This window comes from Athene noctua, chromosome 7 (genome assembly GCF_965140245.1).
Source record: "Athene noctua chromosome 7, bAthNoc1.hap1.1, whole genome shotgun sequence".
NCBI classification, from domain to species: domain Eukaryota; kingdom Metazoa; phylum Chordata; class Aves; order Strigiformes; family Strigidae; genus Athene; species Athene noctua.
In genome coordinates, this window is record NC_134043.1 from 45313441 (window position 1) to 45445205 (window position 131765).

Below are 131765 nucleotides of genomic sequence, written 5' to 3' on the forward strand. Positions count from 1 at the left end.
AGCACAAGGTGTTTTCTGCCAAGTCCGTTACTGGGAAATAAACTATCAAGGTTTACCAGAGCTAGTTACTTAAACAAAAAAAATAAGAGGTTTATTACAACAATCTCTCTTGCCACTTCTTCAGCCTGACAGGAGATCCGAAAGCTTAAGCATGTTTGTACCACTAGATTTACACAGTTATTTATGATTCGGTCCAATCTTGTCTTTGAGTCAGAAGGTTAGAAATGATAGTTTCACATTTGGAAATGGATTTTCCGGCCATCGGATTTCCGTCATTCACAGTGAAGTTTTGGTATGGAGAGCAGCTTGCTGCTACTGAAACCTACGGTATGATTGGTCGGTCCTGCCTGCCAGGAAGTGCAGCCAGGGTCTTTATACAGCTACGGCTGGTGTAAACTATGATACTGTCAGGTCAGTGGGAATTGTTTGTGCTTTTCAGCAGAATCTGTCACGGGTGCTTAATATTTCCTTTCAAAATATATGCCATATATAATGTTTTGGCAGTCTTACTTGTACCATTTGCTTGCAAAGTCTTTGCCCTGTGATACTTCACTGTAAACTGCTTTGAGATATCTCAGCTGTGAAATCTAAATCATTATTAGGAGATTCCCAGCATTTCTGCTTTTCTTCCAGAGTTATTGATGGCTTGGAGACCCTGGATGAGCTGGAGAAGCTGCCTGTGAATGAGAAAACCTACCGACCTCTCAATGAGGTTCGCATTAAAGATGTGTCGGTTCATGCCAACCCTTTTGCTCTGTAGCCACAGAGTGCCTCGACGCATTCTTTAGAGACTGGTCAGATGGACTGCTGGATTATGGAGTTTGAAGTGCCATTAAAGAGGGTTACTTGAGCTGGATCGTACCTTTGTTCCTTTTGAATCCTTTGAATGCAGGATTTTCAGGAGTTGTGACATTGTTTGGGAGTTGTCACAGAAAAGTCTTGTGCTTTAGAAGTCAGTTTTTCCAGAGTATCTTCTAGTATTTTGATTTTTAAACATTGCTTTTAATACTTGTAAAACAAGACTTTTAAAAATACATTTTTTCCGCCCCCAATCTTTTGTTTTCTGCCTTATCTTTCTTAGCGATACTATGTTGAAACAATGTCCTTTTCTACGATTTCATACTCCCGGTTTTCTGAAACTTTCTCGTGTAAATTCTAACTTTACTGGTTTTTAGAAAACTGACTAAGATGTGCAATGTTTTCCCTTAGGCGAGAGCAGTGTCGTAGACGAAACCTTTCTCTCCTAGAGGATTAAAGACCGTGTTTAGAGGAGTGCTTGCTCTTGCGCTGCTGTGTGGGAATGGTAACCTCTTCAGCCTCCCCAGCAGGTAGATCGGAAACAATCGCTTCTGCCTCTGGCACAGCACTTCTGGTATGAAAGAGTGTTGGTGTCTTTACATAGCTGTTGACCAAAACTAGGTAGCGTTTGGTCTTACTTGACACCAAATGTTGTTGGACTCAAGAAAATCTGCAAGAAAGTAGAGAGGTATCTGAATATTGACTTGTCAAGAGGAAGCATAAAATACATGCATACTTATGCGTGTGTTTGGGTGCATGTATGTATATTGCTGATCCTATGCTCAAGTCACTTGGTATAGTAAGCATAAAATAACCTGACTCCAGCAGGGAAAAAAGAGTGATTTGTATGCATCAGAAAAGCAGTTCTCCACCTTGAGTATACTGGGAAAAGCAGAATGTTCTACTCTTCCGTGTTGTAGATTTCAAACATGTATTTTTGCATCAGTTTGTTTTCATAAAGCAGGAAAAAGTCAACTCATTTCCACGGAGACTCTATAATATGTAGAGGCGAGAGGGTATATTTCCAGTTCCAGCTGTGCATGAAAGACCTGGACAGGAGAGTACCCACAGTTCCTGCATCCAACTCCCACCATTCCCGCAGTCCTCTTGGGACTCAGCATCACTTCGCAAAGTTCGTTCTCATATATGTGCCTTGTAATCCTTGGGAGGTCCGGGTCCATCTGACCTGCAGTCTGTTTCAGACCAGTATTTCCTGTTCTGAGACTTCCCTCTCAAAATAAAGAGGAGAACTTACTGAAGAGGAAGGCAAAGGTATGCGGGATACAGATAACTGAGGCATTAATGAGTCAAGTTAATCAGTACCCTCTCTGGGACAAAGTTGCTATATTCTGTAGGAAGTGTTACTTAAAGCTCCTAGCCCATGCTGCAGACTTAATACATTTTACCCTAATAACTCAGGTAAAGGATTTAATTATTTTAGCTCTGTGCTCTTTGCCATATGACTGGTGGTAAGAGAAAGTAGACAGAAGCATGCAACTGCACGTTTGACTGCCACGCTGACACTACCGCCACGCAGAAGGAAGGACAAACGGTAAACTTTCCGACAGTGCAAAGGAATCGGTAATTTAAAATGCTGACACCTAGCGCTCAACTGGAAACAATTTCTGGTCCATTTTTTCCCTATGCAAAAAGAAGTCTGTTATATGAAATGTGTGAAACACAGGGATGTTGGAGAACGGCTTGCCGAGAGCAAGGCCGTGGTTCTCTGCAGGAGCTGGTCACAGCCACCTGAGGTAAACAGAGGAAAAAACCCCGGGTACAGTTATGCCTAGCAAAGGACTGTTATGTTAACAAAGAGAGAAACTGAGGTACACAATGGCCTTGATGGTAAAAACCACCTTGAGAAAAAAAGGCAGGCCAGAAGAGGGACGATGCTGTGACAGATCTGAAATGCCACAAGGGGCCGGGACATTATAATGTAGCCTGTTACATGTGTCCAATAGATCTGTGAGTAGTAGGCATGGTTATTGTAGAGCGCTTATAGAAGGGGTGATTTCTTTCAATAAAGCTGAAGCTTGCTCTGTCCTTCACATTGAATCGGCTGCTTGCTTCCTCCGCCCGCCGCAAGTGGCGCGCCGAACAGGGTTACCCGAACCCTGCTTTTCCACCGAACGGAACCGGGGAAGCGGCGGAACGGATTTTCGGAGCAGGAAGGCGATAAGGTCGCTGCCTGGTGCAGTAGACGTGTGCCGTCCCCTGAAGCGCCGGGATTTGTAAGTCTGACATTGGAGCAGCGGATCCACAATATTGCTTCAGGGGGTACTGCGAACCGAGGGGGCTACTGAGGAATCGGCCGCAGCCGTATAACCGGGAAAGGCCATAAGGAATTATATAATGAAGGCTGAATTTGGGGAAACCTAGGAAAAGCCAGCACTGGTCGTTAGCTACTGATCGGATAGTCCTGAAGGTCGTCAAGCTGCGATACAGGAAAGGAATTAAAAGAAGTCTGCCCGGGCAGGACAATGGAACAAGAGGTAGCCCTAAGACTTTTTGCTTTTTAGAAAAGCGGGGAGTAAGTCCGATAAAAAACTTACCCGCGCTGATTGGTCTGGGCAAGGCTAAGGGACACTTTAAAGAGCCAAATTTATTGTTTGAAGAAGCAGAATGGTGTGATAATCTTTTAGACCCTGATGCTGTAAATCCTGAAAAAGAATCTGAACTGTCTGGTCTGTGTCCTCCCTTAACTGAGAATGATCCGTAGGTAAAAGTGAGGCGAAAAAAAACCTTGGCGCAAGGGAATATGGACATGGCAAGAAAAATTCTTACTCCTGTAAGCTATGAGGAGAGTCCTCAGCCACATTGGGAAAAACGGCATTTTTCTGTTATTCAAGATTTAGAGAGAAGCATTAATAAGGACGGGCTGCAAAAACTCAGACTACACCAGCTGTACTGGAGGCGATGGCTCAGGGATATCGACTGGCCCCATAAAAATTGGCTAACACTTTTAAGAAAAACCGTCATTCACGCCGGCACGGCACTCTACCTGGAAAACCGAGCGTGTAGATCTCGATGTTTAACATTCGGAGCTGGCGGCGGCGGCCCGGGGCCTCCCCGACCCCCCCGCGGAGCGGCCGCCTGCGGCTGAGCCCGGCACCGCGCTCTCGGCACCCCCCGCCAAAAGCGGCAGGGGGATGCGGCACAGGCTTTGGTGTTCTTAACGGAGTCCTCGTATTGGTGATAGCTGTCACTCTCCGATGTGAGTGATGAGTGTCAGGAGCTCCTCTGTGTGCCCGTGTGTGAGAGTGTGTGTGTGTGTGTGTGTGCCCGTGTGTGTGTGCCCGTGTGTGTGTGTGTGTGTGCCCGTGTGTGTGTGTGCCCGTGTGTGTGTGTGTGTGTGTGTGTGTGTGTGCCCGTGTGTGTTTCGACGGCCAGGGAAGCGGCCGGCCAGGAACTGCAGGGTCCTAGTGCCCGCCCGCTGGGGCATCGGTGCGGCGGTTGGTTCGGGCTCAGTGTTCTCAGTGTTCCAGGTGAAATACCTCCTCCAGCAGGAGGCAGTCATTCTGTGTTGATTGTTGTTTTGAATTTAGGTGCATACTCTGCGGGGAGAGTGCACCTCTGAACCATCTGCCTAATGAAAATACTGTTAAAAAATCATCTGCAACCTTACAGGGGTTGTTTGTTTTACCAGGGGTTGTAGATGCTGATTAGGAAGAGAAAAATCAAAATTATGGTCTGTACCCCTGTGTTCTGTAACAAAAAAGTAAAAAATTGTTCAGGTTGTTAAAGAAGCTGCAATTACTCAGGATTTGGATCAGCAGGTACCCTTTAAATATTTTTGGACTGAAACAGTAACACAAGGTTAACTTCTGGTATAATTGTACTCTCGTTAAAGCTAAAAAATCTGTCGAGCTGACAGGCATTTTAGATACCGGTGCAGATGTGACCATAATATCTGTGAGCAGATTGGCTGTTAGCCCTGGTACCTCAAATGCTTTTCAGGGTTGGTGTCATGCTGTAGCAATTTAAAGCAAGGATCTCCTTCATATAAGAGGCCCAGAAAATTGGGTAACAAGTATTCATCCATTTATATTGGAAACCCCTATTGCATTTTGGGGTCATGACTGTATGACTCAATGAGGAACTCACATTGGAGCAAATTTGTCTTAATCACCACTGTAGCACAACCCACCCTGAAACCCCCCCTGACATTAACACTCACCTTGTAAACCGAATCACCTGTGTGTATTGTCCTGCAACAACTTAAAACTGTTATTAAGTCTTTAAAAGATTTACAGACACTGTTACGAGCCATACGTTGGATACAGCCGTCGTGGGCCTAACTCATGATGATCTGCATAGCTTATGTGGTATTTTGTGAAAAGATCCTTCACTGACATCACCCAAAGTACTTACAGAGAAAGCAAACCAAGATCTTCACCGTACAGGTAACAAGCATCGCAAGTACACTGCATTCCCCCAGGGGACAAGCCATCGTAGAAAGAACACGCTAAACCTTGAAAGTGCTTTTGCAAAAACAAAAGGGGGGAGAGATCTTGGCTCCAGGTCAACCATTTGCTCTGCTGTAAAACGCATGCATTTTTTCCACCAGAATGCCAGAGCAACACAAAAACGGTTTTTTTATCAAGCTAAAAACATCACTGCAACTTGCCCTGAATACCAGACAGACTCCATCTCTTCAAACCTTTTAAACATCTCCCCTGTGTTACAGGTGCCACCAGTATTGTGTCGTTTTTTCATCACAGATACCAGATCGACAAGAAGTCCAGAGCAAAGCTCAAGTGTTAACAAAACCCTAGAAAGGGGTAACTGGGAAGGACCAGTTCCTTTAGTAACCTGGGGAAGAGGTGATGCTGGTGTCTGCACAGGTCTCATCTCCAATGGTCACCGACAGGGTGTGTGCAACCACAGCTGAGGGTGAGAGGCAGCCAGCACTCGGGATCCAGCTGTGGGTGCCCCTGTGCCGACAGTTTGCAGTCTCTTTGACTGATCTTTTAAGCAGAATGTCTGAGTAATGTTTGCTACTGCAATGGAACAAACTACACTACAGTTGCCAATTCTTTTAAGAGAAAATGCTAACAGTAATTGCAACTCCTTAATGAAATATATAGGCTTACTGGTCAGTTGTGCCAAATGTAGTTTAGATAAAATATAGTTATTAATAAGGATAAGATGCTGTAAGAATGCGTGTATTCCACTTTCTTTGTTTAGTAATATTAAGAATTAAGAGCTCAAGTATTTAACCTTATTTAGAAACTCCCTTGGTTTTCCCCCTGGAGTACTGGCCAGGCTCCAGGTGGAACCCAACAGGAGGATGAAATCAGATGTTTCCGCTCAGAGAAAGTTGCCCGTTATTTTGGCCTGTTGCTTTAAAGGCTGGACCTGCTTGCAGCGACGCTGGATGCCTCACCTACGGATGGACGCATCGCGTAGGGTTTCCAGTTTGTGAGGAAGGGCACTCTGAATTCTCGCTGCATCCAGGGTTCCCCAGCAGTTGCGGATCTGAATGTTAGTACCGTATTTTCCTTACTGTTTATTTTTGTACTATTTAGTCATATCCCTTAAATATGGATAGTGAAATTAGTCTACTCCTTTTAATTAGAACTATTCTAAGTATGCTGCGTTTTGAAGTTTGTCTAACCCTTAACTGATACAGCTCTCAAACAAGTCTTGCAGGTGCCGCAGCAAAACAGAGAAAGGGGAGGGCTGGAAGGCATCGGCCTCACACAGCTCCTGACAAACAGCTAGGCTTTGATGAAGAACAGGCCTCGTAAGATAGATAAGAAACTGCAGAGTTGTGCCAAGGTGGCAGGGAAAGATCAATCAGGACAGTAGGCATTTTGCCTGGGCTTAGCAACTGCTGCCGACCCATCCCAGACCTGTTTGGTATGGCATTTGTACTGGTCATTATGGTTGGTATAATCAGACAATCTGGCTGAGATGGCAAGATGTGACTCCTTCAGCAGTACCGGTGAATAGCACTAGGTTTTGTAGTGATGTTTATACAATGAATTTACATCTTGAAGAAGGAAGAGGGTTTAATAATGATTTGACTAAAAGGTTACCAATTATTAGATGTTTTTTTGTATTTACATGGAATACCAGTTTAAATTGTTATTGTAATCCTTTTAATGGTGTTAAGTTGTGTGTGGAAGTGTTTTATGAGAACGATGGACTGAACAATAAAAGGGGTCTGGATCACTCAAAAACAAAAAGGGGGGATCTGTGGAATGCCTGGGAAACAGCGGACATGTTATGAGTGATCCAGACTGAGGGCATCACTGTAATCAGGCTGTAGCTGTTGGGAAGAACAGCGGCAAGGCCGAGAGGATGAGAAACTGCGTGAGTAGCAAAGAGATAAGGATGCTGGGCTGTGGGAAATAAGATGTTTGCCTAACAGAAGAACTGCGTGTGAACACCGTAACGGGACCAACCGTAGAGGGCGTGAAGGCTTGTGGACAGTAGTATAGAACAATCCTAGTTTGTTTGCTTTCATGTGATTGCTCTTCAACAGTATGTGGGGTGCTTTGTACTCGATAAGGTACCTTCGACAGTTTAAGGCGCGCTGTGTTACAGAGTCGAGCTGCCATAGACTTTCTTTTACTTGCCCAGGGGCATGGATGTAAAGATTTTGATGGGATGCGTTGTTTTAATCTATCCGACCACAGTCGATTAATTCAAACCAATTACCATGGATGAAGCAACGTTTACAAAAAACACCAGTGGTTGTCAATCCTTGAGACAAATGGTTACAATCTGTGTTTGGTCTGTCCCTATGGCTGCAAGGTCTGTTACAAGAAGGATTGCGGTGATTAGGAATAGCACTATTGATTGTAGTAATTATTAAAATAGCATATAGTTGTATGATGACAAATATTAGTGAATTTATGCTTGTGCAGCCTGCACAAAAAGAAAAAAGGGGCAATTGTTGGAGAACGGCTTGCCGAGAGCAAGGCCATGGGTCTCTGCAGGAGCTGGTCACAGCCGCCTGAGGTAAACAGAGGAAAAAACCCCGGGTACAGTTATGCCTAGCAAAGGACTGTTATGTTAACAAAGAGAGAAACTGAGGTACACAATAGTCTTGATGGTAAAAACCACCTGGGGAAAAAAAGGCGGGCCAGAAGAGGGACGATGCTGTGACAGATCTGAAATGCCACAAGGGGCCGGGACATTATAATGTAGCCTGTTACATGTGTCCAATAGATCTGTGAGGAGTAGGCATGGTTATTGCAGAGGCTTGTATAAGGGGTGATTTCTTTCAATAAAGCTGAAGCTTGCTCAGTCCTTCACGTTGAATCGGCTGCTTGCTTCCTCCGCCCGCCGCACAGGGACACCACGCAATTTGCTCTTTGGAGGATACATTAACTTTAGCCCCTTTTTTACCCCAAGCTGTACATTGAGGGCGATCCTATGGGACAGGATTGCGTCCTAGCGTTTAAAACACATCTGTTTTCCCTCTCGGAAAGGCTGACGGCCTTAGGGGCCCCCTCGCCGCCGGGCACCCCCCGCAGAGGTTCCGACGCGGCAGCGGCTCGGCCCAGCAGCTCGCCGGGGCCTGCGGGGCGTCGCGAGGCCTTCGCCCGCGTCGCGACGCCCGGGCGTGCCTCTGTGACGCGTCGCCGCGCTCCGGGCGGGCTCCTAGCAACGCCTTTTGGCGGCGGGCCGCGGGCCGCCACTCGCGGCGCCGAGCCCGGCCGCGGCAGCAGCGATGGAGCGCCGGAGCGAGCGCCGGGTGCCGGAGAGCGCGGCGGGGCCCTCCCGAGCCGCGGAGGTGGGGCGGCAGGAGGGGCGGCGCGTGCTCACTGCGGCCCCGGCGGCCGGCAGCGGAGGGGCGGCGCCGGGGGCGGGCGGGCGGGGCGGGGCCGGGAGGCCGGCTGCTGCTGTCGGCGGGGCGAGGGCGGCCGGCCGGCGGCCCGGCCCTCGTCCCTTGCCGGGCCGTGCCCACGGGCGCGGGCAGGTCGGGTGGCCGGGGCGCCCCTGCGCGCCCCGCTCCGTGCAGCCGGCGCGTTCTGTGCCCGAGCCTTGTTCCGTGGGCGGCTTAGTTTGGCCACACGGCTGGGTTTTTTTGTTTGCTTGGGGGTTTTTAGAGAGATTAGATAGGGAAGTATTAAATCGTTCACTTCCAAAAACAATACGGTCACTGAAATCCTCAAGTAAGATTCAGTGAACCCATCTTTTAAAAGAAAAACAACTGTGTTGTAATTTTTTGCTGCCTTGCCGCTCTGCGTATCTCACCTGAAAACCTGTTCCTTGCCACGTTTTCCTCCTGCAACATAAAGCCTGTGCCCTGTGAATTTCCAGGGACTGAATTTGAAATTGCGCCTGCCAACTGACTGTGGCCTGGCGTGTATCTGAATGCCTGAATATCTCCCCGCTGAATGAATTTTGTTTTCGGACCTGAATTCACTCGGGTTTATTGATCGGCTGGACAATCTTGTTGCCGTTCCAGAAGAGTCCTCGAAGGAAAAGATCAAGGAGTGTAGAGGAGGATGAGGAGGGTCACCTGATCTGTCGGAGCGGAGACGTACTAAGCGGAAGATGTATAGAACATTCTTCAAAATTTATTAACTTTTCAGATAGATAAGTTCTTTTAGCGTAAGATGTGAGGGCCTTTGCAAGGCTTTTCTTTCTGTGTCTGGGGGTGGGAATTGTTTTTCTTTTCTGTAGAAATCAAATATATTTATTTTTTCTTTTTCCCTTTCCCTCCCCCCCCACCCCCCCCATAGTAAATGAAGTTAATGAACGTAGTAGAATGGGATCCCTGTAAATGTGCCTCGAGAGCTGTCCAATAACAGCTCTCAAACTAGGTATTTACAATTTAAAGCAGCACGGTCTAGAATAGCTTCGGGGATAGTACTTAGTGTTTTTGTGGGTTTTATTTTTGTTTGCTTGTGTTTTTTTAATAGCCGAGTAACTTGCAACTTTTGTGACTGAGGTTTTTTTCTTTATAGATGAGGTTATGGCTAGTTTGGGTGAAGGTACTTTTGGAAGAGTAGTGGAATGCATTGATCGCAGAGCGTAAGTCTTGACTTAAATACGGGTGATTTTTCTTACTGATGCTGTCACCGAGCGGGTCCTGAAGTGGGCGCCTTCTGATTGTGTCAGGTTTTACCTTTACTTCCTCATCTGCTGCTCTGTGTGTTTCTGAAAGGCTGCCGCGGTTCCCAAACCGGGGTTGCTGCTCGTACAGCACCGGGAGGTGAGGGGTGTGCAGGACTGTGGTGGGCGAGGCGATGGGTGTGTCCTCTGCAGGTGCCCCCTGTTACCAAAAACTCGGAATAAAGAATTTATCGACACCAACAGCAGATAAGCAGACACTTCTTTATTGACGGCCGAGTGCGCAGGGGAGTCGTCTCACCGAGAGCGCACACCAAGCATCAAAACGATGCATCTTACGTAGAACTTACTCATACACGTTCGTTAAGTATTCATGCATAAACATATAATTTCTTGGAAACCATCCACATATTCTTCTCCTGTTTCTGATTATGTGCAGTGAAAGCTAGAAATGTCTAGAAATGGGTCTGGGGTGTAATACAGGTGGGTGGCCGCGATCTCCCCCCGCCGGAATTAGCTTCTGCTTAAGTTCACGGTTTCTTGGCCGGTACTCGCAAGCTGTTACAGTTGGTTTTCCTCGGTTCCCATCAATCCTAGACCCTGACAGCTACATGCATTCTTCTAGTTCTATGTATGCATTATAAATCAGGTTATAAATCAACCTGTGTTTGTTACCCAGGTTCCAAACGCTCCTACTGGTTAATTTTGACCAGTCACTCTGGCCTTGGTGCGGGGCCGCACAGGGATTTTAGAGTAGCGTTCGGTTGCTGGTACAAAGTGCAATAAATGTGAACAAATAATTTCTACTAAAATACCCCTTAATTCTATGTTCATATTAAATTAAACATAATTTAATTTCAGTTGATAGCAAATTCAGTAACACCCCCAGCCTGGTAGAGGTCGGGGGCTGTGGTGGGGAGGGGCCTAGAGAATGTGGGGCGAAGCTGCACCCCCCCAGGCGGCACGCCTGGGGCCTGGACCACCCCAGGCCTGTATAATGAGTAAGCTCTCGGACGTCATGTTGCTCACCTTCAGGGATCATCTGTGACGATGCAGGGCCATTGGGTTCCAGCAGTGAGCACCTTACAGGTCACAGACGGATTTTGTGCTCGATGGCGGTTTTGCTCTGTGCAAGATAGCATGAAACTGGATTGTCTCTCTCGTCGCTCTAGAAGGCATCTGACACCTCAGTTACATTTGCACTACTGAAATGACTGAAGGTGGCCTGTCATTTTTGACTGATGGTCAGGTTAGGCCATGGGATGTGGAAGCTCCTCCAGGATTAGCCCGGCGTACATAAACACAAAGGGGAGGTGAACGGGGCCTTTAAGAATAGTACTGATATATAAGGTATGGAGTGTGTTTTCAAAATTTAAAGATTTAGTTGGGTTTGTGCAGTGATGAACCTTGATTCTATTCAGTCTGTATGTACTTAAAAAAACCCCTTTTCTGATGAGGTTGCCATTCTCATCAACAATGTATATGGTGACAATTACTGAATAGTCTTGGTTAAAACCGCTCCTCGTTCTAATCGCTGTTAAAACCTTGTCTTTTCAGGGCAGACAGACATGTAGCTGTGAAAATAGTAAAAAATGCTCCTGGGTACTCCGAAGCAGCTTATGGAGAAGTGCACGTGCTACAACACTTAAAAACGCTGGATCCCAACAATACACAGTGAGTAGACAAGGGCGGCTGTACTTTGTTTTGGCTTTTAAGATTTCTGTGACATCGCTTTCTGGGCCGTATGCCGTATGTATCTCAGCGTTCTACCACTTCTGTTGCAATTGATGGATTTTCCTGCTCTTGCAGCCACTGCGTCCAGATGTTGGAATGGTTTGAGCACCATGGGCACGTCTGCATGGTTTTTGAGCTGCTGGGGCTCAGCACCTTTGACTTCATTAGAGGGAATTGCTTCTTGCCATTTTCGCTGGAGCACATCAGACAGATGGCTTATCAGATCTGCAGATCTGTGAACTGTAAGTATGTTTCTTTTTTTTTGCTTTATTTGTTAGATTTTCTTTACAGAATTTGCTAACTGTGTGTGTTACCTTGCAGTTTTGCACCTGAACAAGCTGACACATACAGATCTGAAGCCAGGAAATATTTTACTTGTGAATTCAGACTACACAGAAGAATATAACCCCGAACTGGTAAGTTGCTGTCCTCTTCCCTACCTCCCCCTCGGCTCCGGTCTGGGTTTACTTGGTCACTTGCACCCCCTTGTGTGTCATTTCAGGAATGCGAAGAACGGAGACTAAAAAATACGGACGTCAAAGTTGCGGACTTCGGGAACGCAACGTATGATTTCGATTATCACAGCCCTTTGGTGTCTACAAGACCTTACAGAGCTCCTGAAGTGATCCTAGGTCAGTAGACATCTGTTCGGCTGCTCTTGAGCGTAGGACTTTCTGCCTGCTACGGAACTGCCACAGCTGTGTCGCCTGTCTCGAGCGCTCGAGCTGTGGAAGTGTTTGCAGTCTGATACACACGTGAACCTTCTGCATCTTTTCACAGCGCTGGGGTGGTCACAGCCATGCGATGTTTGGAGCATAGGATGTATCCTCATAGGATACTACCTTGGATACGCGGTATTTCAGGTAGGTAGCTGTGAAACTCCAAAGGATGCAGCGTGTATAATGCTCCTCAGCTTGGTGAAAATATGCTCCAGGGAGGTGGGGACTAAGGGGAAAGGTCTGTGCCAGAAATGAAGCTGCATTTCTCTGGAATGCCAACTTGAAGAGAACAGAAGCTGCAGGCACAAAGGAACGAACTTCCTCAGCAGAAGAGTGCTCCAAGTTGCTTCCAGTAAACATTGTGGCAGCAGCTTGATGGGAAGGATCACCCTGTGAACACTGGTAACACACAAGCCACACCAGTAACAGATGAGCTTCCTCTATCACCAAATATGCAGCAAATACCTGCATTCTGTCATCTTGACAGTATTGCTGAAACTTATCAACAAAGAAGAGAAAGGATAAGGCAGGGAAAAGAAACTTCAGTGCACTGTAACTTCCTTCAGGGAACAGATGACTAGAGCCTCTCTTTTCTCCTTAATCTGAAATGAGTTGCAGGGTACAGTCAAGAATGAAGTGTGGTTCTTGATAACTTCCTCTTAAGGACACACAAAAATGTCTCTCTCGCCTTCCTTCCAGACCAATGACGACAGAGAACACCTGGCCATGATGGAGCGAGTACTGGGGCCTTTGCCAAGGCACATGATAGAGAAAAGCAGGTAATTACATTTTCTGTGCCTGGACCGCTATAGTTTAAATATTTTCAGATTTGGCTTAACAGCACGTTTTTTAAGAAGTTTAATAAACTCGGATGCACCTTTGGCTGTACTTAACAAGCTGGCCACCTTTGTGGAACAGTCCCAGATCAGTTCCCAAGAACAAACGTGCTGATAAACTTCTAGCGAATCTTTGAATAACGAGCCCTGGTCTGTTTGTTTAAGGAAACACGAATATTTCCATCATGGCCGGCTGGACTGGGATGAACACAGTTCTGCTGGAAGATATGTCTCCAGTTGGTGTAATCCCCTAAAGGTAAGATGGCAGAGGGAAAAGGCGCTTGCGGAGAGCAGCTTTAAGTACAATTCCAATATTAAAACCCCCCATGTCGTGTTGTTGTCTTCCTGAAGGAATTCATGACCTGCCACAATTCGGACCACAGGAACCTCTTCGACCTCATTGAGAAGATGTTGGAGTACGACCCAGCCGAGCGCATTACTCTGGAGGAAGCACTGAAACATCCTTTCTTCTCGCCCTTGAAGCGGCAGAAAAGGAAGCTGCCTCCTGTAGCTGAGAAGGCTGATGCAGATGTTACACCAAAGAGACAAAAAAAATATTAATTCATAAACGTACAGGTTATTCATAAACGTACAGTTTTCCTGTTTTCTAGTGACTATTTTTATAAAGATCATGAAACAGCAACATAGTCTTTTACCTGTGAGATAGAGGTCAGCTTCCACTCCCTTCAGGATGCTGCTCCCAGACCCAGCACAGAGAGCAGCTTCGTCACTGGGGATGCTGCAGGACACAAGGGGCCACAGTTAAAGTCCTTTTCCTCTGTTCAGGCCTCACGTCAGTATTGCTATCGTTTCACAGTAACTACCACCTCCATTTTAGGGCCAATGAAAATTTGTTGGAGGAAGACACACATCTGTCAGCCTGAAAGAGTCATTGGGTTGATAAGGGTTTTTAACAAGGTTTTATAAGATTGCTGTTTTATAAGGCTGGATAACACTGATTTAGCGCATATCCTAAAGAGGTGCAACACAAAGATGCAAATATTGCACTTGAATCCATTCTCCCTGACCAGAAGTGATGACTGTTGTCTCTATTAGGCACAATACAGGATAAAAGTCCTTTGCAAACAGTGAGACTTGCACTTTATAAATTAAGGGTGGCGATTTAGAGTCAGTGGTCTAAACTTTGCAATCAATGCTGCACCCGTTCCAACTACATCCAGTACCACAGTCATGCATCTGAAAATGTCCCCTAGTGTTCGTACCTGGTGTTCCTCTCCAAGACAAATTCCCTAAAATACATTTAGGGTACTTAGAAGAATCATACTGGGGGGAAAAAAGGGGAAAAAAAAAAAAAAGTCCTCAAATCATACTTGTAAAAGCTGGAAGAAAGGAAAATGAGGGAAGGTCCCCGCATAAAATGGCATATAACAACGAACCATTTAAGGTTTTTTAAACGGAATCTCACCAAGTCCCTTTGTGAGCCAGTTATTGACTCCATGAGGTATGGCATCATACGCCGTATGCGGAGAGTAAATTCCAATCCTGTGCTCCAGGGCTCGGACCACCAGCCGTTCCTTCCAGGTCTTCCACGTTACTCGCTTGAGCGGTGTGAATACGGGAGGGTGGTAAGAAAGAATAAGGTCTGCCGCCTTGTGCACCGCCTCTTCCATCACCTCCTCGGTGAGATCGTTAGTGAGGAGGAGAGTGTTCACAGCGTGGGGAGGGCTTGGTTCCACCAGCAGCCCCACATTGTCCCAGCTTTCAGCCAGAGAGGGGGATGCAAAGTCACCGAGGGCAGAAACGAGCTCCCCGAGGTTCATGAGGGAGCGCGAGGGCAGGAGGCCCAAAGCGCGGAGGCAGCGGAGAGGCCGGCGAACCAGCTGAGTGCCGGGCAGCAGCATGCAGCTATCTGTAGAGGGGGCGAAACCACGCAGGAATAAGCCCTGGGAATTCGCTGGCTGGCAGAGCAGAGGGAAGAGTATTGCAGCGGCGAATGCCGCCCCGCTGACAGAGGGCAGCGCGGCCCGGCCTCCCCCCAGCAGGCGCTGCCGTCGGAGGCGCGCCGGCCGCGGGCTCTCCCTCCTGCCTCCGGGGCGCTCCCGGCGAAGCACCGAAACCGGCCCTTTAGAATCGTGCCAGAAACGTACGGAACTTGCCCCTCACCCATCCGCGCACGCTGCAACCGACCCGCGGGATCTAACCGGAGAAGCGTTTGCCTCTCGCGGGGGGGGAGGCGGGGGCCGGGGAAGCAGGCAGGACCGGGGCAGGCAGCCTCGAAGCGCCGCCGCGGGACCCCACGCTTACCTCACGCCGGATCGCAGCCGGAGCTGCAGAGCGGAACCTGCGCTCGGCCCGGCCCCGCCGCTTCCGCCGCGCTAGGGGGGCGGCCGCGGCCTCTTCGCCGCGCCGGGCCGGGCCGGCTCTGAGCCGCGGCGTGGGCAGCCCGGCCCCTTCCTGCCCGCCCGAGGGGAGCCGGAGAGCCGTTTCCCGGCGGCCGGCGCCGGGCCCGCGTCCAGCCTCGGCAGGTTTGTGCGAGGCCTCCGTGGGGCCAGGCGAGGGGGAGGGCGCCGGGGCGGCGCGGGAAGGCCGAGCTGGCGGCCGCGGGGATGGCGGGCGTCCTGGGTGGGTCGCTCGCCGGTGGAGGAGCCGGGCCGCGCCCTGCAGCAGCGGGGCGAGCGAGCGGAGCCGGCGTGCCGTGCGCGTAGGCCGTCGGAGCAAGTACCTCGCATCGGCAGGAAAGGAGCGGTAGCTCCGAGCCATCGCTGGTCAGGTGGGAGCCGAGGGCCGCTGGGTTGCGGGGAGCGCGCTCGTCCCTTGGGAGGCTTAACCGGCGGGTGCACAGCGCCGCGGTGCTCGTCCTGGCGGCCCGGTGCTCGTCCTGGCGGCCCGGTGCTCGTCCTGGCGGCCCGGTGCTCGTCCTGGCGGCCCGGTGCTCGTCCTGGCGGCCCGCCACCCTGGCAGGCAGTAGCCGGGGTGAGGGGCCGGGCCGCGGCGGGCGGGTCCGCCGGCGCCTGCCTGAGGCCTCGCCGAACCTGGGGGCTGCCCAGGGAGGGCAGCACACGCAGAACAGAGTGGCCTCTAAAGCTCTTGATTTCCACAGAACTGCGGTTTATCGTCATCCTTCCAAAGGCTGTTATTTGAAACTACTACTACGATAAAGGCAGTCTGATCCGGTGCTCGAACGCAGGTAGCTGTCTGTTGCAGATACTGGCAGCTGTCAGAAGGTGGCTCCGAATCACACCTCCCTTTAGGAACTGGCATGTGGCTTTTCTCTGTTAATTTCGGTCATTTATAAAAAAATACTCTTTGGAAAAGCTGAGATTGCTTCGTATAGACCTTCATCCTAGGAGAGGGTTTTTTGCCCCCACCCCTCTTTCTACGTTATTTTGTTCTGCTCCTTTCTAGTTCTTTACATGCTGCATAGTTACAAGTAAATTGCAATAAAATGTTTATCCACAGAGTCGCTTGAATGGCACTGTAAAACTGTGTGCTTTAAAAGCATAGGACCACACAGATATTTCAGAATCAAAAAGAACTGTGGACTGTTAGGAAAAAGCCCAACGGGTTTCATATGTTCATATGTTTTCTTTGCAGAAAATTGCTGTAGACGATCTACCTCAGCTTTTGAATAAGCAGACATGGTGAGAACAATAGCCCTTTCTATATATTTTAATTCTTCCTGAAATGGTCATCTAGTGGAAACTGAATATCTGCTCTGCATCTCAAAGGAATACGCATTTTATTCTGCTGTGAAGAACTGGTAATGAAAAGTTTAGGTTTTCATTTCAGACTTCTAACGAGATATTGTAGAAAGGAAAATAGGACAGGTTACATTGGTCTAAAATATAATTAGACCTTCAGTTCTCAGAGCCTAAATTTTAATCCTACTTTGGCCAATATTTGGTAATCCAGTTTGGTTTCTTTTACCATGGAAGCATTGTTCAGGTCGCAAACACACAGTCCTGCTTGAGTGTATGTAACCTACACTTGCAGGCATTTACAGTTTTTGCAAATCAGGAAACGAAGGTAAGACCGTGTGTCTTAAACTGTCCATACACCTCTTAGAGCATCTTCATGGACATTGTAGACTACTATCTTCACTTCTTTACTCGTATACTTCTGGGAAAGTATGCCAGTATCGGCATGATGCTGATTTTTCATGTACGCTTCTCCCGAGTATAAACCCACAGTATCTTTTTTTTTTTGCATAGTTTAGCACTTTCCATAGGAGTACTGTGATATATTTGGCCTATAGAGATATATTTGCTTAGGTGGATGGGTAGCTGCCATTTTAAATTTTGTGAAGGTTATTTATAAATTCTTAAGAAAAGTGTGTCATTGTGTAGATTTGCTTGTTTGTGAAGGCAGATTTTATGTGGTGCCATTCAGAACTAGCCTTATCACTCAGAAGGCTTCTGGCAACTAACACACACCAGTTGTTCCTCTGACTGTAAAGCAGTGAGGTGTGTGTGCCACACTATCACCTGAAATGGAGAAAACCTCGATTCTTCAACTTTGCAATGCAGTGACTGTGCAGGTGCAGTTTGCAAATGATTAATGTATCTCTGGAGTGTAACAGCGTGAAACAGAGCTGCTGCATTCCTGTGCTGAACTTGATGTGTCCTGAAACTAAATGAGACCAAGTGCTTTCTGGTCATTTCACTGGAAACGAGGAAGAGGAAGGTTTCTGACAGTAGCCTTGCCTGTGGCCAAATAGCGGAACAGTGTTTATATGCATGTAACGTTTGCGTATGTTCTTGGTGGTGCTAGGACATAAAACTGAGTCTGTTAGTATTTCGTTGCTGATTTCATTATTATTTTCTGCCTCTTGCCCAGGCTGTCACGCTGCATACTGACGTAGGCGATATTAAAATTGAACTGTTCTGTGAGCGGACACCAAAGACCTGCGAAGTAAGTCAAGTAACAGAAGCGGGATTGCCTAGTGTCAGAACAAAGCAGTAGAAATAGTGAAGACTGTAGAGGAGGTGAAGTGGCTTTTGCAATTCATCTTTTCACGTAACAGAATACTAATATTTTAAGCCGGTACAGTGCCTATGCCACTTGTGGAAATCGTGCACTGTGTCATACTGCCTAGAGCTTTGCTGCCCGTTTCTCACCAGATGAAGTTTAGCCAAGGGCCACTTCAAGTTCCAGCATCTCCCAAAGTGCCCTTTGCCCTTATGGGGAAATACGGCACATGGCCTGGGATTCCCCAATTTCCCTGGGTTTGCTCACACTTGCAGAGATTTGGTTTTAAGAGAGTGACAATCACTCCCAGTTTGTCAGAGGCCCCAGGTTTTCCTTTCTGCAATAAACTTAAGCTTAAATTCAAATAATTGACCTTTTAACTAATAAAACTGAGGCATGAAGTTGTTGATTACAAAATTGACATTTACAAAATGTTGAATGAGAGTGATGCTTCTGAGCATGTCTTAGGCTTCTTGTTTGCTCCTCAAGTCAGACAGCCTTGTGCTGTAAGCTTTATTTAAAATCCTTTGTATCTGTGACACTGTCAAAGGGGCACATTAACTATAATTTGCTTATGACTGTTCTGTGGCAATTGGAATTCAGGTGGTCACCACGCAAAGCAGAGGCAAAAGGGTTAGACTTGGTCTTGCCAGTGCTGTCATTTTAGTGAGAGGATATTTGTTTCTGAATTGTTTGTTAATGTGGTTTGTTTCACTTCCTTAGAATTTCCTGGCTCTTTGTGCTAGTAACTACTACAATGGATGCATATTTCACCGGAATATAAAGGGCTTCATGGTTCAGACAGGAGATCCATTAGGTAAATTCTTCTGTTCGGGTCTCTCTATAGGAAAATAAAATATAAATAAAAGGAAATGATAAGTATGAAAGTTTAAAACCAAAATGTAAACAAAGTAAAAGTAAAATATAAGGATTATTGTTTTGTTGACAGAGGGTTTTATGGGGAGATTAGCTTTCTGTGATGAGTTTACAGAGGAGCAGCCATTACCCTAGTTCTAAATAAACATGCAGTAGTAAAGCATTCTACAGACTTTTCCAGCTGTTTCCACTAAATATGATGGTTCTGCTGGCTCACCAGAGGTGGAACGGGTAGCAGTTGCTATTGTGGTTTCTCTGATTTCTGCCTGAAAGGCTACACTGCCTTTAAAGCATTTGGGGGAAATGTCCCAGACAGTGTCAACTGTTTGGGGGAAAATCCGATTCAACTTCGGGTTTGTACTCATACTGAATTTAATTTGAGGATATGTCAGTGCCTTGTTCTGCTACTTAATAGATGTCCCTTATTTAGAGTTATGTCTCTGCTGAGTAACAAGACACGAGCACCTGATCCCTGCCTCAAATGAATTACAGGCTATCTGTGGTCTTTGTTGTAAAATGTTATAACAGTACATTATTTCTAGAATTTTCAGTCTGAAAATCCAGTAGTGTATTGTGGTGCTTCTTTGTCAGGCACTGGGAAAGGAGGTAACAGCATCTGGGGCAAGAAGTTTGAAGACGAATTCAGCGAATACCTGAAGGTATTTCTGTGCTCGCAATATGCGGTTATTTTCATACGGATTTTCCTTACGGATTGGAGAACACTCAGCATTGTGTTGTACTGTATTAAATACCTTTCTGTTAACTGTGAAGCAAAGTCTAATCCTGCAACAAAGGGATAGAAAGCTTCTTGTTAGAAGGGGAACAGGCATTTCTGTACTTGGCAAGTTAAGTTTGAGGGTTTTCGTCACCAAGAACAGAAGTAGAAAGAATTTGTAAGTGCTTTTCATGTTCTGAAGGGAAAGAAGTAATTTTTCATTGTAAGGGCAATTTTGAGGAGCTAATTATGGACTGTGTTGGAATATATTTGCAGTCGAGATTTTTTTCCTGATAATGGTATTGAAGCAGAGTACTAGGTCACAGAGCACTTCGTGCAGGCTAAAGCCCTGCTTCTACACATGTGTATCCATGTTGAGGTTTTTCCCTTCTTTCAGCACAGTGTCCGTGGGGTAGTTTCAATGGCAAACAATGGCCCAAATACCAATGGATCACAGTTCTTCATCACTTACGGCAAGCAACCGCACCTAGACATGAAGTACACTGTGTTTGGAAAGTAAGTGATCCGACTGCAAGCCACCGTACCATAGCGTGTGGAGGATCTGAATATTTCAGGGCACATGCAATGCAAATTTAGAAGCTTCTGGTTCTAAACCTGTTTAAAATATTGGCTGTATATATGTAAATGTATGCTCTTGCACTGTCACCAGAATTAGTTGCTTGAAAATGCCACTCCCTTCTTCACTGCAGGGAATAAGGATATTAAAAATTACCTCAATAATGGACCATTCTTTTTCTTCTTCTCTGCCTCCACACCCCCCCCCCCCCCCCCCCCCTCAGTTATTCCAGCTTGCCTTTTCATCCATGGCCAAAGGGCTGCAGCCTGATTTTCAGCAAACTCCAGAACAACTGGATACATGGTTGTAGGGTTTACTGAGAAACAAGAATCTGATCTGGGACTGAATCTGGCAATGGGTGTGGTACTGATGATTGTACTTCTGTTTAGGTGGAACTGTCTGTTGGTCAGATAAAAATCACAGAGCTTGTTTAAGATGCATCATTATTTAAAACATTCTTAATAGACACTACTGATAATGGATCCTTAAAGCAAATGTTCGATTTTTGAGTCTTTCAGATTCTGCTTTTTCTATCTCAAAATCATGGTAGTCTTTTCTTTTGCTTGTTAAAAAGTCTCTACTGTACAAGTGAATCTGCTGAGAAAAAGTTGCCTTTATTAAATGGAGTAAAATATTCAAAGGAAACTATTGAAATGTGAAAATACAATTTTCTATCAAATGTATTGTTTATAGGCATCTAAATACAGGTGTTCCCTTCATTTCTGAGTTGTTTAGAAGTGTGATTGACAGTAGGTGTTTTAGACTTGTTAGAAAAGAGTAGAGGCTCTGACAGGGGAACTTTGCCAGGTTTTCTGTGGCAGGTTTAAGATACTCCAGCTGCAGTTGCAGAATCAGCAGGACAGCACATGCAGCCCCTGCTGGCCTGCAGTCCCGGCGTCCTAGATTCAAAGCGTTGATGAATGTGACTGAACTGAACTGTGAACAGCACAAGGTGTTTTCTGCCAAGTCCGTTACTGGGAAATAAACTATCAAGGTTTACCAGAGCTAGTTACTTAAACAAAAAAAATAAGAGGTTTATTACAACAATCTCTCTTGCCACTTCTTCAGCCTGACAGGAGATCCGAAAGCTTAAGCATGTTTGTACCACTAGATTTACACAGTTATTTATGATTCGGTCCAATCTTGTCTTTGAGTCAGAAGGTTAGAAATGATAGTTTCACATTTGGAAATGGATTTTCCGGCCATCGGATTTCCGTCATTCACAGTGAAGTTTTGGTATGGAGAGCAGCTTGCTGCTACTGAAACCTACGGTATGATTGGTCGGTCCTGCCTGCCAGGAAGTGCAGCCAGGGTCTTTATACAGCTACGGCTGGTGTAAACTATGATACTGTCAGGTCAGTGGGAATTGTTTGTGCTTTTCAGCAGAATCTGTCACGGGTGCTTAATATTTCCTTTCAAAATATATGCCATATATAATGTTTTGGCAGTCTTACTTGTACCATTTGCTTGCAAAGTCTTTGCCCTGTGATACTTCACTGTAAACTGCTTTGAGATATCTCAGCTGTGAAATCTAAATCATTATTAGGAGATTCCCAGCATTTCTGCTTTTCTTCCAGAGTTATTGATGGCTTGGAGACCCTGGATGAGCTGGAGAAGCTGCCTGTGAATGAGAAAACCTACCGACCTCTCAATGAGGTTCGCATTAAAGATGTGTCGGTTCATGCCAACCCTTTTGCTCTGTAGCCACAGAGTGCCTCGACGCATTCTTTAGAGACTGGTCAGATGGACTGCTGGATTATGGAGTTTGAAGTGCCATTAAAGAGGGTTACTTGAGCTGGATCGTACCTTTGTTCCTTTTGAATCCTTTGAATGCAGGATTTTCAGGAGTTGTGACATTGTTTGGGAGTTGTCACAGAAAAGTCTTGTGCTTTAGGAGTCAGTTTTTCCAGAGTATCTTCTAGTATTTTGATTTTTAAACATTGCTTTTAATACTTGTAAAACAAGACTTTTAAAAATACATTTTTTCCGCCCCCAATCTTTTGTTTTCTGCCTTATCTTTCTTAGCGATACTATGTTGAAACAATGTCCTTTTCTACGATTTCATACTCCCGGTTTTCTGAAACTTTCTCGTGTAAATTCTAACTTTACTGGTTTTTAGAAAACTGACTAAGATGTGCAATGTTTTCCCTTAGGCGAGAGCAGTGTCGTAGACGAAACCTTTCTCTCCTAGAGGATTAAAGACCGTGTTTAGAGGAGTGCTTGCTCTTGCGCTGCTGTGTGGGAATGGTAACCTCTTCAGCCTCCCCAGCAGGTAGATCGGAAACAATCGCTTCTGCCTCTGGCACAGCACTTCTGGTATGAAAGAGTGTTGGTGTCTTTACATAGCTGTTGACCAAAACTAGGTAGCGTTTGGTCTTACTTGACACCAAATGTTGTTGGACTCAAGAAAATCTGCAAGAAAGTAGAGAGGTATCTGAATATTGACTTGTCAAGAGGAAGCATAAAATACATGCATACTTATGCGTGTGTTTGGGTGCATGTATGTATATTGCTGATCCTATGCTCAAGTCACTTGGTATAGTAAGCATAAAATAACCTGACTTCAGCAGGGAAAAAAGAGTGATTTGTATGCATCAGAAAAGCAGTTCTCCACCTTGAGTATACTGGGAAAAGCAGAATGTTCTACTCTTCCGTGCTGTAGATTTCAAACATGTATTTTTGCATCAGTTTGTTTTCATAAAGCAGGAAAAAGTCAACTCATTTCCACGGAGACTCTATAATATGTAGAGGCGAGAGGGTATATTTCCAGTTCCAGCTGTGCATGAAAGACCTGGACAGGAGAGTACCCACAGTTCCTGCATCCAACTCCCACCATTCCCGCAGTCCTCTTGGGACTCAGCATCACTTCGCAAAGTTCGTTCTCATATATGTGCCTTGTAATCCTTGGGAGGTCCGGGTCCATCTGACCTGCAGTCTGTTTCAGACCAGTATTTCCTGTTCTGAGACTTCCCTCTCAAAATAAAGAGGAGAACTTACTGAAGAGGAAGGCAAAGGTATGCGGGATACAGATAACTGAGGCATTAATGAGTCAAGTTAATCAGTACCCTCTCTGGGACAAAGTTGCTATATTCTGTAGGAAGTGTTACTTAAAGCTCCTAGCCCATGCTGCAGACTTATACATTTTACCCTAATAACTCAGGTAAAGGATTTAATTATTTTAGCTCTGTGCTCTTTGCCATATGACTGGTGGTAAGAGAAAGTAGACAGAAGCGTGCAACTGCACGTTTGACTGCCACGCTGACACTACCGCCACGCAGAAGGAAGGACAAACGGTAAACTTTCCGACAGTGCAAAGGAATCGGTAATTTAAAATGCTGACACCTAGCATTCAACTGGAAACAATTTCTGGCCCATTTTTTCCCTATGCAAAAAGAAGTCTGTTATATGAAATGTGTGAAACACAGGGATGTTGGAGAACGGCTTGCCGAGAGCAAGGCCGTGGTTCTCTGCAGGAGCTGGTCACAGCCGCCTGAGGTAAACAGGAAAAAACCCCGGGTACAGTTATGCCTAACAAAGGACTGTTATGTTAACAAAGAGAGAAACTGAGGTAAACAATGGCCTTGATGGTAAAAACCACCTTGAGAAAAAAAGGCGGGCCAGAAGAGGGAAGATGCTGTGACAGATCTGAAATGCCACAAGGGGCCGGGACATTATAATGTAGCCTGTTACATGTGTCCAATAGATCTGTGAGTAGTAGGCATGGTTATTGTAGAGTGCTTATATAAGGGGTGATTTCTTTCAATAAAGCTGAAGCTTGCTCTGTCCTTCACATTGAATCGGCTGCTTGCTTCCTCCGCCCGCCGCAAGTGGCGCGCCGAACAGGGTTACCCGAACCCTGCTTTTCCACCGAACGGAACCCGGGAAGCGGCGGAACGGATTTTCGGAGCAGGAAGGCGATAAGGTCGCTGCCTGGTGCAGTAGACGTGTGCCGTCCCCTGAAGCGCCGGGATTTGTAAGTCTGACATTGGAGCAGCGGATCCACAATATTGCTTCAGGGGGTACTGCGAACCGAGGGGGCTACTGAGGAATCGGCCGCAGCCGTATAACCGGGAAAGGCCATAAGGAATTATATAATGAAGGCTGAATTTGGGGAAACCTAGGAAAAGCCAGCACTGGTCGTTAGCTACTGATCGGATATTCCTGAAGGTCGTCAAGCTGCGATACAGGAAAGGAATTAAAAGAAGTCTGCCCGGGCAGGAACAAGGAACAAGAGGTAGCCCTAAGACTTTTTGCTTTTTAGAAAAGCGGGGAGTAAGTCCGATAAAAAACTTAGCCGCGCTGATTGGTCTGGGCAAGGCTAAGGGACACTTTAAAGAGCCAAATTTATTGTTTGAAGAAGCAGAATGGTGTGATAATCTTTTAGACCCTGATGCTGTAAATCCTGAAAAAGAATCTGAACTGTCTGGTCTGTGTCCTCCCTTAACTGAGAATGATCCGTAGGTAAAAGTGAGGCGAAAAAAAACCTTGGCGCAAGGGAATATGGACATGGCAAGAAAAATTCTTACTCCTGTAAGCTATGAGCCGAGTCGCCAGCCACGGTGGGAAAAACGGCATTTTTCTGTTATTCAAGATTTAGAGAGAAGCATTAATAAGGACGGGCTGCAAAAACTCAGACTACACCAGCTGTACTGGAGGCGATGGCTCAGGGATATCGACTGGCCCCATAAAAATTGGCTAACACTTTTAAGAAAAACCGTCATTCACGCCGGCACGGCACTCTACCTGGAAAACCGAGCGTGTAGATCTCGATGTTTAACATTCGGAGCTGGCGGCGGCGGCCCGGGGCCTCCCCGACCCCCCCGCGGAGCGGCCGCCTGCGGCTGAGCCCGGCACCGCGCTCTCGGCACCCCCCGCCAAAAGCGGCAGGGGGATGCGGCACAGGCTTAGTGTTCTTAACGGAGTCCTCGTATTGGTGATAGCTGTCACTCTCCGATGTGAGTGATGAGTGTCAGGAGCTCCTCTGTGTGCCCGTGTGTGAGAGTGTGTGTGTGTGTGTGTGTGTGTGTGTGTGTGTGTGCCCGTGTGTGTTTCTCCGGCCAGGGAAGCGGCCGGCCAGGAACTGCAGGGTCCTAGTGCCCGCCCGCTGGGGCATCGGTGCGGCGGTTGGTTCGGGCTCAGTGTTCTCAGTGTTCCAGGTGAAATACCTCCTCCAGCAGGAGGCAGTCATTCTGTGTTGATTGTTGTTTTGAATTTAGGTGCATACTCTGCGGGGAGAGTGCACCTCTGAACCATCTGCCTAATGAAAATACTGTTAAAAAATCATCTGCAACCTTACAGGGGTTGTTTGTTTTACCAGGGGTTGTAGATGCTGATTAGGAAGAGAAAAATCAAAATTATGGTCTGTACCCCTATGTTCAGTAACAAAAAAGTAAAAAATTGTTCAGGTTGTTAAAGAAGCTGCAATTACTCAGGATTTGGATCAGCAGGTACCCTTTAAATATTTTTGGACTGAAACAGTAACACAAGGTTAACTTCTGGTAAAATTGTACTCTCGTTAAAGCTAAAAAATCTGTCGAGCTGACAGGCATTTTAGATACCGGTGCAGATGTGACCATAATATCTGTGAGCAGATTGGCTGTTAGCCCTGGTACCTCAAATGCTTTTCAGGGTTGGTGTCATGCTGTAGCAATTTAAAGCAAGGATCTCCTTCATATAAGAGGCCCAGAAAATTGGGTAACAAGTATTCATCCATTTATATTAAAAACCCCTATTGCATTTTGGGGTCATAAGTGTATGACTCAATGAGGAACTCACATTGGAGCAAATTTGTCTTAATCGCCACTGTAGCACAACCCACCCTGAAACCCACCCTGACACTAACACTCACCTTGTAAACCGAATCGCCTGTGTGTATTGTCCTGCAACAACTTAAAACTGTTATTAAGTCTTTAAAAGAGTTACAGACACTGTTAGGAGCCATACGTTGGATACAGCCGTCGTGGGCCTAACTCATGATGATCTGCATAGCTTATTTGGTATTTTGTGAAAAGATCCTTCACTGACATCACCCAAAGTACTTACAGAGAAAGCAAACCAAGATCTTCACCGTACAGGTAACAAGCATCGCAAGTACACTGCATTCCCCCAGGGGACAAGCCATCGTAGAAAGAACACGCTAAACCTTGAAAGTGCTTTTGCAAAAACAAAAGGGGGGAGAGATCTTGGCTCCAGGTCAACCATTTGCTCTGCTGTAAAACGCATGCATTTTTTCCACCAGAATGCCAGAGCAACACAAAAACGGTTTTTTTATCAAGCTAAAAACATCACTGCAACTTGCCCTGAATACCAGACAGACTCCATCTCTTCAAACCTTTTAAACATCTCCCCTGTGTTACAGGTGCCACCAGTATTGTGTCGTTTTTTCATCACAGATACCAGATCGACAAGAAGTCCAGAGCAAAGCTCAAGTGTTAACAAAACCCTAGAAAGGGGTAACTGGGAAGGACCAGTTCCTTTAATAACCTGGGGAAGAGGTGATGCTGGTGTCTCCTCAGGTCTCATCTCCAATGGTCACCGACAGGGTGTGTGCAACCACAGCTGAGGGTGAGAGGCAGCCAGCACTCGGGATCCAGCTGTGGGTGCCCCTGTGCCGACAGTTTGCAGTCTCTTTGACTGATCTTTTAAGCAGAATGTCTGAGTAATGTTTGCTACTGCAACAGGACAAACTACACTACAGTTGCCAATTCTTTTAAGAGAAAATGCTAACAGTAATTGCAACTCCTTAGTGAGATATATAGGTTTACTAGTCACTTGTGCCAAATGTAGTTTAGATAAAATATAGTTATTAATAAGGATAAGATGCTGTAAGAATGTGTGTATTCCACTTTCTTTGTTTAGTAATATTAAGAATTAAGAGCTCAAGTATTTAACCTTATTTAGAAACTCCCTTGGTTTTCCCCCTGGAGTACTGGCCAGGCTCCAGGTGGAACCCAACAGGAGGATGAAATCAGATGTTTCCGCTCAGAGAAAGTTGCCCGTTATTTTGGCCTGTTGCTTTAAAGGCTGGACCTGCTTGCAGCGACGCTGGATGCCTCACCTACGGATGGACGCATCACGTAGGGTTTCCAGTTTGTGAGGAAGGGCACTCTGAATTCTCGCTGCATCCAGGGTTCCCCAGCGATTGCGGATCTGAATGTTAGTACCGTATTTTCCTTACTGTTTATTTTTGTACTATTTAGTCATATCCCTTAAATATGGATAGTGAAATTAGTCTACTCTTTTTAATTAGAACTATTCTAAGTATGCTGCGTTTTGAAGTTTGTCTAACCCTTAACTGATACAGCTCTCAAACAAGTCTTGCAGGTGCCGCAGCAAAACAGAGAAAGGGGAGGGCTGGAAGGCATCGGCCTCACACAGCTCCTGACAAACAGCTAAGCTCTGATGAAGAACAGGCCTCGTAAGATAGATAAGAAACTGCAGAGTTGTGCCAAGGTGGCAGGGAAAGATCAATCAGACAGTAGGCATTTTGCCTGGGCTTAGCAACTGCTGCCGACCCATCCCAGACCTGTTTGGTATGGCATTTGTACTGGTCATTATGGTTGGTATAATCAGACAATCTGGCTGAGATGGCAAGATGTGACTCCTTCAGCAGTACCGGTGAATAGCACTAGGTTTTGTAGTGATGTTTATACAATGAATTTACATCTTGAAGAAGGAAGAGGGTTTAATAATGATTTGACTAAAAGGTTACCAATTATTAGATGTTTTTTTGTATTTACATGGAATACCAGTTTAAATTGTCATTGTCATCCTTTTAATGGTGTTGCGTGTGGAAGTGTTTTATGAGAACGATGGACTGAACAATAAAAGGGGTCTGGATCACTCAAAAACAAAAAGAGGGATCTGTGGAATGCCTGGGAAACAGCGGACATGTTATGAGTGATCCAGACTGAGGGCATCACTGTAATCAGGCTGTAGCTGTTGGGAAGAACAGCGGCAAGGCCGAGAGGATGAGAAACTGCGTGAGTAGCAAAGAGATAAGGATGCTGGGCTGTGGGAAATAAGATGTTTGCCTAACAGAAGAACTGCGTGTGAACACCGTAACGGGACCAACCGTAGAGGGCGTGAAGGCTTGTGGACAGTAGTATAGAACAATCCTAGTTTGTTTGCTTTCATGTGATTGCTCTTCGACAGTATGTGGGGTGCTTTGTACTCGATAAGGTACCTTCGACAGTTTAAGGCGCGCTGTGTTACAGAGTCGAGCTGCCATAGACTTTCTTTTACTTGCCCAGGGGCATGGATGTAAAGATTTTGATGGGATGTGTTGTTTTAATCTATCCGACCACAGTCGATTAATTCAAACCAATTACCATGGATGAAGCAACGTTTACAAAAAACACAAGTGGTTGTCAGTCCTTGACACAAATGGTTACAATCTGTGTTTGGTCTGTCCCTATGGCTGCAAGGTCTGTTACAAGAAGGATTGCGGTGCTTAGGAATAGCACTATTGATTGTAGTAATTATTAAAATAGCATATAGTTGTATGATGACAAATATTAGATAATTTATGCTTGTGCAGCCTGCACAAAAAGAAAAAAGGGGCAATTGTTGGAGAACGGCTTGCAGAGAGCAAGGCCATGGGTCTCTGCAGGAGCTGGTCACAGCCGCCTGAGGTAAACAGAGGAAAAAACCCCGGGTACAGTTATGCCTAGCAAAGGACTGTTATGTTAACAAAGAGAGAAACTGAGGTACACAATGGCCTTGATGGTAAAAACCACCTGAGGAAACAAAGGCGGGCCAGAAGAGGGACGATGCTGTGACAGATCTGAGATGCCACAAGGGGCCGGGACATTATAATGTAGCCTGTTACATGTGTCCAATAGATCTGTGAGGAGTAGGCATGGTTATTGCAGAGGCTTGTATAAGGGGTGATGTCTTTCAATAAAGCTGAAGCTTGCTCAGTCCTTCACGTTGAATCGGCTGCTTGCTTCCTCCGCCCGCCGCACAGGGACACCACGCAATTTGCTCTTTGGAGGATACATTAACTTTAGCCCCTTTTTTACCCCAAGCTGTACATTGAGGGCGATCCTATGGGACAGGATTGCGTCCTAGCGTTTAAAACACATCTGTTTTCCCTCTCGGAAAGGCTGACGGCCTTAGGGGCCCCCTCGCCGCCGGGCACCCCCCGCAGAGGTTCCGACGCGGCAGCGGCTCGGCCCAGCAGCTCGCCGGGGCCTGCGGGGCGTCGCGAGGCCTTCGCCCGCGTCGCGACGCCCGGGCGTGCCTCTGTGACGCGTCGCCGCGCTCCGGGCGGGCTCCTAGCAACGCCTTTTGGCGGCGGGCCGCGGGCCGCCACTCGCGGCGCCGAGCCCGGCCGCGGCAGCAGCGATGGAGCGCCGGAGCGAGCGCCGGGTGCCGGAGAGCGCGGCGGGGCCCTCCCGAGCCGCGGAGGTGGGGCGGCAGGAGGGGCGGCGCGTGCTCACTGCGGCCCCGGCGGCCGGCAGCGGAGGGGCGGCGCCGGGGGCGGGCGGGCGGGGCGGGGCCGGGAGGCCGGCTGCTGCTGTCGGCGGGGCGAGGGCGGCCGGCCGGCGGCCCGGCCCTCGTCCCTTGCCGGGCCGTGCCCACGGGCGCGGGCAGGTCGGGTGGCCGGGGCGCCCCTGCGCGCCCCGCTCCGTGCAGCCGGCGCGTTCTGTGCCCGAGCCTTGTTCCGTGGGCGGCTTAGTTTGGCCACACGGCTGGGTTTTTTTGTTTGCTTGGGGGTTTTTAGAGAGATTAGATAGGGAAGTATTAAATCGTTCACTTCCAAAAACAATACGGTCACTGAAATCCTCAAGTAAGATTCAGTGAACCCATCTTTTAAAAGAAAAACAACTGTGTTGTAATTTTTTGCTGCCTTGCCGCTCTGCGTATCTCACCTGAAAACCTGTTCCTTGCCACGTTTTCCTCCTGCAACATAAAGCCTGTGCCCTGTGAATTTCCAGGGACTGAATTTGAAATTGCGCCTGCCAACTGACTGTGGCCTGGCGTGTATCTGAATGCCCGAATATCTCCCCGCTGAATGAATTTTGTTTTCGGACCTGAATTCACTCGGGTTTATTGATCGGCTGGACAATCTTGTTGCCGTTCCAGAAGAGTCCTCGAAGGAAAAGATCAAGGAGTGTAGAGGAGGATGAGGAGGGTCACCTGATCTGTCGGAGCGGAGACGTACTAAGCGGAAGATGTATAGAACATTCTTCAAAATTTATTAACTTTTCAGATAGATAAGTTCTTTTAGCGTAAGATGTGAGGGGCTTTGCAAGGCTTTTCTTTCTGTGTCTGGGGGTGGGAATTGTTTTTCTTTTCTGTAGAAATCAAATATATTTATTTTTTCTTTTTCCCTTTCCCTCCCCCCCCACCCCCCCCATAGTAAATGAAGTTAATGAACGTGGTAGAATGGGATCCCTGTAAATGTGCCTCGAGAGCTGTCCAATAACAGCTCTCAAACTAGGTATTTACAATTTAAAGCAGCACGGTCTAGAATAGCTTCGGGGATAGTACTTAGTGTTTTTGTGGGTTTTATTTTTGTTTGCTTGTGTTTTTTTAATAGCCGAGTAACTTGCAACTTTTGTGACTGAGGTTTTTTTCTTTATAGATGAGGTTATGGCTAGTTTGGGTGAAGGCACTTTTGGAAGAGTAGTGGAATGCATTGATCGCAGAGCGTAAGTCTTGACTTAAATACGGGTGATTTTTCTTACTGATGCTGTCACCGAGCGGGTCCTGAAGTGGGCGCCTTCTGATTGTGTCAGGTTTTACCTTTACTTCCTCATCTGCTGCTCTGTGTGTTTCTGAAAGGCTGCCGCGGTTCCCAAACCGGGGTTGCTGCTCGTACAGCACCGGGAGGTGAGGGGTGTGCAGGACTGTGGTGGGCGAGGCGATGGGTGTGTCCTCTGCAGGTGCCCCCTGTTACCAAAAACTCGGAATAAAGAATTTATCGACACCAACAGCAGATAAGCAGACACTTCTTTATTGACGGCCGAGTGCGCAGGGGAGTCGTCTCACCGAGAGCGCACACCAAGCATCAGAATGATGCATCTTACGTAGAACTTACTCATACACATTCGTTAAGTATTTACGCATAAACATATAATTTCTTGGAAACCATCCACATATTCTTCTCCTGTTTCTGATTATGTGCAGTGAAAGCTAGAAATGTCTAGAAATGGGTCTGGGGTGTAATACAGGTGGGTGGCCGCGATCTCCCCCCGCCGGAATTAGCTTCTGCTTAAGTTCACGGTTTCTTGGCCGGTACTCGCAAGCTGTTACAGTTGGTTTTCCTCGGTTCCCATCAATCCTAGACCCTGACAGCTACATGCATTCTTCTAGTTCTATGTATGCATTATAAATCAGGTTATAAATCAACCTGTGTTTGTTACCCAGGTTCCAAACGCTCCTACTGGTTAATTTTGACCAGTCACTCTGGCCTTGGTGCGGGGCTGCACAGGGATTTTAGAGTAGCGTTCGGTTGCTGGTACAAAGTGCAATAAATGTGAACAAATAATTTCTACTAAAATACCCCTTAATTCTATGTTCATATTAAATTAAACATAATTTAATTTCAGTTGATAGCAAATTCAGTAACACCCCCAGCCTGGTAGAGGTCGGGGGCTGTGGTGGGGAGGGGCCTAGAGAATGTGGGGCGAAGCTGCACCCCCCCAGGCGGCACGCCTGGGGCCTGGACCACCCCAGGCCTGTATAATGAGTAAGCTCTCGGACGTCATGTTGCTCACCTTCAGGGATCATCTGTGACGATGCAGGGCCATTGGGTTCCAGCAGTGAGCACCTTACAGGTCACAGATGGATTTTGTGCTCGATGGCGGTTTTGCTCTGTGCAAGATAGCATGAAACTGGATTGTCTCTCTCGTCGCTCTAGAAGGCATCTGACACCTCAGTTACATTTGCACTACTGAAATGACTGAAGGTGGCCTGTCATTTTTGACTGATGGTCAGGTTAGGCCATGGGATGTGGAAGCTCCTCCAGGATTAGCCCGGCGTACATAAACACAAAGGGGAGGTGAACGGGGCCTTTAAGAATAGTACTGATATATAAGGTATGGAGTGTGTTTTCAAAATTTAAAGATTTAGTTGGGTTTCTGCAGTGATGAACCTTGATTCTATTCAGTCTGTATGTACTTAAAAAAACCCCTTTTCTGATGAGGTTGCCATTCTCATCAACAATGTATATGGTGACAATTACTGAATAGTCTTGGTTAAAACCGCTCCTCGTTCTAATCGCTGTTAAAACCTTGTCTTTTCAGGGCAGACAGACATGTAGCTGTGAAAATAGTAAAAAATGCTCCTGGGTACTCCGAAGCAGCTTATGGAGAAGTGCACGTGCTACAACACTTAAAAACGCTGGATCCCAACAATACACAGTGAGTAGACAAGGGCGGCTGTACTTTGTTTTGGCTTTTAAGATTTCTGTGACATCGCTTTCTGGGCCGTATGCCGTATGTATCTCAGCGTTCTACCACTTCTGTTGCAATTGATGGATTTTCCTGCTCTTGCAGCCACTGCGTCCAGATGTTGGAATGGTTTGAGCACCATGGGCACGTCTGCATGGTTTTTGAGCTGCTGGGGCTCAGCACCTTTGACTTCATTAGAGGGAATTGCTTCTTGCCATTTTCGCTGGAGCACATCAGACAGATGGCTTATCAGATCTGCAGATCTGTGAACTGTAAGTATGTTTCTTTTTTTTTGCTTTATTTGTTAGATTTTCTTTACAGAATTTGCTAACTGTGTGTGTTACCTTGCAGTTTTGCACCTGAACAAGCTGACACATACAGATCTGAAGCCAGGAAATATTTTACTTGTGAATTCAGACTACACAGAAGAATATAACCCCGAACTGGTAAGTTGCTGTCCTCTTCCCTACCTCCCCCTCGGCTCCGGTCTGGGTTTACTTGGTCACTTGCACCCCCTTGTGTGTCATTTCAGGAATGCGAAGAACGGAGACTAAAAAATACGGACGTCAAAGTTGCGGACTTCGGGAACGCAACGTATGATTTCGATTATCACAGCCCTTTGGTGTCTACAAGACCTTACAGAGCTCCTGAAGTGATCCTAGGTCAGTAGACATCTGTTCGGCTGCTCTTGAGCGTAGGACTTTCTGCCTGCTACGGAACTGCCACAGCTGTGTCGCCTGTCTCGAGCGCTCGAGCTGTGGAAGTGTTTGCAGTCTGATACACACGTGAACCTTCTGCATCTTTTCACAGCGCTGGGGTGGTCACAGCCATGCGATGTTTGGAGCATAGGATGTATCCTCATAGGATACTACCTTGGATACGCGGTATTTCAGGTAGGTAGCTGTGAAACTCCAAAGGATGCAGCGTGTATAATGCTCCTCAGCTTGGTGAAAATATGCTCCAGGGAGGTGGGGACTAAGGGGAAAGGTCTGTGCCAGAAATGAAGCTGCATTTCTCTGGAATGCCAACTTGAAGAGAACAGAAGCTGCAGGCACAAAGGAACGAACTTCCTCAGCAGAAGAGTGCTCCAAGTTGCTTCCAGTAAACATTGTGGCAGCAGCTTGATGGGAAGGATCACCCTGTGAACATTGGTAACACACAAGCCACACCAGTAACAGATGAGCTTCCTCTATCACCAAATATGCAGCAAATACCTGCATTCTGTCATCTTGACAGTATTGCTGAAACTTATCAACAAAGAAGAGAAAGGATAAGGCAGGGAAAAGAAACTTCAGTGCACTGTAACTTCCTTCAGGGAACAGATGACTAGAGCCTCTCTTTTCTCCTTAATCTGAAATGAGTTGCAGGGTACAGTCAAGAATGAAGTGTGGTTCTTGATAACTTCCTCTTAAGGACACACAAAAATGTCTCTCTCGCCTTCCTTCCAGACCAATGACGACAGAGAACACCTGGCCATGATGGAGCGAGTACTGGGGCCTTTGCCAAGGCACATGATAGAGAAAAGCAGGTAATTACATTTTCTGTGCCTGGACCGCTATAGTTTAAATATTTTCAGATTTGGCTTAACAGCACGTTTTTTAAGAAGTTTAATAAACTCGGATGCACCTTTGGCTGTACTTAACAAGCTGGCCACCTTTGTGGAACAGTCCCAGATCAGTTCCCAAGAACAAACGTGCTGATAAACTTCTAGCGAATCTTTGAATAACAAGCCCTGGTCTGTTTGTTTAAGGAAACACGAATATTTCCATCATGGCCGGCTGGACTGGGATGAACACAGTTCTGCTGGAAGATATGTCTCCAGTTGGTGTAATCCCCTAAAGGTAAGATGGCAGAGGGAAAAGGCGCTTGCGGAGAGCAGCTTTAAGTACAATTCCAATATTAAAACCCCCCATGTCGTGTTGTTGTCTTCCTGAAGGAATTCATGACCTGCCACAATTCGGACCACAGGAACCTCTTCGACCTCATTGAGAAGATGTTGGAGTACGACCCAGCCGAGCGCATTACTCTGGAGGAAGCACTGAAACATCCTTTCTTCTTGCCCTTGAAGCGGCAGAAAAGGAAGCTGCCTCCTGTAGCTGAGAAGGCTGATGCAGATGTTACACCAAAGAGACAAAAAAAATATTAATTCATAAACGTACAGGTTATTCATAAACGTACAGTTTTCCTGTTTTCTAGTGACTATTTTTATAAAGATCATGAAACAGCAACATAGTCTTTTACCTGTGAGATAGAGGTCAGCTTCCACTCCCTTCAGGATGCTGCTCCCAGACCCAGCACAGAGAGCAGCTTCGTCACTGGGGATGCTGCAGGACACAAGGGGTCACAGTTAAAGTCCTTTTCCTCTGTTCAGGCCTCACGTCAGTATTGCTATCGTTTCACAGTAACTACCACCTCCATTTTAGGGCCAATGAAAATTTGTTGGAGGAAGACACACATCTGTCAGCCTGGAAGAGTCATTGGGTTGATAAGGGTTTTTAACAAGGTTTTATAAGATTGCTGTTTTATAAGGCTGGATAACACTGATTTAGCGCATATCCTAAAGAGGTGCAACACAAAGATGCAAATATTGCACTTGAATCCATTCTCCCTGACCAGAAGTGATTTCTTGCCCTGTTGTCTCTATTAGGCAGAATATGGGATAAAAGTCTAAAAGAATTTCAGACACCTTAAGTCCTTTGCAAACAGTGAGACTTGCACTTTATAAATTAAGGGTGGCGATTTAGAGTCAGTGGTCTAAACTTTGCAATCAATGCTGCACCCGTTCCAACTACATCCAGTACCACAGTCATGCATCTGAAAATGTCCCCTAGTGTTCGTACCTGGTGTTCCTCTCCAAGACAAATTCCCTAAAATACATTTAGGGTACTTAGAAGAATCATACTGGGGGGAAAAAAGGGGAAAAAAAAAAAAAAGTCCTCAAATCATACTTGTAAAAGCTGGAAGAAAGGAAAATGAGGGAAGGTCCCCGCATAAAATGGCATATAACAACGAACCATTTAAGGTTTTTTAAACGGAATCTCACCAAGTCCCTTTGTGAGCCAGTTATTGACTCCATGAGGTATGGCATCATACGCCGTATGCGGAGAGTAAATTCCAATCCTGTGCTCCAGGGCTCGGACCACCAGCCGTTCCTTCCAGGTCTTCCACGTTACTCGCTTGAGCGGTGTGAATACGGGAGGGTGGTAAGAAAGAATAAGGTCTGCCGCCTTGTGCACCGCCTCTTCCATCACCTCCTCGGTGAGATCGTTAGTGAGGAGGAGAGTGTTCACAGCGTGGGGAGGGCTTGGTTCCACCAGCAGCCCCACATTGTCCCAGCTTTCAGCCAGAGAGGGGGATGCAAAGTCACCGAGGGCAGAAACGAGCTCCCCGAGGTTCATGAGGGAGCGCGAGGGCAGGAGGCCCAAAGCGCGGAGGCAGCGGAGAGGCCGGCGAACCAGCTGAGTGCCGGGCAGCAGCATGCAGCTATCTGTAGAGGGGGCGAAACCACGCAGGAATAAGCCCTGGGAATTCGCTGGCTGGCAGAGCAGAGGGAAGAGTATTGCAGCGGCGAATGCCGCCCCGCTGACAGAGGGCAGCGCGGCCCGGCCTCCCCCCAGCAGGCGCTGCCGTCGGAGGCGCGCCGGCCGCGGGCTCTCCCTCCTGCCTCCGGGGCGCTCCCGGCGAAGCACCGAAACCGGCCCTTTAGAATCGTGCCAGAAACGTACGGAACTTGCCCCTCACCCATCCGCGCACGCTGCAACCGACCCGCGGGATCTAACCGGAGAAGCGTTTGCCTCTCGCGGGGGGGGAGGCGGGGGCCGGGGAAGCAGGCAGGACCGGGGCAGGCAGCCTCGAAGCGCCGCCGCGGGACCCCACGCTTACCTCACGCCGGATCGCAGCCGGAGCTGCAGAGCGGAACCTGCGCTCGGCCCGGCCCCGCCGCTTCCGCCGCGCTAGGGGGGCGGCCGCGGCCTCTTCGCCGCGCCGGGCCGGGCCGGCTCTGAGCCGCGGCGTGGGCAGCCCGGCCCCTTCCTGCCCGCCCGAGGGGAGCCGGAGAGCCGTTTCCCGGCGGCCGGCGCCGGGCCCGCGTCCAGCCTCGGCAGGTTTGTGCGAGGCCTCCGTGGGGCCAGGCGAGGGGGAGGGCGCCGGGGCGGCGCGGGAAGGCCGAGCTGGCGGCCGCGGGGATGGCGGGCGTCCTGGGTGGGTCGCTCGCCGGTGGAGGAGCCGGGCCGCGCCCTGCAGCAGCGGGGCGAGCGAGCGGAGCCGGCGTGCCGTGCGCGTAGGCCGTCGGAGCAAGTACCTCGCATCGGCAGGAAAGGAGCGGTAGCTCCGAGCCATCGCTGGTCAGGTGGGAGCCGAGGGCCGCTGGGTTGCGGGGAGCGCGCTCGTCCCTTGGGAGGCTTAACCGGCGGGTGCACAGCGCCGCGGTGCTCGTCCTGGCGGCCCGGTGCTCGTCCTGGCGGCCCGGTGCTCGTCCTGGCGGCCCGGTGCTCGTCCTGGCGGCCCGCCACCCTGGCAGGCAGTAGCCGGGGTGAGGGGCCGGGCCGCGGCGGGCGGGTCCGCCAGCGCCTGCCTGAGGCCTCGCCGAACCTGGGGGCTGCCCAGGGAGGGCAGCACACGCCGAACAGAGTGGCCTCTAAAGCTCTTGATTTCCACAGAACTGCGGTTTATCGTCATCCTTCCAAAGGCTGTTTTTTAAACTACTACTACGATAAAGGCAGTCTGATCCGGTGCTCGAACGCAGGTAGCTGTCTGTTGCAGATACTGGCAGCTGTCAGAAGGTGGCTCCGAATCACACCTCCCTTTAGGAACTGGCATGTGGCTTTTCTCTGTTAATTTCGGTCATTTATAAAAAAATACTCTTTGGAAAAGCTGAGATTGCTTCGTATAGACCTTCATCCTAGGAGAGGGTTTTTTGCCCCCACCCCTCTTTCTACGTTATTTTGTTCTGCTCCTTTCTAGTTCTTTACATGCTGCATAGTTACAAGTAAATTGCAATAAAATGTTTATCCACAGAGTCGCTTGAATGGCACTGTAAAACTGTGTGCTTTAAAAGCATAGGACCACACAGATATTTCAGAATCAAAAAGAACTGTGGACTGTTAGGAAAAAGCCCAACGGGTTTCATATGTTCATATGTTTTCTTTGCAGAAAATTGCTGTAGACGATCTACCTCAGCTTTTGAATAAGCAGACATGGTGAGAACAATAGCCCTTTCTATATATTTTAATTCTTCCTGAAATGGTCATCTAGTGGAAACTGAATATCTGCTCTGCATCTCAAAGGAATACGCATTTTATTCTGCTGTGAAGAACTGGTAATGAAAAGTTTAGGTTTTCATTTCAGACTTCTAACGAGATATTGTAGAAAGGAAAATAGGACAGGTTACATTGGTCTAAAATATAATTAGACCTTCAGTTCTCAGAGCCTAAATTTTAATCCTACTTTGGCCAATATTTGGTAATCCAGTTTGGTTTCTTTTACCATGGAAGCATTGTTCAGGTCGCAAACACACAGTCCTGCTTGAGTGTATGTAACCTACACTTGCAGGCATTTACAGTTTTTGCAAATCAGGAAACGAAGGTAAGACCGTGTGTCTTAAACTGTCCATACACCTCTTAGAGCATCTTCATGGACATTGTAGACTACTATCTTCACTTCTTTACTCGTATACTTCTGGGAAAGTATGCCAGTATCGGCATGATGCTGATTTTTCATGTACGCTTCTCCCGAGTATAAACCCACAGTATCTTTTTTTTTTTGCATAGTTTAGCACTTTCCATAGGAGTACTGTGATATATTTGGCCTATAGAGATATATTTGCTTAGGTGGATGGGTAGCTGCCATTTTAAATTTTGTGAAGGTTATTTATAAATTCTTAAGAAAAGTGTGTCATTGTGTAGATTTGCTTGTTTGTGAAGGCAGATTTTATGTGGTGCCATTCAGAACTAGCCTTATCACTCAGAAGGCTTCTGGCAACTAACACACACCAGTTGTTCCTCTGACTGTAAAGCAGTGAGGTGTGTGTGCCACACTATCACCTGAAATGGAGAAAACCTCGATTCTTCAACTTTGCAATGCAGTGACTGTGCAGGTGCAGTTTGCAAATGATTAATGTATCTCTGGAGTGTAACAGCGTGAAACAGAGCTGCTGCATTCCTGTGCTGAACTTGATGTGTCCTGAAACTAAATGAGACCAAGTGCTTTCTGGTCATTTCACTGGAAACGAGGAAGAGGAAGGTTTCTGACAGTAGCCTTGCCTGTGGCCAAATAGCGGAACAGTGTTTATATGCATGTAACGTTTGCGTATGTTCTTGGTGGTGCTAGGACATAAAACTGAGTCTGTTAGTATTTCGTTGCTGATTTCATTATTATTTTCTGCCTCTTGCCCAGGCTGTCACGCTGCATACTGACGTAGGCGATATTAAAATTGAACTGTTCTGTGAGCGGACACCAAAGACCTGCGAAGTAAGTCAAGTAACAGAAGCGGGATTGCCTAGTGTCAGAACAAAGCAGTAGAAATAGTGAAGACTGTAGAGGAGGTGAAGTGGCTTTTGCAATTCATCTTTTCACGTAACAGAATACTAATATTTTAAGCCGGTACAGTGCCTATGCCACTTGTGGAAATCGTGCACTGTGTCATACTGCCTAGAGCTTTGCTGCCCGTTTCTCACCAGATGAAGTTTAGCCAAGGGCCACTTCAAGTTCCAGCATCTCCCAAAGTGCCCTTTGCCCTTATGGGGAAATACGGCACATGGCCTGGGATTTCCCAATTTCCCTGGGTTTGCTCACACTTGCAGAGATTTGGTTTTAAGAGAGTGACAATCACTCCCAGTTTGTCAGAGGCCCCAGGTTTTCCTTTCTGCAATAAACTTAAGCTTAAATTCAAATAATTGACCTTTTAACTAATAAAACTGAGGCATGAAGTTGTTGATTACAAAATTGACATTTACAAAATGTTGAATGAGAGTGATGCTTCTGAGCATGTCTTAGGCTTCTTGTTTGCTCCTCAAGTCAGACAGCCTTGTGCTGTAAGCTTTATTTAAAATCCTTTGTATCTGTGACACTGTCAAAGGGGCACATTAACTATAATTTGCTTATGACTGTTCTGTGGCAATTGGAATTCAGGTGGTCACCACGCAAAGCAGAGGCAAAAGGGTTAGACTTGGTCTTGCCAGTGCTGTCATTTTAGTGAGAGGATATTTGTTTCTGAATTGTTTGTTAATGTGGTTTGTTTCACTTCCTTAGAATTTCCTGGCTCTTTGTGCTAGTAACTACTACAATGGATGCATATTTCACCGGAATATAAAGGGCTTCATGGTTCAGACAGGAGATCCATTAGGTAAATTCTTCTGTTCGGGTCTCTCTATAGGAAAATAAAATATAAATAAAAGGAAATGATAAGTATGAAAGTTTAAAACCAAAATGTAAACAAAGTAAAAGTAAAATATAAGGATTATTGTTTTGTTGACAGAGGGTTTTATGGGGAGATTAGCTTTCTGTGATGAGTTTACAGAGGAGCAGCCATTACCCTAGTTCTAAATAAACATGCAGTAGTAAAGCATTCTACAGACTTTTCCAGCTGTTTCCACTAAATATGATGGTTCTGCTGGCTCACCAGAGGTGGAACGGGTAGCAGTTGCTATTGTGGTTTCTCTGATTTCTGCCTGAAAGGCTACACTGCCTTTAAAGCATTTGGGGGAAATGTCCCAGACAGCGTCAACTGTTTGGGGGAAAATCCGATTCAACTTCGGGTTTGTACTCATACTGAATTTAATTTGAGGATATGTCAGTGCCTTGTTCTGCTACTTAATAGATGTCCCTTATTTAGAGTTATGTCTCTGCTGAGTAACAAGACACGAGCACCTGATCCCTGCCTCAAATGAATTACAGGCTATCTGTGGTCTTTGTTGTAAAATGTTATAACAGTACATTATTTCTAGAATTTTCAGTCTGAAAATCCAGTAGTGTATTGTGGTGCTTCTTTGTCAGGCACTGGGAAAGGAGGTAACAGCATCTGGGGCAAGAAGTTTGAAGACGAATTCAGCGAATACCTGAAGGTATTTCTGTGCTCGCAATATGCGGTTATTTTCATACGGATTTTCCTTACGGATTGGAGAACACTCAGCATTGTGTTGTACTGTATTAAATACCTTTCTGTTAACTGTGAAGCAAAGTCTAATCCTGCAACAAAGGGATAGAAAGCTTCTTGTTAGAAGGGGAACAGGCATTTCTGTACTTGGCAAGTTAAGTTTGAGGGTTTTCGTCACCAAGAACAGAAGTAGAAAGAATTTGTAAGTGCTTTTCATGTTCTGAAGGGAAAGAAGTAATTTTTCATTGTAAGGGCAATTTTGAGGAGCTAATTATGGACTGTGTTGGAATATATTTGCAGTCGAGATTTTTTTCCTGATAATGGTATTGAAGCAGAGTACTAGGTCACAGAGCACTTCGTGCAGGCTAAAGCCCTGCTTCTACACATGTGTATCCATGTTGAGGTTTTTCCCTTCTTTCAGCACAGTGTCCGTGGGGTGGTTTCAATGGCAAACAATGGCCCAAATACCAATGGATCACAGTTCTTCATCACTTACGGCAAGCAACCGCACCTAGACATGAAGTACACTGTGTTTGGAAAGTAAGTGATCCGACTGCAAGCCACCATACCATAGCGTGTGGAGGATCTGAATATTTCAGGGCACATGCAATGCAAATTTAGAAGCTTCTGGTTCTAAACCTGTTTAAAATATTGGCTGTATATATGTAAATGTATGCTCTTGCACTGTCACCAGAATTAGTTGCTTGAAAATGCCACTCCCTTCTTCACTGCAGGGAATAAGGATATTAAAAATTACCTCAATAATGGACCATTCTTTTTCTTCTTCTCTGCCTCCACACCCCCCCCCCCCCCCTCAGTTATTCCAGCTTGCCTTTTCATCCATGGCCAAAGGGCTGCAGCCTGATTTTCAGCAAACTCCAGAACAACTGGATACATGGTTGTAGGGTTTACTGAGAAACAAGAATCTGATCTGGGACTGAATCTGGCAATGGGTGTGGTACTGATGATTGTACTTCTGTTTAGGTGGAACTGTCTGTTGGTCAGATAAAAATCACAGAGCTTGTTTAAGATGCATCATTATTTAAAACATTCTTAATAGACACTACTGATAATGGATCCTTAAAGCAAATGTTCGATTTTTGAGTCTTTCAGATTCTGCTTTTTCTATCTCAAAATCATGGTAGTCTTTTCTTTTGCTTGTTAAAAAGTCTCTACTGTACAAGTGAATCTGCTGAGAAAAAGTTGCCTTTATTAAATGGAGTAAAATATTCAAAGGAAACTATTGAAATGTGAAAATACAATTTTCTATCAAATGTATTGTTTATAGGCATCTAAATACAGGTGTTCCCTTCATTTCTGAGTTGTTTAGAAGTGTGATTGACAGTAGGTGTTTTAGACTTGTTAGAAAAGAGTAGAGGCTCTGACAGGGGAACTTTGCCAGGTTTTCTGTGGCAGGTTTAAGATACTCCAGCTGCAGTTGCAGAATCAGCAGGACAGCACATGCAGCCCCTGCTGGCCTGCAGTCCCGGCGTCCTAGATTCAAAGCGTTGATGAATGTGACTGAACTGAACTGTGAACAGCACAAGGTGTTTTCTGCCAAGTCCGTTACTGGGAAATAAACTATCAAGGTTTACCAGAGCTAGTTACTTAAACAAAAAAAATAAGAGGTTTATTACAACAATCTCTCTTGCCACTTCTTCAGCCTGACAGGAGATCCGAAAGCTTAAGCATGTTTGTACCACTAGATTTACACAGTTATTTATGATTCGGTCCAATCTTGTCTTTGAGTCAGAAGGTTAGAAATGATAGTTTCACATTTGGAAATGGATTTTCCGGCCATCGGATTTCCGTCATTCACAGTGAAGTTTTGGTATGGAGAGCAGCTTGCTGCTACTGAAACCTACGGTATGATTGGTCGGTCCTGCCTGCCAGGAAGTGCAGCCAGGGTCTTTATACAGCTACGGCTGGTGTAAACTATGATACTGTCAGGTCAGTGGGAATTGTTTGTGCTTTTCAGCAGAATCTGTCACGGGTGCTTAATATTTCCTTTCAAAATATATGCCATATATAATGTTTTGGCAGTCTTACTTGTACCATTTGCTTGCAAAGTCTTTGCCCTGTGATACTTCACTGTAAACTGCTTTGAGATATCTCAGCTGTGAAATCTAAATCATTATTAGGAGATTCCCAGCATTTCTGCTTTTCTTCCAGAGTTATTGATGGCTTGGAGACCCTGGATGAGCTGGAGAAGCTGCCTGTGAATGAGAAAACCTACCGACCTCTCAATGAGGTTCGCATTAAAGATGTGTCGGTTCATGCCAACCCTTTTGCTCTGTAGCCACAGAGTGCCTCGACGCATTCTTTAGAGACTGGTCAGATGGACTGCTGGATTATGGAGTTTGAAGTGCCATTAAAGAGGGTTACTTGAGCTGGATCGTACCTTTGTTCCTTTTGAATCCTTTGAATGCAGGATTTTCAGGAGTTGTGACATTGTTTGGGAGTTGTCACAGAAAAGTCTTGTGCTTTAGGAGTCAGTTTTTCCAGAGTATCTTCTAGTATTTTGATTTTTAAACATTGCTTTTAATACTTGTAAAACAAGACTTTTAAAAATACATTTTTTCCGCCCCCAATCTTTTGTTTTCTGCCTTATCTTTCTTAGCGATACTATGTTGAAACAATGTCCTTTTCTACGATTTCATACTCCCGGTTTTCTGAAACTTTCTCGTGTAAATTCTAACTTTACTGGTTTTTAGAAAACTGACTAAGATGTGCAATGTTTTCCCTTAGGCGAGAGCAGTGTCGTAGACGAAACCTTTCTCTCCTAGAGGATTAAAGACCGTGTTTAGAGGAGTGCTTGCTCTTGCGCTGCTGTGTGGGAATGGTAACCTCTTCAGCCTCCCCAGCAGGTAGATCGGAAACAATCGCTTCTGCCTCTGGCACAGCACTTCTGGTATGAAAGAGTGTTGGTGTCTTTACATAGCTGTTGACCAAAACTAGGTAGCGTTTGGTCTTACTTGACACCAAATGTTGTTGGACTCAAGAAAATCTGCAAGAAAGTAGAGAGGTATCTGAATATTGACTTGTCAAGAGGAAGCATAAAATACATGCATACTTATGCGTGTGTTTGGGTGCATGTATGTATATTGCTGATCCTATGCTCAAGTCACTTGGTATAGTAAGCATAAAATAACCTGACTCCAGCAGGGAAAAAAGAGTGATTTGTATGCATCAGAAAAGCAGTTCTCCACCTTGAGTATACTGGGAAAAGCAGAATGTTCTACTCTTCCGTGCTGTAGATTTCAAACATGTATTTTTGCATCAGTTTGTTTTCATAAAGCAGGAAAAAGTCAACTCATTTCCACGGAGACTCTATAATATGTAGAGGCGAGAGGGTATATTTCCAGTTCCAGCTGTGCATGAAAGACCTGGACAGGAGAGTACCCACAGTTCCTGCATCCAACTCCCACCATTCCCGCAGTCCTCTTGGGACTCAGCATCACTTCGCAAAGTTCGTTCTCATATATGTGCCTTGTAATCCTTGGGAGGTCCGGGTCCATCTGACCTGCAGTCTGTTTCAGACCAGTATTTCCTGTTCTGAGACTTCCCTCTCAAAATAAAGAGGAGAACTTACTGAAGAGGAAGGCAAAGGTATGGGGGATACAGATAACTGAGGCATTAATGAGTCAAGTTAATCAGTACCCTCTCTGGGACAAAGTTGCTATATTCTGTAGGAAGTGTTACTTAAAGCTCCTAGCCCATGCTGCAGACTTAATACATTTTACCCTAATAACTCAGTCAGGTAAAGGATTTAATTATTTTAGCTCTGTGCTCTTTGCCATATGACTGGTGGTAAGAGAAAGTAGACAGAAGCGTGCAACTGCACGTTTGACTGCCACGCTGACACTACCGCCACGCAGAAGGAAGGACAAACGGTAAACTTTCCGACAGTGCAAAGGAATCGGTAATTTAAAATGCTGACACCTAGCGCTCAACTGGAAACAATTTCTGGCCCATTTTTTCCCTATGCAAAAAGAAGTCTGTTATATGAAATGTGTGAAACACAGGGATGTTGGAGAACGGCTTGCCGAGAGCAAGGCCGTGGTTCTCTGCAGGAGCTGGTCACAGCCGCCTGAGGTAAACAGAGGAAAAAACCCCGGGTACAGTTATGCCTAACAAAGGACTGTTATGTTAACAAAGAGAGAAACTGAGGTACACAATGGCCTTGATGGTAAAAACCACCTGGGGAAAAAAAGGCGGGCCAGAAGAGGGAAGATGCTGTGACAGATCTGAAATGCCACAAGGGGCCGGGACATTATAATGTAGCCTGTTACATGTGTCCAATAGATCTGTGAGTAGTAGGCATGGTTATTGTAGAGCGCTTATATAAGGGGTGATTTCTTTCAATAAAGCTGAAGCTTGCTCTGTCCTTCACATTGAATCGGCTGCTTGCTTCCTCCGCCCGCCGCAAGTGGCGCGCCGAACAGGGTTACCCGAACCCTGCTTTTCCACCGAACGGAACCCGGGAAGCGGCGGAACGGATTTTCGGAGCAGGAAGGCGATAAGGTCGCTGCCTGGTGCAGTAGACGTGTGCCGTCTCCTGAAGCGCCGGGATTTGTAAGTCTGACATTGGAGCAGCGGATCCACAATATTGCTTCAGGGGGTACTGCGAACCGAGGGGGCTACTGAGGAATCGGCCGCAGCCGTATAACCGGGAAAGGCCATAAGGAATTATATAATGAAGGCTGAATTTGGGGAAACCTAGGAAAAGCCAGCACTGGTCGTTAGCTACTGATCGGATATTCCTGAAGGTCGTCAAGCTGCGATACAGGAAAGGAATTAAAAGAAGTCTGCCCGGGCAGGAACAAGGAACAAGAGGTAGCCCTAAGACTTTTTGCTTTTTAGAAAAGCGGGGAGTAAGTCCGATAAAAAACTTAGCCGCGCTGATTGGTCTGGGCAAGGCTAAGGGACACTTTAAAGAGCCAAATTTATTGTTTGAAGAAGCAGAATGGTGTGATAATCTTTTAGACCCTGATGCTGTAAATCCTGAAAAAGAATCTGAACTGTCTGGTCTGTGTCCTCCCTTAACTGAGAATGATCCGTAGGTAAAAGTGAGGCGAAAAAAAACCTTGGCGCAAGGGAATATGGACATGGCAAGAAAAATTCTTACTCCTGTAAGCTATGAGCCGAGTCGCCAGCCACGGTGGGAAAAACGGCATTTTTCTGTTATTCAAGATTTAGAGAGAAGCATTAATAAGGACGGGCTGCAAAAACTCAGACTACACCAGCTGTACTGGAGGCGATGGCTCAGGGATATCGACTGGCCCCATAAAAATTGGCTAACACTTTTAAGAAAAACCGTCATTCACGCCGGCACGGCACTCTACCTGGAAAACCGAGCGTGTAGATCTCGATGTTTAACATTCGGAGCTGGCGGCGGCGGCCCGGGGCCTCCCCGACCCCCCCGCGGAGCGGCCGCCTGCGGCTGAGCCCGGCACCGCGCTCTCGGCACCCCCCGCCAAAAGCGGCAGGGGGATGCGGCACAGGCTTAGTGTTCTTAACGGAGTCCTCGTATTGGTGATAGCTGTCACTCTCCGATGTGAGTGATGAGTGTCAGGAGCTCCTCTGTGTGCCCGTGTGTGAGAGTGTGTGTGTGTGTGTGTGTGTGTGTGTGTGTGTGTGCCCGTGTGTGTTTCTCCGGCCAGGGAAGCGGCCGGCCAGGAACTGCAGGGTCCTAGTGCCCGCCCGCTGGGGCATCGGTGCGGCGGTTGGTTCGGGCTCAGTGTTCTCAGTGTTCCAGGTGAAATACCTCCTCCAGCAGGAGGCAGTCATTCTGTGTTGATTGTTGTTTTGAATTTAGGTGCATACTCTGCGGGGAGAGTGCACCTCTGAACCATCTGCCTAATGAAAATACTGTTAAAAAATCATCTGCAACCTTACAGGGGTTGTTTGTTTTACCAGGGGTTGTAGATGCTGATTAGGAAGAGAAAAATCAAAATTATGGTCTGTACCCCTATGTTCAGTAACAAAAAAGTAAAAAATTGTTCAGGTTGTTAAAGAAGCTGCAATTACTCAGGATTTGGATCAGCAGGTACCCTTTAAATATTTTTGGACTGAAACAGTAACACAAGGTTAACTTCTGGTAAAATTGTACTCTCGTTAAAGCTAAAAAATCTGTCGAGCTGACAGGCATTTTAGATACCGGTGCAGATGTGACCATAATATCTGTGAGCAGATTGGCTGTTAGCCCTGGTACCTCAAATGCTTTTCAGGGTTGGTGTCATGCTGTAGCAATTTAAAGCAAGGATCTCCTTCATATAAGAGGCCCAGAAAATTGGGTAACAAGTATTCATCCATTTATATTAAAAACCCCTATTGCATTTTGGGGTCATAAGTGTATGACTCAATGAGGAACTCACATTGGAGCAAATTTGTCTTAATCGCCACTGTAGCACAACCCACCCTGAAACCCACCCTGACACTAACACTCACCTTGTAAACCGAATCGCCTGTGTGTATTGTCCTGCAACAACTTAAAACTGTTATTAAGTCTTTAAAAGAGTTACAGACACTGTTAGGAGCCATACGTTGGATACAGCCGTCGTGGGCCTAACTCATGATGATCTGCATAGCTTATTTGGTATTTTGTGAAAAGATCCTTCACTGACATCACCCAAAGTACTTACAGAGAAAGCAAACCAAGATCTTCACCGTACAGGTAACAAGCATCGCAAGTACACTGCATTCCCCCAGGGGACAAGCCATCGTAGAAAGAACACGCTAAACCTTGAAAGTGCTTTTGCAAAAACAAAAGGGGGGAGAGATCTTGGCTCCAGGTCAACCATTTGCTCTGCTGTAAAACGCATGCATTTTTTCCACCAGAATGCCAGAGCAACACAAAAACGGTTTTTTTATCAAGCTAAAAACATCACTGCAACTTGCCCTGAATACCAGACAGACTCCATCTCTTCAAACCTTTTAAACATCTCCCCTGTGTTACAGGTGCCACCAGTATTGTGTCGTTTTTTCATCACAGATACCAGATCGACAAGAAGTCCAGAGCAAAGCTCAAGTGTTAACAAAACCCTAGAAAGGGGTAACTGGGAAGGACCAGTTCCTTTAATAACCTGGGGAAGAGGTGATGCTGGTGTCTCCTCAGGTCTCATCTCCAATGGTCACCGACAGGGTGTGTGCAACCACAGCTGAGGGTGAGAGGCAGCCAGCACTCGGGATCCAGCTGTGGGTGCCCCTGTGCCGACAGTTTGCAGTCTCTTTGACTGATCTTTTAAGCAGAATGTCTGAGTAATGTTTGCTACTGCAACAGGACAAACTACACTACAGTTGCCAATTCTTTTAAGAGAAAATGCTAACAGTAATTGCAACTCCTTAGTGAGATATATAGGTTTACTAGTCACTTGTGCCAAATGTAGTTTAGATAAAATATAGTTATTAATAAGGATAAGATGCTGTAAGAATGTGTGTATTCCACTTTCTTTGTTTAGTAATATTAAGAATTAAGAGCTCAAGTATTTAACCTTATTTAGAAACTCCCTTGGTTTTCCCCCTGGAGTACTGGCCAGGCTCCAGGTGGAACCCAACAGGAGGATGAAATCAGATGTTTCCGCTCAGAGAAAGTTGCCCGTTATTTTGGCCTGTTGCTTTAAAGGCTGGACCTGCTTGCAGCGACGCTGGATGCCTCACCTACGGATGGACGCATCACGTAGGGTTTCCAGTTTGTGAGGAAGGGCACTCTGAATTCTCGCTGCATCCAGGGTTCCCCAGCGATTGCGGATCTGAATGTTAGTACCGTATTTTCCTTACTGTTTATTTTTGTACTATTTAGTCATATCCCTTAAATATGGATAGTGAAATTAGTCTACTCTTTTTAATTAGAACTATTCTAAGTATGCTGCGTTTTGAAGTTTGTCTAACCCTTAACTGATACAGCTCTCAAACAAGTCTTGCAGGTGCCGCAGCAAAACAGAGAAAGGGGAGGGCTGGAAGGCATCGGCCTCACACAGCTCCTGACAAACAGCTAAGCTCTGATGAAGAACAGGCCTCGTAAGATAGATAAGAAACTGCAGAGTTGTGCCAAGGTGGCAGGGAAAGATCAATCAGACAGTAGGCATTTTGCCTGGGCTTAGCAACTGCTGCCGACCCATCCCAGACCTGTTTGGTATGGCATTTGTACTGGTCATTATGGTTGGTATAATCAGACAATCTGGCTGAGATGGCAAGATGTGACTCCTTCAGCAGTACCGGTGAATAGCACTAGGTTTTGTAGTGATGTTTATACAATGAATTTACATCTTGAAGAAGGAAGAGGGTTTAATAATGATTTGACTAAAAGGTTACCAATTATTAGATGTTTTTTTGTATTTACATGGAATACCAGTTTAAATTGTCATTGTCATCCTTTTAATGGTGTTGCGTGTGGAAGTGTTTTATGAGAACGATGGACTGAACAATAAAAGGGGTCTGGATCACTCAAAAACAAAAAGGGGGGATCTGTGGAATGCCTGGGAAACAGCGGACATGTTATGAGTGATCCAGACTGAGGGCATCACTGTAATCAGGCTGTAGCTGTTGGGAAGAACAGCGGCAAGGCCGAGAGGATGAGAAACTGCGTGAGTAGCAAAGAGATAAGGATGCTGGGCTGTGGGAAATAAGATGTTTGCCTAACAGAAGAACTGCGTGTGAACACCGTAACGGGACCAACCGTAGAGGGCGTGAAGGCTTGTGGACAGTAGTATAGAACCAATCCTAGTTTGTTTGCTTTCATGTGATTGCTCTTCGACAGTATGTGGGGTGCTTTGTACTCGATAAGGTACCTTCGACAGTTTAAGGCGCGCTGTGTTACAGAGTCGAGCTGCCATAGACTTTCTTTTACTTGCCCAGGGGCATGGATGTAAAGATTTTGATGGGATGTGTTGTTTTAATCTATCCGACCACAGTCGATTAATTCAAACCAATTACCATGGATGAAGCAACGTTTACAAAAAACACCAGTGGTTGTCAGTCCTTGAGACAAATGGTTACAATCTGTGTTTGGTCTGTCCCTATGGCTGCAAGGTCTGTTACAAGAAGGATTGCGGTGCTTAGGAATAGCACTATTGATTGTAGTAATTATTAAAATAGCATATAGTTGTATGATGACAAATATTAGTGAATTTATGCTTGTGCAGCCTGCACAAAAAGAAAAAAGGGGCAATTGTTGGAGAACGGCTTGCAGAGAGCAAGGCCATGGGTCTCTGCAGGAGCTGGTCACAGCCGCCTGAGGTAAACAGAGGAAAAAACCCCGGGTACAGTTATGCCTAGCAAAGGACTGTTATGTTAACAAAGAGAGAAACTGAGGTACACAATGGCCTTGATGGTAAAAACCACCTGGGGAAAAAAAGGCAGGCCAGAAGAGGGACGATGCTGTGACAGATCTGAGATGCCACAAGGGGCCGGGACATTATAATGTAGCCTGTTACATGTGTCCAATAGATCTGTGAGGAGTAGGCATGGTTATTGCAGAGGCTTGTATAAGGGGTGATGTCTTTCAATAAAGCTGAAGCTTGCTCAGTCCTTCACGTTGAATCGGCTGCTTGCTTCCTCCGCCCGCCGCACAGGGACACCACGCAATTTGCTCTTTGGAGGATACATTAACTTTAGCCCCTTTTTTACCCCAAGCTGTACATTGAGGGCGATCCTATGGGACAGGATTGCGTCCTAGCGTTTAAAACACATCTGTTTTCCCTCTCGGAAAGGCTGACGGCCTTAGGGGCCCCCTCGCCGCCGGGCACCCCCCGCAGAGGTTCCGACGCGGCAGCGGCTCGGCCCAGCAGCTCGCCGGGGCCTGCGGGGCGTCGCGAGGCCTTCGCCCGCGTCGCGACGCCCGGGCGTGCCTCTGTGACGCGTCGCCGCGCTCCGGGCGGGCTCCTAGCAACGCCTTTTGGCGGCGGGCCGCGGGCCGCCACTCGCGGCGCCGAGCCCGGCCGCGGCAGCAGCGATGGAGCGCCGGAGCGAGCGCCGGGTGCCGGAGAGCGCGGCGGGGCCCTCCCGAGCCGCGGAGGTGGGGCGGCAGGAGGGGCGGCGCGTGCTCACTGCGGCCCCGGCGGCCGGCAGCGGAGGGGCGGCGCCGGGGGCGGGCGGGCGGGGCGGGGCCGGGAGGCCGGCTGCTGCTGTCGGCGGGGCGAGGGCGGCCGGCCGGCGGCCCGGCCCTCGTCCCTTGCCGGGCCGTGCCCACGGGCGCGGGCAGGTCGGGTGGCCGGGGCGCCCCTGCGCGCCCCGCTCCGTGCAGCCGGCGCGTTCTGTGCCCGAGCCTTGTTCCGTGGGCGGCTTAGTTTGGCCACACGGCTGGGTTTTTTTGTTTGCTTGGGGGTTTTTAGAGAGATTAGATAGGGAAGTATTAAATCGTTCACTTCCAAAAACAATACGGTCACTGAAATCCTCAAGTAAGATTCAGTGAACCCATCTTTTAAAAGAAAAACAACTGTGTTGTAATTTTTTGCTGCCTTGCCGCTCTGCGTATCTCACCTGAAAACCTGTTCCTTGCCACGTTTTCCTCCTGCAACATAAAGCCTGTGCCCTGTGAATTTCCAGGGACTGAATTTGAAATTGCGCCTGCCAACTGACTGTGGCCTGGCGTGTATCTGAATGCCCGAATATCTCCCCGCTGAATGAATTTTGTTTTCGGACCTGAATTCACTCGGGTTTATTGATCGGCTGGACAATCTTGTTGCCGTTCCAGAAGAGTCCTCGAAGGAAAAGATCAAGGAGTGTAGAGGAGGATGAGGAGGGTCACCTGATCTGTCGGAGCGGAGACGTACTAAGCGGAAGATGTATAGAACATTCTTCAAAATTTATTAACTTTTCAGATAGATAAGTTCTTTTAGCGTAAGATGTGAGGGGCTTTGCAAGGCTTTTCTTTCTGTGTCTGGGGGTGGGAATTGTTTTTCTTTTCTGTAGAAATCAAATATATTTATTTTTTCTTTTTCCCTTTCCCTCCCCCCCCACCCCCCCCATAGTAAATGAAGTTAATGAACGTGGTAGAATGGGATCCCTGTAAATGTGCCTCGAGAGCTGTCCAATAACAGCTCTCAAACTAGGTATTTACAATTTAAAGCAGCACGGTCTAGAATAGCTTCGGGGATAGTACTTAGTGTTTTTGTGGGTTTTATTTTTGTTTGCTTGTGTTTTTTTAATAGCCGAGTAACTTGCAACTTTTGTGACTGAGGTTTTTTTCTTTATAGATGAGGTTATGGCTAGTTTGGGTGAAGGCACTTTTGGAAGAGTAGTGGAATGCATTGATCGCAGAGCGTAAGTCTTGACTTAAATACGGGTGATTTTTCTTACTGATGCTGTCACCGAGTGGGTCCTGAAGTGGGCGCCTTCGGATTGTGTCAGGTTTTACCTTTACTTCCTCATCTGCTGCTCTGTGTGTTTCTGAAAGGCTGCCGCGGTTCCCAAACCGGGGTTGCTGCTCGTACAGCACCGGGAGGTGAGGGGTGTGCAGGACTGTGGTGGGCGAGGCGATGGGTGTGTCCTCTGCAGGTGCCCCCTGTTACCAAAAACTTGGAATAAAGAATTTATCGACACCAACAGCAGATAAGCAGACACTTCTTTATTGACGGCCGAGTGCGCAGGGGAGTCGTCTCACCGAGAGCGCACACCAAGCATCAAAACGATGCATCTTACGTAGAACTTACTCATACACGTTCGTTAAGTATTCATGCATAAACATATAATTTCTTGGAAACCATCCACATATTCTTCTCCTGTTTCTGATTATGTGCAGTGAAAGCTAGAAATGTCTAGAAATGGGTCTGGGGTGTAATACAGGTGGGTGGCCGCGATCTCCCCCCGCCGGAATTAGCTTCTGCTTAAGTTCACGGTTTCTTGGCCGGTACTCGCAAGCTGTTACAGTTGGTTTTCCTCGGTTCCCATCAATCCTAGACCCTGACAGCTACATGCATTCTTCTAGTTCTATGTATGCATTATAAATCAGGTTATAAATCAACCTGTGTTTGTTACCCAGGTTCCAAACGCTCCTACTGGTTAATTTTGACCAGTCACTCTGGCCTTGGTGCGGGGCCGCACAGGGATTTTAGAGTAGCGTTCGGTTGCTGGTACAAAGTGCAATAAATGTGAACAAATAATTTCTACTAAAATACCCCTTAATTCTATGTTCATATTAAATTAAACATAATTTAATTTCAGTTGATAGCAAATTCAGTAACACCCCCAGCCTGGTAGAGGTCGGGGGCTGTGGTGGGGAGGGGCCTAGAGAATGTGGGGCGAAGCTGCACCCCCCCAGGCGGCACGCCTGGGGCCTGGACCACCCCAGGCCTGTATAATGAGTAAGCTCTCGGACGTCATGTTGCTCACCTTCAGGGATCATCTGTGACGATGCAGGGCCATTGGGTTCCAGCAGTGAGCACCTTACAGGTCACAGATGGATTTTGTGCTCGATGGCGGTTTTGCTCTGTGCAAGATAGCATGAAACTGGATTGTCTCTCTCGTCGCTCTAGAAGGCATCTGACACCTCAGTTACATTTGCACTACTGAAATGACTGAAGGTGGCCTGTCATTTTTGACTGATGGTCAGGTTAGGCCATGGGATGTGGAAGCTCCTCCAGGATTAGCCCGGCGTACATAAACACAAAGGGGAGGTGAACGGGGCCTTTAAGAATAGTACTGATATATAAGGTATGGAGTGTGTTTTCAAAATTTAAAGATTTAGTTGGGTTTGTGCAGTGATGAACCTTCATTCTATTCAGTCTGTATGTACTTAAAAAAACCCCTTTTCTGATGAGGTTGCCATTCTTATCAACAATGTATATGGTGACAATTACTGAATAGTCTTGGTTAAAACCGCTCCTCGTTCTAATCGCTGTTAAAACCTTGTCTTTTCAGGGCAGACAGACATGTAGCTGTGAAAATAGTAAAAAATGCTCCTGGGTACTCCGAAGCAGCTTATGGAGAAGTGCACGTGCTACAACACTTAAAAACGCTGGATCCCAACAATACACAGTGAGTAGACAAGGGCGGCTGTACTTTGTTTTGGCTTTTAAGATTTCTGTGACATCGCTTTCTGGGCCGTATGCCGTATGTATCTCAGCGTTCTACCACTTCTGTTGCAATTGATGGATTTTCCTGCTCTTGCAGCCACTGCGTCCAGATGTTGGAATGGTTTGAGCACCATGGGCATGTCTGCATGGTTTTTGAGCTGCTGGGGCTCAGCACCTTTGACTTCATTAGAGGGAATTGCTTCTTGCCATTTTCGCTGGAGCACATCAGACAGATGGCTTATCAGATCTGCAGATCTGTGAACTGTAAGTATGTTTCTTTTTTTTTGCTTTATTTGTTAGATTTTCTTTACAGAATTTGCTAACTGTGTGTGTTACCTTGCAGTTTTGCACCTGAACAAGCTGACACATACAGATCTGAAGCCAGGAAATATTTTACTTGTGAATTCAGACTACACAGAAGAATATAACCCCGAACTGGTAAGTTGCTGTCCTCTTCCCTACCTCCCCCTCGGCTCCGGTCTGGGTTTACTTGGTCACTTGCACCCCCTTGTGTGTCATTTCAGGAATGCGAAGAACGGAGACTAAAAAATACGGACGTCAAAGTTGCGGACTTCGGGAACGCAACGTATGATTTCGATTATCACAGCCCTTTGGTGTCTACAAGACCTTACAGAGCTCCTGAAGTGATCCTAGGTCAGTAGACATCTGTTCGGCTGCTCTTGAGCGTAGGACTTTCTGCCTGCTACGGAACTGCCACAGCTGTGTCGCCTGTCTCGAGCGCTCGAGCTGTGGAAGTGTTTGCAGTCTGATACACACGTGAACCTTCTGCATCTTTTCACAGCGCTGGGGTGGTCACAGCCATGCGATGTTTGGAGCATAGGATGTATCCTCATAGGATACTACCTTGGATACGCGGTATTTCAGGTAGGTAGCTGTGAAACTCCAAAGGATGCAGCGTGTATAATGCTCCTCAGCTTGGTGAAAATATGCTCCAGGGAGGTGGGGACTAAGGGGAAAGGTCTGTGCCAGAAATGAAGCTGCATTTCTCTGGAATGCCAACTTGAAGAGAACAGAAGCTGCAGGCACAAAGGAACGAACTTCCTCAGCAGAAGAGTGCTCCAAGTTGCTTCCAGTAAACATTGTGGCAGCAGCTTGATGGGAAGGATCACCCTGTGAACATTGGTAACACACAAGCCACACCAGTAACAGATGAGCTTCCTCTATCACCAAATATGCAGCAAATACCTGCATTCTGTCATCTTGACAGTATTGCTGAAACTTATCAACAAAGAAGAGAAAGGATAAGGCAGGGAAAAGAAACTTCAGTGCACTGTAACTTCCTTCAGGGAACAGATGACTAGAGCCTCTCTTTTTTCCTTAATCTGAAATGAGTTGCAGGGTACAGTCAAGAATGAAGTGTGGTTCTTGATAACTTCCTCTTAAGGACACACAAAAATGTCTCTCTCGCCTTCCTTCCAGACCAATGACGACAGAGAACACCTGGCCATGATGGAGCGAGTACTGGGGCCTTTGCCAAGGCACATGATAGAGAAAAGCAGGTAATTACATTTTCTGTGCCTGGACCGCTATAGTTTAAATATTTTCAGATTTGGCTTAACAGCACGTTTTTTAAGAAGTTTAATAAACTCGGATGCACCTTTGGCTGTACTTAACAAGCTGGCCACCTTTGTGGAACAGTCCCAGATCAGTTCCCAAGAACAAACGTGCTGATAAACTTCTAGCGAATCTTTGAATAACGAGCCCTGGTCTGTTTGTTTAAGGAAACACGAATATTTCCATCATGGCCGGCTGGACTGGGATGAACACAGTTCTGCTGGAAGATATGTCTCCAGTTGGTGTAATCCCCTAAAGGTAAGATGGCAGAGGGAAAAGGCGCTTGCGGAGAGCAGCTTTAAGTACAATTCCAATATTAAAACCCCCCATGTCGTGTTGTTGTCTTCCTGAAGGAATTCATGACCTGCCACAATTCGGACCACAGGAACCTCTTCGACCTCATTGAGAAGATGTTGGAGTACGACCCAGCCGAGCGCATTACTCTGGAGGAAGCACTGAAACATCCTTTCTTCTCGCCCTTGAAGCGGCAGAAAAGGAAGCTGCCTCCTGTAGCTGAGAAGGCTGATGCAGATGTTACACCAAAGAGACAAAAAAAATATTAATTCATAAACGTACAGGTTATTCATAAACGTACAGTTTTCCTGTTTTCTAGTGACTATTTTTATAAAGATCATGAAACAGCAACATAGTCTTTTACCTGTGAGATAGAGGTCAGCTTCCACTCCCTTCAGGATGCTGCTCCCAGACCCAGCACAGAGAGCAGCTTCGTCACTGGGGATGCTGCAGGACACAAGGGGCCACAGTTAAAGTCCTTTTCCTCTGTTCAGGCCTCACGTCAGTATTGCTATCGTTTCACAGTAACTACCACCTCCATTTTAGGGCCAATGAAAATTTGTTGGAGGAAGACACACATCTGTCAGCCTGAAAGAGTCATTGGGTTGATAAGGGTTTTTAACAAGGTTTTATAAGATTGCTGTTTTATAAGGCTGGATAACACTGATTTAGCGCATATCCTAAAGAGGTGCAACACAAAGATGCAAATATTGCACTTGAATCCATTCTCCCTGACCAGAAGTGATGACTGTTGTCTCTATTAGGCACAATACAGGATAAAAGTCCTTTGCAAACAGTGAGACTTGCACTTTATAAATTAAGGGTGGCGATTTAGAGTCAGTGGTCTAAACTTTGTAACCAGTGCTGCACCGGTTCCGACTACATCCAGTACCACAGTCATGCATCTGAAAATGTCCCCTAGTGTTCGTACCTGGTGTTCCTCACCAAGACAAATTCCCTAAAATACATTTAGGGTACTTAGAAGAATCATACTGGGGGGAAAAAAAGGGAAAAAAAAAAAAAGTCCTCAAATCATACTTGTAAAAGCTGGAAGAAAGGAAAATGAGGGAAGGTCCCCGCATAAAATGGCATATAACAACGAACCATTTAACGTTTTTTAAACGGAATCTCACCAAGGCCCTTTGTGAGCCAGTTATTGACTCCATGAGGTATGGCATCATACGCCGTATGCGGAGAGTAAATTCCAATCCTGTGCTCCAGGGCTCGGACCACCAGCCGTTCCTTCCAGGTCTTCCACGTTACTCGCTTGAGCGGTGTGAATACGGGAGGGTGGTAAGAAAGAATAAGGTCTGCCGCCTTGTGCACCGCCTCTTCCATCACCTCCTCGGTGAGATCGTTAGTGAGGAGGAGAGTGTTCACAGCGTGGGGAGGGCTTGGTTCCACCAGCAGCCCCACATTGTCCCAGCTTTCAGCCAGAGAGGGGGATGCAAAGTCACCGAGGGCAGAAACGAGCTCCCCGAGGTTCATGAGGGAGCGCGAGGGCAGGAGGCCCAAAGCGCGGAGGCAGCGGAGAGGCCGGCGAACCAGCTGAGTGCCGGGCAGCAGCATGCAGCTATCTGTAGAGGGGGCGAAACCACGCAGGAATAAGCCCTGGGAATTCGCTGGCTGGCAGAGCAGAGGGAAGAGTATTGCAGCGGCGAATGCCGCCCCGCTGACAGAGGGCAGCGCGGCCCGGCCTCCCCCCAGCAGGCGCTGCCGTCGGAGGCGCGCCGGCCGCGGGCTCTCCCTCCTGCCTCCGGGGCGCTCCCGGCGAAGCACCGAAACCGGCCCTTTAGAATCGTGCCAGAAACGTACGGAACTTGCCCCTCACCCATCCGCGCACGCTGCAACCGACCCGCGGGATCTAACCGGAGAAGCGTTTGCCTCTCGCGGGGGGGGAGGCGGGGGCCGGGGAAGCAGGCAGGACCGGGGCAGGCAGCCTCGAAGCGCCGCCGCGGGACCCCACGCTTACCTCACGCCGGATCGCAGCCGGAGCTGCAGAGCGGAACCTGCGCTCGGCCCGGCCCCGCCGCTTCCGCCGCGCTAGGGGGGCGGCCGCGGCCTCTTCGCCGCGCCGGGCCGGGCCGGCTCTGAGCCGCGGCGTGGGCAGCCCGGCCCCTTCCTGCCCGCCCGAGGGGAGCCGGAGAGCCGTTTCCCGGCGGCCGGCGCCGGGCCCGCGTCCAGCCTCGGCAGGTTTGTGCGAGGCCTCCGTGGGGCCAGGCGAGGGGGAGGGCGCCGGGGCGGCGCGGGAAGGCCGAGCTGGCGGCCGCGGGGATGGCGGGCGTCCTGGGTGGGTCGCTCGCCGGTGGAGGAGCCGGGCCGCGCCCTGCAGCAGCGGGGCGAGCGAGCGGAGCCGGCGTGCCGTGCGCGTAGGCCGTCGGAGCAAGTACCTCGCATCGGCAGGAAAGGAGCGGTAGCTCCGAGCCATCGCTGGTCAGGTGGGAGCCGAGGGCCGCTGGGTTGCGGGGAGCGCGCTCGTCCCTTGGGAGGCTTAACCGGCGGGTGCACAGCGCCGCGGTGCTCGTCCTGTCGGCCCGGTGCTCGTCCTGGCGGCCCGGTGCTCGTCCTGGCGGCCCGCCACCCTGGCAGGCAGTAGCCGGGGTGAGGGGCCGGGCCGCGGCGGGCGGGTCCGCCGGCGCCTGCCTGAGGCCTCGCCGAACCTGGGGGCTGCCCAGGGAGGGCAGCACACGCAGAACAGAGTGGCCTCTAAAGCTCTTGATTTCCACAGAACTGCGGTTTATCGTCATCCTTCCAAAGGCTGTTATTTGAAACTACTACTACGATAAAGGCAGTCTGATCCGGTGCTCGAACGCAGGTAGCTGTCTGTTGCAGATACTGGCAGCTGTCAGAAGGTGGCTCCGAATCACACCTCCCTTTAGGAACTGGCATGTGGCTTTTCTCTGTTAATTTCGGTCATTTATAAAAAAATACTCTTTGGAAAAGCTGAGATTGCTTCGTATAGACCTTCATCCTAGGAGAGGGTTTTTTGCCCCCACCCCTCTTTCTACGTTATTTTGTTCTGCTCCTTTCTAGTTCTTTACATGCTGCATAGTTACAAGTAAATTGCAATAAAATGTTTATCCACAGAGTCGCTTGAATGGCACTGTAAAACTGTGTGCTTTAAAAGCATAGGACCACACAGATATTTCAGAATCAAAAAGAACTGTGGACTGTTAGGAAAAAGCCCAACGGGTTTCATATGTTCATATGTTTTCTTTGCAGAAAATTGCTGTAGACGATCTACCTCAGCTTTTGAATAAGCAGACATGGTGAGAACAATAGCCCTTTCTATATATTTTAATTCTTCCTGAAATGGTCATCTAGTGGAAACTGAATATCTGCTCTGCATCTCAAAGGAATACGCATTTTATTCTGCTGTGAAGAACTGGTAATGAAAAGTTTAGGTTTTCATTTCAGACTTCTAACGAGATATTGTAGAAAGGAAAATAGGACAGGTTACATTGGTCTAAAATATAATTAGACCTTCAGTTCTCAGAGCCTAAATTTTAATCCTACTTTGGCCAATATTTGGTAATCCAGTTTGGTTTCTTTTACCATGGAAGCATTGTTCAGGTCGCAAACACACAGTCCTGCTTGAGTGTATGTAACCTACACTTGCAGGCATTTACAGTTTTTGCAAATCAGGAAACGAAGGTAAGACCGTGTGTCTTAAACTGTCCATACACCTCTTAGAGCATCTTCATGGACATTGTAGACTACTATCTTCACTTCTTCACTCGTATACTTCTGGGAAAGTATGCCAGTATCGGCATGATGCTGATTTTTCTTGTACGCTTCTCCCGAGTATAAACCCACAGTATCTTTTTTTTTTTTTTTGCATAGTTTAGCACTTTCCATAGGAGTACTGTGATATATTTGGCCTATAGAGATATATTTGCTTAGGTGGATGGGTAGCTGCCATTTTAAATTTTGTGAAGGTTATTTATAAATTCTTAAGAAAAGTGTGTCATTGTGCAGATTTGCTTGTTTGTGAAGGCAGATTTTATGTGGTGCCATTCAGAACTAGCCTTATCACTCAAAAGGCTTCTGGCAACTAACACACATCAGTTGTTCCTCTGACTGTAAAGCAGTGAGGTGTGTGTGCCACACTATCACCTGAAATGGAGAAAACCTCGATTCTTCAACTTTGCAATGCAGTGACTGTGCAGGTGCAGTTTGCAAATGATTAATGTATCTCTGGAGTGTAACAGCGTGAAACAGAGCTGCTGCATTCCTGTGCTGAACTTGATGTGTCCTGAAACTAAATGAGACCAAGTGCTTTCTGGTCATTTCACTGGAAACGAGGAAGAGGAAGGTTTCTGACAGTAGCCTTGCCTGTGGCCAAATAGCGGAACAGTGTTTATATGCATGTAACGTTTGCGTATGTTCTTGGTGGTGCTAGGACATCAAACTGAGTCTGTTAGTATTTCGTTGCTGATTTCATTATTATTTTCTGCCTCTTGCCCAGGCTGTCACGCTGCATACTGACGTAGGCGATATTAAAATTGAACTGTTCTGTGAGCGGACACCAAAGACCTGCGAAGTAAGTCAAGTAACAGAAGCGGGATTGCCTAGTGTCAGAACAAAGCAGTAGAAATAGTGAAGACTGTAGAGGAGGTGAAGTGGCTTTTGCAATTCATCTTTTCACGTAACAGAATACTAATATTTTAAGCCGGTACAGTGCCTATGCCACTTGTGGAAATCGTGCACTGTGTCATACTGCCTAGAGCTTTGCTGCCCGTTTCTCACCAGATGAAGTTTAGCCAAGGGCCACTTCAAGTTCCAGCATCTCCCAAAGTGCCCTTTGCCCTTATGGGGAAATACGGCACATGGCCTGGGATTCCCCAGTTTCCCTGGGTTTGCTCACACTTGCAGAGATTTGGTTTTAAGAGAGTGACAATCGCTCCCAGTTTGTCAGAGGCCCCAGGTTTTCCTTTCTGCAATAAACTTAAGCTTAAATTCAAATAATTGACCTTTTAACTAATAAAACTGAGGCATGAAGTTGTTGATTACAAAATTGACATTTACAAAATGTTGAATGAGAGTGATGCTTCTGAGCATGTCTTAGGCTTCTTGTTTGTTCCTCAAGTCAGACAGCCTTGTGCTGTAAGCTTTATTTAAAATCCTTTGTGACACTGTCAAAGGGGCACATTAACTATAATTTGCTTATGACTGTTCTGTGGCAATTGGAATTCAGGTGGTCACCACGCAAAGCAGAGGCAAAAGGGTTAGACTTGGTCTTGCCAGTGCTGTCATTTTAGTGAGAGGATATTTGTTTCTGAATTGTTTGTTAATGTGGTGTGTTTCACTTCCTTAGAATTTCCTGGCTCTTTGTGCTAGTAACTACTACAATGGATGCATATTTCACCGGAATATAAAGGGCTTCATGGTTCAGACAGGAGATCCATTAGGTAAATTCTTCTGTTCGGGTCTCTCTATAGGAAAATAAAATATAAATAAAAGGAAATTCTAAGTATGAAAGTTTAAAACCAAAATGTAAACAAAGTAAAAGTAAAATATAAGGATTATTGTTTTGTTGACAGAGGGTTTTATGGGGAGATTAGCTTTCTGTGATGAGTTTACAGAGGAGCAGCCATTACCCTAGTTCTAAATAAACATGCAGTAGTAAAGCATTCTACAGACTTTTCCAGCTGTTTCCACTAAATATGATGGTTCTGCTGGCTCACCAGAGGTGGAACGGGTAGCAGTTGCTATTGTGGTTTCTCTGATTTCTGCCTGAAAGGCTACACTGCCTTTAAAGCATTTGGGGGAAATGTCCCAGACAGCGTCAACTGTTTGGGGGAAAATCCGATTCAACTTCGGGTTTGTACTCATACTGAATTTAATTTGAGGATATGTCAGTGCCTTGTTCTGCTACTTAATAGATGTCCCTTATTTAGAGTTATGTCTCTGCTGAGTAACAAGACACGAGCACCTGATCCCTGCCTCAAATGAATTACAGGCTATCTGTGGTCTTTGTTGTAAAATGTTATAACAGTACATTATTTCTAGAATTTTCAGTCTGAAAATCCAGTAGTGTATTGTGGTGCTTCTTTGTCAGGCACTGGGAAAGGAGGTAACAGCATCTGGGGCAAGAAGTTTGAAGACGAATTCAGCGAATACCTGAAGGTATTTCTGTGCTCGCAATATGCGGTTATTTTCATACGGATTTTCCTTACGGATTGGAGAACACTCAGCATTGTGTTGTACTGTATTAAATACCTTTCTATTAACTGTGAAGCAAAGTCTAATCCTGCAATAAAGGGATAGAAAGCTTCTTGTTAGAAGGGGAACAGGCATTTCTGTACTTGGCAAGTTAAGTTTGAGGGTTTTCGTCACCAAGAACAGAAGTAGAAAGAATTTGTAAGTGCTTTTCATGTTCTGAAGGGAAAGAAGTAATTTTTCATTGTAAGGGCAATTTTGAGGAGCTAATTATGGACTGTGTTGGAATATATTTGCAGTCGAGATTTTTTTCCTGATAATGGTATTGAAGCAGAGTACTAAGTCACAGAGCACTTCGTGCAGGCTAAAGCCCTGCTTCTACACATGTGTATCCATGTTGAGGTTTTTCCCTTCTTTCAGCACAGTGTCCGTGGGGTAGTTTCAATGGCAAACAATGGCCCAAATACCAATGGATCACAGTTCTTCATCACTTACGGCAAGCAACCGCACCTAGACATGAAGTACACTGTGTTTGGAAAGTAAGTGATCCGACTGCAAGCCACCGTACCATAGCGTGTGGAGGATCTGAATATTTCAGGGCACATGCAATGCAAATTTAGAAGCTTCTGGTTCTAAACCTGTTTAAAATATTGGCTGTATATATGTAAATGTATGCTCTTGCACTGTCACCAGAATTAGTTGCTCGAAAATGCCACTCCCTTCTTCACTGCAGGGAATAAGGATATTAAAAATTACCTCAATAATGGACCATTCTTTTTCTTCTTCTCTGCCTCCACACCCCCCCCCCCCCCCCCTCAGTTATTCCAGCTTGCCTTTTCATCCATGGCCAAAGGGCTGCAGCCTGATTTTCAGCAAACTGCAGAACAACTGGATACATGGTTGTAGGGTTTACTGAGAAACAAGAATCTGATCTGGGACTGAATCTGGCAATGGGTGTGGTACTGATGATTGTACTTCTGTTTAGGTGGAACTGTCTGTTGGTCAGATAAAAACCACAGAGCTTGTTTAAGATGCATCATTATTTAAAACATTCTTAATAGACACTACTGATAATGGATCCTTAAAGCAAATGTTCGATTTTTGAGTCTTTCAGATTCTGCTTTTTCTATCTCAAAATCATGGTAGTCTTTTCTTTTGCTTGTTAAAAAGTCTCTACTGTACAAGTGAATCTGCTGAGAAAAAGTTGCCTTTATTAAATGGAGTAAAATATTCAAAGGAAACTATTGAAATGTGAAAATACAATTTTCTATCAAATGTATTGTTTATAGGCATCTAAATACAGGTGTTCCCTTCATTTCTGAGTTGTTTAGAAGTGTGATTGACAGTAGGTGTTTTAGACTTGTTAGAAAAGAGTAGAGGCTCTGACAGGGGAACTTTGCCAGGTTTTCTGTGGCAGTTTTAAGATACTCCAGCTGCAGTTGCAGAATCAGCAGGACAGCACATGCAGCCCCTGCTGGCCTGCAGTCCCGGCGTCCTAGATTCAAAGCGTTGATGAATGTGACTGAACTGAACTGTGAACAGCACAAGGTGTTTTCTGCCAAGTCCGTTACTGGGAAATAAACTATCAAGGTTTACCAGAGCTAGTTACTTAAACAAAAAAAATAAGAGGTTTATTACAACAATCTCTCTTGCCACTTCTTCAGCCTGACAGGAGATCCGAAAGCTTAAGCATGTTTGTACCACTAGATTTACACAGTTATTTATGATTCGGTCCAATCTTGTCTTTGAGTCAGAAGGTTAGAAATGATAGTTTCACATTTGGAAATGGATTTTCCGGCCATCGGATTTCCGTCATTCACAGTGAAGTTTTGGTATGGAGAGCAGCTTGCTGCTACTGAAACCTACGGTATGATTGGTCGGTCCTGCCTGCCAGGAAGTGCAGCCAGGGTCTTTATACAGCTACGGCTGGTGTAAACTATGATACTGTCAGGTCAGTGGGAATTGTTTGTGCTTTTCAGCAGAATCTGTCACGGGTGCTTAATATTTCCTTTCAAAATATATGCCATATATAATGTTTTGGCAGTCTTACTTGTACCATTTGCTTGCAAAGTCTTTGCCCTGTGATACTTCACTGTAAACTGCTTTGAGATATCTCAGCTGTGAAATCTAAATCATTATTAGGAGATTCCCAGCATTTCTGCTTTTCTTCCAGAGTTATTGATGGCTTGGAGACCCTGGATGAGCTGGAGAAGCTGCCTGTGAATGAGAAAACCTACCGACCTCTCAATGAGGTTCGCATTAAAGATGTGTCGGTTCATGCCAACCCTTTTGCTCTGTAGCCACAGAGTGCCTCGACGCATTCTTTAGAGACTGGTCAGATGGACTGCTGGATTATGGAGTTTGAAGTGCCATTAAAGAGGGTTACTTGAGCTGGATCATACCTTTGTTCCTTTTGAATCCTTTGAATGCAGGATTTTCAGGAGTTGTGACATTGTTTGGGAGTTGTCACAGAAAAGTCTTGTGCTTTAGAAGTCAGTTTTTCCAGAGTATCTTCTAGTATTTTGATTTTTAAACATTGCTTTTAATACTTGTAAAACAAGACTTTTAAAAATACATTTTTTCCGCCCCCAATCTTTTGTTTTCTGCCTTATCTTTCTTAGCGATACTATGTTGAAACAATGTCCTTTTCTACGATTTCATACTCCCGGTTTTCTGAAACTTTCTCGTGTAAATTCTAACTTTACTGGTTTTTAGAAAACTGACTAAGATGTGCAGTGTTTTCCCTTAGGCGAGAGCAGTGTCGTAGACGAAACCTTTCTCTCCTAGAGGATTAAAGACCGTGTTTAGAGGAGTGCTTGCTCTTGCGCTGCTGTGTGGGAATGGTAACCTCTTCAGCCTCCCCAGCAGGTAGATCGGAAACAATCGCTTCTGCCTCTGGCACAGCACTTCTGGTATGAAAGAGTGTTGGTGTCTTTACATAGCTGTTGACCAAAACTAGGTAGCGTTTGGTCTTACTTGACACCAAATGTTGTTGGACTCAAGAAAATCTGCAAGAAAGTAGAGAGGTATCTGAATATTGACTTGTCAAGAGGAAGCATAAAATACATGCATACTTATGCGTGTGTTTGGGTGCATGTATGTATATTGCTGATCCTATGCTCAAGTCACTTGGTATAGTAAGCATAAAATAACCTGACTCCAGCAGGGAAAAAAGAGTGATTTGTATGCATCAGAAAAGCAGTTCTCCACCTTGAGTATACTGGGAAAAGCAGAATGTTCTACTCTTCCGTGTTGTAATTTCAAACATGTATTTTTGCATCAGTTTGTTTTCATAAAGCAGGAAAAAGTCAACTCATTTCCACGGAGACTCTATAATATGTAGAGGCGAGAGGGTATATTTCCAGTTCCAGCTGTGCATGAAAGACCTGGACAGGAGAGTACCCACAGTTCCTGCATCCAACTCCCACCATTCCCGCAGTCCTCTTGGGACTCAGCATCACTTCGCAAAGTTCGTTCTCATATATGTGCCTTGTAATCCTTGGGAGGTCCGGGTCCATCTGACCTGCAGTCTGTTTCAGACCAGTATTTCCTGTTCTGAGACTTCCCTCTCAAAATAAAGAGGAGAACTTACTGAAGAGGAAGGCAAAGGTATGCGGGATACAGATAACTGAGGCATTAATGAGTCAAGTTAATCAGTACCCTCTCTGGGACAAAGTTGCTATATTGTGTAGGAAGTGTTACTTAAAGCTCCTAGCCCATGCTGCAGACTTAATACATTTTACCCTAATAACTCAGTCAGGTAAAGGATTTAATTATTTTAGCTCTGTGCTCTTTGCCATATGACTGGTGGTAAGAGAAAGTAGACAGAAGCGTGCAACTGCACGTTTGACTGCCACGCTGACACTACCGCCACGCAGAAGGAAGGACAAACGGTAAACTTTCCGACAGTGCAAAGGAATCGGTAATTTAAAATGCTGACACCTAGCGCTCAACTGGAAACAATTTCTGGCCCATTTTTTCCCTATGCAAAAAGAAGTCTGTTATGTGAAATGTGTGAAACACAGGGATGTTGGAGAACGGCTTGCCGAGAGCAAGGCCGTGGTTCTCTGCAGGAGCTGGTCACAGCCGCCTGAGGTAAACAGAGGAAAAAACCCCGGGTACAGTTATGCCTAACAAAGGACTGTTATGTTAACAAAGAGAGAAACTGAGGTACACAATGGCCTTGATGGTAAAAACCACCTGGGGAAAAAAAGGCGGGTCAGAAGAGGGAAGATGCTGTGACAGATCTGAAATGCCACAAGGGGCCGGGACATTATAATGTAGCCTGTTACATGTGTCCAATAGATCTGTGAGGAGTAGGCATGGTTATTGTAGAGCGCTTATAGAAGGGGTGATTTCTTTCAATAAAGCTGAAGCTTGCTCTGTCCTTCACATTGAATCGGCTGCTTGCTTCCTCCGCCCGCCGCAAGTGGCGCGCCGAACAGGGTTACCCGAACCCTGCTTTTCCACCGAACGGAACCCGGGAAGCGGCGGAACGGATTTTCGGAGCAGGAAGGCGATAAGGTCGCTGCCTGGTGCAGTAGACGTGTGCCGTCCCCTGAAGCGCCGGGATTTGTAAGTCTGACATTGGAGCAGCGGATCCACAATATTGCTTCAGGGGGTACTGCGAACCGAGGGGGCTACTGAGGAATCGGCCGCAGCCGTATAACCGGGAAAGGCCATAAGGAATTATATAATGAAGGCTGAATTTGGGGAAACCTAGGAAAAGCCAGCACTGGTCATTAGCTACTGATCGGATATTCCTGAAGGTCGTCAAGCTGCGATACAGGAAAGGAATTAAAAGAAGTCTGCCCAGGCAGGAACAAGGAACAAGAGGTAGCCCTAAGACTTTTTGCTTTTTAGAAAAGCGGGGAGTAAGTCCGATAAAAAACTTAGCCGCGCTGATTGGTCTGGGCAAGGCTAAGGGACACTTTAAAGAGCCAAATTTATTGTTTGAAGAAGCAGAATGGTGTGATAATCTTTTAGACCCTGATGCTGTAAATCCTGAAAAAGAATCTGAACTGTCTGGTCTGTGTCCTCCCTTAACTGAGAGTGATCCGTAGGTAAAAGTGAGGCGAAAAAAAACCTTGGCGCAAGGGAATATGGACATGGCAAGAAAAATTCTTACTCCTGTAAGCTATGAGCCGAATCGCCAGCCACGGTGGGAAAAACGGCATTTTTCTGTTATTCAAGATTTAGAGAGAAGCATTAATAAGGACGGGCTGCAAAAACTCAGACTACACCAGCTGTACTGGAGGCGATGGCTCAGGGATATCGACTGGCCCCATAAAAATTGGCTAACACTTTTAAGAAAAACCGTCATTCACGCCGGCACGGCACTCTACCTGGAAAACCGAGCGTGTAGATCTCGATGTTTAACATTCGGAGCTGGCGGCGGCGGCCCGGGGCCTCCCCGACCCCCCCGCGGAGCGGCCGCCTGCGGCTGAGCCCGGCACCGCGCTCTCGGCACCCCCCGCCAAAAGCGGCAGGGGGATGCGGCACAGGCTTTGGTGTTCTTAACGGAGTCCTCGTATTGGTGATAGCTGTCACTCTCCGATGTGAGTGATGAGTGTCAGGAGCTCCTCTGTGTGCCCGTGTGTGTGTGTGTGTGTGTGTGTGTGTGTGCCCGTGTGTGTTTCTCCGGCCAGGGAAGCGGCCGGCCAGGAACTGCAGGGTCCTAGTGCCCGCCCGCTGGGGCATCGGTGCGGCGGTTGGTTCGGGCTCAGTGTTCTCAGTGTTCCAGGTGAAATACCTCCTCCAGCAGGAGGCAGTCATTCTGTGTTGATTGTTGTTTTGAATTTAGGTGCATACTCTGCGGGGAGAGTGCACCTCTGAACCATCTGCCTAATGAAAATACTGTTAAAAAATCATCTGCAACCTTACAGGGGTTGTTTGTTTTACCAGGGGTTGTAGATGCTGATTAGGAAGAGAAAAATCAAAATTATGGTCTGTACCCCTGTGTTCTGTAACAAAAAAGTAAAAAATTGTTCAGGTTGTTAAAGAAGCTGCAATTACTCAGGATTTGGATCAGCAGGTACCCTTTAAATATTTTTGGACTGAAACAGTAACACAAGGTTAACTTCTGGTAAAATTGTACTCTCGTTAAAGCTAAAAAATCTGTCGAGCTGACAGGCATTTTAGATACCGGTGCAGATGTGACCATAATATCTGTGAGCAGATTGGCTGTTAGCCCTGGTACCTCAAATGCTTTTCAGGGTTGGTGTCATGCTGTAGCAATTTAAAGCAAGGATCTCCTTCATATAAGAGGCCCAGAAAATTGGGTAACAAGTATTCATCCATTTATATTAAAAACCCCTATTGCATTTTGGGGTCATAAGTGTATGACTCAATGAGGAACTCACATTGGAGCAAATTTGTCTTAATCGCCACTGTAGCACAACCCACCCTGAAACCCACCCTGACACTAACACTCACCTTGTAAACCGAATCGCCTGTGTGTATTGTCCTGCAACAACTTAAAACTGTTATTAAGTCTTTAAAAGAGTTACAGACACTGTTAGGAGCCATACGTTGGATACAGCCGTCGTGGGCCTAACTCATGATGATCTGCATAGCTTATTTGGTATTTTGTGAAAAGATCCTTCACTGACATCACCCAAAGTACTTACAGAGAAAGCAAACCAAGATCTTCACCGTACAGGTAACAAGCATCGCAAGTACACTGCATTCCCCCAGGGGACAAGCCATCGTAGAAAGAACACGCTAAACCTTGAAAGTGCTTTTGCAAAAACAAAAGGGGGGAGAGATCTTGGCTCCAGGTCAACCATTTGCTCTGCTGTAAAACGCATGCATTTTTTCCACCAGAATGCCAGAGCAACACAAAAACGGTTTTTTTATCAAGCTAAAAACATCACTGCAACTTACCCCGAATACCAGACAGACTCCATCTCTTCAAACCTTTTAAACATCTCCCCTGTGTTACAGGTGCCACCAGTATTGTGTCGTTTTTTCATCACAGATACCAGATCGACAAGAAGTCCAGAGCAAAGCTCAAGTGTTAACAAAACCCTAGAAAGGGGTAACTGGGAAGGACCATTTCCTTTAATAACCTGGGGAAGAGGTGATGCTGGTGTCTGCACAGGTCTCATCTCCAATGGTCACCGACAGGGTGTGTGCAACCACAGCTGAGGGTGAGAGGCAGCCAGCACTCGGGATCCAGCTGTGGGTGCCCCTGTGCTGACAGTTTGCGGTCTCTTTGACTGATCTTTTAAGCAGAATGTCTGAGTAATGTTTGCTACTGCAACAGGACAAACTACACTACAGTTGCCAATTCTTTTAAGAGAAAATGCTAACAGTAATTGCAACTCCTTAGTGAGATATATAGGTTTACTAGTCACTTGTGCCAAATGTAGTTTAGATAAAATATAGTTATTAATAAGGATAAGATGCTGTAAGAATGTGTGTATTCCACTTTCTTTGTTTAGTAATATTAAGAATTAAGAGCTCAAGTATTTAACCTTATTTAGAAACTCCCTTGGTTTTCCCCCTGGAGTACTGGCCAGGCTCCAGGTGGAACCCAACAGGAGGATGAAATCAGATGTTTCCGCTCAGAGAAAGTTGCCCGTTATTTTGGCCTGTTGCTTTAAAGGCTGGACCTGCTTGCAGCGACGCTGGATGCCTCACCTACGGATGGACGCATCACGTAGGGTTTCCAGTTTGTGAGGAAGGGCACTCTGAATTCTCGCTGCATCCAGGGTTCCCCAGCGATTGCGGATCTGAATGTTAGTACCGTATTTTCCTTACTGTTTATTTTTGTACTATTTAGTCATATCCCTTAAATATGGATAGTGAAATTAGTCTACTCTTTTTAATTAGAACTATTCTAAGTATGCTGCGTTTTGAAGTTTGTCTAACCCTTAACTGATACAGCTCTCAAACAAGTCTTGCAGGTGCCGCAGCAAAACAGAGAAAGGGGAGGGCTGGAAGGCATCGGCCTCACACAGCTCCTGACAAACAGCTAAGCTCTGATGAAGAACAGGCCTCGTAAGATAGATAAGAAACTGCAGAGTTGTGCCAAGGTGGCAGGGAAAGATCAATCAGACAGTAGGCATTTTGCCTGGGCTTAGCAACTGCTGCCGACCCATCCCAGACCTGTTTGGTATGGCATTTGTACTGGTCATTATGGTTGGTATAATCAGACAATCTGGCTGAGATGGCAAGATGTGACTCCTTCAGCAGTACCGGTGAATAGCACTAGGTTTTGTAGTGATGTTTATACAATGAATTTACATCTTGAAGAAGGAAGAGGGTTTAATAATGATTTGACTAAAAGGTTACCAATTATTAGATGTTTTTTTGTATTTACATGGAATACCAGTTTAAATTGTCATTGTCATCCTTTTAATGGTGTTGCGTGTGGAAGTGTTTTATGAGAACGATGGACTGAACAATAAAAGGGGTCTGGATCACTCAAAAACAAAAAGGGGGATCTGTGGAATGCCTGGGAAACAGCGGACATGTTATGAGTGATCCAGACTGAGGGCATCACTGTAATCAGGCTGTAGCTGTTGGGAAGAACAGCGGCAAGGCCGAGAGGATGAGAAACTGCGTGAGTAGCAAAGAAATAAGGATGCTGGGCTGTGGGAAATAAGATGTTTGCCTAACAGAAGAACTGCGTGTGAACACCGTAACGGGACCAACCGTAGAGGGCGTGAAGGCTTGTGGACAGTAGTATAGAACAATCCTAGTTTGTTTGCTTTCATGTGATTGCTCTTCGACAGTATGTGGGGTGCTTTGTACTCGATAAGGTACCTTCGACAGTTTAAGGCGCGCTGTGTTACAGAGTCGAGCTGCCATAGACTTTCTTTTACTTGCCCAGGGGCATGGATGTAAAGATTTTGATGGGATGTGTTGTTTTAATCTATCCGACCACAGTCGATTAATTCAAACCAATTACCATGGATGAAGCAACGTTTACAAAAAACACCAGTGGTTGTCAGTCCTTGAGACAAATGGTTACAGTCTGTGTTTGGTCTGTCCCTATGGCTGCAAGGTCTGTTACAAGAAGGATTGCGGTGATTAGGAATAGCACTATTGATTGTAGTAATTATTAAAATAGCATATAGTTGTATGATGACAAATATTAGTGAATTTATGCTTGTGCAGCCTGCACAAAAAGAAAAAAGGGGCAATTGTTGGAGAACGGCTTGCCGAGAGCAAGGCCATGGGTCTCTGCAGGAGCTGGTCACAGCCGCCTGAGGTAAACAGAGGAAAAAACCCCGGGTACAGTTATGCCTAGCAAAGGACTGTTATGTTAACAAAGAGAGAAACTGAGGTACACAATGGCCTTGATGGTAAAAACCACCTGGGGAAAAAAAGGCGGGCCAGAAGAGGGACGATGCTGTGACAGATCTGAGATGCCACAAGGGGCCGGGACATTATAATGTAGCCTGTTACATGTGTCCAATAGATCTGTGAGGAGTAGGCATGGTTATTGCAGAGGCTTGTATAAGGGGTGATGTCTTTCAATAAAGCTGAAGCTTGCTCAGTCCTTCACGTTGAATCGGCTGCTTGCTTCCTCCGCCCGCCGCACAGGGACACCACGCAATTTGCTCTTTGGAGGATACATTAACTTTAGCCCCTTTTTTACCCCAAGCTGTACATTGAGGGCGATCCTATGGGACAGGATTGCGTCCTAGCGTTTAAAACACATCTGTTTTCCCTCTCGGAAAGGCTGACGGCCTTAGGGGCCCCCTCGCCGCCGGGCACCCCCCGCAGAGGTTCCGACGCGGCAGCGGCTCGGCCCAGCAGCTCGCCGGGGCCTGCGGGGCGTCGCGAGGCCTTCGCCCGCGTCGCGACGCCCGGGCGTGCCTCTGTGACGCGTCGCCGCGCTCCGGGCGGGCTCCTAGCAACGCCTTTTGGCGGCGGGCCGCGGGCCGCCAGTCGCGGCGCCGAGCCCGGCCGCGGCAGCAGCGATGGAGCGCCGGAGCGAGCGCCGGGTGCCGGAGAGCGCGGCGAGGCCCTCCCGAGCCGCGGAGGTGGGGCGGCAGGAGGGGCGGCGCGTGCTCACTGCGGCCCCGGCGGCCGGCAGCGGAGGGGCGGCGCCGGGGGCGGGCGGGCGGGGCGGGGCCGGGAGGCCGGCTGCTGCTGTCGGCGGGGCGAGGGCGGCCGGCCGGCGGCCCGGCCCTCGTCCCTTGCCGGGCCGTGCCCACGGGCGCGGGCAGGTCGGGTGGCCGGGGCGCCCCTGCGCGCCCCGCTCCGTGCAGCCGGCGCGTTCTGTGCCCGAGCCTTGTTCCGTGGGCGGCTTAGTTTGGCCACACGGCTGGGTTTTTTTGTTTGCTTGGGGGTTTTTAGAGAGATTAGATAGGGAAGTATTAAATCGTTCACTTCCAAAAACAATACGGTCACTGAAATCCTCAAGTAAGATTCAGTGAACCCATCTTTTAAAAGAAAAACAACTGTGTTGTAATTTTTTGCTGCCTTGCCGCTCTGCGTATCTCACCTGAAAACCTGTTCCTTGCCACGTTTTCCTCCTGCAACATAAAGCCTGTGCCCTGTGAATTTCCAGGGACTGAATTTGAAATTGCGCCTGCCAACTGACTGTGGCCTGGCGTGTATCTGAATGCCCGAATATCTCCCCGCTGAATGAATTTTGTTTTCGGACCTGAATTCACTCGGGTTTATTGATCGGCTGGACAATCTTGTTGCCGTTCCAGAAGAGTCCTCGAAGGAAAAGATCAAGGAGTGTAGAGGAGGATGAGGAGGGTCACCTGATCTGTCGGAGCGGAGACGTACTAAGCGGAAGATGTATAGAACATTCTTCAAAATTTATTAACTTTTCAGATAGATAAGTTCTTTTAGCGTAAGATGTGAGGGGCTTTGCAAGGCTTTTCTTTCTGTGTCTGGGGGTGGGAATTGTTTTTCTTTTCTGTAGAAATCAAATATATTTATTTTTTCTTTTTCCCTTTCCCTCCCCCCCCACCCCCCCCATAGTAAATGAAGTTAATGAACGTGGTAGAATGGGATCCCTGTAAATGTGCCTCGAGAGCTGTCCAATAACAGCTCTCAAACTAGGTATTTACAATTTAAAGCAGCACGGTCTAGAATAGCTTCGGGGATAGTACTTAGTGTTTTTGTGGGTTTTATTTTTGTTTGCTTGTGTTTTTTTAATAGCCGAGTAACTTGCAACTTTTGTGACTGAGGTTTTTTTCTTTATAGATGAGGTTATGGCTAGTTTGGGTGAAGGTACTTTTGGAAGAGTAGTGGAATGCATTGATCGCAGAGCGTAAGTCTTGACTTAAATACGGGTGATTTTTCTTACTGATGCTGTCACCGAGCGGGTCCTGAAGTGGGCGCCTTCGGATTGTGTCAGGTTTTACCTTTACTTCCTCATCTGCTGCTCTGTGTGTTTCTGAAAGGCTGCCGCGGTTCCCAAACCGGGGTTGCTGCTCGTACAGCACCGGGAGGTGAGGGGTGTGCAGGACTGTGGTGGGCGAGGCGATGGGTGTGTCCTCTGCAGGTGCCCCCTGTTACCAAAAACTCGGAATAAAGAATTTATCGACACCAACAGCAGATAAGCAGACACTTCTTTATTGACGGCCGAGTGCGCAGGGGAGTCGTCTCACCGAGAGCGCACACCAAGCATCAAAACGATGCATCTTACGTAGAACTTACTCATACACGTTCGTTAAGTATTCATGCATAAACATATAATTTCTTGGAAACCATCCACATATTCTTCTCCTGTTTCTGATTATGTGCAGTGAAAGCTAGAAATGTCTAGAAATGGGTCTGGGGTGTAATACAGGTGGGTGGCCGCGATCTCCCCCCGCCGGAATTAGCTTCTGCTTAAGTTCACGGTTTCTTGGCCGGTACTCGCAAGCTGTTACAGTTGGTTTTCCTCGGTTCCCATCAATCCTAGACCCTGACAGCTACATGCATTCTTCTAGTTCTATGTATGCATTATAAATCAGGTTATAAATCAACCTGTGTTTGTTACCCAGGTTCCAAACGCTCCTACTGGTTAATTTTGACCAGTCACTCTGGCCTTGGTGCGGGGCCGCACAGGGATTTTAGAGTAGCGTTCGGTTGCTGGTACAAAGTGCAATAAATGTGAACAAATAATTTCTACTAAAATACCCCTTAATTCTATGTTCATATTAAATTAAACATAATTTAATTTCAGTTGATAGCAAATTCAGTAACACCCCCAGCCTGGTAGAGGTCGGGGGCTGTGGTGGGGAGGGGCCTAGAGAATGTGGGGCGAAGCTGCACCCCCCCAGGCGGCACGCCTGGGGCCTGGACCACCCCAGGCCTGTATAATGAGTAAGCTCTCGGACGTCATGTTGCTCACCTTCAGGGATCATCTGTGACGATGCAGGGCCATTGGGTTCCAGCAGTGAGCACCTTACAGGTCACAGATGGATTTTGTGCTCGATGGCGGTTTTGCTCTGTGCAAGATAGCATGAAACTGGATTGTCTCTCTCGTCGCTCTAGAAGGCATCTGACACCTCAGTTACATTTGCACTACTGAAATGACTGAAGGTGGCCTGTCATTTTTGACTGATGGTCAGGTTAGGCCATGGGATGTGGAAGCTCCTCCAGGATTAGCCCGGCGTACATAAACACAAAGGGGAGGTGAACGGGGCCTTTAAGAATAGTACTGATATATAAGGTATGGAGTGTGTTTTCAAAATTTAAAGATTTAGTCGGTTTTGTGCAGTGATGAACCTTGATTCTATTCAGTCTGTATGTACTTAAAAAAACCCCTTTTCTGATGAGGTTGCCATTCTCATCAACAATGTATATGGTGACAATTACTGAATAGTCTTGGTTAAAACCGCTCCTCGTTCTAATCGCTGTTAAAACCTTGTCTTTTCAGGGCAGACAGACATGTAGCTGTGAAAATAGTAAAAAATGCTCCTGGGTACTCCGAAGCAGCTTATGGAGAAGTGCACGTGCTACAACACTTAAAAACGCTGGATCCCAACAATACACAGTGAGTAGACAAGGGCGGCTGTACTTTGTTTTGGCTTTTAAGATTTCTGTGACATCGCTTTCTGGGCCGTATGCCGTACGTATCTCAGCGTTCTACCACTTCTGTTGCAATTGATGGATTTTCCTGCTCTTGCAGCCACTGCGTCCAGATGTTGGAATGGTTTGAGCACCATGGGCACGTCTGCATGGTTTTTGAGCTGCTGGGGCTCAGCACCTTTGACTTCATTAGAGGGAATTGCTTCTTGCCATTTTCGCTGGAGCACATCAGACAGATGGCTTATCAGATCTGCAGATCTGTGAACTGTAAGTATGTTTCTTTTTTTTTGCTTTATTTGTTAGATTTTCTTTACAGAATTTGCTAACTGTGTGTGTTACCTTGCAGTTTTGCACCTGAACAAGCTGACACATACAGATCTGAAGCCAGGAAATATTTTACTTGTGAATTCAGACTACACAGAAGAATATAACCCCGAACTGGTAAGTTGCTGTCCTCTTCCCTACCTCCCCCTCGGCTCCGGTCTGGGTTTACTTGGTCACTTGCACCCCCTTGTGTGTCATTTCAGGAATGCGAAGAACGGAGACTAAAAAATACGGACGTCAAAGTTGCGGACTTCGGGAACGCAACGTATGATTTCGATTATCACAGCCCTTTGGTGTCTACAAGACCTTACAGAGCTCCTGAAGTGATCCTAGGTCAGTAGACATCTGTTCGGCTGCTCTTGAGCGTAGGACTTTCTGCCTGCTACGGAACTGCCACAGCTGTGTCGCCTGTCTCGAGCGCTCGAGCTGTGGAAGTGTTTGCAGTCTGATACACACGTGAACCTTCTGCATCTTTTCACAGCGCTGGGGTGGTCACAGCCATGCGATGTTTGGAGCATAGGATGTATCCTCATAGGATACTACCTTGGATACGCGGTATTTCAGGTAGGTAGCTGTGAAACTCCAAAGGATGCAGCGTGTATAATGCTCCTCAGCTTGGTGAAAATATGCTCCAGGGAGGTGGGGACTAAGGGGAAAGGTCTGTGCCAGAAATGAAGCTGCATTTCTCTGGAATGCCAACTTGAAGAGAACAGAAGCTGCAGGCACAAAGGAACGAACTTCCTCAGCAGAAGAGTGCTCCAAGTTGCTTCCAGTAAACACTGTGGCAGCAGCTTGATGGGAAGGATCACCCTGTGAACATTGGTAACACACAAGCCACACCAGTAACAGATGAGCTTCCTCTATCACCAAATATGCAGCAAATACCTGCATTCTGTCATCTTGACAGTATTGCTGAAACTTATCAACAAAGAAGAGAAAGGATAAGGCAGGGAAAAGAAACTTCAGTGCACTGTAACTTCCTTCAGGGAACAGATGACTAGAGCCTCTCTTTTTTCCTTAATCTGAAATGAGTTGCAGGGTACAGTCAAGAATGAAGTGTGGTTCTTGATAACTTCCTCTTAAGGACACACAAAAATGTCTCTCTCGCCTTCCTTCCAGACCAATGACGACAGAGAACACCTGGCCATGATGGAGCGAGTACTGGGGCCTTTGCCAAGGCACATGATAGAGAAAAGCAGGTAATTACATTTTCTGTGCCTGGACCGCTATAGTTTAAATATTTTCAGATTTGGCTTAACAGCACGTTTTTTAAGAAGTTTAATAAACTCGGATGCACCTTTGGCTGTACTTAACAAGCTGGCCACCTTTGTGGAACAGTCCCAGATCAGTTCCCAAGAACAAACGTGCTGATAAACTTCTAGCGAATCTTTGAATAACAAGCCCTGGTCTGTTTGTTTAAGGAAACACGAATATTTCCATCATGGCCGGCTGGACTGGGATGAACACAGTTCTGCTGGAAGATACGTCTCCAGTTGGTGTAATCCCCTAAAGGTAAGATGGCAGAGGGAAAAGGCGCTTGCGGAGAGCAGCTTTAAGTACAATTCCAATATTAAAACCCCCCATGTCGTGTTGTTGTCTTCCTGAAGGAATTCATGACCTGCCACAATTCGGACCACAGGAACCTCTTCGACCTTATTGAGAAGATGTTGGAGTACGACCCAGCCGAGCGCATTACTCTGGAGGAAGCACTGAAACATCCTTTCTTCTCGCCCTTGAAGCGGCAGAAAAGGAAGCTGCCTCCTGTAGCTGAGAAGGCTGATGCAGATGTTACACCAAAGAGACAAAAAAAATATTAATTCATAAACGTACAGGTTATTCATAAACGTACAGTTTTCCTGTTTTCTAGTGACTATTTTTATAAAGATCATGAAACAGCAACATAGTCTTTTACCTGTGAGATAGAGGTCAGCTTCCACTCCCTTCAGGATGCTGCTCCCAGACCCAGCACAGAGAGCAGCTTCGTCACTGGGGATGCTGCAGGACACAAGGGGCCACAGTTAAAGTCCTTTTCCTCTGTTCAGGCCTCACGTCAGTATTGCTATCGTTTCACAGTAACTACCACCTCCATTTTAGGGCCAATGAAAATTTGTTGGAGGAAGACACACATCTGTCAGCCTGAAAGAGTCATTGGGTTGATAAGGGTTTTTAACAAGGTTTTATAAGATTGCTGTTTTATAAGGCTGGATAACACTGATTTAGCGCATATCCTAAAGAGGTGCAACACAAAGATGCAAATATTGCACTTGAATCCATTCTCCCTGACCAGAAGTGATGACTGTTGTCTCTATTAGGCACAATACGGGATAAAAGTCCTTTGCAAACAGTGAGACTTGCACTTTATAAATTAAGGGTGGCGATTTAGAGTCAGTGGTCTAAACTTTGTAACCAGTGCTGCACCCGTTCCAACTACATCCAGTACCACAGTCATGCATCTGAAAATGTCCCCTAGTGTTCGTACCTGGTGTTCCTCACCAAGACAAATTCCCTAAAATACATTTAGGGTACTTAGAAGAATCATACTGGGGGGAAAAAAAGGGAAAAAAAAAAAAAGTCCTCAAATCATACTTGTAAAAGCTGGAAGAAAGGAAAATGAGGGAAGGTCCCCGCATAAAATGGCATATAACAACGAACCATTTAACGTTTTTTAAACGGAATCTCACCAAGGCCCTTTGTGAGCCAGTTATTGACTCCATGAGGTATGGCATCATACGCCGTATGCGGAGAGTAAATTCCAATCCTGTGCTCCAGGGCTCGGACCACCAGCCGTTCCTTCCAGGTCTTCCACGTTACTCGCTTGAGCGGTGTGAATACGGGAGGGTGGTAAGAAAGAATAAGGTCTGCCGCCTTGTGCACCGCCTCTTCCATCACCTCCTCGGTGAGATCGTTAGTGAGGAGGAGAGTGTTCACAGCGTGGGGAGGGCTTGGTTCCACCAGCAGCCCCACATTGTCCCAGCTTTCAGCCAGAGAGGGGGATGCAAAGTCACCGAGGGCAGAAACGAGCTCCCCGAGGTTCATGAGGGAGCGCGAGGGCAGGAGGCCCAAAGCGCGGAGGCAGCGGAGAGGCCGGCGAACCAGCTGAGTGCCGGGCAGCAGCATGCAGCTATCTGTAGAGGGGGCGAAACCACGCAGGAATAAGCCCTGGGAATTCGCTGGCTGGCAGAGCAGAGGGAAGAGTATTGCAGCGGCGAATGCCGCCCCGCTGACAGAGGGCAGCGCGGCCCGGCCTCCCCCCAGCAGGCGCTGCCGTCGGAGGCGCGCCGGCCGCGGGCTCTCCCTCCTGCCTCCGGGGCGCTCCCGGCGAAGCACCGAAACCGGCCCTTTAGAATCGTGCCAGAAACGTACGGAACTTGCCCCTCACCCATCCGCGCACGCTGCAACCGACCCGCGGGATCTAACCGGAGAAGCGTTTGCCTCTCGCGGGGGGGGAGGCGGGGGCCGGGGAAGCAAGCAGGACCGGGGCAGGCAGCCTCGAAGCGCCGCCGCGGGACCCCACGCTTACCTCACGCCGGATCGCAGCCGGAGCTGCAGAGCGGAACCTGCGCTCGGCCCGGCCCCGCCGCTTCCGCCGCGCTAGGGGGGCGGCCGCGGCCTCTTCGCCGCGCCGGGCCGGGCCGGCTCTGAGCCGCGGCGTGGGCAGCCCGGCCCCTTCCTGCCCGCCCGAGGGGAGCCGGAGAGCCGTTTCCCGGCGGCCGGCGCCGGGCCCGCGTCCAGCCTCGGCAGGTTTGTGCGAGGCCTCCGTGGGGCCAGGCGAGGGGGAGGGCGCCGGGGCGGCGCGGGAAGGCCGAGCTGGCGGCCGCGGGGATGGCGGGCGTCCTGGGTGGGTCGCTCGCCGGTGGAGGAGCCGGGCCGCGCCCTGCAGCAGCGGGGCGAGCGAGCGGAGCCGGCGTGCCGTGCGCGTAGGCCGTCGGAGCAAGTACCTCGCATCGGCAGGAAAGGAGCGGTAGCTCCGAGCCATCGCTGGTCAGGTGGGAGCCGAGGGCCGCTGGGTTGCGGGGAGCGCGCTCGTCCCTTGGGAGGCTTAACCGGCGGGTGCACAGCGCCGCGGTGCTCGTCCTGGCGGCCCGGTGCTCGTCCTGGCGGCCCGGTGCTCGTCCTGTCGGCCCGGTGCTCGTCCTGTCGGCCCGGTGCTCGTCCTGGCGGCCCGGTGCTCGTCCTGGCGGCCCGCCACCCTGGCAGGCAGTAGCCGGGGTGAGGGGCCGGGCCGCGGCGGGCGGGTCCGCCGGCGCCTGCCTGAGGCCTCGCCGAACCTGGGGGCTGCCCAGGGAGGGCAGCACACGCAGAACAGAGTGGCCTCTAAAGCTCTTGATTTCCACAGAACTGCGGTTTATCGTCATCCTTCCAAAGGCTGTTATTTGAAACTACTACTACGATAAAGGCAGTCTGATCCGGTGCTCGAACGCAGGTAGCTGTCTGTTGCAGATACTGGCAGCTGTCAGAAGGTGGCTCCGAATCACACCTCCCTTTAGGAACTGGCATGTGGCTTTTCTCTGTTAATTTCGGTCATTTATAAAAAAATACTCTTTGGAAAAGCTGAGATTGCTTCGTATAGACCTTCATCCTAGGAGAGGGTTTTTTGCCCCCACCCCTCTTTCTACGTTATTTTGTTCTGCTCCTTTCTAGTTCTTTACATGCTGCATAGTTACAAGTAAATTGCAATAAAATGTTTATCCACAGAGTCGCTTGAATGGCACTGTAAAACTGTGTGCTTTAAAAGCATAGGACCACACAGATATTTCAGAATCAAAAAGAACTGTGGACTGTTAGGAAAAAGCCCAACGGGTTTCATATGTTCATATGTTTTCTTTGCAGAAAATTGCTGTAGACGATCTACCTCAGCTTTTGAATAAGCAGACATGGTGAGAACAATAGCCCTTTCTATATATTTTAATTCTTCCTGAAATGGTCATCTAGTGGAAACTGAATATCTGCTCTGCATCTCAAAGGAATACGCATTTTATTCTGCTGTGAAGAACTGGTAATGAAAAGTTTAGGTTTTCATTTCAGACTTCTAACGAGATATTGTAGAAAGGAAAATAGGACAGGTTACATTGGTCTAAAATATAATTAGACCTTCAGTTCTCAGAGCCTAAATTTTAATCCTACTTTGGCCAATATTTGGTAATCCAGTTTGGTTTCTTTTACCATGGAAGCATTGTTCAGGTCGCAAACACACAGTCCTGCTTGAGTGTATGTAACCTACACTTGCAGGCATTTACAGTTTTTGCAAATCAGGAAACGAAGGTAAGACCGTGTGTCTTAAACTGTCCATACACCTCTTAGAGCATCTTCATGGACATTGTAGACTACTATCTTCACTTCTTCACTCGTATACTTCTGGGAAAGTATGCCAGTATCGGCATGATGCTGATTTTTCTTGTACGCTTCTCCCGAGTATAAACCCACAGTATCTTTTTTTTTTTTTTTGCATAGTTTAGCACTTTCCATAGGAGTACTGTGATATATTTGGCCTATAGAGATATATTTGCTTAGGTGGATGGGTAGCTGCCATTTTAAATTTTGTGAAGGTTATTTATAAATTCTTAAGAAAAGTGTGTCATTGTGCAGATTTGCTTGTTTGTGAAGGCAGATTTTATGTGGTGCCATTCAGAACTAGCCTTATCACTCAAAAGGCTTCTGGCAACTAACACACATCAGTTGTTCCTCTGACTGTAAAGCAGTGAGGTGTGTGTGCCACACTATCACCTGAAATGGAGAAAACCTCGATTCTTCAACTTTGCAATGCAGTGACTGTGCAGGTGCAGTTTGCAAATGATTAATGTATCTCTGGAGTGTAACAGCGTGAAACAGAGCTGCTGCATTCCTGTGCTGAACTTGATGTGTCCTGAAACTAAATGAGACCAAGTGCTTTCTGGTCATTTCACTGGAAACGAGGAAGAGGAAGGTTTCTGACAGTAGCCTTGCCTGTGGCCAAATAGCGGAACAGTGTTTATATGCATGTAACGTTTGCGTATGTTCTTGGTGGTGCTAGGACATCAAACTGAGTCTGTTAGTATTTCGTTGCTGATTTCATTATTATTTTCTGCCTCTTGCCCAGGCTGTCACGCTGCATACTGACGTAGGCGATATTAAAATTGAACTGTTCTGTGAGCGGACACCAAAGACCTGCGAAGTAAGTCAAGTAACAGAAGCGGGATTGCCTAGTGTCAGAACAAAGCAGTAGAAATAGTGAAGACTGTAGAGGAGGTGAAGTGGCTTTTGCAATTCATCTTTTCACGTAACAGAATACTAATATTTTAAGCCGGTACAGTGCCTATGCCACTTGTGGAAATCGTGCACTGTGTCATACTGCCTAGAGCTTTGCTGCCCGTTTCTCACCAGATGAAGTTTAGCCAAGGGCCACTTCTCTTCAAGTTCCAGCATCTCCCAAAGTGCCCTTTGCCCTTATGGGGAAATACGGCACATGGCCTGGGATTCCCCAGTTTCCCTGGGTTTGCTCACACTTGCAGAGATTTGGTTTTAAGAGAGTGACAATCGCTCCCAGTTTGTCAGAGGCCCCAGGTTTTCCTTTCTGCAATAAACTTAAGCTTAAATTCAAATAATTGACCTTTTAACTAATAAAACTGAGGCATGAAGTTGTTGATTACAAAATTGACATTTACAAAATGTTGAATGAGAGTGATGCTTCTGAGCATGTCTTAGGCTTCTTGTTTGCTCCTCAAGTCAGACAGCCTTGTGCTGTAAGCGTTATTTAAAATCCTTTGTGACACTGTCAAAGGGGCACATTAACTATAATTTGCTTATGACTGTTCTGTGGCAATTGGAATTCAGGTGGTCACCACGCAAAGCAGAGGCAAAAGGGTTAGACTTGGTCTTGCCAGTGCTGTCATTTTAGTGAGAGGATATTTGTTTCTGAATTGTTTGTTAATGTGGTGTGTTTCACTTCCTTAGAATTTCCTGGCTCTTTGTGCTAGTAACTACTACAATGGATGCATATTTCACCGGAATATAAAGGGCTTCATGGTTCAGACAGGAGATCCATTAGGTAAATTCTTCTGTTCGGGTCTCTCTATAGGAAAATAAAATATAAATAAAAGGAAATTCTAAGTATGAAAGTTTAAAACCAAAATGTAAACAAAGTAAAAGTAAAATATAAGAATTATTGTTTTGTTGACAGAGGGTTTTATGGGGAGATTAGCTTTCTGTGATGAGTTTACAGAGGAGCAGCCATTACCCTAGTTCTAAATAAACATGCAGTAGTAAAGCATTCTACAGACTTTTCCAGCTGTTTCCACTAAATATGATGGTTCTGCTGGCTCACCAGAGGTGGAACGGGTAGCAGTTGCTATTGTGGTTTCTCTGATTTCTGCCTGAAAGGCTACACTGCCTTTAAAGCATTTGGGGGAAATGTCCCAGACAGCGTCAACTGTTTGGGGGAAAATCCGATTCAACTTCGGGTTTGTACTCATACTGAATTTAATTTGAGGATATGTCAGTGCCTTGTTCTGCTACTTAATAGATGTCCCTTATTTAGAGTTATGTCTCTGCTGAGTAACAAGACACGAGCACCTGATCCCTGCCTCAAATGAATTACAGGCTATCTGTGGTCTTTGTTGTAAAATGTTATAACAGTACATTATTTCTAGAATTTTCAGTCTGAAAATCCAGTAGTGTATTGTGGTGCTTCTTTGTCAGGCACTGGGAAAGGAGGTAACAGCATCTGGGGCAAGAAGTTTGAAGACGAATTCAGCGAATACCTGAAGGTATTTCTGTGCTCGCAATATGCGGTTATTTTCATACGGATTTTCCTTACGGATTGGAGAACGCTCAGCATTGTGTTGTACTGTATTAAATACCTTTCTATTAACTGTGAAGCAAAGTCTAATCCTGCAATAAAGGGATAGAAAGCTTCTTGTTAGAAGGGGAACAGGCATTTCTGTACTTGGCAAGTTAAGTTTGAGGGTTTTCGTCACCAAGAACAGAAGTAGAAAGAATTTGTAAGTGCTTTTCATGTTCTGAAGGGAAAGAAGTAATTTTTCATTGTAAGGGCAATTTTGAGGAGCTAATTATGGACTGTGTTGGAATATATTTGCAGTCGAGATTTTTTTCCTGATAATGGTATTGAAGCAGAGTACTAAGTCACAGAGCACTTCGTGCAGGCTAAAGCCCTGCTTCTACACATGTGTATCCATGTTGAGGTTTTTCCCTTCTTTCAGCACAGTGTCCGTGGGGTAGTTTCAATGGCAAACAATGGCCCAAATACCAATGGATCACAGTTCTTCATCACTTACGGCAAGCAACCGCACCTAGACATGAAGTACACTGTGTTTGGAAAGTAAGTGATCCGACTGCAAGCCACCGTACCATAGCGTGTGGAGGATCTGAATATTTCAGGGCACATGCAATGCAAATTTAGAAGCTTCTGGTTCTAAACCTGTTTAAAATATTGGCTGTATATATGTAAATGTATGCTCTTGCACTGTCACCAGAATTAGTTGCTCGAAAATGCCACTCCCTTCTTCACTGCAGGGAATAAGGATATTAAAAATTACCTCAATAATGGACCATTCTTTTTCTTCTTCTCTGCCTCCACACCCCCCCCCCCCCCCCCCTCAGTTATTCCAGCTTGCCTTTTCATCCATGGCCAAAGGGCTGCAGCCTGATTTTCAGCAAACTGCAGAACAACTGGATACATGGTTGTAGGGTTTACTGAGAAACAAGAATCTGATCTGGGACTGAATCTGGCAATGGGTGTGGTACTGATGATTGTACTTCTGTTTAGGTGGAACTGTCTGTTGGTCAGATAAAAACCACAGAGCTTGTTTAAGATGCATCATTATTTAAAACATTCTTAATAGACACTACTGATAATGGATCCTTAAAGCAAATGTTCGATTTTTGAGTCTTTCAGATTCTGCTTTTTCTATCTCAAAATCATGGTAGTCTTTTCTTTTGCTTGTTAAAAAGTCTCTACTGTACAAGTGAATCTGCTGAGAAAAAGTTGCCTTTATTAAATGGAGTAAAATATTCAAAGGAAACTATTGAAATGTGAAAATACAATTTTCTATCAAATGTATTGTTTATAGGCATCTAAATACAGGTGTTCCCTTCATTTCTGAGTTGTTTAGAAGTGTGATTGACAGTAGGTGTTTTAGACTTGTTAGAAAAGAGTAGAGGCTCTGACAGGGGAACTTTGCCAGGTTTTCTGTGGCAGTTTTAAGATACTCCAGCTGCAGTTGCAGAATCAGCAGGACAGCACATGCAGCCCCTGCTGGCCTGCAGTCCCGGCGTCCTAGATTCAAAGCGTTGATGAATGTGACTGAACTGAACTGTGAACAGCACAAGGTGTTTTCTGCCAAGTCCGTTACTGGGAAATAAACTATCAAGGTTTACCAGAGCTAGTTACTTAAACAAAAAAAATAAGAGGTTTATTACAACAATCTCTCTTGCCACTTCTTCAGCCTGACAGGAGATCCGAAAGCTTAAGCATGTTTGTACCACTAGATTTACACAGTTATTTATGATTCGGTCCAATCTTGTCTTTGAGTCAGAAGGTTAGAAATGATAGTTTCACATTTGGAAATGGATTTTCCGGCCATCGGATTTCCGTCATTCACAGTGAAGTTTTGGTATGGAGAGCAGCTTGCTGCTACTGAAACCTACGGTATGATTGGTCGGTCCTGCCTGCCAGGAAGTGCAGCCAGGGTCTTTATACAGCTACGGCTGGTGTAAACTATGATACTGTCAGGTCAGTGGGAATTGTTTGTGCTTTTCAGCAGAATCTGTCACGGGTGCTTAATATTTCCTTTCAAAATATATGCCATATATAATGTTTTGGCAGTCTTACTTGTACCATTTGCTTGCAAAGTCTTTGCCCTGTGATACTTCACTGTAAACTGCTTTGAGATATCTCAGCTGTGAAATCTAAATCATTATTAGGAGATTCCCAGCATTTCTGCTTTTCTTCCAGAGTTATTGATGGCTTGGAGACCCTGGATGAGCTGGAGAAGCTGCCTGTGAATGAGAAAACCTACCGACCTCTCAATGAGGTTCGCATTAAAGATGTGTCGGTTCATGCCAACCCTTTTGCTCTGTAGCCACAGAGTGCCTCGACGCATTCTTTAGAGACTGGTCAGATGGACTGCTGGATTATGGAGTTTGAAGTGCCATTAAAGAGGGTTACTTGAGCTGGATCGTACCTTTGTTCCTTTTGAATCCTTTGAATGCAGGATTTTCAGGAGTTGTGACATTGTTTGGGAGTTGTCACAGAAAAGTCTTGTGCTTTAGAAGTCAGTTTTTCCAGAGTATCTTCTAGTATTTTGATTTTTAAACATTGCTTTTAATACTTGTAAAACAAGACTTTTAAAAATACATTTTTTCCGCCCCCAATCTTTTGTTTTCTGCCTTATCTTTCTTAGCGATACTATGTTGAAACAATGTCCTTTTCTACGATTTCATACTCCCGGTTTTCTGAAACTTTCTCGTGTAAATTCTAACTTTACTGGTTTTTAGAAAACTGACTAAGATGTGCAGTGTTTTCCCTTAGGCGAGAGCAGTGTCGTAGACGAAACCTTTCTCTCCTAGAGGATTAAAGACCGTGTTTAGAGGAGTGCTTGCTCTTGCGCTGCTGTGTGGGAATGGTAACCTCTTCAGCCTCCCCAGCAGGTAGATCGGAAACAATCGCTTCTGCCTCTGGCACAGCACTTCTGGTATGAAAGAGTGTTGGTGTCTTTACATAGCTGTTGACCAAAACTAGGTAGCGTTTGGTCTTACTTGACACCAAATGTTGTTGGACTCAAGAAAATCTGCAAGAAAGTAGAGAGGTATCTGAATATTGACTTGTCAAGAGGAAGCATAAAATACATGCATACTTATGCGTGTGTTTGGGTGCATGTATGTATATTGCTGATCCTATGCTCAAGTCACTTGGTATAGTAAGCATAAAATAACCTGACTTCAGCAGGGAAAAAAGAGTGATTTGTATGCATCAGAAAAGCAGTTCTCCACCTTGAGTATACTGGGAAAAGCAGAATGTTCTACTCTTCCGTGTTGTAGATTTCAAACATGTATTTTTGCATCAGTTTGTTTTCATAAAGCAGGAAAAAGTCAACTCATTTCCACGGAGACTCTATAATATGTAGAGGCGAGAGGGTATATTTCCAGTTCCAGCTGTGCATGAAAGACCTGGACAGGAGAGTACCCACAGTTCCTGCATCCAACTCCCACCATTCCCGCAGTCCTCTTGGGACTCAGCATCACTTCGCAAAGTTCGTTCTCATATATGTGCCTTGTAATCCTTGGGAGGTCCGGGTCCATCTGACCTGCAGTCTGTTTCAGACCAGTATTTCCTGTTCTGAGACTTCCCTCTCAAAATAAAGAGGAGAACTTACTGAAGAGGAAGGCAAAGGTATGCGGGATACAGATAACTGAGGCATTAATGAGTCAAGTTAATCAGTACCCTCTCTGGGACAAAGTTGCTATATTGTGTAGGAAGTGTTACTTAAAGCTCCTAGCCCATGCTGCAGACTTAATACATTTTACCCTAATAACTCAGTCAGGTAAAGGATTTAATTATTTTAGCTCTGTGCTCTTTGCCATATGACTGGTGGTAAGAGAAAGTAGACAGAAGCATGCAACTGCACGTTTGACTGCCACGCTGACACTACCGCCACGCAGAAGGAAGGACAAACGGTAAACTTTCCGACAGTGCAAAGGAATCGGTAATTTAAAATGCTGACACCTAGCGCTCAACTGGAAACAATTTCTGGCCCATTTTTTCCCTATGCAAAAAGAAGTCTGTTATGTGAAATGTGTGAAACACAGGGATGTTGGAGAACGGCTTGCCGAGAGCAAGGCCGTGGTTCTCTGCAGGAGCTGGTCACAGCCGCCTGAGGTAAACAGAGGAAAAAACCCCGGGTACAGTTATGCCTAACAAAGGACTGTTATGTTAACAAAGAGAGAAACTGAGGTACACAATGGCCTTGATGGTAAAAACCACCTGGGGAAAAAAAGGCGGGTCAGAAGAGGGAAGATGCTGTGACAGATCTGAAATGCCACAAGGGGCCGGGACATTATAATGTAGCCTGTTACATGTGTCCAATAGATCTGTGAGTAGTAGGCATGGTTATTGTAGAGCGCTTATAGAAGGGGTGATTTCTTTCAATAAAGCTGAAGCTTGCTCTGTCCTTCACATTGAATCGGCTGCTTGCTTCCTCCGCCCGCCGCAAGTGGCGCGCCGAACAGGGTTACCCGAACCCTGCTTTTCCACCGAACGGAACCCGGGAAGCGGCGGAACGGATTTTCGGAGCAGGAAGGCGATAAGGTCGCTGCCTGGTGCAGTAGACGTGTGCCGTCCCCTGAAGCGCCGGGATTTGTAAGTCTGACATTGGAGCAGCGGATCCACAATATTGCTTCAGGGGGTACTGCGAACCGAGGGGGCTACTGAGGAATCGGCCGCAGCCGTATAACCGGGAAAGGCCATAAGGAATTATATAATGAAGGCTGAATTTGGGGAAACCTAGGAAAAGCCAGCACTGGTCGTTAGCTACTGATCGGATATTCCTGAAGGTCGTCAAGCTGCGATACAGGAAAGGAATTAAAAGAAGTCTGCCCAGGCAGGAACAAGGAACAAGAGGTAGCCCTAAGACTTTTTGCTTTTTAGAAAAGCGGGGAGTAAGTCCGATAAAAAACTTAGCCGCGCTGATTGGTCTGGGCAAGGCTAAGGGACACTTTAAAGAGCCAAATTTATTGTTTGAAGAAGCAGAATGGTGTGATAATCTTTTAGACCCTGATGCTGTAAATCCTGAAAAAGAATCTGAACTGTCTGGTCTGTGTCCTCCCTTAACTGAGAGTGATCCGTAGGTAAAAGTGAGGCGAAAAAAAACCTTGGCGCAAGGGAATATGGACATGGCAAGAAAAATTCTTACTCCTGTAAGCTATGAGCCGAGTCGCCAGCCACGGTGGGAAAAACGGCATTTTTCTGTTATTCAAGATTTAGAGAGAAGCATTAATAAGGACGGGCTGCAAAAACTCAGACTACACCAGCTGTACTGGAGGCGATGGCTCAGGGATATCGACTGGCCCCATAAAAATTGGCTAACACTTTTAAGAAAAACCGTCATTCACGCCGGCACGGCACTCTACCTGGAAAACCGAGCGTGTAGATCTCGATGTTTAACATTCGGAGCTGGCGGCGGCGGCCCGGGGCCTCCCCGACCCCCCCGCGGAGCGGCCGCCTGCGGCTGAGCCCGGCACCGCGCTCTCGGCACCCCCCGCCAAAAGCGGCAGGGGGATGCGGCACAGGCTTAGTGTTCTTAACGGAGTCCTCGTATTGGTGATAGCTGTCACTCTCCGATGTGAGTGATGAGTGTCAGGAGCTCCTCTGTGTGCCCGTGTGTGTGTGTGTGTGTGTGTGTGTGTGTGCCCGTGTGTGTTTCTCCGCCCAGGGAAGCGGCCGGCCAGGAACTGCAGGGTCCTAGTGCCCGCCCGCTGGGGCATCGGTGCGGCGGTTGGTTCGGGCTCAGTGTTCTCAGTGTTCCAGGTGAAATACCTCCTCCAGCAGGAGGCAGTCATTCTGTGTTGATTGTTGTTTTGAATTTAGGTGCATACTCTGCGGGGAGAGTGCACCTCTGAACCATCTGCCTAATGAAAATACTGTTAAAAAATCATCTGCAACCTTACAGGGGTTGTTTGTTTTACCAGGGGTTGTAGATGCTGATTAGGAAGAGAAAAATCAAAATTATGGTCTGTACCCCTGTGTTCTGTAACAAAAAAGTAAAAAATTGTTCAGGTTGTTAAAGAAGCTGCAATTACTCAGGATTTGGATCAGCAGGTACCCTTTAAATATTTTTGGACTGAAACAGTAACACAAGGTTAACTTCTGGTAAAATTGTACTCTCGTTAAAGCTAAAAAATCTGTCGAGCTGACAGGCATTTTAGATACCGGTGCAGATGTGACCATAATATCTGTGAGCAGATTGGCTGTTAGCCCTGGTACCTCAAATGCTTTTCAGGGTTGGTGTCATGCTGTAGCAATTTAAAGCAAGGATCTCCTTCATATAAGAGGCCCAGAAAATTGGGTAACAAGTATTCATCCATTTATATTAAAAACCCCTATTGCATTTTGGGGTCATAAGTGTATGACTCAATGAGGAACTCACATTGGAGCAAATTTGTCTTAATCGCCACTGTAGCACAACCCACCCTGAAACCCACCCTGACACTAACACTCACCTTGTAAACCGAATCGCCTGTGTGTATTGTCCTGCAACAACTTAAAACTGTTATTAAGTCTTTAAAAGAGTTACAGACACTGTTAGGAGCCATACGTTGGATACAGCCGTCGTGGGCCTAACTCATGATGATCTGCATAGCTTATTTGGTATTTTGTGAAAAGATCCTTCACTGACATCACCCAAAGTACTTACAGAGAAAGCAAACCAAGATCTTCACCGTACAGGTAACAAGCATCGCAAGTACACTGCATTCCCCCAGGGGACAAGCCATCGTAGAAAGAACACGCTAAACCTTGAAAGTGCTTTTGCAAAAACAAAAGGGGGGAGAGATCTTGGCTCCAGGTCAACCATTTGCTCTGCTGTAAAACGCATGCATTTTTTCCACCAGAATGCCAGAGCAACACAAAAACGGTTTTTTTATCAAGCTAAAAACATCACTGCAACTTACCCCGAATACCAGACAGACTCCATCTCTTCAAACCTTTTAAACATCTCCCCTGTGTTACAGGTGCCACCAGTATTGTGTCGTTTTTTCATCACAGATACCAGATCGACAAGAAGTCCAGAGCAAAGCTCAAGTGTTAACAAAACCCTAGAAAGGGGTAACTGGGAAGGACCAGTTCCTTTAATAACCTGGGGAAGAGGTGATGCTGGTGTCTGCACAGGTCTCATCTCCAATGGTCACCGACAGGGTGTGTGCAACCACAGCTGAGGGTGAGAGGCAGCCAGCACTCGGGATCCAGCTGTGGGTGCCCCTGTGCTGACAGTTTGCGGTCTCTTTGACTGATCTTTTAAGCAGAATGTCTGAGTAATGTTTGCTACTGCAACAGGACAAACTACACTACAGTTGCCAATTCTTTTAAGAGAAAATGCTAACAGTAATTGCAACTCCTTAGTGAGATATATAGGTTTACTAGTCACTTGTGCCAAATGTAGTTTAGATAAAATATAGTTATTAATAAGGATAAGATGCTGTAAGAATGTGTGTATTCCACTTTCTTTGTTTAGTAATATTAAGAATTAAGAGCTCAAGTATTTAACCTTATTTAGAAACTCCCTTGGTTTTCCCCCTGGAGTACTGGCCAGGCTCCAGGTGGAACCCAACAGGAGGATGAAATCAGATGTTTCCGCTCAGAGAAAGTTGCCCGTTATTTTGGCCTGTTGCTTTAAAGGCTGGACCTGCTTGCAGCGACGCTGGATGCCTCACCTACGGATGGACGCATCACGTAGGGTTTCCAGTTTGTGAGGAAGGGCACTCTGAATTCTCGCTGCATCCAGGGTTCCCCAGCGATTGCGGATCTGAATGTTAGTACCGTATTTTCCTTACTGTTTATTTTTGTACTATTTAGTCATATCCCTTAAATATGGATAGTGAAATTAGTCTACTCTTTTTAATTAGAACTATTCTAAGTATGCTGCGTTTTGAAGTTTGTCTAACCCTTAACTGATACAGCTCTCAAACAAGTCTTGCAGGTGCCGCAGCAAAACAGAGAAAGGGGAGGGCTGGAAGGCATCGGCCTCACACAGCTCCTGACAAACAGCTAAGCTCTGATGAAGAACAGGCCTCGTAAGATAGATAAGAAACTGCAGAGTTGTGCCAAGGTGGCAGGGAAAGATCAATCAGACAGTAGGCATTTTGCCTGGGCTTAGCAACTGCTGCCGACCCATCCCAGACCTGTTTGGTATGGCATTTGTACTGGTCATTATGGTTGGTATAATCAGACAATCTGGCTGAGATGGCAAGATGTGACTCCTTCAGCAGTACCGGTGAATAGCACTAGGTTTTGTAGTGATGTTTATACAATGAATTTACATCTTGAAGAAGGAAGAGGGTTTAATAATGATTTGACTAAAAGGTTACCAATTATTAGATGTTTTTTTGTATTTACATGGAATACCAGTTTAAATTGTCATTGTCATCCTTTTAATGGTGTTGCGTGTGGAAGTGTTTTATGAGAACGATGGACTGAACAATAAAAGGGGTCTGGATCACTCAAAAACAAAAAGGGGGATCTGTGGAATGCCTGGGAAACAGCGGACATGTTATGAGTGATCCAGACTGAGGGCATCACTGTAATCAGGCTGTAGCTGTTGGGAAGAACAGCGGCAAGGCCGAGAGGATGAGAAACTGCGTGAGTAGCAAAGAAATAAGGATGCTGGTCTGTGGGAAATAAGATGTTTGCCTAACAGAAGAACTGCGTGTGAACACCGTAACGGGACCAACCGTAGAGGGCGTGAAGGCTTGTGGACAGTAGTATAGAACCAATCCTAGTTTGTTTGCTTTCATGTGATTGCTCTTCGACAGTATGTGGGGTGCTTTGTACTCGATAAGGTACCTTCGACAGTTTAAGGCGCGCTGTGTTACAGAGTCGAGCTGCCATAGACTTTCTTTTACTTGCCCAGGGGCATGGATGTAAAGATTTTGATGGGATGTGTTGTTTTAATCTATCCGACCACAGTCGATTAATTCAAACCAATTACCATGGATGAAGCAACGTTTACAAAAAACACCAGTGGTTGTCAGTCCTTGAGACAAATGGTTACAATCTGTGTTTGGTCTGTCCCTATGGCTGCAAGGTCTGTTACAAGAAGGATTGCGGTGCTTAGGAATAGCACTATTGATTGTAGTAATTATTAAAATAGCATATAGTTGTATGATGACAAATATTAGTGAATTTATGCTTGTGCAGCCTGCACAAAAAGAAAAAAGGGGCAATTGTTGGAGAACGGCTTGCAGAGAGCAAGGCCATGGGTCTCTGCAGGAGCTGGTCACAGCCGCCTGAGGTAAACAGAGGAAAAAACCCCGGGTACAGTTATGCCTAGCAAAGGACTGTTATGTTAACAAAGAGAGAAACTGAGGTACACAATGGCCTTGATGGTAAAAACCACCTGAGGAAACAAAGGCAGGCCAGAAGAGGGACGATGCTGTGACAGATCTGAGATGCCACAAGGGGCCGGGACATTATAATGTAGCCTGTTACATGTGTCCAATAGATCTGTGAGGAGTAGGCATGGTTATTGCAGAGGCTTGTATAAGGGGTGATGTCTTTCAATAAAGCTGAAGCTTGCTCAGTCCTTCACGTTGAATCGGCTGCTTGCTTCCTCCGCCCGCCGCACAGGGACACCACGCAATTTGCTCTTTGGAGGATACATTAACTTTAGCCCCTTTTTTACCCCAAGCTGTACATTGAGGGCGATCCTATGGGACAGGATTGCGTCCTAGCGTTTAAAACACATCTGTTTTCCCTCTCGGAAAGGCTGACGGCCTTAGGGGCCCCCTCGCCGCCGGGCACCCCCCGCAGAGGTTCCGACGCGGCAGCGGCTCGGCCCAGCAGCTCGCCGGGGCCTGCGGGGCGTCGCGAGGCCTTCGCCCGCGTCGCGACGCCCGGGCGTGCCTCTGTGACGCGTCGCCGCGCTCCGGGCGGGCTCCTAGCAACGCCTTTTGGCGGCGGGCCGCGGGCCGCCACTCGCGGCGCCGAGCCCGGCCGCGGCAGCAGCGATGGAGCGCCGGAGCGAGCGCCGGGTGCCGGAGAGCGCGGCGGGGCCCTCCCGAGCCGCGGAGGTGGGGCGGCAGGAGGGGCGGCGCGTGCTCACTGCGGCCCCGGCGGCCGGCAGCGGAGGGGCGGCGCCGGGGGCGGGCGGGCGGGGCGGGGCCGGGAGGCCGGCTGCTGCTGTCGGCGGGGCGAGGGCGGCCGGCCGGCGGCCCGGCCCTCGTCCCTTGCCGGGCCGTGCCCACGGGCGCGGGCAGGTCGGGTGGCCGGGGCGCCCCTGCGCGCCCCGCTCCGTGCAGCCGGCGCGTTCTGTGCCCGAGCCTTGTTCCGTGGGCGGCTTAGTTTGGCCACACGGCTGGGTTTTTTTGTTTGCTTGGGGGTTTTTAGAGAGATTAGATAGGGAAGTATTAAATCGTTCACTTCCAAAAACAATACGGTCACTGAAATCCTCAAGTAAGATTCAGTGAACCCATCTTTTAAAAGAAAAACAACTGCGTTGTAATTTTTTGCTGCCTTGCCGCTCTGCGTATCTCACCTGAAAACCTGTTCCTTGCCACGTTTTCCTCCTGCAACATAAAGCCTGTGCCCTGTGAATTTCCAGGGACTGAATTTGAAAGTGCGCCTGCCAACTGACTGTGGCCTGGCGTGTATCTGAATGCCTGAATATCTCCCCGCTGAATGAATTTTGTTTTCGGACCTGAATTCACTCGGGTTTATTGATCGGCTGGACAATCTTGTTGCCGTTCCAGAAGAGTCCTCGAAGGAAAAGATCAAGGAGTGTAGAGGAGGATGAGGAGGGTCACCTGATCTGTCGGAGCGGAGACGTACTAAGCGGAAGATGTATAGAACATTCTTCAAAATTTATTAACTTTTCAGATAGATAAGTTCTTTTAGCGTAAGATGTGAGGGGCTTTGCAAGGCTTTTCTTTCTGTGTCTGGGGGTGGGAATTGTTTTTCTTTTCTGTAGAAATCAAATATATTTATTTTTTCTTTTTCCCTTTCCCTCCCCCCCCACCCCCCCCATAGTAAATGAAGTTAATGAACGTGGTAGAATGGGATCCCTGTAAATGTGCCTCGAGAGCTGTCCAATAACAGCTCTCAAACTAGGTATTTACAATTTAAAGCAGCACGGTCTAGAATAGCTTCGGGGATAGTACTTAGTGTTTTTGTGGGTTTTATTTTTGTTTGCTTGTGTTTTTTTAATAGCCGAGTAACTTGCAACTTTTGTGACTGAGGTTTTTTTCTTTATAGATGAGGTTATGGCTAGTTTGGGTGAAGGTACTTTTGGAAGAGTAGTGGAATGCATTGATCGCAGAGCGTAAGTCTTGACTTAAATACGGGTGATTTTTCTTACTGATGCTGTCACCGAGCGGGTCCTGAAGTGGGCGCCTTCGGATTGTGTCAGGTTTTACCTTTACTTCCTCATCTGCTGCTCTGTGTGTTTCTGAAAGGCTGCCACGGTTCCCAAACCGGGGTTGCTGCTCGTACAGCACCGGGAGGTGAGGGGTGTGCAGGACTGTGGTGGGCGAGGCGATGGGTGTGTCCTCTGCAGGTGCCCCCTGTTACCAAAAACTCGGAATAAAGAATTTATCGACACCAACAGCAGATAAGCAGACACTTCTTTATTGACGGCCGAGTGCGCAGGGGAGTCGTCTCACCGAGAGCGCACACCAAGCATCAAAACGATGCATCTTACGTAGAACTTACTCATACACGTTCGTTAAGTATTCATGCATAAACATATAATTTCTTGGAAACCATCCACATATTCTTCTCCTGTTTCTGATTATGTGCAGTGAAAGCTAGAAATGTCTAGAAATGGGTCTGGGGTGTAATACAGGTGGGTGGCCGCGATCTCCCCCCGCCGGAATTAGCTTCTGCTTAAGTTCACGGTTTCTTGGCCGGTACTCGCAAGCTGTTACAGTTGGTTTTCCTCGGTTCCCATCAATCCTAGACCCTGACAGCTACATGCATTCTTCTAGTTCTATGTATGCATTATAAATCAGGTTATAAATCAACCTGTGTTTGTTACCCAGGTTCCAAACGCTCCTACTGGTTAATTTTGACCAGTCACTCTGGCCTTGGTGCGGGGCTGCACAGGGATTTTAGAGTAGCGTTCGGTTGCTGGTACAAAGTGCAATAAATGTGAACAAATAATTTCTACTAAAATACCCCTTAATTCTATGTTCATATTAAATTAAACATAATTTAATTTCAGTTGATAGCAAATTCAGTAACACCCCCAGCCTGGTAGAGGTCGGGGGCTGTGGTGGGGAGGGGCCTAGAGAATGTGGGGCGAAGCTGCACCCCCCCAGGCGGCACGCCTGGGGCCTGGACCACCCCAGGCCTGTATAATGAGTAAGCTCTCGGACGTCATGTTGCTCACCTTCAGGGATCATCTGTGACGATGCAGGGCCATTGGGTTCCAGCAGTGAGCACCTTACAGGTCACAGACGGATTTTGTGCTCGATGGCGGTTTTGCTCTGTGCAAGATAGCATGAAACTGGATTGTCTCTCTCGTCGCTCTAGAAGGCATCTGACACCTCAGTTACATTTGCACTACTGAAATGACTGAAGGTGGCCTGTCATTTTTGACTGATGGTCAGGTTAGGCCATGGGATGTGGAAGCTCCTCCAGGATTAGCCCGGCGTACATAAACACAAAGGGGAGGTGAACGGGGCCTTTAAGAATAGTACTGATATATAAGGTATGGAGTGTGTTTTCAAAATTTAAAGATTTAGTCGGTTTTGTGCAGTGATGAACCTTGATTCTATTCAGTCTGTATGTACTTAAAAAAACCCCTTTTCTGATGAGGTTGCCATTCTCATCAACAATGTATATGGTGACAATTACTGAATAGTCTTGGTTAAAACCGCTCCTCGTTCTAATCGCTGTTAAAACCTTGTCTTTTCAGGGCAGACAGACATGTAGCTGTGAAAATAGTAAAAAATGCTCCTGGGTACTCCGAAGCAGCTTATGGAGAAGTGCACGTGCTACAACACTTAAGAACGCTGGATCCCAACAATACACAGTGAGTAGACAAGGGCGGCTGTACTTTGTTTTGGCTTTTAAGATTTCTGTGACATCGCTTTCTGGGCCGTATGCCGTATGTATCTCAGCGTTCTACCACTTCTGTTGCAATTGATGGATTTTCCTGCTCTTGCAGCCACTGCGTCCAGATGTTGGAATGGTTTGAGCACCATGGGCATGTCTGCATGGTTTTTGAGCTGCTGGGGCTCAGCACCTTTGACTTCATTAGAGGGAATTGCTTCTTGCCATTTTCGCTGGAGCACATCAGACAGATGGCTTATCAGATCTGCAGATCTGTGAACTGTAAGTATGTTTCTTTTTTTTTGCTTTATTTGTTAGATTTTCTTTACAGAATTTGCTAACTGTGTGTGTTACCTTGCAGTTTTGCACCTGAACAAGCTGACACATACAGATCTGAAGCCAGGAAATATTTTACTTGTGAATTCAGACTACAGAGAAGAATATAACCCCGAACTGGTAAGTTGCTGTCCTCTTCCCTACCTCCCCCTCGGCTCCGGTCTGGGTTTACTTGGTCACTTGCACCCCCTTGTGTGTCATTTCAGGAATGCGAAGAACGGAGACTAAAAAATACGGACGTCAAAGTTGCGGACTTCGGGAACGCAACGTATGATTTCGATTATCACAGCCCTTTGGTGTCTACAAGACCTTACAGAGCTCCTGAAGTGATCCTAGGTCAGTAGACATCTGTTCGGCTGCTCTTGAGCGTAGGACTTTCTGCCTGCTACGGAACTGCCACAGCTGTGTCGCCTGTCTCGAGCGCTCGAGCTGTGGAAGTGTTTGCAGTCTGATACACACGTGAACCTTCTGCATCTTTTCACAGCGCTGGGGTGGTCACAGCCATGCGATGTTTGGAGCATAGGATGTATCCTCATAGGATACTACCTTGGATACGCGGTATTTCAGGTAGGTAGCTGTGAAACTCCAAAGGATGCAGCGTGTATAATGCTCCTCAGCTTGGTGAAAATATGCTCCAGGGAGGTGGGGACTAAGGGGAAAGGTCTGTGCCAGAAATGAAGCTGCATTTCTCTGGAATGCCAACTTGAAGAGAACAGAAGCTGCAGGCACAAAGGAACGAACTTCCTCAGCAGAAGAGTGCTCCAAGTTGCTTCCAGTAAACATTGTGGCAGCAGCTTGATGGGAAGGATCACCCTGTGAACATTGGTAACACACAAGCCACACCAGTAACAGATGAGCTTCCTCTATCACCAAATATGCAGCAAATACCTGCATTCTGTCATCTTGACAGTATTGCTGAAACTTATCAACAAAGAAGAGAAAGGATAAGGCAGGGAAAAGAAACTTCAGTGCACTGTAACTTCCTTCAGGGAACAGATGACTAGAGCCTCTCTTTTCTCCTTAATCTGAAATGAGTTGCAGGGTACAGTCAAGAATGAAGTGTGGTTCTTGATAACTTCCTCTTAAGGACACAGAAAAATGTCTCTCTCGCCTTCCTTCCAGACCAATGACGACAGAGAACACCTGGCCATGATGGAGCGAGTACTGGGGCCTTTGCCAAGGCACATGATAGAGAAAAGCAGGTAATTACATTTTCTGTGCCTGGACCGCTATAGTTTAAATATTTTCAGATTTGGCTTAACAGCACGTTTTTTAAGAAGTTTAATAAACTCGGATGCACCTTTGGCTGTACTTAACAAGCTGGCCACCTTTGTGGAACAGTCCCAGATCAGTTCCCAAGAACAAACGTGCTGATAAACTTCTAGCGAATCTTTGAATAACGAGCCCTGGTCTGTTTGTTTAAGGAAACACGAATATTTCCATCATGGCCGGCTGGACTGGGATGAACACAGTTCTGCTGGAAGATATGTCTCCAGTTGGTGTAATCCCCTAAAGGTAAGATGGCAGAGGGAAAAGGCGCTTGCGGAGAGCAGCTTTAAGTACAATTCCAATATTAAAACCCCCCATGTCGTGTTGTTGTCTTCCTGAAGGAATTCATGACCTGCCACAATTCGGACCACAGGAACCTCTTCGACCTCATTGAGAAGATGTTGGAGTACGACCCAGCCGAGCGCATTACTCTGGAGGAAGCACTGAAACATCCTTTCTTCTCGCCCTTGAAGCGGCAGAAAAGGAAGCTGCCTCCTGTAGCTGAGAAGGCTGATGCAGATGTTACACCAAAGAGACAAAAAAAATATTAATTCATAAACGTACAGGTTATTCATAAACGTACAGTTTTCCTGTTTTCTAGTGACTATTTTTATAAAGATCATGAAACAGCAACATAGTCTTTTACCTGTGAGATAGAGGTCAGCTTCCACTCCCTTCAGGATGCTGCTCCCAGACCCAGCACAGAGAGCAGCTTCGTCACTGGGGATGCTGCAGGACACAAGGGGTCACAGTTAAAGTCCTTTTCCTCTGTTCAGGCCTCACGTCAGTATTGCTATCGTTTCACAGTAACTACCACCTCCATTTTAGGGCCAATGAAAATTTGTTGGAGGAAGACACACATCTGTCAGCCTGAAAGAGTCATTGGGTTGATAAGGGTTTTTAACAAGGTTTTATAAGATTGCTGTTTTATAAGGCTGGATAACACTGATTTAGCGCATATCCTAAAGAGGTGCAACACAAAGATGCAAATATTGCACTTGAATCCATTCTCCCTGACCAGAAGTGATGACTGTTGTCTCTATTAGGCACAATACGGGATAAAAGTCCTTTGCAAACAGTGAGACTTGCACTTTATAAATTAAGGGTGGCGATTTAGAGTCAGTGGTCTAAACTTTGCAATCAATGCTGCACCCGTTCCAACTACATCCAGTACCACAGTCATGCATCTGAAAATGTCCCCTAGTGTTCGTACCTGGTGTTCCTCTCCAAGACAAATTCCCTAAAATACATTTAGGGTACTTAGAAGAATCATACTGGGGGGAAAAAAAGGGAAAAAAAAAAAAAAGTCCTCAAATCATACTTGTAAAAGCTGGAAGAAAGGAAAATGAGGGAAGGTCCCCGCATAAAATGGCATATAACAACGAACCATTTAACGTTTTTTAAACGGAATCTCACCAAGTCCCTTTGTGAGCCAGTTATTGACTCCATGAGGTATGGCATCATACGCCGTATGCGGAGAGTAAATTCCAATCCTGTGCTCCAGGGCTCGGACCACCAGCCGTTCCTTCCAGGTCTTCCACGTTACTCGCTTGAGCGGTGTGAATACGGGAGGGTGGTAAGAAAGAATAAGGTCTGCCGCCTTGTGCACCGCCTCTTCCATCACCTCCTCGGTGAGATCGTTAGTGAGGAGGAGAGTGTTCACAGCGTGGGGAGGGCTTGGTTCCACCAGCAGCCCCACATTGTCCCAGCTTTCAGCCAGAGAGGGGGATGCAAAGTCACCGAGGGCAGAAACGAGCTCCCCGAGGTTCATGAGGGAGCGCGAGGGCAGGAGGCCCAAAGCGCGGAGGCAGCGGAGAGGCCGGCGAACCAGCTGAGTGCCGGGCAGCAGCATGCAGCTATCTGTAGAGGGGGCGAAACCACGCAGGAATAAGCCCTGGGAATTCGCTGGCTGGCAGAGCAGAGGGAAGAGTATTGCAGCGGCGAATGCCGCCCCGCTGACAGAGGGCAGCGCGGCCCGGCCTCCCCCCAGCAGGCGCTGCCGTCGGAGGCGCGCCGGCCGCGGGCTCTCCCTCCTGCCTCCGGGGCGCTCCCGGCGAAGCACCGAAACCGGCCCTTTAGAATCGTGCCAGAAACGTACGGAACTTGCCCCTCACCCATCCGCGCACGCTGCAACCGACCCGCGGGATCTAACCGGAGAAGCGTTTGCCTCTCGCGGGGGGGGAGGCGGGGGCCGGGGAAGCAGGCAGGACCGGGGCAGGCAGCCTCGAAGCGCCGCCGCGGGACCCCACGCTTACCTCACGCCGGATCGCAGCCGGAGCTGCAGAGCGGAACCTGCGCTCGGCCCGGCCCCGCCGCTTCCGCCGCGCTAGGGGGGCGGCCGCGGCCTCTTCGCCGCGCCGGGCCGGGCCGGCTCTGAGCCGCGGCGTGGGCAGCCCGGCCCCTTCCTGCCCGCCCGAGGGGAGCCGGAGAGCCGTTTCCCGGCGGCCGGCGCCGGGCCCGCGTCCAGCCTCGGCAGGTTTGTGCGAGGCCTCCGTGGGGCCAGGCGAGGGGGAGGGCGCCGGGGCGGCGCGGGAAGGCCGAGCTGGCGGCCGCGGGGATGGCGGGCGTCCTGGGTGGGTCGCTCGCCGGTGGAGGAGCCGGGCCGCGCCCTGCAGCAGCGGGGCGAGCGAGCGGAGCCGGCGTGCCGTGCGCGTAGGCCGTCGGAGCAAGTACCTCGCATCGGCAGGAAAGGAGCGGTAGCTCCGAGCCATCGCTGGTCAGGTGGGAGCCGAGGGCCGCTGGGTTGCGGGGAGCGCGCTCGTCCCTTGGGAGGCTTAACCGGCGGGTGCACAGCGCCGCGGTGCTCGTCCTGGCGGCCCGGTGCTCGTCCTGTCGGCCCGGTGCTCGTCCTGTCGGCCCGGTGCTCGTCCTGGCGGCCCGGTGCTCGTCCTGGCGGCCCGCCACCCTGGCAGGCAGTAGCCGGGGTGAGGGGCCGGGCCGCGGCGGGCGGGTCCGCCGGCGCCTGCCTGAGGCCTCGCCGAACCTGGGGGCTGCCCAGGGAGGGCAGCACACGCAGAACAGAGTGGCCTCTAAAGCTCTTGATTTCCACAGAACTGCGGTTTATCGTCATCCTTCCAAAGGCTGTTATTTGAAACTACTACTACGATAAAGGCAGTCTGATCCGGTGCTCGAACGCAGGTAGCTGTCTGTTGCAGATACTGGCAGCTGTCAGAAGGTGGCTCCGAATCACACCTCCCTTTAGGAACTGGCATGTGGCTTTTCTCTGTTAATTTCGGTCATTTATAAAAAAATACTCTTTGGAAAAGCTGAGATTGCTTCGTATAGACCTTCATCCTAGGAGAGGGTTTTTTGCCCCCACCCCTCTTTCTACGTTATTTTGTTCTGCTCCTTTCTAGTTCTTTACATGCTGCATAGTTACAAGTAAATTGCAATAAAATGTTTATCCACAGAGTCGCTTGAATGGCACTGTAAAACTGTGTGCTTTAAAAGCATAGGACCACACAGATATTTCAGAATCAAAAAGAACTGTGGACTGTTAGGAAAAAGCCCAACGGGTTTCATATGTTCATATGTTTTCTTTGCAGAAAATTGCTGTAGACGATCTACCTCAGCTTTTGAATAAGCAGACATGGTGAGAACAATAGCCCTTTCTATATATTTTAATTCTTCCTGAAATGGTCATCTAGTGGAAACTGAATATCTGCTCTGCATCTCAAAGGAATACGCATTTTATTCTGCTGTGAAGAACTGGTAATGAAAAGTTTAGGTTTTCATTTCAGACTTCTAACGAGATATTGTAGAAAGGAAAATAGGACAGGTTACATTGGTCTAAAATATAATTAGACCTTCAGTTCTCAGAGCCTAAATTTTAATCCTACTTTGGCCAATATTTGGTAATCCAGTTTGGTTTCTTTTACCATGGAAGCATTGTTCAGGTCGCAAACACACAGTCCTGCTTGAGTGTATGTAACCTACACTTGCAGGCATTTACAGTTTTTGCAAATCAGGAAACGAAGGTAAGACCGTGTGTCTTAAACTGTCCATACACCTCTTAGAGCATCTTCATGGACATTGTAGACTACTATCTTCACTTCTTCACTCGTATACTTCTGGGAAAGTATGCCAGTATCGGCATGATGCTGATTTTTCTTGTACGCTTCTCCCGAGTATAAACCCACAGTATCTTTTTTTTTTTTTTTGCATAGTTTAGCACTTTCCATAGGAGTACTGTGATATATTTGGCCTATAGAGATATATTTGCTTAGGTGGATGGGTAGCTGCCATTTTAAATTTTGTGAAGGTTATTTATAAATTCTTAAGAAAAGTGTGTCATTGTGCAGATTTGCTTGTTTGTGAAGGCAGATTTTATGTGGTGCCATTCAGAACTAGCCTTATCACTCAAAAGGCTTCTGGCAACTAACACACATCAGTTGTTCCTCTGACTGTAAAGCAGTGAGGTGTGTGTGCCACACTATCACCTGAAATGGAGAAAACCTCGATTCTTCAACTTTGCAATGCAGTGACTGTGCAGGTGCAGTTTGCAAATGATTAATGTATCTCTGGAGTGTAACAGCGTGAAACAGAGCTGCTGCATTCCTGTGCTGAACTTGATGTGTCCTGAAACTAAATGAGACCAAGTGCTTTCTGGTCATTTCACTGGAAACGAGGAAGAGGAAGGTTTCTGACAGTAGCCTTGCCTGTGGCCAAATAGCGGAACAGTGTTTATATGCATGTAACGTTTGCGTATGTTCTTGGTGGTGCTAGGACATCAAACTGAGTCTGTTAGTATTTCGTTGCTGATTTCATTATTATTTTCTGCCTCTTGCCCAGGCTGTCACGCTGCATACTGACGTAGGCGATATTAAAATTGAACTGTTCTGTGAGCGGACACCAAAGACCTGCGAAGTAAGTCAAGTAACAGAAGCGGGATTGCCTAGTGTCAGAACAAAGCAGTAGAAATAGTGAAGACTGTAGAGGAGGTGAAGTGGCTTTTGCAATTCATCTTTTCACGTAACAGAATACTAATATTTTAAGCCGGTACAGTGCCTATGCCACTTGTGGAAATCGTGCACTGTGTCATACTGCCTAGAGCTTTGCTGCCCGTTTCTCACCAGATGAAGTTTAGCCAAGGGCCACTTCAAGTTCCAGCATCTCCCAAAGTGCCCTTTGCCCTTATGGGGAAATACGGCACATGGCCTGGGATTCCCCAGTTTCCCTGGGTTTGCTCACACTTGCAGAGATTTGGTTTTAAGAGAGTGACAATCGCTCCCAGTTTGTCAGAGGCCCCAGGTTTTCCTTTCTGCAATAAACTTAAGCTTAAATTCAAATAATTGACCTTTTAACTAATAAAACTGAGGCATGAAGTTGTTGATTACAAAATTGACATTTACAAAATGTTGAATGAGAGTGATGCTTCTGAGCATGTCTTAGGCTTCTTGTTTGTTCCTCAAGTCAGACAGCCTTGTGCTGTAAGCTTTATTTAAAATCCTTTGTGACACTGTCAAAGGGGCACATTAACTATAATTTGCTTATGACTGTTCTGTGGCAATTGGAATTCAGGTGGTCACCACGCAAAGCAGAGGCAAAAGGGTTAGACTTGGTCTTGCCAGTGCTGTCATTTTAGTGAGAGGATATTTGTTTCTGAATTGTTTGTTAATGTGGTGTGTTTCACTTCCTTAGAATTTCCTGGCTCTTTGTGCTAGTAACTACTACAATGGATGCATATTTCACCGGAATATAAAGGGCTTCATGGTTCAGACAGGAGATCCATTAGGTAAATTCTTCTGTTCGGGTCTCTCTATAGGAAAATAAAATATAAATAAAAGGAAATTCTAAGTATGAAAGTTTAAAACCAAAATGTAAACAAAGTAAAAGTAAAATATAAGAATTATTGTTTTGTTGACAGAGGGTTTTATGGGGAGATTAGCTTTCTGTGATGAGTTTACAGAGGAGCAGCCATTACCCTAGTTCTAAATAAACATGCAGTAGTAAAGCATTCTACAGACTTTTCCAGCTGTTTCCACTAAATATGATGGTTCTGCTGGCTCACCAGAGGTGGAACGGGTAGCAGTTGCTATTGTGGTTTCTCTGATTTCTGCCTGAAAGGCTACACTGCCTTTAAAGCATTTGGGGGAAATGTCCCAGACAGCGTCAACTGTTTGGGGGAAAATCCGATTCAACTTCGGGTTTGTACTCATACTGAATTTAATTTGAGGATATGTCAGTGCCTTGTTCTGCTACTTAATAGATGTCCCTTATTTAGAGTTATGTCTCTGCTGAGTAACAAGACACGAGCACCTGATCCCTGCCTCAAATGAATTACAGGCTATCTGTGGTCTTTGTTGTAAAATGTTATAACAGTACATTATTTCTAGAATTTTCAGTCTGAAAATCCAGTAGTGTATTGTGGTGCTTCTTTGTCAGGCACTGGGAAAGGAGGTAACAGCATCTGGGGCAAGAAGTTTGAAGACGAATTCAGCGAATACCTGAAGGTATTTCTGTGCTCGCAATATGCGGTTATTTTCATACGGATTTTCCTTACGGATTGGAGAACACTCAGCATTGTGTTGTACTGTATTAAATACCTTTCTATTAACTGTGAAGCAAAGTCTAATCCTGCAATAAAGGGATAGAAAGCTTCTTGTTAGAAGGGGAACAGGCATTTCTGTACTTGGCAAGTTAAGTTTGAGGGTTTTCGTCACCAAGAACAGAAGTAGAAAGAATTTGTAAGTGCTTTTCATGTTCTGAAGGGAAAGAAGTAATTTTTCATTGTAAGGGCAATTTTGAGGAGCTAATTATGGACTGTGTTGGAATATATTTGCAGTCAAGATTTTTTTCCTGATAATGGTATTGAAGCAGAGTACTAAGTCACAGAGCACTTCGTGCAGGCTAAAGCCCTGCTTCTACACATGTGTATCCATGTTGAGGTTTTTCCCTTCTTTCAGCACAGTGTCCGTGGGGTAGTTTCAATGGCAAACAATGGCCCAAATACCAATGGATCACAGTTCTTCATCACTTACGGCAAGCAACCGCACCTAGACATGAAGTACACTGTGTTTGGAAAGTAAGTGATCCGACTGCAAGCCACCGTACCATAGCGTGTGGAGGATCTGAATATTTCAGGGCACATGCAATGCAAATTTAGAAGCTTCTGGTTCTAAACCTGTTTAAAATATTGGCTGTATATATGTAAATGTATGCTCTTGCACTGTCACCAGAATTAGTTGCTCGAAAATGCCACTCCCTTCTTCACTGCAGGGAATAAGGATATTAAAAATTACCTCAATAATGGACCATTCTTTTTCTTCTTCTCTGCCTCCACACACCCCCCCCCCCCCCCCCCTCAGTTATTCCAGCTTGCCTTTTCATCCATGGCCAAAGGGCTGCAGCCTGATTTTCAGCAAACTCCAGAACAACTGGATACATGGTTGTAGGGTTTACTGAGAAACAAGAATCTGATCTGGGACTGAATCTGGCAATGGGTGTGGTACTGATGATTGTACTTCTGTTTAGGTGGAACTGTCTGTTGGTCAGATAAAAACCACAGAGCTTGTTTAAGATGCATCATTATTTAAAACATTCTTAATAGACACTACTGATAATGGATCCTTAAAGCAAATGTTCGATTTTTGAGTCTTTCAGATTCTGCTTTTTCTATCTCAAAATCATGGTAGTCTTTTCTTTTGCTTGTTAAAAAGTCTCTACTGTACAAGTGAATCTGCTGAGAAAAAGTTGCCTTTATTAAATGGAGTAAAATATTCAAAGGAAACTATTGAAATGTGAAAATACAATTTTCTATCAAATGTATTGTTTATAGGCATCTAAATACAGGTGTTCCCTTCATTTCTGAGTTGTTTAGAAGTGTGATTGACAGTAGGTGTTTTAGACTTGTTAGAAAAGAGTAGAGGCTCTGACAGGGGAACTTTGCCAGGTTTTCTGTGGCAGTTTTAAGATACTCCAGCTGCAGTTGCAGAATCAGCAGGACAGCACATGCAGCCCCTGCTGGCCTGCAGTCCCGGCGTCCTAGATTCAAAGCGTTGATGAATGTGACTGAACTGAACTGTGAACAGCACAAGGTGTTTTCTGCCAAGTCCGTTACTGGGAAATAAACTATCAAGGTTTACCAGAGCTAGTTACTTAAACAAAAAAAATAAGAGGTTTATTACAACAATCTCTCTTGCCACTTCTTCAGCCTGACAGGAGATCCGAAAGCTTAAGCATGTTTGTACCACTAGATTTACACAGTTATTTATGATTCGGTCCAATCTTGTCTTTGAGTCAGAAGGTTAGAAATGATAGTTTCACATTTGGAAATGGATTTTCCGGCCATCGGATTTCCGTCATTCACAGTGAAGTTTTGGTATGGAGAGCAGCTTGCTGCTACTGAAACCTACGGTATGATTGGTCGGTCCTGCCTGCCAGGAAGTGCAGCCAGGGTCTTTATACAGCTACGGCTGGTGTAAACTATGATACTGTCAGGTCAGTGGGAATTGTTTGTGCTTTTCAGCAGAATCTGTCACGGGTGCTTAATATTTCCTTTCAAAATATATGCCGTATATAATGTTTTGGCAGTCTTACTTGTACCATTTGCTTGCAAAGTCTTTGCCCTGTGATACTTCACTGTAAACTGCTTTGAGATATCTCAGCTGTGAAATCTAAATCATTATTAGGAGATTCCCAGCATTTCTGCTTTTCTTCCAGAGTTATTGATGGCTTGGAGACCCTGGATGAGCTGGAGAAGCTGCCTGTGAATGAGAAAACCTACCGACCTCTCAATGAGGTTCGCATTAAAGATGTGTCGGTTCATGCCAACCCTTTTGCTCTGTAGCCACAGAGTGCCTCGACACATTCTTTAGAGACTGGTCAGATGGACTGCTGGATTATGGAGTTTGAAGTGCCATTAAAGAGGGTTACTTGAGCTGGATCGTACCTTTGTTCCTTTTGAATCCTTTGAATGCAGGATTTTCAGGAGTTGTGACATTGTTTGGGAGTTGTCACAGAAAAGTCTTGTGCTTTAGAAGTCAGTTTTTCCAGAGTATCTTCTAGTATTTTGATTTTTAAACATTGCTTTTAATACTTGTAAAACAAGACTTTTAAAAATACATTTTTTCCGCCCCCAATCTTTTGTTTTCTGCCTTATCTTTCTTAGCGATACTATGTTGAAACAATGTCCTTTTCTACGATTTCATACTCCCGGTTTTCTGAAACTTTCTCGTGTAAATTCTAACTTTACTGGTTTTTAGAAAACTGACTAAGATGTGCAGTGTTTTCCCTTAGGCGAGAGCAGTGTCGTAGACGAAACCTTTCTCTCCTAGAGGATTAAAGACCGTGTTTAGAGGAGTGCTTGCTCTTGCGCTGCTGTGTGGGAATGGTAACCTCTTCAGCCTCCCCAGCAGGTAGATCGGAAACAATCGCTTCTGCCTCTGGCACAGCACTTCTGGTATGAAAAAGTGTTGGTGTCTTTACATAGCTGTTGACCAAAACTAGGTAGCGTTTGGTCTTACTTGACACCAAATGTTGTTGGACTCAAGAAAATCTGCAAGAAAGTAGAGAGGTATCTGAATATTGACTTGTCAAGAGGAAGCATAAAATACATGCATACTTATGCGTGTGTTTGGGTGCATGTATGTATATTGCTGATCCTATGCTCAAGTCACTTGGTATAGTAAGCATAAAATAACCTGACTCCAGCAGGGAAAAAAGAGTGATTTGTATGCATCAGAAAAGCAGTTCTCCACCTTGAGTATACTGGGAAAAGCAGAATGTTCTACTCTTCCGTGTTGTAATTTCAAACATGTATTTTTGCATCAGTTTGTTTTCATAAAGCAGGAAAAAGTCAACTCATTTCCACGGAGACTCTATAATATGTAGAGGCGAGAGGGTATATTTCCAGTTCCAGCTGTGCATGAAAGACCTGGACAGGAGAGTACCCACAGTTCCTGCATCCAACTCCCACCATTCCCGCAGTCCTCTTGGGACTCAGCATCACTTCGCAAAGTTCGTTCTCATATATGTGCCTTGTAATCCTTGGGAGGTCCGGGTCCATCTGACCTGCAGTCTGTTTCAGACCAGTATTTCCTGTTCTGAGACTTCCCTCTCAAAATAAAGAGGAGAACTTACTGAAGAGGAAGGCAAAGGTATGCGGGATACAGATAACTGAGGCATTAATGAGTCAAGTTAATCAGTACCCTCTCTGGGACAAAGTTGCTATATTGTGTAGGAAGTGTTACTTAAAGCTCCTAGCCCATGCTGCAGACTTAATACATTTTACCCTAATAACTCAGTCAGGTAAAGGATTTAATTATTTTAGCTCTGTGCTCTTTGCCATATGACTGGTGGTAAGAGAAAGTAGACAGAAGCGTGCAACTGCACGTTTGACTGCCACGCTGACACTACCGCCACGCAGAAGGAAGGACAAACGGTAAACTTTCCGACAGTGCAAAGGAATCGGTAATTTAAAATGCTGACACCTAGCGCTCAACTGGAAACAATTTCTGGCCCATTTTTTCCCTATGCAAAAAGAAGTCTGTTATGTGAAATGTGTGAAACACAGGGATGTTGGAGAACGGCTTGCCGAGAGCAAGGCCGTGGTTCTCTGCAGGAGCTGGTCACAGCCGCCTGAGGTAAACAGAGGAAAAAACCCCGGGTACAGTTATGCCTAACAAAGGACTGTTATGTTAACAAAGAGAGAAACTGAGGTACACAATGGCCTTGATGGTAAAAACCACCTGGGGAAAAAAAGGCGGGTCAGAAGAGGGAAGATGCTGTGACAGATCTGAAATGCCACAAGGGGCCGGGACATTATAATGTAGCCTGTTACATGTGTCCAATAGATCTGTGAGTAGTAGGCATGGTTATTGTAGAGCGCTTATAGAAGGGGTGATTTCTTTCAATAAAGCTGAAGCTTGCTCTGTCCTTCACATTGAATCGGCTGCTTGCTTCCTCCGCCCGCCGCAAGTGGCGCGCCGAACAGGGTTACCCGAACCCTGCTTTTCCACCGAACGGAACCCGGGAAGCGGCGGAACGGATTTTCGGAGCAGGAAGGCGATAAGGTCGCTGCCTGGTGCAGTAGACGTGTGCCGTCCCCTGAAGCGCCGGGATTTGTAAGTCTGACATTGGAGCAGCGGATCCACAATATTGCTTCAGGGGGTACTGCGAACCGAGGGGGCTACTGAGGAATCGGCCGCAGCCGTATAACCGGGAAAGGCCATAAGGAATTATATAATGAAGGCTGAATTTGGGGAAACCTAGGAAAAGCCAGCACTGGTCGTTAGCTACTGATCGGATATTCCTGAAGGTCGTCAAGCTGCGATACAGGAAAGGAATTAAAAGAAGTCTGCCCAGGCAGGAACAAGGAACAAGAGGTAGCCCTAAGACTTTTTGCTTTTTAGAAAAGCGGGGAGTAAGTCCGATAAAAAACTTAGCCGCGCTGATTGGTCTGGGCAAGGCTAAGGGACACTTTAAAGAGCCAAATTTATTGTTTGAAGAAGCAGAATGGTGTGATAATCTTTTAGACCCTGATGCTGTAAATCCTGAAAAAGAATCTGAACTGTCTGGTCTGTGTCCTCCCTTAACTGAGAGTGATCCGTAGGTAAAAGTGAGGCGAAAAAAAACCTTGGCGCAAGGGAATATGGACATGGCAAGAAAAATTCTTACTCCTGTAAGCTATGAGCCGAATCGCCAGCCACGGTGGGAAAAACGGCATTTTTCTGTTATTCAAGATTTAGAGAGAAGCATTAATAAGGACGGGCTGCAAAAACTCAGACTACACCAGCTGTACTGGAGGCGATGGCTCAGGGATATCGACTGGCCCCATAAAAATTGGCTAACACTTTTAAGAAAAACCGTCATTCACGCCGGCACGGCACTCTACCTGGAAAACCGAGCGTGTAGATCTCGATGTTTAACATTCGGAGCTGGCGGCGGCGGCCCGGGGCCTCCCCGACCCCCCCGCGGAGCGGCCGCCTGCGGCTGAGCCCGGCACCGCGCTCTCGGCACCCCCCGCCAAAAGCGGCAGGGGGATGCGGCACAGGCTTAGTGTTCTTAACGGAGTCCTCGTATTGGTGATAGCTGTCACTCTCCGATGTGAGTGATGAGTGTCAGGAGCTCCTCTGTGTGCCCGTGTGTGTGTGTGTGTGTGTGTGTGTGTGTGCCCGTGTGTGTTTCTCCGGCCAGGGAAGCGGCCGGCCAGGAACTGCAGGGTCCTAGTGCCCGCCCGCTGGGGCATCGGTGCGGCGGTTGGTTCGGGCTCAGTGTTCTCAGTGTTCCAGGTGAAATACCTCCTCCAGCAGGAGGCAGTCATTCTGTGTTGATTGTTGTTTTGAATTTAGGTGCATACTCTGCGGGGAGAGTGCACCTCTGAACCATCTGCCTAATGAAAATACTGTTAAAAAATCATCTGCAACCTTACAGGGGTTGTTTGTTTTACCAGGGGTTGTAGATGCTGATTAGGAAGAGAAAAATCAAAATTATGGTCTGTACCCCTATGTTCAGTAACAAAAAAGTAAAAAATTGTTCAGGTTGTTAAAGAAGCTGCAATTACTCAGGATTTGGATCAGCAGGTACCCTTTAAATATTTTTGGACTGAAACAGTAACACAAGGTTAACTTCTGGTAAAATTGTACTCTCGTTAAAGCTAAAAAAATCTGTCGAGCTGACAGGCATTTTAGATACCGGTGCAGATGTGACCATAATATCTGTGAGCAAACTGGCTGTTAGCCCTGGTACCTCAAATGCTTTTCAGGGTTGGTGTCATGCTGTAGCAATTTAAAGCAAGGATCTCCTTCATATAAGAGGCCCAGAAAACTGGGTAACAAGTATTCATCCATTTATATTGGAAACCCCTATTGCATTTTGGGGTCATAAGTGTATGACTCAATGAGGAACTCAAATTGGACCAAATTTGTCTTAATCACCACTGTAGCACAACCCACCCTGAAACCCCCCCTGACACTAACACTCACCTTGTAAACCGAATCGCCTGTGTGTATTGTCCTGCAACAACTTAAAACTGTTATTAAGTCTTTAAAAGAGTTACAGACACTGTTAGGAGCCATACGTTGGATACAGCCGTCGTGGGCCTAACTCATGATGATCTGCATAGCTTATGTGGTATTTTGTGAAAAGATCCTTCACTGACATCACCCAAAGTACTTACAGAGAAAGCAAACCAAGATCTTCACCGTACAGGTAACAAGCATCGCAAGTACACTGCATTCCCCCAGGGGACAAGCCATCGTAGAAAGAACACGCTAAACCTTGAAAGTGCTTTTGCAAAAACAAAAGGGGGGAGAGATCTTGGCTCCAGGTCAACCATTTGCTCTGCTGTAAAACGCATGCATTTTTTCCACCAGAATGCCAGAGCAACACAAAAACGGTTTTTTTATCAAGCTAAAAACATCACTGCAACTTGCCCTGAATACCAGACAGACTCCATCTCTTCAAACCTTTTAAACATCTCCCCTGTGTTACAGGTGCCACCAGTATTGTGTCGTTTTTTCATCACAGATACCAGATCGACAAGAAGTCCAGAGCAAAGCTCAAGTGTTAACAAAACCCTAGAAAGGGGTAACTGGGAAGGACCAGTTCCTTTAATAACCTGGGGAAGAGGTGATGCTGGTGTCTGCACAGGTCTCATCTCCAATGGTCACCGACAGGGTGTGTGCAACCCCACCTGAGGGTGAGAGGCAGCCAGCACTCGGGATCCAGCTGTGGGTGCCCCTGTGCTGACAGTTTGCAGTCTCTTTGACTGATCTTTTAAGCAGAATGTCTGAGTAATGTTTGCTACTGCAACAGGACAAACTACACTACAGTTGCCAATTCTTTTAAGAGAAAATGCTAACAGTAATTGCAACTCCTTAGTGAGATATATAGGTTTACTAGTCACTTGTGCCAAATGTAGTTTAGATAAAATATAGTTATTAATAAGGATAAGATGCTGTAAGAATGTGTGTATTCCACTTTCTTTGTTTAGTAATATTAAGAATTAAGAGCTCAAGTATTTAACCTTATTTAGAAACTCCCTTGGTTTTCCCCCTGGAGTACTGGCCAGGCTCCAGGTGGAACCCAACAGGAGGATGAAATCAGATGTTTCCGCTCAGAGAAAGTTGCCCGTTATTTTGGCCTGTTGCTTTAAAGGCTGGACCTGCTTGCAGCGACGCTGGATGCCTCACCTACGGATGGACGCATCACGTAGGGTTTCCAGTTTGTGAGGAAGGGCACTCTGAATTCTCGCTGCATCCAGGGTTCCCCAGCAATTGCGGATCTGAATGTTAGTACCGTATTTTCCTTACTGTTTATTTTTGTACTATTTAGTCATATCCCTTAAATATGGATAGTGAAATTAGTCTACTCTTTTTAATTAGAACTATTCTAAGTATGCTGCGTTTTGAAGTTTGTCTAACCCTTAACTGATACAGCTCTCAAACAAGTCTTGCAGGTGCCGCAGCAAAACAGAGAAAGGGGAGGGCTGGAAGGCATCGGCCTCACACAGCTCCTGACAAACAGCTAGGCTTTGATGAAGAACAGGCCTCGTAAGATAGATAAGAAACTGCAGAGTTGTGCCAAGGTGGCAGGGAAAGATCAATCAGACAGTAGGCATTTTGCCTGGGCTTAGCAACTGCTGCCGACCCATCCCAGACCTGTTTGGTATGGCATTTGTACTGGTCATTATGGTTGGTATAATCAGACAATCTGGCTGAGATGGCAAGATGTGACTCCTTCAGCAGTACTGGTGAATAGCACTAGGTTTTGTAGTGATGTTTATACAATGAATTTACATCTTGAAGAAGGAAGAGGGTTTAATAATGATTTGACTAAAAGGTTACCAATTATTAGATGTTTTTTTGTATTTACATGGAATACCAGTTTAAATTGTCATTGTCATCCTTTTAATGGTGTTGCGTGTGGAAGTGTTTTATGAGAACGATGGACTGAACAATAAAAGGGGTCTGGATCACTCAAAAACAAAAAGGGGGATCTGTGGAATGCCTGGGAAACAGCGGACATGTTATGAGTGATCCAGACTGAGGGCATCACTGTAATCAGGCTGTAGCTGTTGGGAAGAACAGCGGCAAGGCCGAGAGGATGAGAAACTGCGTGAGTAGCAAAGAAATAAGGATGCTGGGCTGTGGGAAATAAGATGTTTGCCTAACAGAAGAACTGCGTGTGAACACCGTAACGGGACCAACCGTAGAGGGCGTGAAGGCTTGTGGACAGTAGTATAGAACAATCCTAGTTTGTTTGCTTTCATGTGATTGCTCTTCGACAGTATGTGGGGTGCTTTGTACTCGATAAGGTACCTTCGACAGTTTAAGGCGCGCTGTGTTACAGAGTCGAGCTGCCATAGACTTTCTTTTACTTGCCCAGGGGCATGGATGTAAAGATTTTGATGGGATGTGTTGTTTTAATCTATCCGACCACAGTCGATTAATTCAAACCAATTACCATGGATGAAGCAACGTTTACAAAAAACACCAGTGGTTGTCAGTCCTTGAGACAAATGGTTACAGTCTGTGTTTGGTCTGTCCCTATGGCTGCAAGGTCTGTTACAAGAAGGATTGCGGTGCTTAGGAATAGCACTATTGATTGTAGTAATTATTAAAATAGCATATAGTTGTATGATGACAAATATTAGTGAATTTATGCTTGTGCAGCCTGCACAAAAAGAAAAAAGGGGCAATTGTTGGAGAACGGCTTGCAGAGAGCAAGGCCATGGGTCTCTGCAGGAGCTGGTCACAGCCGCCTGAGGTAAAGAGAGGAAAAAACCCCGGGTACAGTTATGCCTAACAAAGGACTGTTATGTTAACAAAGAGAGAAACTGAGGTACACAATGGCCTTGATGGTAAAAACCACCTGGGGAAACAAAGGCAGGCCAGAAGAGGGACGATGCTGTGACAGATCTGAAATGCCACAAGGGGCCGGGACATTATAATGTAGCCTGTTACATGTGTCCAATAGATCTGTGAGGAGTAGGCATGGTTATTGTAGAGGCTTGTATAAGGGGTGATGTCTTTCAATAAAGCTGAAGCTTGCTCAGTCCTTCACGTTGAATCGGCTGCTTGCTTCCTCCGCCCGCCGCACAGGGACACCACGCAATTTGCTCTTTGGAGGATACATTAACTTTAGCCCCTTTTTTACCCCAAGCTGTACATTGAGGGCGATCCTATGGGACAGGATTGCGTCCTAGCGTTTAAAACACATCTGTTTTCCCTCTCGGAAAGGCTGACGGCCTTAGGGGCCCCCTCGCCGCCGGGCACCCCCCGCAGAGGTTCCGACGCGGCAGCGGCTCGGCCCAGCAGCTCGCCGGGGCCTGCGGGGCGTCGCGAGGCCTTCGCCCGCGTCGCGACGCCCGGGCGTGCCTCTGTGACGCGTCGCCGCGCTCCGGGCGGGCTCCTAGCAACGCCTTTTGGCGGCGGGCCGCGGGCCGCCAGTCGCGGCGCCGAGCCCGGCCGCGGCAGCAGCGATGGAGCGCCGGAGCGAGCGCCGGGTGCCGGAGAGCGCGGCGGGGCCCTCCCGAGCCGCGGAGGTGGGGCGGCAGGAGGGGCGGCGCGTGCTCACTGCGGCCCCGGCGGCCGGCAGCGGAGGGGCGGCGCCGGGGGCGGGCGGGCGGGGCGGGGCCGGGAGGCCGGCTGCTGCTGTCGGCGGGGCGAGGGCGGCCGGCCGGCGGCCCGGCCCTCGTCCCTTGCCGGGCCGTGCCCACGGGCGCGGGCAGGTCGGGTGGCCGGGGCGCCCCTGCGCGCCCCGCTCCGTGCAGCCGGCGCGTTCTGTGCCCGAGCCTTGTTCCGTGGGCGGCTTAGTTTGGCCGCACGGCTGGGTTTTTTTGTTTGCTTGGGGGTTTTTAGAGAGATTAGATAGGGAAGTATTAAATCGTTCACTTCCAAAAACAATACGGTCACTGAAATCCTCAAGTAAGATTCAGTGAACCCATCTTTTAAAAGAAAAACAACCGTGTTGTAATTTTTTGCTGCCTTGCCGCTCTGCGTATCTCACCTGAAAACCTGTTCCTTGCCACGTTTTCCTCCTGCAACATAAAGCCTGTGCCCTGTGAATTTCCAGGGACTGAATTTGAAATTGCGCCTGCCAACTGACTGTGGCCTGGCGTGTATCTGAATGCCCGAATATCTCCCCGCTGAATGAATTTTGTTTTCGGACCTGAATTCACTCGGGTTTATTGATCGGCTGGACAATCTTGTTGCCGTTCCAGAAGAGTCCTCGAAGGAAAAGATCAAGGAGTGTAGAGGAGGATGAGGAGGGTCACCTGATCTGTCGGAGCGGAGACGTACTAAGCGGAAGATGTATAGAACATTCTTCAAAATTTATTAACTTTTCAGATAGATAAGTTCTTTTAGCGTAAGATGTGAGGGGCTTTGCAAGGCTTTTCTTTCTGTGTCTGGGGGTGGGAATTGTTTTTCTTTTCTGTAGAAATCAAATATATTTATTTTTTCTTTTTCCCTTTCCCTCCCCCCCCACCCCCCCCATAGTAAATGAAGTTAATGAACGTGGTAGAATGGGATCCCTGTAAATGTGCCTCGAGAGCTGTCCAATAACAGCTCTCAAACTAGGTATTTACAATTTAAAGCAGCACGGTCTAGAATAGCTTCGGGGATAGTACTTAGTGTTTTTGTGGGTTTTATTTTTGTTTGCTTGTGTTTTTTTAATAGCCGAGTAACTTGCAACTTTTGTGACTGAGGTTTTTTTCTTTATAGATGAGGTTATGGCTAGTTTGGGTGAAGGCACTTTTGGAAGAGTAGTGGAATGCATTGATCGCAGAGCGTAAGTCTTGACTTAAATACGGGTGATTTTTCTTACTGATGCTGTCACCGAGCGGGTCCTGAAGTGGGCGCCTTCGGATTGTGTCAGGTTTTACCTTTACTTCCTCATCTGCTGCTCTGTGTGTTTCTGAAAGGCTGCCGCGGTTCCCAAACCGGGGTTGCTGCTCGTACAGCACCGGGAGGTGAGGGGTGTGCAGGACTGTGGTGGGCGAGGCGATGGGTGTGTCCTCTGCAGGTGCCCCCTGTTACCAAAAACTCGGAATAAAGAATTTATCGACACCAACAGCAGATAAGCAGACACTTCTTTATTGACGGCCGAGTGCGCAGGGGAGTCGTCTCACCGAGAGCGCACACCAAGCATCAGAATGATGCATCTTACGTAGAACTTACTCATACACATTCGTTAAGTATTTACGCATAAACATATAATTTCTTGGAAACCATCCACATATTCTTCTCCTGTTTCTGATTATGTGCAGTGAAAGCTAGAAATGTCTAGAAATGGGTCTGGGGTGTAATACAGGTGGGTGGCCGCGATCTCCCCCCGCCGGAATTAGCTTCTGCTTAAGTTCACGGTTTCTTGGCCGGTACTCGCAAGCTGTTACAGTTGGTTTTCCTCGGTTCCCATCAATCCTAGACCCTGACAGCTACATGCATTCTTCTAGTTCTATGTATGCATTATAAATCAGGTTATAAATCAACCTGTGTTTGTTACCCAGGTTCCAAACGCTCCTACTGGTTAATTTTGACCAGTCACTCTGGCCTTGGTGCGGGGCCGCACAGGGATTTTAGAGTAGCGTTCGGTTGCTGGTACAAAGTGCAATAAATGTGAACAAATAATTTCTACTAAAATACCCCTTAATTCTATGTTCATATTAAATTAAACATAATTTAATTTCAGTTGATAGCAAATTCAGTAACACCCCCAGCCTGGTAGAGGTCGGGGGCTGTGGTGGGGAGGGGCCTAGAGAATGTGGGGCGAAGCTGCACCCCCCCAGGCGGCACGCCTGGGGCCTGGACCACCCCAGGCCTGTATAATGAGTAAGCTCTCGGACGTCATGTTGCTCACCTTCAGGGATCATCTGTGACGATGCAGGGCCATTGGGTTCCAGCAGTGAGCACCTTACAGGTCACAGATGGATTTTGTGCTCGATGGCGGTTTTGCTCTGTGCAAGATAGCATGAAACTGGATTGTCTCTCTCGTCGCTCTAGAAGGCATCTGACACCTCAGTTACATTTGCACTACTGAAATGACTGAAGGTGGCCTGTCATTTTTGACTGATGGTCAGGTTAGGCCATGGGATGTGGAAGCTCCTCCAGGATTAGCCCGGCGTACATAAACACAAAGGGGAGGTGAACGGGGCCTTTAAGAATAGTACTGATATATAAGGTATGGAGTGTGTTTTCAAAATTTAAAGATTTAGTCGGTTTTGTGCAGTGATGAACCTTGATTCTATTCAGTCTGTATGTACTTAAAAAAACCCCTTTTCTGATGAGGTTGCCATTCTCATCAACAATGTATATGGTGACAATTACTGAATAGTCTTGGTTAAAACCGCTCCTCGTTCTAATCGCTGTTAAAACCTTGTCTTTTCAGGGCAGACAGACATGTAGCTGTGAAAATAGTAAAAAATGCTCCTGGGTACTCCGAAGCAGCTTATGGAGAAGTGCACGTGCTACAACACTTAAAAACGCTGGATCCCAACAATACACAGTGAGTAGACAAGGGCGGCTGTACTTTGTTTTGGCTTTTAAGATTTCTGTGACATCGCTTTCTGGGCCGTATGCCGTATGTATCTCAGCGTTCTACCACTTCTGTTGCAATTGATGGATTTTCCTGCTCTTGCAGCCACTGCGTCCAGATGTTGGAATGGTTTGAGTACCAAGGGCATGTCTGCATGGTTTTTGAGCTGCTGGGGCTCAGCACCTTTGACTTCATTAGAGGGAATTGCTTCTTGCCATTTTCGCTGGAGCACATCAGACAGATGGCTTATCAGATCTGCAGATCTGTGAACTGTAAGTATGTTTCTTTTTTTTTGCTTTATTTGTTAGATTTTCTTTACAGAATTTGCTAACTGTGTGTGTTACCTTGCAGTTTTGCACCTGAACAAGCTGACACATACAGATCTGAAGCCAGGAAATATTTTACTTGTGAATTCAGACTACACAGAAGAATATAACCCCGAACTGGTAAGTTGCTGTCCTCTTCCCTACCTCCCCCTCGGCTCCGGTCTGGGTTTACTTGGTCACTTGCACCCCCTTGTGTGTCATTTCAGGAATGCGAAGAACGGAGACTAAAAAATACGGACGTCAAAGTTGCGGACTTCGGGAACGCAATGTATGATTTCGATTATCACAGCCCTTTGGTGTCTACAAGACCTTACAGAGCTCCTGAAGTGATCCTAGGTCAGTAGACATCTGTTCGGCTGCTCTTGAGCGTAGGACTTTCTGCCTGCTACGGAACTGCCACAGCTGTGTCGCCTGTCTCGAGCGCTCGAGCTGTGGAAGTGTTTGCAGTCTGATACACACGTGAACCTTCTGCATCTTTTCACAGCGCTGGGGTGGTCACAGCCATGCGATGTTTGGAGCATAGGATGTATCCTCATAGGATACTACCTTGGATACGCGGTATTTCAGGTAGGTAGCTGTGAAACTCCAAAGGATGCAGCGTGTATAATGCTCCTCAGCTTGGTGAAAATATGCTCCAGGGAGGTGGGGACTAAGGGGAAAGGTCTGTGCCAGAAATGAAGCTGCATTTCTCTGGAATGCCAACTTGAAGAGAACAGAAGCTGCAGGCACAAAGGAACGAACTTCCTCAGCAGAAGAGTGCTCCAAGTTGCTTCCAGTAAACATTGTGGCAGCAGCTTGATGGGAAGGATCACCCTGTGAACATTGGTAACACACAAGCCACACCAGTAACAGATGAGCTTCCTCTATCACCAAATATGCAGCAAATACCTGCATTCTGTCATCTTGACAGTATTGCTGAAACTTATCAACAAAGAAGAGAAAGGATAAGGCAGGGAAAAGAAACTTCAGTGCACTGTAACTTCCTTCAGGGAACAGATGACTAGAGCCTCTCTTTTTTCCTTAATCTGAAATGAGTTGCAGGGTACAGTCAAGAATGAAGTGTGGTTCTTGATAACTTCCTCTTAAGGACACACAAAAATGTCTCTCTCGCCTTCCTTCCAGACCAATGACGACAGAGAACACCTGGCCATGATGGAGCGAGTACTGGGGCCTTTGCCAAGGCACATGATAGAGAAAAGCAGGTAATTACATTTTCTGTGCCTGGACCGCTATAGTTTAAATATTTTCAGATTTGGCTTAACAGCACGTTTTTTAAGAAGTTTAATAAACTCGGATGCACCTTTGGCTGTACTTAACAAGCTGGCCACCTTTGTGGAACAGTCCCAGATCAGTTCCCAAGAACAAACGTGCTGATAAACTTCTAGCGAATCTTTGAATAACAAGCCCTGGTCTGTTTGTTTAAGGAAACACGAATATTTCCATCATGGCCGGCTGGACTGGGATGAACACAGTTCTGCTGGAAGATATGTCTCCAGTTGGTGTAATCCCCTAAAGGTAAGATGGCAGAGGGAAAAGGCGCTTGCGGAGAGCAGCTTTAAGTACAATTCCAATATTAAAACCCCCCATGTCGTGTTGTTGTCTTCCTGAAGGAATTCATGACCTGCCACAATTCGGACCACAGGAACCTCTTCGACCTCATTGAGAAGATGTTGGAGTTTGACCCAGCCGAGCGCATTACTCTGGAGGAAGCACTGAAACATCCTTTCTTCTTGCCCTTGAAGCGGCAGAAAAGGAAGCTGCCTCCTGTAGCTGAGAAGGCTGATGCAGATGTTACACCAAAGAGACAAAAAAAATATTAATTCATAAACGTACAGGTTATTCATAAACGTACAGTTTTCCTGTTTTCTAGTGACTATTTTTATAAAGATCATGAAACAGCAACATAGTCTTTTACCTGTGAGATAGAGGTCAGCTTCCACTCCCTTCAGGATGCTGCTCCCAGACCCAGCACAGAGAGCAGCTTCGTCACTGGGGATGCTGCAGGACACAAGGGGCCACAGTTAAAGTCCTTTTCCTCTGTTCAGGCCTCACGTCAGTATTGCTATCGTTTCACAGTAACTACCACCTCCATTTTAGGGCCAATGAAAATTTGTTGGAGGAAGACACACATCTGTCAGCCTGAAAGAGTCATTGGGTTGATAAGGGTTTTTAACAAGGTTTTATAAGATTGCTGTTTTATAAGGCTGGATAACACTGATTTAGCGCATATCCTAAAGAGGTGCAACACAAAGATGCAAATATTGCACTTGAATCCATTCTCCCTGACCAGAAGTGATGACTGTTGTCTCTATTAGGCACAATACGGGATAAAAGTCCTTTGCAAACAGTGAGACTTGCACTTTATAAATTAAGGGTGGCGATTTAGAGTCAGTGGTCTAAACTTTGCAATCAATGCTGCACCCGTTCCAACTACATCCAGTACCACAGTCATGCATCTGAAAATGTCCCCTAGTGTTCGTACCTGGTGTTCCTCTCCAAGACAAATTCCCTAAAATACATTTAGGGTACTTAGAAGAATCATACTGGGGGGAAAAAAAGGGAAAAAAAAAAAAAAAGTCCTCAAATCATACTTGTAAAAGCTGGAAGAAAGGAAAATGAGGGAAGGTCCCCGCATAAAATGGCATATAACAACGAACCATTTAACGTTTTTTAAACGGAATCTCACCAAGTCCCTTTGTGAGCCAGTTATTGACTCCATGAGGTATGGCATCATACGCCGTATGCGGAGAGTAAATTCCAATCCTGTGCTCCAGGGCTCGGACCACCAGCCGTTCCTTCCAGGTCTTCCACGTTACTCGCTTGAGCGGTGTGAATACGGGAGGGTGGTAAGAAAGAATAAGGTCTGCCGCCTTGTGCACCGCCTCTTCCATCACCTCCTCGGTGAGATCGTTAGTGAGGAGGAGAGTGTTCACAGCGTGGGGAGGGCTTGGTTCCACCAGCAGCCCCACATTGTCCCAGCTTTCAGCCAGAGAGGGGGATGCAAAGTCACCGAGGGCAGAAACGAGCTCCCCGAGGTTCATGAGGGAGCGCGAGGGCAGGAGGCCCAAAGCGCGGAGGCAGCGGAGAGGCCGGCGAACCAGCTGAGTGCCGGGCAGCAGCATGCAGCTATCTGTAGAGGGGGCGAAACCACGCAGGAATAAGCCCTGGGAATTCGCTGGCTGGCAGAGCAGAGGGAAGAGTATTGCAGCGGCGAATGCCGCCCCGCTGACAGAGGGCAGCGCGGCCCGGCCTCCCCCCAGCAGGCGCTGCCGTCGGAGGCGCGCCGGCCGCGGGCTCTCCCTCCTGCCTCCGGGGCGCTCCCGGCGAAGCACCGAAACCGGCCCTTTAGAATCGTGCCAGAAACGTACGGAACTTGCCCCTCACCCATCCGCGCACGCTGCAACCGACCCGCGGGATCTAACCGGAGAAGCGTTTGCCTCTCGCGGGGGGGGAGGCGGGGGCCGGGGAAGCAGGCAGGACCGGGGCAGGCAGCCTCGAAGCGCCGCCGCGGGACCCCACGCTTACCTCACGCCGGATCGCAGCCGGAGCTGCAGAGCGGAACCTGCGCTCGGCCCGGCCCCGCCGCTTCCGCCGCGCTAGGGGGGCGGCCGCGGCCTCTTCGCCGCGCCGGGCCGGGCCGGCTCTGAGCCGCGGCGTGGGCAGCCCGGCCCCTTCCTGCCCGCCCGAGGGGAGCCGGAGAGCCGTTTCCCGGCGGCCGGCGCCGGGCCCGCGTCCAGCCTCGGCAGGTTTGTGCGAGGCCTCCGTGGGGCCAGGCGAGGGGGAGGGCGCCGGGGCGGCGCGGGAAGGCCGAGCTGGCGGCCGCGGGGATGGCGGGCGTCCTGGGTGGGTCGCTCGCCGGTGGAGGAGCCGGGCCGCGCCCTGCAGCAGCGGGGCGAGCGAGCGGAGCCGGCGTGCCGTGCGCGTAGGCCGTCGGAGCAAGTACCTCGCATCGGCAGGAAAGGAGCGGTAGCTCCGAGCCATCGCTGGTCAGGTGGGAGCCGAGGGCCGCTGGGTTGCGGGGAGCGCGCTCGTCCCTTGGGAGGCTTAACTGGCGGGTGCACAGCGCCGCGGTGCTCGTCCTGGCGGCCCGGTGCTCGTCCTGGCGGCCCGGTGCTCGTCCTGGCGGCCCGCCACCCTGGCAGGCAGTAGCCGGGGTGAGGGGCCGGGCCGCGGCGGGCGGGTCCGCCGGCGCCTGCCTGAGGCCTCGCCGAACCTGGGGGCTGCCCAGGGAGGGCAGCACACGCCGAACAGAGTGGCCTCTAAAGCTCTTGATTTCCACAGAACTGCGGTTTATCGTCATCCTTCCAAAGGCTGTTTTTTAAACTACTACTACGATAAAGGCAGTCTGATCCGGTGCTCGAACGCAGGTAGCTGTCTGTTGCAGATACTGGCAGCTGTCAGAAGGTGGCTCCGAATCACACCTCCCTTTAGGAACTGGCATGTGGCTTTTCTCTGTTAATTTCGGTCATTTATAAAAAAATACTCTTTGGAAAAGCTGAGATTGCTTCGTATAGACCTTCATCCTAGGAAAGGGTTTTTTGCCCCCACCCCTCTTTCTACGTTATTTTGTTCTGCTCCTTTCTAGTTCTTTACATGCTGCATAGTTACAAGTAAATTGCAATAAAATGTTTATCCACAGAGTCGCTTGAATGGCACTGTAAAACTGTGTGCTTTAAAAGCATAGGACCACACAAATATTTCAGAATCAAAAAGAACTGTGGACTGTTAGGAAAAAGCCCAACGGGTTTCATATGTTCATATGTTTTCTTTGCAGAAAATTGCTGTAGACGATCTACCTCAGCTTTTGAATAAGCAGACATGGTGAGAACAATAGCCCTTTCTATATATTTTAATTCTTCCTGAAATGGTCATCTAGTGGAAAGTGAATATCTGCTCTGCATCTCAAAGGAATACGCATTTTATTCTGCTGTGAAGAACTGGTAATGAAAAGTTTAGGTTTTCATTTCAGACTTCTAACGAGATATTGTAGAAAGGAAAATAGGACAGGTTACATTGGTCTAAAATATAATTAGACCTTCAGTTCTCAGAGCCTAAATTTTAATCCTACTTTGGCCAATATTTGGTAATCCAGTTTGGTTTCTTTTACCATGGAAGCATTGTTCAGGTCGCAAACACACAGTCCTGCTTGAGTGTATGTAACCTACACTTGCAGGCATTTACAGTTTTTGCAAATCAGGAAACGAAGGTAAGACCGTGTGTCTTAAACTGTCCATACACCTCTTAGAGCATCTTCATGGACATTGTAGACTACTATCTTCACTTCTTCACTCGTATACTTCTGGGAAAGTATGCCAGTATCGGCATGATGCTGATTTTTCTTGTACGCTTCTCCCGAGTATAAACCCACAGTATCTTTTTTTTTTTTTGCATAGTTTAGCACTTTCCATAGGAGTACTGTGATATATTTGGCCTATAGAGATATATTTGCTTAGGTGGATGGGTAGCTGCCATTTTAAATTTTGTGAAGGTTATTTATAAATTCTTAAGAAAAGTGTGTCATTGTGCAGATTTGCTTGTTTGTGAAGGCAGATTTTATGTGGTGCCATTCAGAACTAGCCTTATCACTCAAAAGGCTTCTGGCAACTAACACACATCAGTTGTTCCTCTGACTGTAAAGCAGTGAGGTGTGTGTGCCACACTATCACCTGAAATGGAGAAAACCTCGATTCGTCAACTTTGCAATGCAGTGACTGTGCAGGTGCAGTTTGCAAATGATTAATGTATCTCTGGAGTGTAACAGCGTGAAACAGAGCTGCTGCATTCCTGTGCTGAACTTGATGTGTCCTGAAACTAAATGAGACCAAGTGCTTTCTGGTCATTTCACTGGAAACGAGGAAGAGGAAGGTTTCTGACAGTAGCCTTGCCTGTGGCCAAATAGCGGAACAGTGTTTATATGCATGTAACGTTTGCGTATGTTCTTGGTGGTGCTAGGACATCAAACTGAGTCTGTTAGTATTTCGTTGCTGATTTCATTATTATTTTCTGCCTCTTGCCCAGGCTGTCACGCTGCATACTGACGTAGGCGATATTAAAATTGAACTGTTCTGTGAGCGGACACCAAAGACCTGCGAAGTAAGTCAAGTAACAGAAGCGGGATTGCCTAGTGTCAGAACAAAGCAGTAGAAATAGTGAAGACTGTAGAGGAGGTGAAGTGGCTTTTGCAATTCATCTTTTCACGTAACAGAATACTAATATTTTAAGCCGGTACAGTGCCTATGCCACTTGTGGAAATCGTGCACTGTGTCATACTGCCTAGAGCTTTGCTGCCCGTTTCTCACCAGATGAAGTTTAGCCAAGGGCCACTTCTCTTCAAGTTCCAGCATCTCCCAAAGTGCCCTTTGCCCTTATGGGGAAATACGGCACATGGCCTGGGATTCCCCAATTTCCCTGGGTTTGCTCACACTTGCAGAGATTTGGTTTTAAGAGAGTGACAATCACTCCCAGTTTGTCAGAGGCCCCAGGTTTTCCTTTCTGCAATAAACTTAAGCTTAAATTCAAATAATTGACCTTTTAACTAATAAAACTGAGGCATGAAGTTGTTGATTACAAAATTGACATTTACAAAATGTTGAATGAGAGTGATGCTTCTGAGCATGTCTTAGGCTTCTTGTTTGCTCCTCAAGTCAGACAGCCTTGTGCTGTAAGCTTTATTTAAAATCCTTTGTATCTGTGACACTGTCAAAGGGGCACATTAACTATAATTTGCTTATGACTGTTCTGTGGCAATTGGAATTCAGGTGGTCACCACGCAAAGCAGAGGCAAAAGGGTTAGACTTGGTCTTGCCAGTGCTGTCATTTTAGTGAGAGGATATTTGTTTCTGAATTGTTTGTTAATGTGGTTTGTTTCACTTCCTTAGAATTTCCTGGCTCTTTGTGCTAGTAACTACTACAATGGATGCATATTTCACCGGAATATAAAGGGCTTCATGGTTCAGACAGGAGATCCATTAGGTAAATTCTTCTGTTCGGGTCTCTCTATAGGAAAATAAAATATAAATAAAAGGAAATGATAAGTATGAAAGTTTAAAACCAAAATGTAAACAAAGTAAAAGTAAAATATAAGAATTATTGTTTTGTTGACAGAGGGTTTTATGGGGAGATTAGCTTTCTGTGATGAGTTTACAGAGGAGCAGCCATTACCCTAGTTCTAAATAAACATGCAGTAGTAAAGCATTCTACAGACTTTTCCAGCTGTTTCCACTAAATATGATGGTTCTGCTGGCTCACCAGAGGTGGAACGGGTAGCAGTTGCTATTGTGGTTTCTCTGATTTCTGCCTGAAAGGCTACACTGCCTTTAAAGCATTTGGGGGAAATGTCCCAGACAGCGTCAACTGTTTGGGGGAAAATCCGATTCAACTTCGGGTTTGTACTCATACTGAATTTAATTTGAGGATATGTCAGTGCCTTGTTCTGCTACTTAATAGATGTCCCTTATTTAGAGTTATGTCTCTGCTGAGTAACAAGACACGAGCACCTGATCCCTGCCTCAAATGAATTACAGGCTATCTGTGGTCTTTGTTGTAAAATGTTATAACAGTACATTATTTCTAGAATTTTCAGTCTGAAAATCCAGTAGTGTATTGTGGTGCTTCTTTGTCAGGCACTGGGAAAGGAGGTAACAGCATCTGGGGCAAGAAGTTTGAAGACGAATTCAGCGAATACCTGAAGGTATTTCTGTGCTCGCAATATGCGGTTATTTTCATACGGATTTTCCTTACGGATTGGAGAACACTCAGCATTGTGTTGTACTGTATTAAATACCTTTCTATTAACTGTGAAGCAAAGTCTAATCCTGCAATAAAGGGATAGAAAGCTTCTTGTTAGAAGGGGAACAGGCATTTCTGTACTTGGCAAGTTAAGTTTGAGGGTTTTCGTCACCAAGAACAGAAGTAGAAAGAATTTGTAAGTGCTTTTCATGTTCTGAAGGGAAAGAAGTAATTTTTCATTGTAAGGGCAATTTTGAGGAGCTAATTATGGACTGTGTTGGAATATATTTGCAGTCGAGATTTTTTTCCTGATAATGGTATTGAAGCAGAGTACTAGGTCACAGAGCACTTCGTGCAGGCTAAAGCCCTGCTTCTACACATGTGTATCCATGTTGAGGTTTTTCCCTTCTTTCAGCACAGTGTCCGTGGGGTAGTTTCAATGGCAAACAATGGCCCAAATACCAATGGATCACAGTTCTTCATCACTTACGGCAAGCAACCGCACCTAGACATGAAGTACACTGTGTTTGGAAAGTAAGTGATCCGACTGCAAGCCACCATACCATAGCGTGTGGAGGATCTGAATATTTCAGGGCACATGCAATGCAAATTTAGAAGCTTCTGGTTCTAAACCTGTTTAAAATATTGGCTGTATATATGTAAATGTATGCTCTTGCACTGTCACCAGAATTAGTTGCTCGAAAATGCCACTCCCTTCTTCACTGCAGGGAATAAGGATATTAAAAATTACCTCAATAATGGACCATTCTTTTTCTTCTTCTCTGCCTCCACACCCCCCCCCCCCCCCTCAGTTATTCCAGCTTGCCTTTTCATCCATGGCCAAAGGGCTGCAGCCTGATTTTCAGCAAACTCCAGAACAACTGGATACATGGTTGTAGGGTTTACTGAGCAACAAGAATCTGATCTGGGACTGAATCTGGCAATGGGTGTGGTACTGATGATTGTACTTCTGTTTAGGTGGAACTGTCTGTTGGTCAGATAAAAATCACAGAGCTTGTTTAAGATGCATCATTATTTAAAACATTCTTAATAGACACTACTGATAATGGATCCTTAAAGCAAATGTTCGATTTTTGAGTCTTTCAGATTCTGCTTTTTCTATCTCAAAATCATGGTAGTCTTTTCTTTTGCTTGTTAAAAAGTCTCTACTGTACAAGTGAATCTGCTGAGAAAAAGTTGCCTTTATTAAATGGAGTAAAATATTCAAAGGAAACTATTGAAATGTGAAAATACAATTTTCTATCAAATGTATTGTTTATAGGCATCTAAATACAGGTGTTCCCTTCATTTCTGAGTTGTTTAGAAGTGTGATTGACAGTAGGTGTTTTAGACTTGTTAGAAAAGAGTAGAGGCTCTGACAGGGGAACTTTGCCAGGTTTTCTGTGGCAGGTTTAAGATACTCCAGCTGCAGTTGCAGAATCAGCAGGACAGCACATGCAGCCCCTGCTGGCCTGCAGTCCCGGCGTCCTAGATTCAAAGCGTTGATGAATGTGACTGAACTGAACTGTGAACAGCACAAGGTGTTTTCTGCCAAGTCCGTTACTGGGAAATAAACTATCAAGGTTTACCAGAGCTAGTTACTTAAACAAAAAAAATAAGAGGTTTATTACAACAATCTCTCTTGCCACTTCTTCAGCCTGACAGGAGATCCGAAAGCTTAAGCATGTTTGTACCACTAGATTTACACAGTTATTTATGATTCGGTCCAATCTTGTCTTTGAGTCAGAAGGTTAGAAATGATAGTTTCACATTTGGAAATGGATTTTCCGGCCATCGGATTTCCGTCATTCACAGTGAAGTTTTGGTATGGAGAGCAGCTTGCTGCTACTGAAACCTACGGTATGATTGGTCGGTCCTGCCTGCCAGGAAGTGCAGCCAGGGTCTTTATACAGCTACGGCTGGTGTAAACTATGATACTGTCAGGTCAGTGGGACTTGTTTGTGCTTTTCAGCAGAATCTGTCACGGGTGCTTAATATTTCCTTTCAAAATATATGCCATATATAATGTTTTGGCAGTCTTACTTGTACCATTTGCTTGCAAAGTCTTTGCCCTGTGATACTTCACTGTAAACTGCTTTGAGATATCTCAGCTGTGAAATCTAAATCATTATTAGGAGATTCCCAGCATTTCTGCTTTTCTTCCAGAGTTATTGATGGCTTGGAGACCCTGGATGAGCTGGAGAAGCTGCCTGTGAATGAGAAAACCTACCGACCTCTCAATGAGGTTCGCATTAAAGATGTGTCGGTTCATGCCAACCCTTTTGCTCTGTAGCCACAGAGTGCCTCGACGCATTCTTTAGAGACTGGTCAGATGGACTGCTGGATTATGGAGTTTGAAGTGCCATTAAAGAGGGTTACTTGAGCTGGATCGTACCTTTGTTCCTTTTGAATCCTTTGAATGCAGGATTTTCAGGAGTTGTGACATTGTTTGGGAGTTGTCACAGAAAAGTCTTGTGCTTTAGGAGTCAGTTTTTCCAGAGTATCTTCTAGTATTTTGATTTTTAAACATTGCTTTTAATACTTGTAAAACAAGACTTTTAAAAATACATTTTTTCCGCCCCCAATCTTTTGTTTTCTGCCTTATCTTTCTTAGCGATACTATGTTGAAACAATGTCCTTTTCTACGATTTCATACTCCCGGTTTTCTGAAACTTTCTCGTGTAAATTCTAACTTTACTGGTTTTTAGAAAACTGACTAAGATGTGCAATGTTTTCCCTTAGGCGAGAGCAGTGTCGTAGACGAAACCTTTCTCTCCTAGAGGATTAAAGACCGTGTTTAGAGGAGTGCTTGCTCTTGCGCTGCTGTGTGGGAATGGTAACCTCTTCAGCCTCCCCAGCAGGTAGATCGGAAACAATCGCTTCTGCCTCTGGCACAGCACTTCTGGTATGAAAGAGTGTTGGTGTCTTTACATAGCTGTTGACCAAAACTAGGTAGCGTTTGGTCTTACTTGACACCAAATGTTGTTGGACTCAAGAAAATCTGCAAGAAAGTAGAGAGGTATCTGAATATTGACTTGTCAAGAGGAAGCATAAAATACATGCATACTTATGCGTGTGTTTGGGTGCATGTATGTATATTGCTGATCCTATGCTCAAGTCACTTGGTATAGTAAGCATAAAATAACCTGACTTCAGCAGGGAAAAAAGAGTGATTTGTATGCATCAGAAAAGCAGTTCTCCACCTTGAGTATACTGGGAAAAGCAGAATGTTCTACTCTTCCGTGTTGTAGATTTCAAACATGTATTTTTGCATCAGTTTGTTTTCATAAAGCAGGAAAAAGTCAACTCATTTCCACGGAGACTCTATAATATGTAGAGGCGAGAGGGTATATTTCCAGTTCCAGCTGTGCATGAAAGACCTGGACAGGAGAGTACCCACAGTTCCTGCATCCAACTCCCACCATTCCCGCAGTCCTCTTGGGACTCAGCATCACTTCGCAAAGTTCGTTCTCATATATGTGCCTTGTAATCCTTGGGAGGTCCGGGTCCATCTGACCTGCAGTCTGTTTCAGACCAGTATTTCCTGTTCTGAGACTTCCCTCTCAAAATAAAGAGGAGAACTTACTGAAGAGGAAGGCAAAGGTATGCGGGATACAGATAACTGAGGCATTAATGAGTCAAGTTAATCAGTACCCTCTCTGGGACAAAGTTGCTATATTCTGTAGGAAGTGTTACTTAAAGCTCCTAGCCCATGCTGCAGACTTAATACATTTTACCCTAATAACTCAGTCAGGTAAAGGATTTAATTATTTTAGCTCTGTGCTCTTTGCCATATGACTGGTGGTAAGAGAAAGTAGACAGAAGCGTGCAACTGCACGTTTGACTGCCACGCTGACACTACCGCCACGCAGAAGGAAGGACAAACGGTAAACTTTCCGACAGTGCAAAGGAATCGGTAATTTAAAATGCTGACACCTAGCGCTCAACTGGAAACAATTTCTGGCCCATTTTTTCCCTATGCAAAAAGAAGTCTGTTATGTGAAATGTGTGAAACACAGGGATGTTGGAGAACGGCTTGCCGAGAGCAAGGCCGTGGTTCTCTGCAGGAGCTGGTCACAGCCACCTGAGGTAAACAGAGGAAAAAACCCCGGGTACAGTTATGCCTAACAAAGGACTGTTATGTTAACAAAGAGAGAAACTGAGGTACACAATGGCCTTGATGGTAAAAACAACCTTGAGAAAAAAAGGCGGGCCAGAAGAGGGAAGATGCTGTGACAGATCTGAAATGCCACAAGGGGCCGGGACATTATAATGTAGCCTGTTACATGTGTCCAATAGATCTGTGAGTAGTAGGCATGGTTATTGTAGAGCGCTTATATAAGGGGTGATTTCTTTCAATAAAGCTGAAGCTTGCTCTGTCCTTCACATTGAATCGGCTGCTTGCTTCCTCCGCCCGCCGCAAGTGGCGCGCCGAACAGGGTTACCCGAACCCTGCTTTTCCACCGAACGGAACCCGGGAAGCGGCGGAACGGATTTTCGGAGCAGGAAGGCGATAAGGTCGCTGCCTGGTGCAGTAGACGTGTGCCGTCCCCTGAAGCGCCGGGATTTGTAAGTCTGACATTGGAGCAGCGGATCCGCAATATTGCTTCAGGGGGTACTGCGAACCGAGGGGGCTACTGAGGAATCGGCCGCAGCCGTATAACCGGGAAAGGCCATAAGGAATTATATAATGAAGGCTGAATTTGGGGAAACCTAGGAAAAGCCAGCACTGGTCGTTAGCTACTGATCGGATATTCCTGAAGGTCGTCAAGCTGCGATACAGGAAAGGAATTAAAAGAAGTCTGCCCGGGCAGGAACAAGGAACAAGAGGTAGCCCTAAGACTTTTTGCTTTTTAGAAAAGCGGGGAGTAAGTCCGATAAAAAACTTAGCCACGCTGATTGGTCTGGGCAAGGCTAAGGGACACTTTAAAGAGCCAAATTTATTGTTTGAAGAAGCAGAATGGTGTGATAATCTTTTAGACCCTGATGCTGTAAATCCTGAAAAAGAATCTGAACTGTCTGGTCTGTGTCCTCCCTTAACTGAGAATGATCCGTAGGTAAAAGTGAGGCGAAAAAAAACCTTGGCGCAAGGGAATATGGACATGGCAAGAAAAATTCTTACTCCTGTAAGCTATGAGCAGAGTCGCCAGCCATGTTGGGAAAAACGGCATTTTTCTGTTATTCAAGATTTAGAGAGAAGCATTAATAAGGACGGGCTGCAAAAACTCAGACTACACCAGCTGTACTGGAGGCGATGGCTCAGGGATATCGACTGGCCCCATAAAAATTGGCTAACACTTTTAAGAAAAACCGTCATTCACGCCGGCACGGCACTCTACCTGGAAAACCGAGCGTGTAGATCTCGATGTTTAACATTCGGAGCTGGCGGCGGCGGCCCGGGGCCTCCCCGACCCCCCCGCGGAGCGGCCGCCTGCGGCTGAGCCCGGCACCGCGCTCTCGGCACCCCCCGCCAAAAGCGGCAGGGGGATGCGGCACAGGCTTAGTGTTCTTAACGGAGTCCTCGTATTGGTGATAGCTGTCACTCTCCGATGTGAGTGCTGAGTGTCAGGAGCTCCTCTGTGTGCCCGTGTGTGTGTGTGTGTGTGAGAGTGTGTGTGTGTGTGTGTGTGAGAGTGTGTGTGTGTGTTTGTGTGTGTGTGAGTGTGTGTGTGCCCGTGAGTGTGTGTGTGTGTGTGTGTGCCCGTGAGTGTGTGTGTGTGTGTGTGTGTGTGTGTGCTAGTGAGAGTGTGTGTGTGCCCGTGAGAGAGAGAGAGAGAGAGAGAGTATGTGTGCCCGTGTGTGAGTGTGTGTGTGAGTGAGTGTGTGCCCGTGTGTGTGTGTGCCCGTGTGTGTTTCTCCGGCCAGGGAAGCGGCCGGCCAGGAACTGCAGGGTCCTAGTGCCCGCCCGCTGGGGCATCGGTGCGGCGGTTGGTTCGGGCTCAGTGTTCTCAGTGTTCCAGGTGAAATACCTCCTCCAGCAGGAGGCAGTCATTCTGTGTTGATTGTTGTTTTGAATTTAGGTGCATACTCTGCGGGGAGAGTGCACCTCTGAACCATCTGCCTAATGAAAATACTGTTAAAAAATCATCTGCAACCTTACAGGGGTTGTTTGTTTTACCAGGGGTTGTAGATGCTGATTAGGAAGAGAAAAATCAAAATTATGGTCTGTACCCCTGTGTTCTGTAACAAAATGTAAAAAATTGTTCAGGTTGTTAAAGAAGCTGCAATTACTCAGGATTTGGATCAGCAGGTACCCTTTAAATATTTTTGGACTGAAACAGTAACACAAGGTTAACTTCTGGTAAAATTGTACTCTCGTTAAAGCCAAAAAATCTGTCGAGCTGACAGGCATTTTAGATACCGGTGCAGATGTGACCATAATATCTGTGAGCAGATTGGCTGTTAGCCCTGGTACCTCAAATGCTTTTCAGGGTTGGTGTCATGCTGTAGCAATTTAAAGCAAGGATCTCCTTCATATAAGAGGCCCAGAAAACTGGGTAACAAGTATTCATCCATTTATATTGGAAACCCCTATTGCATTTTGGGGTCATAAGTGTATGACTCAATGAGGAACTCAAATTGGAGCAAATTTGTCTTAATCACCACTGTAGCACAACCCACCCTGAAACCCCCCCTGACACTAACACTCACCTTGTAAACCGAATCGCCTGTGTGTATTGTCCTGCAACAACTTAAAACTGTTATTAAGTCTTTAAAAGAGTTACAGACACTGTTAGGAGCCATACGTTGGATACAGCCGTCGTGGGCCTAACTCATGATGATCTGCATAGCTTATGTGGT

At 46.7% G+C, this 131765-nt stretch overlaps 13 protein-coding genes across 13 annotated transcripts in view; all 13 read left to right on the top strand.

Annotated features, from left to right (window-relative positions):
• LOC141962683 (peptidyl-prolyl cis-trans isomerase-like 3) overlaps nucleotides 1–1050 on the top strand; it is a 4986-nt gene extending 3936 nt beyond the window's left edge. Inside the window, exon 6 of the mRNA XM_074911050.1 lies at nucleotides 634–1050. Within this exon, the coding sequence (XP_074767151.1) occupies nucleotides 634–760 (127 nt within the window). The 3' untranslated portion in view covers nucleotides 761–1050. The remainder of the gene's footprint in view (nucleotides 1–633) is intronic.
• A 10606-nt stretch (nucleotides 1051–11656) lies between these two features.
• On the top strand, nucleotides 11657–14173 carry LOC141962426 (dual specificity protein kinase CLK4-like). Its single transcript, XM_074910561.1, has 7 exons — nucleotides 11657–11810; nucleotides 11890–11984; nucleotides 12071–12200; nucleotides 12349–12431; nucleotides 12987–13066; nucleotides 13289–13379; nucleotides 13475–14173. The coding sequence occupies exons 1-7, from the start codon at nucleotides 11657–11659 to the stop codon at nucleotides 13682–13684; spliced, it is 843 nt and encodes a 280-aa protein (XP_074766662.1). The 3' UTR covers nucleotides 13685–14173.
• Nucleotides 14174–17227: 3054 nt separating this feature from the next.
• LOC141962684 (peptidyl-prolyl cis-trans isomerase-like 3) lies at nucleotides 17228–22122 on the top strand. Its single transcript, XM_074911051.1, has 6 exons — nucleotides 17228–17245; nucleotides 17921–17995; nucleotides 18776–18869; nucleotides 19520–19587; nucleotides 20041–20159; nucleotides 21798–22122. The coding sequence occupies exons 1-6, from the start codon at nucleotides 17228–17230 to the stop codon at nucleotides 21922–21924; spliced, it is 501 nt and encodes a 166-aa protein (XP_074767152.1). The 3' UTR covers nucleotides 21925–22122.
• Nucleotides 22123–29568: 7446 nt separating this feature from the next.
• LOC141962685 (dual specificity protein kinase CLK1-like) lies at nucleotides 29569–34767 on the top strand. The gene is made up of 11 exons (XM_074911052.1): nucleotides 29569–29631; nucleotides 30310–30400; nucleotides 30812–30878; nucleotides 32475–32591; nucleotides 32727–32893; nucleotides 32973–33067; nucleotides 33154–33283; nucleotides 33432–33514; nucleotides 34070–34149; nucleotides 34372–34462; nucleotides 34558–34767. The coding sequence occupies exons 1-11, from the start codon at nucleotides 29569–29571 to the stop codon at nucleotides 34765–34767; spliced, it is 1194 nt and encodes a 397-aa protein (XP_074767153.1).
• A 3554-nt stretch (nucleotides 34768–38321) lies between these two features.
• LOC141962686 (peptidyl-prolyl cis-trans isomerase-like 3) lies at nucleotides 38322–43210 on the top strand. Its single transcript, XM_074911053.1, has 6 exons — nucleotides 38322–38339; nucleotides 39015–39089; nucleotides 39870–39963; nucleotides 40614–40681; nucleotides 41135–41253; nucleotides 42886–43210. Exons 1-6 carry the CDS (start codon nucleotides 38322–38324, stop codon nucleotides 43010–43012), a joined length of 501 nt encoding a protein of 166 aa, XP_074767154.1. The 3' UTR covers nucleotides 43013–43210.
• Nucleotides 43211–53525: 10315 nt separating this feature from the next.
• LOC141962430 (dual specificity protein kinase CLK4-like) lies at nucleotides 53526–56305 on the top strand. The gene is made up of 7 exons (XM_074910567.1): nucleotides 53526–53990; nucleotides 54070–54164; nucleotides 54251–54380; nucleotides 54529–54611; nucleotides 55167–55246; nucleotides 55469–55559; nucleotides 55655–56305. The coding sequence occupies exons 1-7, from the start codon at nucleotides 53759–53761 to the stop codon at nucleotides 55862–55864; spliced, it is 921 nt and encodes a 306-aa protein (XP_074766668.1). The 5' UTR covers nucleotides 53526–53758; the 3' UTR covers nucleotides 55865–56305.
• A 2992-nt stretch (nucleotides 56306–59297) lies between these two features.
• Nucleotides 59298–64148, top strand: LOC141962687 (peptidyl-prolyl cis-trans isomerase-like 3). The gene is made up of 6 exons (XM_074911055.1): nucleotides 59298–59399; nucleotides 60064–60138; nucleotides 60913–61006; nucleotides 61657–61724; nucleotides 62178–62296; nucleotides 63931–64148. Exons 1-6 carry the CDS (start codon nucleotides 59298–59300, stop codon nucleotides 64055–64057), a joined length of 585 nt encoding a protein of 194 aa, XP_074767156.1. The 3' UTR covers nucleotides 64058–64148.
• A 10715-nt stretch (nucleotides 64149–74863) lies between these two features.
• LOC141962404 (dual specificity protein kinase CLK4-like) lies at nucleotides 74864–77348 on the top strand. The gene is made up of 7 exons (XM_074910526.1): nucleotides 74864–75017; nucleotides 75097–75191; nucleotides 75278–75407; nucleotides 75556–75638; nucleotides 76194–76273; nucleotides 76496–76586; nucleotides 76682–77348. The coding sequence occupies exons 1-7, from the start codon at nucleotides 74864–74866 to the stop codon at nucleotides 76889–76891; spliced, it is 843 nt and encodes a 280-aa protein (XP_074766627.1). The 3' UTR covers nucleotides 76892–77348.
• Nucleotides 77349–80384: 3036 nt separating this feature from the next.
• On the top strand, nucleotides 80385–85440 carry LOC141962688 (peptidyl-prolyl cis-trans isomerase-like 3). Its single transcript, XM_074911056.1, has 6 exons — nucleotides 80385–80486; nucleotides 81151–81225; nucleotides 82005–82098; nucleotides 82749–82816; nucleotides 83270–83388; nucleotides 85024–85440. The coding sequence occupies exons 1-6, from the start codon at nucleotides 80385–80387 to the stop codon at nucleotides 85148–85150; spliced, it is 585 nt and encodes a 194-aa protein (XP_074767157.1). The 3' UTR covers nucleotides 85151–85440.
• Nucleotides 85441–95957: 10517 nt separating this feature from the next.
• Nucleotides 95958–98094, top strand: LOC141962437 (dual specificity protein kinase CLK4-like). The gene is made up of 7 exons (XM_074910578.1): nucleotides 95958–96111; nucleotides 96191–96285; nucleotides 96372–96501; nucleotides 96650–96732; nucleotides 97288–97367; nucleotides 97590–97680; nucleotides 97776–98094. The coding sequence occupies exons 1-7, from the start codon at nucleotides 95958–95960 to the stop codon at nucleotides 97983–97985; spliced, it is 843 nt and encodes a 280-aa protein (XP_074766679.1). The 3' UTR covers nucleotides 97986–98094.
• Nucleotides 98095–101459: 3365 nt separating this feature from the next.
• Nucleotides 101460–106512, top strand: LOC141962690 (peptidyl-prolyl cis-trans isomerase-like 3). The gene is made up of 6 exons (XM_074911058.1): nucleotides 101460–101561; nucleotides 102226–102300; nucleotides 103075–103168; nucleotides 103819–103886; nucleotides 104340–104458; nucleotides 106096–106512. Exons 1-6 carry the CDS (start codon nucleotides 101460–101462, stop codon nucleotides 106220–106222), a joined length of 585 nt encoding a protein of 194 aa, XP_074767159.1. The 3' UTR covers nucleotides 106223–106512.
• A 7345-nt stretch (nucleotides 106513–113857) lies between these two features.
• Nucleotides 113858–119513, top strand: LOC141962691 (dual specificity protein kinase CLK1-like). Its single transcript, XM_074911059.1, has 11 exons — nucleotides 113858–113920; nucleotides 114599–114689; nucleotides 115101–115167; nucleotides 116764–116880; nucleotides 117016–117182; nucleotides 117262–117356; nucleotides 117443–117572; nucleotides 117721–117803; nucleotides 118359–118438; nucleotides 118661–118751; nucleotides 118847–119513. The coding sequence occupies exons 1-11, from the start codon at nucleotides 113858–113860 to the stop codon at nucleotides 119054–119056; spliced, it is 1194 nt and encodes a 397-aa protein (XP_074767160.1). The 3' UTR covers nucleotides 119057–119513.
• Nucleotides 119514–122490: 2977 nt separating this feature from the next.
• LOC141962693 (peptidyl-prolyl cis-trans isomerase-like 3) lies at nucleotides 122491–127455 on the top strand. The gene is made up of 6 exons (XM_074911062.1): nucleotides 122491–122592; nucleotides 123255–123329; nucleotides 124115–124208; nucleotides 124859–124926; nucleotides 125380–125498; nucleotides 127131–127455. The coding sequence occupies exons 1-6, from the start codon at nucleotides 122491–122493 to the stop codon at nucleotides 127255–127257; spliced, it is 585 nt and encodes a 194-aa protein (XP_074767163.1). The 3' UTR covers nucleotides 127258–127455.
• Nucleotides 127456–131765: the final 4310 nt, after the last annotated feature.

Excerpts from the sequence above, each read along its gene's own strand:
- LOC141962426 (XM_074910561.1), top strand. The coding sequence starts at position 11,657 with ATGTTGGAATGGTTTGAGCACCATGGGCACGTCTGCATGGTTTTTGAG. Across the intron at positions 13,067-13,288 it reads CACATGATAGAGAAAAGCAG|GAAACACGAATATTTCCATC; the intron begins GTAATTACATTT and ends TGTTTGTTTAAG. Across the intron at positions 13,380-13,474 it reads GTTGGTGTAATCCCCTAAAG|GAATTCATGACCTGCCACAA; the intron begins GTAAGATGGCAG and ends GTCTTCCTGAAG.
- LOC141962684 (XM_074911051.1), top strand. Across the intron at positions 17,996-18,775 it reads GGACACCAAAGACCTGCGAA|AATTTCCTGGCTCTTTGTGC; the intron begins GTAAGTCAAGTA and ends TCACTTCCTTAG. Across the intron at positions 18,870-19,519 it reads TCAGACAGGAGATCCATTAG|GCACTGGGAAAGGAGGTAAC; the intron begins GTAAATTCTTCT and ends CTTCTTTGTCAG.
- LOC141962685 (XM_074911052.1), top strand. The coding sequence starts at position 29,569 with ATGGAGCGCCGGAGCGAGCGCCGGGTGCCGGAGAGCGCGGCGGGGCCC. Across the intron at positions 32,894-32,972 it reads GATCTGCAGATCTGTGAACT|TTTTGCACCTGAACAAGCTG; the intron begins GTAAGTATGTTT and ends GTTACCTTGCAG. Across the intron at positions 34,150-34,371 it reads CACATGATAGAGAAAAGCAG|GAAACACGAATATTTCCATC; the intron begins GTAATTACATTT and ends TGTTTGTTTAAG.
- LOC141962686 (XM_074911053.1), top strand. Across the intron at positions 39,090-39,869 it reads GGACACCAAAGACCTGCGAA|AATTTCCTGGCTCTTTGTGC; the intron begins GTAAGTCAAGTA and ends TCACTTCCTTAG. Across the intron at positions 40,682-41,134 it reads AATTCAGCGAATACCTGAAG|CACAGTGTCCGTGGGGTGGT; the intron begins GTATTTCTGTGC and ends CCCTTCTTTCAG.
- LOC141962430 (XM_074910567.1), top strand. The coding sequence starts at position 53,759 with ATGCCGTATGTATCTCAGCGTTCTACCACTTCTGTTGCAATTGATGGA. Across the intron at positions 54,612-55,166 it reads TTGGATACGCGGTATTTCAG|ACCAATGACGACAGAGAACA; the intron begins GTAGGTAGCTGT and ends CCTTCCTTCCAG. Across the intron at positions 55,560-55,654 it reads GTTGGTGTAATCCCCTAAAG|GAATTCATGACCTGCCACAA; the intron begins GTAAGATGGCAG and ends GTCTTCCTGAAG.
- LOC141962687 (XM_074911055.1), top strand. The coding sequence starts at position 59,298 with ATGGACATTGTAGACTACTATCTTCACTTCTTCACTCGTATACTTCTG. Across the intron at positions 60,139-60,912 it reads GGACACCAAAGACCTGCGAA|AATTTCCTGGCTCTTTGTGC; the intron begins GTAAGTCAAGTA and ends TCACTTCCTTAG. Across the intron at positions 62,297-63,930 it reads AAGTACACTGTGTTTGGAAA|AGTTATTGATGGCTTGGAGA; the intron begins GTAAGTGATCCG and ends CTTTTCTTCCAG.
- LOC141962404 (XM_074910526.1), top strand. The coding sequence starts at position 74,864 with ATGTTGGAATGGTTTGAGCACCATGGGCACGTCTGCATGGTTTTTGAG. Across the intron at positions 75,018-75,096 it reads GATCTGCAGATCTGTGAACT|TTTTGCACCTGAACAAGCTG; the intron begins GTAAGTATGTTT and ends GTTACCTTGCAG. Across the intron at positions 75,408-75,555 it reads AGCTCCTGAAGTGATCCTAG|CGCTGGGGTGGTCACAGCCA; the intron begins GTCAGTAGACAT and ends ATCTTTTCACAG.
- LOC141962688 (XM_074911056.1), top strand. The coding sequence starts at position 80,385 with ATGGACATTGTAGACTACTATCTTCACTTCTTCACTCGTATACTTCTG. Across the intron at positions 80,487-81,150 it reads TTCTTGTACGCTTCTCCCGA|GCTGTCACGCTGCATACTGA; the intron begins GTATAAACCCAC and ends CCTCTTGCCCAG. Across the intron at positions 82,099-82,748 it reads TCAGACAGGAGATCCATTAG|GCACTGGGAAAGGAGGTAAC; the intron begins GTAAATTCTTCT and ends CTTCTTTGTCAG.
- LOC141962437 (XM_074910578.1), top strand. The coding sequence starts at position 95,958 with ATGTTGGAATGGTTTGAGCACCATGGGCATGTCTGCATGGTTTTTGAG. Across the intron at positions 96,733-97,287 it reads TTGGATACGCGGTATTTCAG|ACCAATGACGACAGAGAACA; the intron begins GTAGGTAGCTGT and ends CCTTCCTTCCAG. Across the intron at positions 97,368-97,589 it reads CACATGATAGAGAAAAGCAG|GAAACACGAATATTTCCATC; the intron begins GTAATTACATTT and ends TGTTTGTTTAAG.
- LOC141962690 (XM_074911058.1), top strand. The coding sequence starts at position 101,460 with ATGGACATTGTAGACTACTATCTTCACTTCTTCACTCGTATACTTCTG. Across the intron at positions 103,887-104,339 it reads AATTCAGCGAATACCTGAAG|CACAGTGTCCGTGGGGTAGT; the intron begins GTATTTCTGTGC and ends CCCTTCTTTCAG. Across the intron at positions 104,459-106,095 it reads AAGTACACTGTGTTTGGAAA|AGTTATTGATGGCTTGGAGA; the intron begins GTAAGTGATCCG and ends CTTTTCTTCCAG.
- LOC141962691 (XM_074911059.1), top strand. The coding sequence starts at position 113,858 with ATGGAGCGCCGGAGCGAGCGCCGGGTGCCGGAGAGCGCGGCGGGGCCC. Across the intron at positions 116,881-117,015 it reads CTGGATCCCAACAATACACA|CCACTGCGTCCAGATGTTGG; the intron begins GTGAGTAGACAA and ends CTGCTCTTGCAG. Across the intron at positions 117,183-117,261 it reads GATCTGCAGATCTGTGAACT|TTTTGCACCTGAACAAGCTG; the intron begins GTAAGTATGTTT and ends GTTACCTTGCAG.
- LOC141962693 (XM_074911062.1), top strand. The coding sequence starts at position 122,491 with ATGGACATTGTAGACTACTATCTTCACTTCTTCACTCGTATACTTCTG. Across the intron at positions 123,330-124,114 it reads GGACACCAAAGACCTGCGAA|AATTTCCTGGCTCTTTGTGC; the intron begins GTAAGTCAAGTA and ends TCACTTCCTTAG. Across the intron at positions 124,209-124,858 it reads TCAGACAGGAGATCCATTAG|GCACTGGGAAAGGAGGTAAC; the intron begins GTAAATTCTTCT and ends CTTCTTTGTCAG.